The sequence below is a fragment of the Equus caballus genome, chromosome 23, assembly GCF_041296265.1.
Source record: "Equus caballus isolate H_3958 breed thoroughbred chromosome 23, TB-T2T, whole genome shotgun sequence".
In the NCBI taxonomy this organism is placed as follows: Eukaryota; Metazoa; Chordata; class Mammalia; order Perissodactyla; family Equidae; genus Equus; species Equus caballus.
This window is the reverse complement of record NC_091706.1, coordinates 39135240-39257135: the sequence shown is the minus strand read 5'-3', so window position 1 is coordinate 39257135 and position 121896 is coordinate 39135240. Positions and strand designations below refer to the sequence as shown.

The 121896-nt window shown below is 40.5% G+C and overlaps 1 protein-coding gene across 2 annotated transcripts; it reads right to left on the bottom strand.

Moving 5' to 3' along the window:
• Window positions 1-869: 869 nt before the first annotated feature.
• Window positions 870-73951, bottom strand: SLC1A1 (solute carrier family 1 member 1). Of its 2 annotated transcripts, XM_023627299.2 has the most exons (12): window positions 72865-73951; window positions 39993-40133; window positions 22946-23038; window positions 21119-21233; window positions 19854-19896; window positions 18331-18429; window positions 15468-15652; window positions 14187-14294; window positions 12158-12280; window positions 11576-11770; window positions 5325-5459; window positions 870-3063 (listed from the first exon to the last, which is right to left on the bottom strand). In XM_023627299.2, exons 1-12 carry the CDS (start codon window positions 72953-72955, stop codon window positions 2817-2819), a joined length of 1575 nt encoding a protein of 524 aa, XP_023483067.1. In that variant the 5' UTR covers window positions 72956-73951; the 3' UTR covers window positions 870-2816. The 2 variants fall into 2 exon arrangements, with proteins under 2 accessions (XP_023483067.1, XP_014590925.2); XM_014735439.3 differs by lacking the exon at window positions 14187-14294 and having other exon boundaries at window positions 72865-73508.
• Between the last annotated feature and the right edge of the window lie 47945 nt (window positions 73952-121896).

The window sequence follows — 121896 nt, the reverse complement described above, 5'->3', positions numbered from 1 at the left end:
AACTCTTCCAAACAAATCTTTCTCTCTTTTTATTTATTTGTGAGAAAGATTCGCCCTGAGCCAATCCTCCTCTTTTTTTGCTTGAGGAAGATTAGCCCTGAGCTAACATCATGCCAGTCTTCCTTTACTTTATATGCGGGATGCCTCCACAGCATGGCTGACAAATAGAGTAGGTCTGCACCCAGGATCCAAACCTGTGAACCCCAGGCTCCTAAAGCAGAGTGTGCGGAACTCTAACCACTCAGCCATGGAGCTGGCCCCCAAAAATCTCTTTCTAAGGAGGTGTGAGGTGGGGTATTCTATCATGTTGCCAAAAGAGGAAACTAGCCTGAACTGGTTTGGGCAGGTAGTGATAAGCATTTTTATGAGCTACTGTCCTCTCAGTGGGGAGCTGTCCATTCCTTTGTGGTCTATCACAGACTTTGAGTTCACCAGCAGAACCCTGCCATGACTCTGGTTCCAGGCAGGACTGCGCCATCCCTTTAAAGAGCTTTCTGAATAGAGCCATTCAAGTTTGTAGTCACATTTCAGAGGGCAGGACTGGTCCTTCAGTGAAACCAAGTCACCATCATATTGAGATAAGACTATCTCCCATTATAGTAACGTCTAGCCAAATTCTACCTTCTCTTTCATCTCAGTCATAAAATATGGGCAAACTGTTCATAATGGTACTGTATTTCAGCCTTATAATCCCCACTGATTAACATGAAGAATCAGATTAGTTTTCCTCAAGCTCTGCTTTTTCATTCTTGCATATAAACACAGTTTTGAAAATGATAATCTGTGTACAATCTGAGTCAACTAACCACGTTTCCACCTTCCCACACCCATCTGAGTGAGATAAAAGAACAGATAAAGGAGAAGGCGGGGAAGAAAGAATGATGGAGATGTTTATTGAGACTGAAATGGAACATTGTTCTCTTTTATGAGTTAACAGCACAGTGTGTTAACAGGTGGTTACAAACTCACTCCAAAGTAAGGGTGACCTGCAGTTCCTAAAGAGCTCTGCCAGCTCTAGTGCCTCAAATCAGAGCAACCTGCTGAGGGGGTAGAACCATTCAGCCCAAGATAAATTACTGATCAATTGCATTTATATTTAGATTTACTTCCTATAAACACCACCAATATTTGCATTTTAAAACTCACACTGAATCACTGGTCCATATTTATGATGTTTACATGACAATTCAGTATGATTCTCTTGTAGATTTCAGGTGCAGGTGGTCAATACTGAGCATTTATTTACCTTTCCATGATCTTTGGTACATTTCTGGGTTCTTAAATATAAAAGCACAGGCTTAAATGGGCTACTCAATACTGCAGAAACACAACTATTTTGGATCTCAGTGTAAATACAAGTTTATGTCAAGCATTATTTACAAGATGAGAGCGAAAGCATAGACTTTAATAAGCTCTCTTCATAAATTAGCAGAATGACAGGCAATGGATTTTAATGAGTAGGGCCAAGATTACTAGACTACTAGTTAGTTAGAACAATCCTCCTAGAGGAGGAGACAAGTTTCATACAATGGAAGAATTTCCCTGGAGCACTGATACCAATGTCTCGTGTCGTGGGATTTACTCTGCTAGAGTCCAGGGTAGGGACAGTGCTTTTCTGGCCAATGTGGCTTGTTCAACCCATCAAACCCATATTAAAATACAACTTAGCTAGTAGCTTGCCACTGTTGTTTGGGCCCTGATGGGTACAAAAGGGCAAAGTACTGTCATTTTTAAGTGAGTATAAATAAGCTTGGAAGAATGAACCCTTCCAGTTGGATAAAAACACATCCAGCCTTATGTGAGTGACACCTTTGTACATAATCTTATATAGAGCTGATACGTATTCCTTCCCAGCAGTAGAATCTGGAAGTTGCAAATGAATGGCTATGCCACCTCGGAGTATCACCAAAATCTGTCTCTGCTTTGGGGTTGATACATAGATGTGAAAAGATTGAACAACATGATTTCTCATTCGAGTGCTCCTAAGAGAGGAGTTCTGATAAGCCCCAAAGTAGATCTGGATCAAAATCAGTTATTATTCAAGTATGAGGAGAGTACTTTATTTCACACCGACAGTTCAATTCTGATCTGTCTGGACAATTATATGAAAATAATAAATATATACATATATATCTATATCTAGCTCTATACTGAACACTGGGTTAATAGTTGCCAGTGTCCCTATACAGTACATTGAAAAAAGAACCCTTCTCCCTTCCTCCAGAACCTCACACTCATCTTAAAACTGTTATTGCAGAACTGTGCTGGTCTGTTTTCTTTCAAAGCAGTTTCTTTGAAATTGGATGGAGATGAGTTCAAACTGGACAATTTGGCACATTAACTGGTGGGGGGGCGGTTGTTTAGATGCATTATAATCTCTAAAAATGTGAGAGCTCAACGGAAATCCATGCCAATAGAAAGCCTGAGTAAAAATTTGTAATGACTGATAGAATATTTTTTTAAAAACCCAAAACACTGGTCTGTGCATGAGAAAGCAATAATTCTCTTCCACATCCATTACCTAATTCCAAGAGTTACTACTTTATATACTTCCAAACTTTGTCTCTCATAGAATTTAAAAATTCCAGATAAAACAGCTTTCCTTTGAATCAATTTTTTCATTTTATCCAATCCCCAAATACCAGAACCTGGAGAGCAAAAGCTGTGAATCCAAATATAGAAATAATCTGGAGGTCTGTATATCAAATCAGTGGCCATTAGTGTTTTTCTTTTCCTTATTTAATGTTTGAATTTGCTAAGAGATGACTCTCATGGAGATGTCCTTCCTCACTCCCAGACATCTGAAGCCAGGGGCTCTAGAACTGTGAGGTCTGGGTGAACGAGATGGTGTCAGACTTGTCCACGGCAAAGCCTCCATTGACATAGGACTTTTTGGTGTCTAAGTCTTCATTGTCAAGTATTGTAGATTCCAAGGCAAAGGGGTTCATGATGTTGACTTCAGATGAAACATCCATCTGCTCCAGCTCCTTCTTAGAGAGCTTCTCCACGATGCCTGTCCCGAATGCATCACCGAGGACATTTACCACCGTCCTGAACCGGTCCCTGGGGAAGAGAAAGGGTAAGCCAGACAGGAGGCCTAGATTTCATTCTTCTTCATCACTGGAGAGAGCAAAGGACCCGAAGCATTCAGTTACAAATTAAGCAAAGGCAGAAAGTGCTCTCCTCATGGCCAGCTGACCAGAGGCTCCTCTCCTCATAGGCCTGAGGCAGAAGGTTGTTTATAAAGGTACAGAATGAGCAAGCAGGCTCCTCTGGGTCTATGCTGCTAATAAGTCACAATGACTTCCCTAAAGCCAGCACCAATCTCTCTAAATCCTTTCCTCTCCTCCCAAAGAAATGTGAGTAGAGTCTTCACAGATATTTTGAGGAGCTAAGGGCGGGTCAGAATTCAGTAAGTCTTTCACCCACAACCTGTCTTGTGGGCATCTCTGGGCTCTCTTTTGGCTAAGGTAAGAGAACTTGGATGTTTTGTGGGTAGAGCATGTGCCAGTTGGCGGGGGAAGAGAGAGAGAGGGAGGGAGAGAGAAAGAGTGTGTGTGTAGGCGTGTGCATGCATGCCCAAGTGTTGCATGTGTGTGTCCCTGGTGTCCTTGTTTCTTTACCACACCTGGCCACTCAATGAATAAGCTAGCAGGGACACCACAGAGCAGGGGGTCAGAAAACACAAGTTAGCCTGGGCGTGGCATTCTCCTTGAGGCACCCTCAGCCAGTCTTAACTCCCAGAAAGCCTGGAGAAGAGGCTGGCAGCAGGAAGATGTGTAGAGAAGGCATACTGGGGAGGAGAGTATCCTTTTTGATACTGGAGCATTATTGGTAGGAACTGTGTCTATGAATATTCTTGTGAAACACACACCTACAGGGCAGAAAAGGCCTATAGTGCTTATACATGTCCATCCTGGATGCCCTTCTGTTATTTAGGACAAGGCTAAGGACTGAACTAGACCCTGGTATGGACCAGCTAGTGTCTTTCTTTCCCATGGATCAGAATGGACCTTTGACTTCTCTGGTACCTTGGAAGTGAAGGTTATTGGTTCCAGGAAGAACCAGGGAACGGAGAGAAGTGCAAACCCACCATCTCCACTAGAAAGAAAAGTCAAAACTCTTGCCTCCATGGTGGGGTACCTTGACAAGAAAGGTGCCACCTCAGCTGGGCCTTGTAGGACCAGCCACCTACTGAGGAGGTCTCACATGGCACAGCTTCCCAGGTGCAGGAGCTTTTGTCTTGTGGGATGTGACTGTATCTTCAAACCCACATGGAGTGTTTCTGCTACCCTTTCTACCATCTCAGCTGCTGCTTGCAAACTACACAGCACTGTACTCCCCAGTAAGCCCGGCAGGTTCTGAGTGAAGCCTAAATATGGAGTTACACTTACCCCTGACGGACAGAGGACAGAGCCAGACCTAGATGCAGGAAGACCAACACACAAAATGGACATCAAGGATAAAGCTGGGAACCAGGCTTATTCTAACTTTAACCTTGAGGGTCACAAAAGGCATGTTCTTACCTAGATGTCACGTGTGTTCTTTAGCTGTGCGTACTTGTGTGTGTGTGTGTGTGTGAGAGAGAGAGTGAGGGAGAGAGAGAGAAAGAGAGAGTTGTTGGTCGAGGCCTAAATGGTCCAACTCATTCTAATCATAACAATAAAACTTGTCATCTATTGAGCACATACTGCCTGCCAGACACTGTTCTAGATACTCCTCTCACATGAGCTCACTCAGTCCTTACACCAACCCAATGAAGTAGACAGAATCTTTCTCATCTCACAGATAATGCAACTGGGCCTCAGAGAGGTTAAGGAATTTGCTGAAGGTCAAGCAGCCAGTAAGACACTGAATGGGGATTCAAACCCAAGTTAGTCTTACCCCAAGGCCTTTGCTTGTGCCACTACCCCTCATGGTAATGAAGATCTTGGGAAGATGGGCTGATTTTGAACCAGGTGGTTCTGAACCTATGATGGTGACCCAGGGCTGGGACAGGCTAGGGTGGCCTCTGGGGTTTGGAATGTCTGGGACCTTGCCCAGCTTCTTCACCTTATTATTTTATGTTTATCTTGTCCCACACCCAGCTCCTAACCTTGAGCATTACCAGGTATAATGAGCTAATTGAGATAACTGGCTTTTAAAAATCACTGCTCAAAGTTATGAGGAGTTAATTTTTAAGCACGTTATCAGATGGCCTGGTCAGAGGGAAATTAAAGCAGCAACAGATGGCTCGTTAGGCAATCCGAGGAGAGAATGATGACAGACAGCAGATTCTGCCCGCCCTCCCATCCGGCCGTGGACGCGCATTTATTCCAACTCACAGGAACCAGTCGACGGCGATGACCAGGGTGACATCCTCAGCGGGCAGGCCCACGGCACTCAGCACCATCACCATGGTCACCAGGCCGGCCTGGGGCACACCAGCAGCTCCAATGCTGGCGGCTGTGGCCATGATACTGTAGCCAAAACACACCAGCACGAAAGGAGTTAGACATCCATTTCTCTCTTCAAGGCCCCTGGCCCAAAACGGTTAGTCCCGATGGCTGTTACTCCTGTGTCCCCAAGTTGGCCAATCAGAATCTGTTATCTGCTGAGCACCAGCTCTGCCTCATTAGAGAGCAGTGGGAGCCTGAGGGAGTATGATCTTCTTCTAGGGGGAGATATGGCCAGTCACTCTAATGCAAGGAAGTGGAGAAGAACTGCATGAGAGGTAAACAAAAAAACAAGCAAGAGATATTCAAGAAGAAGGCAAGAGTCTATCAACTGGGGTATTTATGGAAGGCTTTATCTACCTATCTATGCATTCAGCCATCCTAAACAAGTGCTAGGTACCTCTCCCCCTGCTTCCTTCCTCCCTTCTTCCATCTACTCACCCAGCCAATCATTTATTGAGCATCTAATAAGTGCCAGGAATTTACATTGCCTTGAAGGACGGTAGAGGGATAGTGGGAGGGGCGGATGGGCAAGGGTATTTCAGGTGAAGGCATAGGAATGAGGCAATGGTCAAGCAGGTTTTATACACTTTCTTGACATGACAAGACTCAACCACTTGGGGATCTGCCCTTTAGGGCATTGAATTGAGAAATAGCTATGACTCCTGTCCAAGGTACAAGCATTCATTCCTGACTTCTTTTTTTTTGCCAGTGGATGCACTTTGTGTAAAAGGAAGAGAGATCTGGAATCCAGTAGAGGCAGCCAAATGAACTTCATTACTATGTATTTAAAAGATCCCTCTTGGGCAGAGAAAATGCGACACGAGGTATTTTTCTGTTTGGAATGTGCAGTTTTTCATCAGCAACATCTTCCTTATTTAAATCTGGCCATTTTGGAGGAAACAAAGGTTTAATATGCCCCCAAAAGTCCCTGTATTTGAATGAACTTGAGGGGACACCCACTACACTTTTTGGACATGTGTTTTTTTATCCTTGGGCCAAGGATGCCATTGGGTTGAAAGATGAAGATGTAGAAACTGTCAATTTAAACTAGAAGAATCCCTGATTCTATCCACAAATCCATATTCTTGTGAGTTCGAAAAGCCTCAGAATTCTTACTAAGCTGATGCTACTACTCATTTATCTGTCTAGTGATGTGTCACAGATGGCATTTGAGGGGATGGTCAAACACAGGCCAGAGTTCTTTAACAAGTGTGTTTTCCTTCAGTGGTTGTGGCCACCAATTTATAGTAAATTAGAGATTTCTGTGCTGTCCCAATTCCTCTAAAAGCTTCAAGCTTCCATAATCCTTTAGATCTGTTTTGACAAGTACTCTTTGGAAAAGCTAAGCTTATTTCAATGCTGGTTGAAAAAATTTAAAATGAATGCATCAATGGGTTTTCTTTGTCAGAAATAATTTGTGCCCATACCCACTGATCCCGCTTGAAAACCCCACCAGATCATGGTTAACATAGCCTGTGGCTGGGCTGGAAACTCAAAATCCATTTAGTCAAAGAAAACTCTGTCCTTGACCCTTGACCATGCTTACTAAACTTCAGCCATCTGACTGGCTTTGGTCTGAAACTATAAATCTTCAGATAGGGGGAAAAAAATAAAAATCTATTCCTTCTGCTTTGACTTTAGAGTGTTTTCACAGAAGAAAACACAATAATCATTGGTAGAAAGTTCTTTCCTAGCATTGAGATCTGGTTTAACTCAGCTCACTAACACAGGTTGGGGACTGGGTTGTGAACCAGAGTGAGCACAGGTTTTCGAGTCAGACAGACCCGGCTCTGCTGGGTTACTAACAGTGTGTCCTTATGCAAGTTACTGCTGTGACTCTCAGTTTCTCACCCATGAGATGGGGATAGTATGCCTACTGTGCAGGGCTGCTGGGAAGATTAAATGAGGTAATGTATGTGAGGCATCCAGTATACCACCTGGATATAGCAGATGCTTAAAATCTGATGCCATTTCTGCTATTTCAGCAGCTGCTACTACTACTACTTCTACTGCGACTGTCGCTAGTATTACTCTACAAAAACAACGTCTATTGCTATTACTGCTACTTTTTTCCTCTAAGCTCTTTCTAGGCCCCAAACCTTGTAATTATCTTTTGTTTTAAGAAAATTTATCCCATTTTCAATCATTTGTAACCTTTGATAAGTGAAAGTATAATAAAACCACAAAAGGGTCTGTTCTGGGTGGATGGTGCCTGTTTCCTTGATGTCTAGTTGAAAAAGACCACAGGAAGAGATATACTATGGGTTCAAATATCTCTTTAACCATGAACCACATGAACCACAACTGTACCTTGTACAGTTAAAAATTATAATTATTATTTTATTCTCTCCCAGTTAGAGCCAGAGAGGATTTTTTTAATTTTAAGTCATTGATTACTCTGGGCCTCACAGTTGCTGTTATTGGCTCTGGGCAAGCAGTTATCAGCAAGTCTGATTTAAGAATACACTAGAGCAGAGAGAGAGGTTTTTTGTTTGTTTTTTGAGGAAGATTAGCCCTGAGCTAACATCTGCCACCAATCCTCCTCTTGTTTGCTGAGGAAGATTGGCCCTGAGCTAATATCCATGCCCATCTTCCTCTACTTTATATGTGGGATGCCTGCCACATCATGGCTTGATAAGCGGTGCATAGGTCCGTGCCTGGGATCTGAACTGGTGAACCCTGGGCTACTGAAGCGGACCACGTGACCTTAACCACTACACTACTGGGCTGGCCCCAGAAGAGAGGTTTTTATGTGAATTGATTATTTAGCCTCTAGGCCCAAAGTTTATTCCTCTAGCAGTTAGGGTTTTCTTTTTTTTAAAGGTTAGAAGGATCTATGAAACTTAGTTAGGACTGAGGCAGAGGGAGGGAATTCCTCACATAATGGTAAAGACTCCTTGGAAGTCAGTTCAGTGCAGACTGGGTTCACAGAGTTGGGTGAGGGAGGTGGGAAAAGGCACTTGGAAGTATAAAAGTAACAACTTCTGAACCAGGGGTGGTTGTGGAACTTTCTCAGGTAGGATTCAAGGTTTCAATTTTGACATACTTGCTGCTGTTCAAACTACAGGACTTTACTCAAGCTCTGTTTGCAAGGGCTTCCTCAGCCACTGACACTTCACAGATCATGCAGTATCAGTACAGTTTCCCAGCTGATGTGCCAAATGATCTGGTTTGTACTTGTCTTCAGTTAATTTCAAGCAAACTGCAATAAATACTTTACAATTTAGGGTTGAGGAAGATTTAAAAATGTACTGCATTAGAACACTTTCAGTTAATGAACTTACTTTATGCCTGGATTTATGCCTATGCCAAGTGCTGGGGATGCAAGAGTGAATCAACTCTGAAAGGTTCAGATTCAACCTTGTACAGGCCTAGGGACCCAGTTTAGTCTTAAGCTTCCACTCTAAACTGAACTAAAGTCTCCAGGTTAACTCACAATCCCAATCCATCATTTCACAATGCTGCCCAGTAGAAGTTTCTGCAATGACAGAACCTATTTCTACAATGATAGCACCTTCTGTCTGCTCTGTCCAATTTGGCAGATATCACACATGGCTAATGGCTACCATACTCAACAGTGCTATTCCAGATAAACAACTGTGGCAAAATTCACTAATGATATTTTTACCATATACTTGAGCAGACAATTTCAGTATTCATTCGACTAGAATTCCCTGTAGTATTTGTCTCCAATGACCATTTCATCCTTGAAAATCTCTCTTCTTTGGGTTTCCATGACACCATGGTTTCACGGCTCTCTTCTCACCTTTCTGTTCCTTCTCATTTTTCTCTTGGGTTTCCCCCTCTCTGCCTGCCTCTAGTATTAGGACTTTTTAGGGCTCAGTCCTTAGTCATTTCCTCTTCTCTATAAACTCTCCCTACGTAATGTCATCCATTCCCAACATTCACTGATTGCTTAGTATGCAGGCATTCAGTTATGTGTCAGTATGTTCTAAGCATTTTATATACATCATCTGACTTAATTATCCACTACTTGCATAAAATGTAGGTAGCATATTATTGTCATTTTACAGATGAGAAAACAGAAGCTTAGAGAATTCAAGTAACCTGGCTGAGACCACAGCTAATCATGGTGAAGCTCAGATTCAAACACGGATAATTGACTCATGACCCATGTGCTTGTTGGCCACCATCAAGCTAATGATCCTGAGTACTTTATCTACATTTCTCACTGCCTATTTCCACATGGATATCTTAAATTCAGTGTGTCAAAAAGTGTAAACTCTTTATCTTCCCACCTATACTTGCTTCTGTTACACTAGTCTCTGTTCTGGTAAGCACCATTCACTAATCCAGAACCATCCACCAATCCTGGGGGTTACCCTAGCCTTCCCCTGTCAAGCACTCCTAATCCAACTGATGCCTGTTGAATTCATTACCTCTTCCCCATCTCTTGTGTCAGTACCTTGATGTAGGCCTTTTCATACCTTACCTGGACTTCTGCAGGAGTCTCCTAACTGGTCTTCTAGCTTTTTAAATTTTTAGTTGACTAATATTGTTTACTTCTTACATTAGTCTTTAGCTGTCTACTGGAGATAGCTGTTTCATTGTATGATATTCAATTTCATACAGTCATTATAATCACATTGAAGAAAGTTTGGAAATCAACATAATCTCAGTACTCATTGCAGATATTTTACTCATTTTTAAAACACGCCTATATCTACACACATAAAGCTTTATCTATAGTCATGTATTTGGAAGATACGCAATTTTGTACCTTGATGATTTCAACCAACATATGTCATGTGATCTTTCCTAACATCAGGAAGCACATCACAATTTACTTTATACTTTATATGATAATTTTATAAATCAGTGGATTATGGGTTATATTTGCTTCCTTATTTGGCATTTTCTGTATTTTTCTAATAAAAACAGTACGACAAAGCACAATACACTCTTAAAGGTGCTACGAGGATAAATAAAACCAGAACTAAACAAAATATATCCTCTATTTTGATTTAAGACCTTCATACATATCTTTTAAATGGTCTATAAAATATTGAAGTGATTGAATATCCTAGATTTTAATCAATAAGTTCTTGGTTGATAACATACAAATTGTTTAAATTTTTTCAACATTATATTTAGCACTATATTGAGGATGTTTTTACATAAAGCATTTTTCTTATTTAGGATAAATTTGAAGTGTAAATTCCCAGAGCAAGGATCACTGCATTGGAAAATTGTGAGTCACTTTTAATAAGTTTCCAAATTAATTTCCAAAAGGGTTGAATCAGTTTATATTGTCATTAGCAATATAAAGTTTTATTGGAACATTTGCAAAAGAAAAAAAAAGGATACAAATAAACATTTATAGGATATTGCTTTGCCTAGTACTCTTACTTGGTCTTCTAGCTTTTGGTTCCTGCTCCTGTCCAGTCCATCCACCATATTGCCAATTACCTTTCTAAAATGCAAATCTGTCCATCATATGAAAGACTGTCTCAGACCCTTTCAGGAACTCCTCACACAAAGCCTTTCATGATAATGACCCCTGCCTCCTCATTTCTTTATGTCCTCCACATTGTACTCTTTATGACAGCCATACCAAAAAATCTGTACTTTGTAACTAGGCCATGATTACATCACAAGTCCCTGTACATACTATTCCTTTAATCCAAAATGCTCTTAGCTTCCTTCTTCTCCTACTAAATTCTTATTCCTCTTCTAAGACTTAACTAAACTTTCTCCTCCTCCAGGAAGCCTTTCCTCACCTTCCAGGTAGAGCCAACCCTTCCTTCTTTGGTGCCCTCTGTGCCCCCCATTGAAATCTCTATTATAGCCCTCGTATCCCCTACCTACTGGGAACCCCTTGAAAGCAGGAATTGGCCCTTATTCATCCTTGAGTCCCTGGTATCTACTCTGTGCCTAGCACATGTTGGTGCACTGAACTGAGAAAAGAGTAACGCCTTTGGCTATCCAGGCCCTGAAGCAGAAATCTTGCATACCATGATCCCACTACTTGTAATAGTGGTAATCTTGGGAAGGGACTTTATAGACCAAGAAAATCAATCCATGATTGGACCATTCTTGATCTCCCTTCAATGAAGATTTTTACTTGAGGCAATTCTAGTAATAGAGATGAAGATGAATGTAACACGATGCCCCACCTGATAGTGATGATCTGCCCAATGTCCAAGTCCAAGTTATTCAACTGTGCAATAAACACAGCTGCCACTGCTTCGTAGACTGCGCCCCCATCCATGTTGATTGTAGCCCCAATGGGTAACATAAATCTAGTGATCCTCTTGTCTATGTGGTTCTTTTCTTCAGCACACTGGAGAGTGATAGGCAGTGTTGCCGAACTGTGTGATAAAAAGAAAGGAACTCATGGTCTAGGAATGCTGGTCCTCAATCTTTGCCTGGAGAGACACCTCGGTTCCAAAAACTAAGTCCAGAGCCCAAAGCATGCTGGCACTTTTGGCAGGTCCAGGAATCAGAGGTACTGTGCTTACCACTGCTCCAAGTTATACCCACAGCCCCTTCCTGGGCTGCAGGCCATGCCAAGAAGGCAGGGAATATCCAATAGGATAAATAAAAGTGTTCAAGGACATGAGCAAAGAATATGGAGGTCATTTCTCCAATTAAAGGAAGCTACAAAAACCACAAGCTATAGGCAGTGCTTCCAAGTGAGGTGAGAGTTGATAAGGCCTGGCCCAGAGACTTCTTCCAGACACCCCTCTTGTATTTACCTGGAAGAGATCATGAGAGCTGTCAGGAGAGCCTGGGCCATTCCCATGATGAATCGGAAGGGGTTCTTTCGTACGATTATGAAATATATCAGTGGGAGAACTATAAGGGAGTGGATTGCAAGCCTGTAAACAAGAGAAATAGGTTCATAATTGATACCACTTCTTCATATTAATCATTTTTTCAAACAGCTTTTTTTTCCATGGTATATCATTCAGCCCAATGAGAAAATGAGAAGCAGAGCAGGAATATGTCTCATTCCACATATGAGGATTAGGAGACTCAGTGAATGAAGTATCTTGTCAAAGTTAATGGCAAAGCCAGTAGCTGAATCCACATTTCAGAGCTCACAGAACAGTTGTGTCATGCTGCCAAGCCCTGTACATGCTATTCCTGCTATACGTGCTAAAATGCTTTTCCTTCCTTCTGCTGCTGAATTCATACTCCTCCTCTCAGACTCAGCAAAATTCCCCCTTCCTTTGGGAAGCCTTCCCTCACCTTCCTAGTTCGAGCTGACCCTTCCTTCCTTGGTGACTCTGTGGCCCCATGCAAACCTCTATCATAGCCCTTCTCACAATACTCAGCCCCTCTGTTCCTTGGACCATGCTGCTGTCTTGCTGGATGGTACCCACTGTCTAAGAGGTGAGTCAGGTTGCAGTAAGGAGGAAGAAGTCTCTGCTCTTCCATAGTCATACTTCAGGACTGACCCTCTTTTCTTTGTTACTCATGCTTTCCAAAACTATTCCTTATTTCACATGGAAATATACAGATTATACAAAACAGAGGGCTTAAGTAATGAGACCAATTCAGCAGATGCCATATAAGTGGCAACCTAGAGTTTATAGATCAGTTATGTGGAGCTGAAGTAATAAGAAATGGTCACTGAAAATACAGATCCTGAAGGTCTAGAAAGAGGGTCTTCTAGAGAGTAGGGAGGTTGTGGCTAAGAACTATGAGGAACAGACTTTGTTTCCTTTTAGAAACCTAGATAGGGCAAGAGAATAGAAACCAACAGAACCCCATTATGAAATGGCTCAGCACAATAAACCTTAGCTACATCACTGCCTGGACACAGCTCCTGGCCTCTAGTAAGGTAGATGGTCTCGCCTCCCTTACCAGTGGGGCCCTGGGATTTGACTCTGGCCTCACACTGCAGGAGCCAGACTTCCCCGTTGGCTGTCAGTGCTGTGCTTTTGGTAAACACAGATTAAGAACCAAATGCTGTGCAGTGGAAACTCCCCAGTGCAATCAACTTCCAATAGGTGAGCTGACTATTCAAGTTGGGTGTTTGGGGCATTGACCTGTGGGAGTCAAACTGATCATATTTACTCATTCCCTTAGTCCATAGTTCTTAGAACATGTGATGTATCCTGCCCCCAGGTAGATATCTGGTGGCACCATCCATAACCTATGCCACCACATGTCCCCTCAAGGAACCAATAACTGAGCTGTCATAAATATGCAAATGATTTGTCCCCTACTGCCTTCCTGCTTTACACAATTCCTACCAGTCTGAAGATTTTCCCAGAACCCTCCGACATTCTGACAATGCAGGGTATGATAATGGTTACCAGCCCCACCAACAAGGTTGGAACCAACCAGCTCCTACATGCTCAAGTCTGATTTCATTCAGGCCCTGCCTAATTTCTTTCAGTCTTGGGGTACATGGGGGCTAATCTCACTTGCTTGGTTAGTTAATATCCTCGAGGAAGTGAAGGCCAGGAGAGAGCCAAGAGAGGCTACCAGTAGGTTTTGCTCTCATTTTAAAAAATTATTTTAAAACAACTAATAAAGGCAGTGACAAAGCCTGGTCTAGGCTGTTCTGCCAAGATGTGGCAATTAGCACAGTGTGATCCACCTCCAGTGCAGCTGTTAAAGGGCAGCCCTCCTCCCCCCGCTCTCCTTTCTCTGAACCCCATCTTTCCCTGAATGTGGGAGAGAAGCAGAATTTAACCAACTGAAACTCAGCCTCTCAGCAGCAATCCATTGGCTCAAAATGAGGTTTCTTTTCTTCTCTTGAGTCTGACATACCCACTCAGGACAGTGACCATGTAAAGGCCCAGCTTGCGGAATAATTCCCAGTCTTCAACTTCTATGATTTTCCCGGCAATCAGGAACAAAATACCGAGAGGCATGTAACTAGAAAGGAAGCACAGCAAAGAAGTGCTTCCGTCAGCAGGTGTTTTCTCAGGGTGGGATTCTTGGGGAAGACACAGCTGGGGCATGCACCTTGGCTTGGCACATGCACTCAGCTGGAAGGAAGAGAGTACACAAGGAAGCTAAGGTCTCAGGTTCAGGCCCTGGTACACCACACTGACTCCAGATTTCAGCACCTGTGTGCACCTTAAATTCTACCTACCTGAGCTACCAAAATGGAACAAACTTGGCAAGAACGTGTGGTTAAACTGGTGTAAATCCCACGCCTTGCTCCTAGTATCCTTACATCCTGCTGATTGTCACATCTACAGATCTCACTTTAGCTTGAACTTCCGAATAGAGCCACTTGGCTCATTCTAGCCATGGTCATCTTGTTTACCAGGTAGTGGTATTAGCAGTAGAGCAATAGAGTTAGCAGTGGAAGTGGCTGTAATAGCTCTGTTTACAGCTCTCATTACATGGCTTGCATTGGGTTAAGCATTCTACATGCATCATTTCACTTAATGTCCTTCTCCCAACCCTAGGGGGAGACTTTATTATCCTTGTTTTACAGATGATGAAGCTGAGGTTCAGTGGGATTAAGTGACTGAAATAACTGAACCCTTTATGTCACTGTCATGTCTACACTTCGGAGTAAATAATGTTGAACCAGCTCAATATGAGATAAACAGGGGCAGAGGTCTCCTAGGAAAGGTGGACTTTTTGGCATCTCAGGGACAGGGCAGATACTCAAGTGGTGCCACTGGTATGTTCACCCAATGGCGGCTTTCATTTGGATAGGTTAGTGCCCATGCTGTACCAGTTGTAAATATTTTGAAATCATTTCTGCATGAGGCCTAATAAGGAAAGCCCTTCATCTTTTGATGTTCAAGGAACTCCTTCAAATCACTCCTTTAAGAGTTACTTCTTACAAGAATGCTTGGTGAGTTCAAGATGATCATGGGCTTTGGTAGAAAAGACAGTAGCTGATGTCTAGACTTTTGTTAGTGAACTAACTCCTACATAAGATGTGGAATTATTTAACACTCTAGTGTCTTGATTCAGCGTTCACCCTCTCTCGGATGAGGTCAGCTGAGAAACATAAGCCTATTCATTCTAATTTTGAGGGGACAGTCATCAGAGGAAGCAAGATGGTGTTAACTGGTGTCCGCTCACCACATAATGATCTGAACGATTTTCATGGTTGCCTCACTCAGAGCATTGAAGAAATCCACCAGAATCTGTCCCTTTTCTCCCATTTTTCCAATGACAAGTCCAAAGACGAGGCAAAAGACAATCAGGCCCAGGATATTTGTGCTGTCTGAATACATGCCTACGACTTTGTATTCCTTTGTTTCGTTCTGTGGATCAAATCAAGAAAATACATTGATGCATGATTATAATCTTGTTAGAATTATAGGCCCTGAAATGAGAAGATACACTAGCCAAACATAATAAACTAGTGATCTACCAATCAGTCAACAATACTCTGGGAAATATAATTAAAAAAAAACCAAAAACACCTATGTATGTATCAACTTTTATTGCCCCTATCCAGTGCCATTAAAGTTTAAAGTGCTTTTTTTTTTTCTCTTTCTCTCTCTCAATAAATCCATATTTGAATATTTCTTCTGATGATTTCCTATTCTGGCGTGTTTTACATTTTTAATAAGAACTAGAATCAAGGCACTTTGCAGGGTTATTTTAACTACCAGCCTGCATAAACAAGATGAGAATTAATAATGTAAGAAGCACAAAGTATTTACCAGTGTGAACATTTTTAAAGAGATTTTACTATCTGTTTTATCCTGATAATGAAGCACAGGAACATTCTTTATTGCCTCTAATTTTGGATGACCAACAGAATTTTAGAGATATAACAGTTAACCAGATACCTACTACTATGAACCATTTCTTCATTTTATCCTGGGTAAGAACAGCATGAGATTTACTGAGAGATTTCATAGGGAGATAATGTAATCTGAGTGGTGCAAACCATATTTATAAAGAATTATGTTGATAAGCCACTGGGGTACCAGTCATTTCTTACTTATGATCTGATATGATCAAATACATATTCATCAAGCAGCTAGAATGTGCTAACAGCATCGCATACAACATAAGGTCTTAAAATGCAGCTAGAGAGATAAGACTAACCACGAAAAACACGAGCCAATGACAGAAAGACGGTGTGTAATTAACTACACAGTCAGGCTATGAGTTACAGGCATCCTATGGAGACTCTGGACAGGAATGAGGACTGTGAGGTTAAATCTAGGCCTGAGCAGTAGGCAGCCAGGAGATGAAAGCATACTGCAGAAAAATGGTAAGCAAAGGCAAAAGCCATCATGCACTGGGCCTCTGTTCCCTGCTTGGATAATTCCTACTCATCCTTTGTGGCCCCCAAACTAATTTAAACGTCCTTGTCGAATGCCCCAGAGGATCCTATTCTTCCCTATGGTGATATTTATCACTCTTCACATGAGGGTAGATGCCATGTTTTTTCACTATTGTAATCCCAATGCCCAGCAGGGCCTGGCACATAGAGGGTGCACAGAAAATCTTTGTGGAACCACACTGAAAGGCAACAATGAGGAGGAACTGAGGAGGCTGATCTGGATAGAATAGAGGGGCCGAGTGGGAAGTAAGCTAGGAAACTGGGGAGGAGCCAGGTCTTGGAGGGCTACTGAACTCATCAAAGGAGTTAAGGCTTTCTGTGTAGGAAGCAGGGAGCCACCTGTGGTCTATTTAATTTCAATCCTTAAGTCTACTAAATATTTCTTTTTTTCCTTAAATCTTTCCTTCCATGTGAAGGCAGAGAACATTCAGGAGAAATCTACTACAGGATGACAAATATACTACTTCAGGCCCACACTTTCTAATCTCCAATGCTGAAATCCCCAGAGCTCTCAAAGCCCATTGGTTTTATTGATAAGTTTATGGCAAACTCTTGGTGGCAAAACCTATCCTGAACTGAGATGAGGCTACTTAAAGTCTATTTCTCTTCCTTGGCAGAATATTTATTAGTTTATTCATGAAATATTGATGAGCTTGATTCTAGAGTGTTGTTGCCAATACCATTTAAGGACGTAGCATAACATACAGTATATATACCTTCTAAAGTCTGAAGAACTCTGGATTCTGAATCATATCCTGGCAGAGAATTTTGGATAAGTACTTGTGGGCCTGAATTCTGTGTTTACATAGTCTTGCAAATCTAAAGCAGTTCCCAGAGGTGCCCAACTCAACTCCAAGGAATGACAGAGATGTAGAGGCAACAGGGCTCATTCGTTTCTCTACATGGTACAGTTGATTCTCGTTATTCTCGGTAGTTATGTTCTATAAAGTGGCCGCCAACACTGAATTAGTGAATATTTAATCACTGTTCTTGGGGGAAATACAGGATTAAGTTCCTGGGAACCAATGGTCACAACATTTTTGTCAAATAGTCGATATGTAACTTTGCTTTATGTGCGTTTCTGTTCAAAGACACCTTATTTAATATACATTCTTGAATCATTAATGTTGAACTCACAACTAACACAATATAACTCATGCCTGAACAAAGCTTATCCAACACACGTATATTCTCCTCAAGGCACATTATAGCCTTCTTGCATTTAAGAGCAGTAGACAGCACTTTAGCACTATGCTCGGGAGACATTTTAAACAGTGAAATCACCACGAAAAAGAAGAAAAATGTGAAAAATGTGGCGTAGACACACTTCAAAAAGGACACTTGTTTACAACATGAGAGCTGAAACAAGAAGGCAAAGCACAGCTTTATTCATTTTCAGCTGGGAATGTATGTATTATTAGGTGACTTAAATTTTTCACCACTCTTTGTGTGTCTGCAAATGACATGAACGTGTCATGAATGTTGATTTGGGGGTTACAAATACATTTTGGCGAGTAGGTGAATTCACAAATGCAGGATGAGTGAATAACAAGGATCAACTCTATTTCCATCTCCTGCTCATTCACGACTCAGCCTCTGCGTACTGGGAAGGGGCGCAGGCAACAAGGAAGGATACGATACCTTGGAAATAGCAGTTGTCGTGACGACTGTGACAGATGCTTCCGTCGTGTTCATCTCTGGCTCAATGGAAGGATTCACTTCTTCACGCTTAGTTTTATACTGCACGTTGGAAGATAGAAAGGACAAAGAAACAAACAAAGGAAAAAGTTTTTTAAGCATCTGAGGCTAAATCACAGGAGTACGTTACTTTCGCCAAACAAGTGCCACTGACGGGTTCTACCTATGACACCTCTGTTGGCTCCAGGGTTGGACAGCACCTCCCATGAGGCTTTGGAACCAAAAGTGGGATCAAGAAATCCAAACCCCTGACTCCCACAGCCACCATTCAATGATGTCAAAATGTTCTCCCACTTTCAATAAAAAGGGACAAATTAACAGAGCAGTTGTGAAAGTATAGGTTTTATTTGTAGGCAACTTAATGGACAGACTCTATAGGGATCCCTATCAATCATTTTTGTTTCTGTTTATTTATTTATTCACTTATTATTTTTAATCTGGAAGAAACATCTCATTACTTTGATAAACGTAGTCACCATAACTTTAATAAACATCAAGAACTATATGGTTGTTCCAAAATCAACAGTCCTTTTAGGGCTATTTCCATGAGTGAGATTTCTGTTGAATGTCCTTCCTTCAGCCCTGTTTGGTTCTGCAGAGCTTCAGCAGAGAGGTTTAAGAAAGAGCTAGTACACCATTACGCCAGGCATAACTGTCACTCCAACAAGGCTCTGCCAACACCAGGAACCTTACAAATGATCACTGTGGCTGAGCCACAAAGGCACCCCTAAAATAGAGGTGGTTCTGTGCCTCTTGGAGATTGGCAGGGAGCAATTTAATTGCCATTTTTATTGGTATACACAGAGGTCTCTGTTCATGTAATTTATGCAAATGAATTCAGCAGTTTGTGATAGACTCAGCTGTCTTAAAGTACATAGATAAACAAGAGAAAAACGCTTGAAGGAAATGGAGTGAAGAGATTGTTAAACTTTCCTAGAGAAAAAATCATGGCTTTGTTACATTGCTTTCTAGAGTGCTAGCAATGGGGACGTAATGATTAAGGAAAAGCCCAAATATAAGGAGCACTAACCACCCACGTGGGTTAGACACTGATTTCCCAGCATGAGAGGAAAAGGCAAGAGGAAACCGAGCGCTACTTTTTTCACTGCATTGCAGCTGCAGGCAGTCTCAGTTTCTTCACAAATATAATGTGGTTCTCCAAAAATAGATACTGGAGGCCACATTTTAAAACACTCATTGTTTGATAAGTTCCTGACTTGCTCTATTTGAGCCCTTTTGCAGCGAAAAAAGGCATAATGGCAAAAGCAGTGTAAGTTAAGACACACATTTCACAGTGGCCAGAAAGACAGGAAACAGAGGAGTCACCCGAAAGTCCTCCATTCACAGGCACCTTTCCTGCCATTTTTGATGGGCTAATTCCATTTCTTGGGTCTCAGCAGGAAAAAAAATCTTAATTGGTAACGGGGAGAAGGGAGCAACTTGACGGCAAAAGTCATTATTATTACCTGCTGAAAACAGGCTTGGACAAGGTTCTCGGGGAACATGTTCCTGTCGGAGACATGAAAAGCAGTATTATGTTAAGGCAAAAGTGTTGTTTTTTGGTTATACACAAAACATTAGTGGATGAGGATAATACAGAAATTAGTACTCTGGTTTCTCTTCTGGCCTCTCCTTCCCATAGTACTTCTTTATATCAAGATTTATTTTTCCCTGCTGAGCTTCAACCAAGTATAGAAAGCTCTCCTAATCAATTGTCACTTAACTGAATCACTGAGTAACTGATATATGCGCTGTCCTTGGTGAAACCACACAGGGATGTGGACACTCACAGATAAGAGGCTTTAATATTCTGCACATTTCTGTTTTCATTATAAGAATGTATACCTACCAAGAGTCCACTGCATTTGTTCCCAAATTCTTTAAGCCAATTGCAAATATCACTGTAACTACTGAATTACAATTATACAAATCAATGAAATATGAGTGTGAGAAGGAAGGTGTGGTTCCTATAAAAACTAAGCTGAATGCCTGGAAATTCAATCAAGGCAAGTGACTAAAATTTTTGTGGTTAAAATAGGTATGGGAAGATAATTGAAATAAAAACTGGAAGGATTCAGCACTCAGCTTTCTTTGTAATTTCTAAGGGTTTTGTTGCTCCACTTCATGGAAACTGAATCTAGAAATTGTAGATGATGCATTTATAAGGGCAGCATATGCAACAAATGATATGAAATTAAAATGAACTGACACACTCCAATAAAAGATCTTGGCCCTACATCAAAACACTGGCAAATAAATGCATTTAAGTTTTAAGTGTAAACAAAATATGGACTGCTTATCTGTATCATTTTTTATGATTCTCCACTTGAATCGTTATTTTTTATTAACTGATCAACTTCTGGCCCTGACTGCTTCAGATAAGAGGGTTTCTCCTGTACAATTAAAACATGTATTTCTTCAAGTGTGCTTCAGAACTGACTACCCAACCCAGCCCAGAATCTTAATGCAACGAGAATACTTTTTGCATCTCTGTCTATCCTAAATGCTGACAGGGGAGACTGGTCTTTCCATTCCCTCTTGGAACCATGACCTAGCAAGCAGGACTGGCTATGTAATTCGTGGGGTCCAGGGCAAAAGGAAAATGTACAATAATTTAAAAAATTATTGAAAATTTCAAGACGGTGACGAGAGAGCATTAAACTAAGCATGACACCCTGTGAGACCACCCTGGTCACACGCCTATGAACCCCCCTGCTGGCAAGACACTCACCTGATCAGGTCTAACATGGTATCTACTGTAGTGACTTCAGAGCTGCTGCCTGTCCTGTCAATTTCATCCATGTTCTGGGTGACACCAGGCTTGATGCTCACCACTAGCACAATACCTGTAGCCAACAATAGCACCCAGAGAGCATTAAGAACCTTCCAGGGCAATCAGCACCCCTAGTATATCCTTCTTAGAACTGGCAGGCATGGTGGTTCCAGGCATATTGGGAGGGGACCCCAAGGTCCAACCAAAATGCTGAGCCTCAGCTTGGATCTCAGCAGTGGCTTTAATTACTTTTCTATTTAAATGAAGCAGAAGGAACTCTTCCCGTGTTTTTTTTTTTTTTTTAAATGAAGGGGCTGGATTCAAGAATTGCTTCTGGAAACACTTGCTGATAAGAATATTCTTTTTTCTTTTCTTTAGCTTATGAGATCAGCCTAGGCAGGGGTTGGGGTGAGGGTGATTCATTTTCTAACTCAGGGCACTTGTTCAATGTCTTTCTGTAATTTTTACCTACAGGTGCTAGTTACTTTCCTGAGGTCAAACAGAATAAGCCTTATCTTCCTTCCACACCGTAAGCCTTCAAATATCTGGAAAGCTGTTGTGTAACCCTAAAAAGGGTTAGGGTTGGGAAAAGTGTTGTTCCGTGTGACTCTGAGAGGATGGAATGAGGACAAATAGACAGGAGTTACGGGGAGATAGTTTCTCTTGCCGTAAGGAAGAGCTGTCTAAACGAAGAGTATCTGAAAGTGCCATTCTGGCCTCTGGAGGTAATGGGTTCCTGTCCCTTGAGGTGTCCAGGCAGAGGTGGGAAGTTGTAGAAGAGACCAAGGCATGGGAGGTTGTTTGACTGGAGGGGAGTGAAGAAGAAAAAATGCCTTTTATGGCTCCTCCAAAGGTGAAATGCCAATCCACAGGGCGGGGGTTGGGGGAGCAGGACTTCAGGATGATGAATGGGCCAGTTTTGCTAGTGGAAGGAGTCACCAGGAAACACAAGGGCCATGAGTGGGCGTGGTCCACTCTTCCCACTCAGGGTTGCAGAAGAGACACATGCCCAGCTTTTTTCTTTATGTCTGCCTCCCTCAGGAACCTCATGAGGCGATGAGGCTTTGGTTTAAGGCAGGGTTCAGGCCCTCCTAGATCCCCTGGCCTAATACCACTAAAACCTCACCATAGCCTCACCACTTCTTATCAGTTCATTAAAGCAGAGCTGCAAGGGTCAGGCTGGCTGCAACATCTGAGTACATTCTTCTTCTCTTTCTACTCTGGGAGTCCTTCTTAAAATGTCAGGCTAGGTCACGAATGATGGACCACACTTTCTTCACAAAAGAATGCCAGAGTTACGAGAGCAGCTATATTCCCTGATTAGAACTTTCTCCCTTTTTCAAATGGGATTAACACTTGGCAAGACTCTATTTGCTGTTAGCTCCTGGTACTATATGAAATTTGAAATGCACTGAAATGCTTTCTTTCTGGAAATACTTTATAATTATACTTGACTCCACTATTATGGACTAATTATTCAGTTTAAGGATCATATAAACTCTTGGCTTCATTTCCTTCTATCCAATGATCCTGATAAGGCTTAGAACTGTCACTCTCTTTCGGTTTCATACTGGAGACATTAATAAGTTGTACCATGCCTGAAACTCAGGCAGTACAATATTTTCTTCATATAAAAGGTGCTGTGTAGACTTCAAGTCAAAAAGCTTCATGGTAGTTTGACAATACTGCTTTCTGATTTTAAAAAAATGTGCATTTGAAAAAGCACAGCTACTTTTAAAAGAAAAGTCACAATTAAACATAGGAATAAGAATTCATAAATTTTACCTAGAATTGCAGCAAGGACAGTGGTACAGAAATAATATACGATGGCACGCAGACCAATTTTTCCAGATACGTTGGTGTCCAGTGCAGCAACACCTGAAAGGGAGAAGTCAAATTACATTATTTTTAAAGGATCAACTTCCAGGACTGGTGATGATTCAGTTCTCAAGATGTGAAATAAAGAGCCGAGAGCGGTTCTCTGCATCTGCTAGGCCCATCTCCCACATTTTGTATGGATAAGATGCAATGGACAAAAGAAGCAATTCAAAATTCCAAACACAGAATTAAGAGATGGAAGCCTAGTGAGGTGCGAGTTCCCCTCCCGGCTAACCTGGATGGCCTCAGCCCATAGTGAGTGCCGTGCCTTTGGCTCTCCTTGGGAGTGGTCATGAGACACACTCAGGAGGAGTTCTTCTTCTGCCTTTGCTCTAAAAACTTTATCAAGATTTGTATGTTACATCCCTCAACAGCCTTTATGATAAACTCCTTTTGGAATTCAGCGTCAAGGAAAAGTTTATTTTGAAGAACTGAGAGAGTTCTTTCATCACATAATGAAAATTGTATAACTTACGATTGTTTCCCTTTCTGCCTTTTCTGGCAGGAAGCTCAGTCTCAACTAAAAAGATAACTTTTATGTGTGATTATAAAAGTTATATATGTTCATTATACTTGCCTGAAATAAAGAGAAAAAATATGAAGATGAAAACAAAAATCACTTCATATCATCAGCCATAGTTAATATTCTGGTGAATTTTCTTCCAATATTTTTTTCTTGATTTTTTTTTTTGTAAACATAGCTGAGACAATTTTATAGTTTCTAATTTCCTCTCTTCTTAATACTATATTATAAGCATTTTTTTCTTATTGTTACAAATTCACCCTGAGGATAATTTTAATGGCTACATAATCTTCTGTCATGCGGCTGTACCACAATGTATTTAATCATCTACTTATTGCTGAATCTTTGGATAATCTCAGGGCCAAATTCAATAATAAATCACAGTAATTTCATTATCCATCCTGGCTAGCATATTTCCTTCTTCTTTTCATGATTTTTCAATTGCTTCTACATTAACAACCTTATTGTGTATGGTTTTGATTGTGAGGCACCTTAAATTTTTCATTTTAGGTAGGATATAAATAAAATTTCCAATTTAGGAGACTTATGGTTGCATTGTTAGATCTAGTTTCAAATGGTCTTTGGCTGCTGAATGTTGCCTAGACATGAAAGGGTTGCCTAGAATGCCAAGGATAGGTATAGAGGTGGAAGTCATACGTCCCTCCTTGCTAGAAACCTTCGCCCTCCATCAAAGATGCTTGTATAAATGGAGTCAAATGATGCAGCTCTCTAACTGGAATGTTTCTATGTGGGACATAGGGCAAGCTGAGAAGCAACGAAAACATTTTCAACAAGCCATCATTAGGAGGTTTCAGACTACCATGCCCAGTTTCCAAAATGAGAATCACATTTTGAGTCAAATAACCGTAATAGAAAACGACTTTTTGAGTCTTCAACACGTGTCCCATTGGCAAAGCCTAACATACAGGGTAGCAGGGAAAATAAAGAGGTCACCACGAGGCAACTCCAAGGAAAAGGTAGTAAACCTGTAGGCTATCAGCATCTGCAAGTAGTTTTATATTCACTCCTCACACAGTAAATGGCTTATCCCTTTTTGTAAGTGACTGGGGGATTATGCTTCTCAAATATAATCATACATATTTGATGTACAGGAAAAGTCCATAAGGAAGCTGTCATCATTATGATGACAGAACCAATCATTTCTCACTCTAAGCACATCATCCCTCCAACTGTTGATTGCTCCTGTGCAGGTTAACATTTTGAGAGAAGGGGCTCTGGCCTCTTTAGCAGCCACCCCAGGATGTTGTTAAGGGCCCATTCACTAACCTCGCGGGCAAGATTGTGCAATTACCATATGGTGGACATACTGCAACAGTCACACCTTAGAATAACTTTGATGATAGAGTCTATTCTCTTTCTCTGAGAAAAATGTATTTTGGTGTCCTGAGAAGATTTTCTTTTCCTGATGGTAAGACAATTAAAAATAACAATTCTGCAAGAAACAGTGATAACAAAATCAAAAGACACTGAGGGCCACAAATCAGAAACGAATGAACTATGTCATATTTAGTTCAGTCTCTTAAAAAAAAGAGCAAACAACAATGCAAATATGTAAGTTTGCTAAGTATATTATATGATTATAAAATGTGCCTATTCCATTTTAGAGCTCTGTACATTATTGTGATAAACAATTAAAATAACTATTTATAACAATAGTTGTAGGTTAAAAAAAAAGAACCAAGAAAATCACCAATTTAACAGAACTCCAAGTAACCCGTATAAGCACCTGTAACTCTGCCTTAATAGAGGATGCATTTGTGGATATATTGTTCTTTGGTCTATGTTCAGTTTAAGCAGCTCCCAGCCCCTAAGGTGCTGACAAGTGACAGGTTCACAGGGTAGCTGCAGAACTGTTCTTGGGTACGTGTTTTATGCCCTCTCAGGATTTTCTTCCAGCAGTGAAACAAATTAAATCTATGTGGGAAATTGTTTCCAGCATATGTTAATATGTCTTAATTTGTCTTAATGATTTGGCCATGGGCTGGTGCCTCTGCTTCTATTCCAGGACCCAGCTGGCAATAAAAGGCTTCATAATAATAAGATTCTTGGTGGCAATATCTTAAACAAATACATTCCCAGAGCAGTCAGCCAGCTCCTCTCTCCTGGAGTCCAGCAACTATATTCTAGTTACCGTTGCCCCCCTTATCCTGACGAAACACCTTCCAAGACCCCCAGTGGATGCCTGAGACCGTGGATAGTAACAAACCCTATATAAACTATGTTTTTTCCTCTACATACATACATAGAATAAAGTTTAATTTATAAATTAGGCACAGTAAAAGATAGAACAATAATAATAAAATAGAACAATTATAATAATACATTGTAAAAAAGTTACTGTAGATCTTAGCAACCTCAGCATACAATTTTTTTCCTTCCTTATTATCATGAACTTCCACATTTTCACTTTAAAGGAAGCACTTGACAGCTTCTCTTTGATATATCCGAATTGCAGCATCACTACTCTTGTGCTATGGGGGCCATTATTAAGTAAAATAAGGATGACTTGAACACAAGCACTGCGACACCATGACAGTCGATCTGATAACCAAGATGGCTACTAAGTGACTAATGGGAGGGGGTAAGGTACACAGTGTGGATATGTTGGACAAAGGGATGAGTCATGTTCTGGGTGGGATGGTGCAAGATCTCATCACACTACTCAGAATGGCATGCAGTTTAAAACTCATAAATTGTTTATTTCTGGAATTTTCTGTTTAACATTTCTGGACCTCAGGTAACTGAAACTGCAGAGAGGGAAACCACAGATAACGGGGGAATTACTGTACTTGTAGAAAGAGCTTTTTTTCCCCATTCCTCAAATCTACCTCAGTCCTACAATTCTGGATATATCCGAAATTATTCAACAATTGTTGATTTGAATCTCTGCATCTCCAGAGTTACCCCTCTACCTTCTAGTCATCACTGATGGGGGCAGGGCTGGTCCCCAAATCCAGGCTCTTGGGACGATTTATAATGTGTCATTGAGGATAGGGGAGGGGACCACTGTAGAGGGAGGGATCTTGTGCAGAGAAACAGCCTAATCTTTGAAAACCTCTGTAATAGGAACTTTACCCAACTTAACATGAATATAAAATGCCTGTCTGGATGGTCTAAACACCCACCTGCCAATAATGATGATGATGATACTTACAATAAAAATTATGATGACAATAGACACTGTGTATTTAGCAATGACTGCATGTTAAGTGCATCATCTCCCTGAATTCTCACTATAGCCCTATGAGGTAGGCATTATTATCCCCATTTTACAGAGGAGAAAGCTGTAGCTCAGAAAGGCAAAGTTATATGCCAAGGTCCTAAGCTGGTGAGTGGTGGAGCTGGCATACATAGCCACATGTGGCTTGTGGCTACCGCAACGAACAGCACAGGGAAAATTTCCAACATCACAGGAAGTTCTATTGGGCAGTGCTGGTCTAGGATTTTGTAGCACACCGATAGAGGCAGTATGACACAGTGGTTAAGAATATGGCCCCCATCACTTACTGGGGGCAGGTCAGACAGCATGCCCTGCTTAGTCCCAAACCAGTGAAACATCATCTTGCTTTTACTGGGGTTTTATTCTCAAAAGCCACCTGGATTCCTTGCTTTCATGCCGTGCCTCGTGCCTGGCAAGGTCCAGAGGAGTGCCTTTCTTTACAGTCCACTCCAGAACTCATTTCTTCTGGGAGCTGATACCTGCTCTCTGGGAACTGACAAATGACAGGGGATTGTGCACTAATACAATATAAAGCAGGTGCAATGTGATCTGCATAGAAATCAAAGGTAACTGTTTAAAACTTTTATAGCAATTGGACAGTAATTTTATGTCTGTTAAACGTAATAACAAAAAATAGGGCTAGCATTTTGTATGCCTTTGTTTTTTATACCTTTTTCTAGTAATTCATTTTTATTTTAGTTTACAAAGATTACTGATCTGTGACAGATTGGAAATTTTAAAAACTGGATCTTTCCCATCCAGTTTAAAAACTGAATGCTTTGCAAAGCACTGGTGCAGAGGATAGGTACCATGTACTTTCAGAGGAGCCAGAGTTGTCACCAGGCTGAGGTGACCAGAAGCAACTGGCAGGAGGTAGCACCTGAATTGGCCAGAACAAGATGAGCAGCATTCTCACAAAGATTCTTAATTTGATCACACTTTAGTCAGGCTCCTGAACCTTCTCCTAGGCCCATCTGTGCCCTTCCTGCAAAATCCAGTTTTAGCAAGAACTCTGATAAGTGAGTTTAACCAGAACCCCCTACCCTCAATATCTGATCACCCTAGATATCTGACCAGATTCCTCATCCTCCATCATCCCCCAGGTGATATGTAACCACCCTGGCTTCTCTTCAGCAAGAATCCTGTTAGTTCGGTTTAGCTAGAATCCCCCTTCCCCATAATGTTTCCTCTTAGTAATTTTCCATCCACTGACCCCCATCCTGCTCCTTGGCTATCAACTGCCACTCACCCATGCTGTATTCAGAGTGGAGCCTGATCTCTCTTCTCTACTGCAAAATCCCACTGCAGTGGTCCCTACACCTATCTCGACGATCCTGAATAAAGTCTGCTTTACCATCTTTTACCACTGCCATTGATTTTGTTTTTCTTTTGCAAGTCCAGTTACCAGTGAGCCCAGGATTGTCCTTTAAAACCAGGGACCATCTTGAGGCTGGGCTGTGGCCTAGAAACAAGGATACAATTCAAGGTTTTCCTTGGAAGTTAGGGGCACCTGATAGCTCTTTATTTTAAGAAACTACGCTTGCTTGTTCACCTTGGGAGGAGGCTCTGATGAGCTGGGGTACTGGCTCCTGGCTAAAACAGTAATAATCTATTAGAACTTTTTATAAAAACACTACAAAGGAAGCAGTTGCCATGGGCTAAACAATAGCATGTTTTAAAAATAAACACTGGAAGGCAAAAGACTCCTCCGAGAGCTCTCTGATTAAGCTACCACCCACTGGAGAACAAAGTTTTCGTGACAATCTCTCTCCACCTTGCCGTTAAGGTGTCAGAATTAACTCCATTATTGGAAGTAATTTGGTCTGGCATCTGATGGTGCTTCACAACTGTGAATGGACACAACTTCCATGAAACTCACTGTTGCATAGGAGTTAAAACTCTCTTACCTGGATGACTCCTGTATCTCCACTGGCATGGGGAGAAACAAACATGGCCTTTGGGGGGACACACTGGGCTCAAATCCCAGCCTTCTCCTCCCAGACTCAGTTTCCCCATCTATCAAATGGCCTTTTTTTTTTCCTGAGGAAGATTCGCCCTGAGCTAACATCTGTTGCCAAGATTCCTCTTCTTTTTTCTTTTTTTTTTTCAAGATTTTATTTTTTCCTTTTTCTCCCCAAAGCCCCCTGGTACATAGTTGTATGTTCTTCGTTGTGGGTCCTTCTAGTTGTGGCATGTGGGACGCTGCCTCAGCGTGGTTTGATGAGCAGTGCCATGTCTGCACCCAGGACTCGAACCAACGAAACACTGGGCCGCCTGCAGCAGAGCGTGCGAACTTAACCACTTGGCCATGGGGCCAGCCCCTCTTTTTTTTTCTTTTTATGTGGGCCGCCACCACAGCATGGTCACTGACAGAGGAGTAGTGTGGGTCCATGCCCAGGAACCAAACACAGGCCACCAGAGCAGAGCATGCCAAACTTAACCACTAGGCCACCAGGGTTGACCCCAAATGGAGGTTTTAAATGTCTCTACCTTATAAAGGGTAATTGTCAGGAGCAAAGTGAACAACACCATTTTGCACGGTTGTTGTAAGGATCAGAAATAATATCAATAACACGCCTAGTACGGTGGCTAGAACTTAATGTGTACTATAGCCTTCATTATTATTGAATGAAATGATCAATAGGAAATGTGTCACTGAGCAAATGGAAGAGACTGAACAAGAGTTAACTCATTCATTCCCTCACTCCTTCTTCCATTATCTGTATTCCTTTGTCACATGGTCACTAAAGAGATCTTTTAAAAACTTAAATCAGGTCATTTCACACGAGGGTATAAAACAGTGAGGATAAAACTGTCTTCCCCGGCTAAGGAGACCCTGTGAGAAGGACGCCTGCCTGCCTTCCAGCCCCAGCAGTGCCACCTCCCCATCGTGTTGCCCTCTTCCAGCCTCTTCTAGAGCAGACTGAACTTCCACTTCAAGGGCTTTGCACAGGCTCTTGCGTCTGCTGGACTGCTTTTTCCAACCCTTCATTTGGCTACTGTTAAGTCCTTTCGTCAGAGTCCTTCCTTGAGTTTCCAGGCTGAAGCAGGCTCCCCTGGTTTCCTCGCTTGGCATCCTATTCATATCAGGCTTCACAATTTTTATCAATGGGTTCAGCATTTAATGCCTCTTTCTCTCTAGATTGTAAGCTCCTCAAGGGCAGGAGACCTACATATCTGCCTGTTCACCAAAATATACCCAGTGCCAAGCGCGTAGTAGGAGCTTGATAAACACATGTTGACTGAATGAACAACCTACTTATTTATGTATGGCTGCCTGCTTGAGACCCCTCTTCCCAGGCTCCGGTCCCTAGGCAGTAGAATGTTCCAGAATGGAACTCCAGACTCTGTGTCAGTCCAGGTGCTGCCCTTATGATCTGTGCGATCTCGGAAAAGCAGCTAATCTCTCTTCAACCTCCTGTTTTCTCATCTCTAAAGATGAAGATAAGGTCCCACCCACTTTACAACTTCATTGGGTTGCTATGAAGATTAAATAAACAAGTTCATTCCCCAGGAAAACAAGGCTGGACAGGATCTCACTTTGTTAATCCAGGGCACAGGGAAATCTCTGCAGCCTGGATAAATACCCCCGGCATATTCAAAGGGAACAGAAAAGGCAGAGGGAGTATGCAAAATATATTTCTGTGCACACTTCACCTATGACATCTCTTTTTCTTAGAGATCTTAATACAAAGAATTCCCTTAAAATAGATTATATCATCCCCCAGACTATTCTGTGAAGTTAACAAAATAAACCAGTCCTCAGACAGAACCAACAGAAGGGTCTCTCTTTGTAGCCTCTGTCAGCCAGTCTGCATTTGATGTCCAAAACATGTGTCAAGAAGCAGCGGGCTGGTCTCCTGGTTCTTCAGCAGTCCGGGAGCTGTTTCAACTTTGTTTTTTATACCACAGAGCATGGTGGTATTCGTAGTTTGGGCCAATTTTTCAGAAGATGCCACGGGCTTTTATAGGAGGCTTATTGTTCAATAAGAGCATTAAACACACCTCAGAGAACCTGAGAAACTCCTTTACTCTCTTCAAAGTCCATGCTTTGACATCAGGATAGCTAACAGCTCAGTGAAACTTCTCTGGTTTTCTACCAAGACCTAATTATTATTGAGCTCTGTCTTTGCTTCTCCTTAGCCTGTAAAATTAGAAGCTTATGCTTCTGGGTAGGGCTACTTGTATGCTGGTGAACTTTATAAACTAGTGGCAGGGCAAGTCTTTTTATATTGTTTTAATTTCCAGAATGAATGCACGGTGTGCACGTGCATATGTATGGCTCAATTCTAATACTGGCCCTGTAGTTTCTGATGCCAATGCAGGGATATTCTAGAAACTTCTAACAGTATCAGACAAAAAAAGAGTAAATAAAAAAATTATATAGCACTTTAAATGCACCATGACAGAGTACTAATACTTCCCTATTTTACAGCTGAGGACAACTTAAGTAACTTGTTCAAGGTTTCACAGCTAGTAAATGGCAGAGCCAGGATTCAAACCCAGGCACTCTGGCTCCTTAGTCTGCACACTTAACTACTAGACTCTCCCGCCCCACTATAATCAATACTGACAAAGATTGTTTGCTTGACCACACTTTAGTCAGGCTCCTGAACCTTCTTCTAGGCCAGCTGTGCACTTCCTTGTAAAATCTAGTTTTAGCAAGAACTCTGCTAAGTCAGTTTAACTGGAACCCCCAAGCTTTGATATCCCACTATTCTTGATATCTAATCAGGTTCCTCATCCTCCACCGTCCCCCAGGTGATATGTGACCACTCTGGCCTCTCTTCAGCAAGAATCTTGTTAGGTCGGTTTAGCTAGAATCCCCCTTCCCCCTGAAGTTTTCTCTTCATCATCTTCCATCTGCTGATCCCCCCTACCTTTCTCCTTGGCTATCAGTTCCCACTTGCTCGTGCTGTATTTGTTCAGAGTTGAGCCCAATCTCTCTCCCCACTGCAAAATCCCGTTGTAGTGGTCCCTACACCTATGTGACAGTCCTGAAGAAAGTCTGCCTTACTGTCTTTATCACTATCATTGAATTTTTTTTCTTTAACAATACTTCCCCACTTGAAGCTTGTGCAGGGTGTCCTTGTGTAGAGAATGGCACAGGTGGGAGTCACTGCTGTAACTTGCTTTCCCATGCCTACAGGCTCAAGTCCAGACCCCTTAGGAAGGCACACAAACCCATGAAGTCACATGCTCATCTTTCCATTCCCACCCCTTCTCCCCATGTTTCCAGCACTCCAAAGTCCCACTGTCCTCAAAAAATGCCATGCCATCTGATATTTTCTTCTGCCCCCCTTCATCTGATTCTTATCTTTTCTTCAAAACTCCATCCCAATGTCGTCTCCACTATCCTTATTCCCACAAAGCACTTATCACACAGCATTGTAATGTACTCTCTCTTTCTTGCTGGAATAGAACTCATCTTTATACCTTGTGTGCCTAGCGCAGAGCCTGGGACATCAAAAATGGAATGAATGAATGAATGGTCTCCCAGGGCCATGCATTCAACACATAGAAGGTTCCTTAGAATCCCTGCATGGTTTCTCACTCCTTTTTTTAGAAACAAAATCAGGTTAACTTACAGTTGAACAGAGCTGTGACAAAGTCTAGTACTGGTGTAGGCAGAAGGAAAGCTCATTCGTGGTTGATCCTCTGGGCTTCAGAGAGATGGAAGCAGGCATATTTATCTCTTGCCACTTTTCATCTTATTACTGTGGCAAGTGGCACATTCACTGTGGAAACTTCATTCCTTATACACTATGTGTCCCTTTCTTCTTAGGAGAAAAACATTGCAGACATCAAATTAATATAATAAGTCCTCTGGCTGCAATAGCTGTGTTCTAACTCAACACAAAATTTCCTGATGATCTTTGGGAAATGTTTAATTCATGTGTGCAAACCTGCTTAGGATATCTTATTTTCTCAGTTCCCCAATAAGGCTGGGAGATGGAATGGAGGCACTTAAAATGCAGGCAGAGCCCGGTGGTTCCAGATGTTGCAAATGAGGCAAGCAGTTTATTCTCAGTGTGTATAGTCTTAGGCTACAAATGTGCCTTTCCCAGCGTGGAGTTTTAAGTTTATAAGCCTACTTGAAATGGCAATTTTCATAGAGATGGAACTATGTAAAAACCATCAATGTTTCAAGAAAAGCATGCATACTTTACCCCATAGCTGAAGTTGACATTAAATGCTCTTAGTGACCTAATAGCAAGCTGTACAACCAAGTGATATGTTCATCTTCGACTCTTCTACCTTCTTGCAAACACGAGGACTCATGGATCCGGCTAGCAGAAGACCCGGGGTCCATGACCGGGTGGGTGGCAGGAACCTCACCCTCTCATAGGTGGTTTTCTGTTAGTCTGTTTTCATACCGGTGGGATTAACAAATATCTCTTGAATGAAACTGAACCCTGTCTTAGGGAGGCCCACAGCACAGTTCTTTCTACTGGAGGATGTGGGATGGTATCCAGGTACACAGCTGCTTATGAGTAAATGAATACATAGCCTCAAAAAAATGCCTTCCCTAGCCCAAACGATCCAAGTGTGTCATCCCTCCAAAGCCTGAATTTAACAATAGGGGTCTCCAAAAACCTTGACTGACTTCACTTATCCTGCTCCATCCTCCATTCTTCAGTGTTTCTTCAGGGCATTTATATTCATTGCTTGCTGTGAGTAGTAGTTGCTTGGTGTGTTGGTTTATTTGGTCATAGAGATTCCATCTCAATTAGATTGTATCTTGAAAGTTAGAATCTAGTCTTGTATTTCATTTTGGCAGAGGTCAGCTGCTGGTAGGCCTCCTGATTTTTGTAAATAAATGTTTTATTGACACACAGCCACGCCTAATCATTTACATATTGTCTATGGCTGCACTTCTGTGACAACCAGTTGGGTAGATGGACGGAGACTGTGTGGCTCAAAAAGCCTAACATATTCACTATTTGGCCCTTTATAAGAATAGCTTGCAGAGCCCTGCTTGAAAAGAAACTGACTCACATATGTGTCATACATTTGGCTGTTGTTTAACAAATACTGTTTGTAGCTAAACCTTTATAAGGCCTTAAATTTTTTTTCTTGGTTAAAAAGTAGTGGACCTCTGCCATTAGAGTTGAGACCAAGGCCTGAAAATTTTGAAATCTTGATGTAGAAGCTAGAGTGACAACCATTTAAAAGTCCAGAGCAATTTTTTTGTAATCTTCCAAGGATGAAGTCTTAAATTTATCTTTGGAGAAGCTTCCCACAAATGTAAATCCAATACCCAATCTGTGCTTTGTGGAAACTGGAAAGACAATGATAAACAGAATATACGTGTTTTCTAGTGAAATCGTATGTTTAGTAACACGAGTTTTCGAGGAGGTGGAATCAGTACTAGGACCCAGGGACTCAGTGGCTTGGGGTGGGGGGAAAGGTGGGAGTTTTCTTGGCTTGTTATAAACTTGGAATGTGCTGAGCTGTAAACTGGTAGTGCTTCTTGAGGAGCCAGTATTTATAAGAAATCCAGAATAAGATGCTGCAGAAATGGGTAGGTCTTGCTCTGGAGAAAGAACTGTGCGCAAGAACTGGCATGGATGTGGCACAGACCAACCTAGACAGACTAAGTCCCACAAGTTTGGCAGGTATGCCACAATCCAGCAGGTACTAGCGTAATGGTATCCCTTCTACCGTGGGTCTCCTGATGGGGCCCACAAGGCAAAACCATCCCCTTGTGGCTGTGAGGGGTGTTTCCTCTGAAGCGGATGTTCCACAATGGTGATCATCCCAGAACCAGGTTGCTTCTGGGCCAGGCCAGGAAGACCTGCGTGATGGTGAAACTTTTCCTATTTAGAACCTAGTGTTGGGTGGTGGCATCTAGGATGTGACAATGCTTGGAACATCTTCCACGGAGGCATTAGCTGACCGTAGCCTCCTGGAGGCAGGCTGCCAGCTAAGCAGAGGTGCAGCCTTCTTAAGGGACCCTGAGGCTCTTGGAAGAACTCCTATGGGGAGCAGCTGGATGTCACTGTTGGTTTCACCTGCTCTCATCCCCCGACCTTTTATAAAGCTTTGTCCTACCTGGCAGCCTGGTCTCAGCTGTGCAATGGAGAACTTAAGTTCTTGCTCCTATTTTAGGATGGAGCAGCAAAGTGGGGAGTTCCTCAGGATCAGAGGGGTGTTGGCAGCCACAGGAGACACCAGGGGAGGCAGGTATACCCGGTGGAGCACTTCTGGCCCAGGCAGTCGTGGCAGAGAGGCTGGAGTGGAAGAGATGGGGACCTCTTCCTGAGCACAACTAAGACAGCACCCTCAAAAGATGCTTAGGGAACCTCTAGGAGTAGCAGTCAAGGTGATGTTCCATTCCTGTGCTGGTCATAGGAGGCTCAAGCCATCTTAATTTGGGTATTAAAGAAAATGTGACCCAAATCTAAACTCACTGACTGGTGAGACCTGGACCAGGATTTTCCAGAGCCACAATTCTCAGGCATGTTCGTAAGTCATTTCCCCTGCTAGTTCCCTGGTGGTCTGATATAAATGCAGCTTAACAAACCTAAATGTTAACAGGGCCGGAGCACAGATATTCTGCGGCACAGCGCGAGTGTGTCCCTCAGGATATAAATTATGGGTAGGATTCTGTCTGTTAGCGCCTAAACCGCCTGTCTCTGGAAATGCCTTGAGATTATATCTGCCATGCCTTCTCTTTTTGTTTCTGTTTTAAAGCAAATTCCAGACATTATGTCATTTCACTCCTATATAATTCCATACGCACTTTTTAAAAATAAGGATATTTTCTTATATATGTCATTATCACTTCTAAAAAATTATCAACAATTTCTGGATACCATCTAATGGCCAGTCTATATTCAAATTTCCCTGACAAACACGTCTTAACTTCATCATCACATGAAGGGGGAGTCTTCCTATTTTTTAAAAAAACAACTAAAAAGTAAGTATTTCTATGCCAGCAGAGGCTTTGAAGGCAGAGGTTTCTTTTTTTCCTACCTGTTAATTTGGCAAGAGAGTTTCCTTCATGCAGAAGCACAGATTATTAGCCTTATGTCTCAATTTTCGCTGTGTCTCTACCTCTAATTTATGTTTCCTTAGGGGACTCATTCAACTTTTCCCAGCTTCTAATACGCGTTATCCTTTGGCCTAATACATGTATAAAATAAACTACTGATATGCTGGATTATTAAGGCTTTTGAAATGTTAAAACTGTTCTTCCCGTGTATTTTCCGTGGTCTTCTTCCTCTTTCCCCTCCCGGCCTGTGCTGGGTTGGGAGGCTGAGGACCACTGCAGGGCTTGGGGGAAGGAATGCACAGCAGGCTGAAGGCTGCAGAGACAGGGAGGAGAGGTGGGGAGGAGGGGAGCAGGGAAACTACCAGAGGCGAGGTCGGAGGAGCACAGGGCAGAATCCATCCTTTAAAATTAAAATCCATTCTTGGGGCCGGCCCCGTGGCCGAGTGGTCAAGTTCGCGTGCTCCGTTTCGGCGGCCCAAGGTTTCGCTGGTTGGGATCCTGGGCGCAGACATGGCACTGCTCATTAGGCCATGCTGAGGCGGTGTCCCATATACCACAACTAGAAGGATCCACAACTAAAATATACAACTATGTACTTGGGGGATTTGGGGAGAAAAAGCAGAAAAAAAAAAAGGAAGAAGATTGGCAACAGTTCTTAGCTCAGGTGCCAATCTTTAAGGAAAAAAAATTAAAATCCACTCTTAAAAAAGAGAAGAAAAAACAAAACAAACAAAAATAACGTGTTTACCTTGTAAAGGTAAAGAAAGTGCAATGAATCACATCTTCTTACTATCCAGATCTAACCACTGTTAACCATTTGATTTTGATCCCAACTTTTAAAAATGTACATAAATTTTAATAAAATGTGGGTTGTACGCAATATCCTGTTGTGTAATTTCTTTTATCCTCCTACTTTACACTGTATTAGGAACATTCCACTTGTCATTATATATGTTTCCAAACCAAGGTTTTTAATAGTTGCATAGAACTCTAACTTATGCTTATGACATACATTTAGATTGTCTATAATTTATCACCATTATAAAAAAATACTATCATCATGGGGCTGGCCCCGTGGCCGAGTGGTTAAGTTCGCACGCTCCGCTGTAGGCGGCCCAGTGTTTCGTCGGTTCGAATCCTGGGCGCGGACATGGCACTGCTCATCAAGCCACGCTGAGGCGGCGTCCCACATGCAACAACTAGAAGGACCCACAACTAAGAATGTACAACTATATACTGGGGGGCTTTGGGGAGAAAAAGGAAAAACTAAAAAAATCATTAAAAAAAAAATACTATCATGAATGTCCTTGTACCTAAATCTTTGAACACATTTCTGACTATTTCTTTATGATAAATTTGGAGAAGTAGAACTACGAAGTGGAAACATCAGGATATGTTCCAAACTGCCCCCCCATAAAGTTTGTTCCAATTAATACAGTAACCAAAATGTATGAATGAGCCCATTTTCCTCTAACTTTGCCAACACCAGTATTATTACATTTTTCCTCTTTTTTTTGAGGAAGATTAGCCCTGAGCTAACATCTGTGCTCATCTTCCTCTATTTTATATCTGGGATGCCTGCCACAGCATGGCTTGATAAGCAGTGCCTAGGTTCACACCCAGGATCCAAATCTGGGAACCCCACACTGCTGAAGCAGAGCGTGCAAACTTAACAGCTACGCCACTGGGCCAGCCCCTACTCTTTTCCTTTTAATCTGCCAATTTAAAACACGAATACAGCATCATTGTTCCCATCCTGCTTTGTTCATATCCCTTGAATCTTTGACCATTTTATCACTCCATGTCAAAAGAATGGATAGTAGTTCTGCTCTAACTCCTGTTTAACTGCTGGTGGTTTGGTAAAGGAAAAATGTAGAAATTTCCAGACCTGTGCTACAGCTTCAAAAAGCAGCTGGGCTATGTGAGTGGAATGGTGAGGGCTGCAAATTATTTTTCTAGATGATTTGCAAGGCTGAGCTAGCGCCTAAAACAGCCAGACTGCAAAAACCTCACTAGTAATTGGCTGCCGAGAGCAGTATATATTTTCAAACATCCAATATTATACAACTAGTATATTCATACATGTACTTTTACCTTCTAAAACCTGGTTTACTGCACGAGTTCTGGGTTTGCCACCTAATTTGCATCAACTATCCATACCTTCCTCCACAGACAAAGATTTAAACAGTATTGCTCATCAAATGGTTTACAAACTTTGTGCAACTGCATGCAAGATACAGTATACAGGTACAACTGTGAATATTTTTCTTGGGAGAGGGCCCAAAACTTTCACCACATTCTCAAAGGAGTGTAAGAAAAGATTAAGAATCTTTGATTTTGAGAAAATCCTAAGAGGTTGTAATGGCAATGCCTACAGAGGCCAGCAGGTAATGTAAATGAGTCCAGCAGATGAGGTATTAGGCAATAGGGAATGGTGAGGACCGTGGCATCCTCAAATGCATTTGCTCCAACTAAACAGATTAGCTGTCTCTCAGCTCCAGACCACTGTTGGTGTGTGGGCACATGGGTCCAGTGTTTCCTGATCTTAATTTTTTCCAGAGGAAGCTAGAAATCTGGATGCTTACATATAATCTTCCATATTTTAAATGCTTACAGTAATTTAAAGTTAAACAAATAAATAGGGGCCAGCCCCATGGCCAAGTGGTTAAGTTTGCATGTTTTGCTTTAGCCAGGGTTTTGCCGGTTTGGATCCTGGATGCAGACATGGCGCCGTTCATCAGGCCATGCTGAGGCGGCGTCCCACACAGCACAACCAGAAGGATCTATACCTAGAATATATAACTATGTACTGGGGGGCTTTAGGGAGAAGAAGAAGAAGAAAAAAAGATTGGCAACAGACGTTAGCTCAGGTGCCAATCTTTGGAACAAACCAAAAACAAAAACAAACAAACAAACAATATACTGTAATAAACAACTGGTCTGCTGATTTGGCCCTCAGGCTGCAGAGCCTAAAAGAAGCTGGGCATTTCAAAACATAATTAAATACATAAATAAAAGTAATTAAATGCTCTCTTTAGGTTTCTAGTAAGTCAAGAACACCAAGACCTTTGAAGAACAAGGCTCCCAAGGAATTCTAGTCTAGTTGGAGTTCGGCACTTGAAAAGTTCAACAGCCGAATCTATGGCTCTTCAAGCAATGCAGTCGCTGAATTCAGCAGATCCTGACACCCACCCTCCAGTCACCCAGCCAATGTCCAGTAGTCTACAGAGATCAGTCCCAGGTCTCCTCAGTGGCAGTGGAGAAAAATGCTCTAGAAGAGGACAAGTCAAGACTCCTAATTACACAGTTACATAAAACCCTGATTTTCAAGCTGACAACACTAGTGACTGATGTGCCACATTTTACCTATTGCCAGAATTAAGATAACTACAGGAAACTATGGAGTGCACAGAGCAGCTTACCATACCCAGAAAAATGACAGTTTTGTAAACCAAATTAATCTCTATCTACAGAAGGGAGCTTGCTCTTTAAAGGGACCCAGCAATATAATGATCAATAAGGGAAAAATCACTTCCAAATATAACTGTCACAAGTTCAGATTTAAAGATACTAGGCATTTAAAATATGGAGCAAATCTATAATTAAACCTTTCCCACAGTATGTGACTCTTGGTCCCCTGGGCAAATTTCCAGGGCTGGTGTGTAGCACGTTCTGAGTTCCGTGGAGGAGTGGAAAGGGGTGAGGCAACGGGGCAGAGGGACCCTGAAGGAGCTGCTGAGAGGGTAGTGGGCAGGACGGCTGCAGTTAGGAAACAAATGAATGAACTACTGAAAACATGATCCAAACTGACAACCACACTTCGCCTGAGAACACTGGCTGACATTTCAGCGACCAACTACACCTTGTTTTCCCCCGTTCTGTGTCCCGGATAGAGCTTTATTTATAATACATTTGAAAATGGTGCCTTCCTCATGAGACATCATATGGCTGGTCAAATGAAGATTTGAGCTGTGGTGGACAGTGCCAAAAGCAGGGCAATGCCACAAAACAATGCCATTTTGTGAATAATGAAATATTTCTACTCAAGCAAATATATACCTTCCAAGTGAGGAGAGAGTGCATATGTGTGTGATGCATCAAACGCATTTTAATTTTTTCCATAATTAGAAGAAAATGACTTAAGTGATGGCTCCTTAAATAATCACAGAGAACATCAGTTTTCTCAAGGTACCTGTAATCATGCTGGATATAATTAATGGCAAAACGATGAGTTTCAGCATCCTCATTAGAATTTCTCCAGGAAAAGCAAAGTAGAATTTCTCCAGATTAGAGAACTTGCTGTATTCTCGAATCAAGACTCCCATGGCAATCCCTAAGAAAAACAGGAATTGGAATAAAGAAAAGAGGAACATTATTGAGTTGCCTGTAATCATTTCTGTGGAAAAATATCCCCCAAATGCACATTTTAATGGAAAGGAGAACAGTTTAGATGATCTGCCATGAGTCTGTAAACTTTAGACTTAAAAAACAAATCAGATTTTAATAAGCAGAAAATAAAAACTATTTGGTAAATCTGTAAAGAAATATTCTTCATGTGAAAGCTTTGTTTTCATTTCTTTTCTTCTCCTCAATTATATTTATAATGACAAAACACCAAAAAATTCTGTGAGAAAGAAAATAAGTTCATCATCTTAGTCAACCCAATATAACTATAATGTTTTTATACACTACCTATATTCTTTGTCTACCTTAGATATTTTATATATTTTATAGTTTACATACCAGTTTTCATTTTTCTTATATTTTTATCATAAATATTCTGTTTATGATAATTTTTTATGATAAATACTCTTCTCTGTTTATGAACCTTTTATAATTTATTAGCAACAGAAGATTCTATTGGTTTGATATATTTGACCTATTGTTGAACAACTGTGTTCTTTAATGCTTTGCACTCTTTTCATTTATTTCTAGATGATGATGTGTTCAAGTTTGTCTGATTAAGAGGTTTTTTATGAAGTTCCTGATCCTGAGTAGCTTGGACATTGAGGCTTATAATTTTGTGAGTGTATGGAATCTTCAATAACAAGAAATGTTAGACATTCTCTAAAAGCTTGCCTTAACGAGATGTCTACATGAATTCCTTCATTGTGTTCATTTTGATAATTAGAAATCACAAACTTTAAATATTTCTTCTTTATTCTCTTGCAAATGGTTCTAGTAACATCTAACTGCCCTTCTCCATGCCCCACACACACCCCCCTTCCCAGTCCCCTTTTTTTTAAACCAAGAAATAAAATGAGCTAGGATGATTCACACATTTTTTTTCCTTCATCAACCTCTGATGGATGACATGCTAATTGGAAGCAAAATGACTAAAGGGCAGGAAGATCTAAGGAAGATATCACTGGATATGCTAATTCATAAACTCAGATAATTAGTTTGTGAAAAGTTAGTGTTGTTTGGGCACAGTTAAGAACTCTAGGGCAATAAAAAGAGATGAGAATTATAATCAATACCAGAGTTTTCATTTAACTTCATGTATACTTCCCATGCCCACTAGTAGACCAAGCAGATGAACCTCACAAGATACATTTGTGTAGTAACCTTATCGTTAGCTTAATTTTATTTTCTTACATATTCTATCTTTGCCTTGATTCTTTATTTTACACATACATTATTGAATGTGTGTCTGATCAGCCATTTTAAATTATTTTTGGAACAAATATATATACATAAATATTTCTCAAATTGCAGCTAAGACAAAAGAAAACTCTATTATCAACCTATTTAGCTATATGTCGAAAGCTAGTTTTGGAGACTCTTGGATGGTTAAGAACACCAAGGATTCAAAATATTGTACATGAATTTAACAAGCAAGTTGTGCTCACTTCCTGCTTAATAATTTGCCTATGTTCAGCTGTTCTATACGGAACATACCTACATTATGCTGTAAGGATACTCTGTAATGCTCAGTGTTTAAAAAACAGACATTCTCTCTCATACTGTTTAGGTTGGTTCAAGTAAATTTTTGGCTTGTATGTCAAAGAAAGCTCTGTATGTAAAAATAAAGATGTGTCTGTGCTCAAAAACCAGCTACAAAAGCACTCTGTTGAGGAGCAAAAGAACCCCATGTGTTCCGATCTTAGGGTTTATATTGCTAGCGACTAATTGTGCCTCTAAACATCTCCACCCCAAATGAATGCAGGGTGGTTAGAAAGAAATGTACTTGCTATTTTTCAGCCTTTAGCCAGATATGCTTTTTTATGGGAGAGATAAAAGAGTCACCAAAAGAGGTCTTAAAAGCAATCAAAGGTGACAAGCACCATGAATAGGTTACTGTATTTAGTAATGAAAACTTTCTATCAAGCTTGTTCTCAGAGTATCACAAATTGTACTCCAATATTTCTTTTTGGTCTGAAAAGAAGAAGAATATAAATACCAACCAAGATCTGGAAAAGCAGTTGGGCGATTTACCCTGGGCCAGAGACGTCATTCCAGGACCCTCAAGTACAAGAAGTGGCTGGTGAAAGACATCAGCCAGGAGACCCACCTTGTAAATGGGTGTGCTTTATCTTGGTCTCAAGTGAGTTTGGAAAAATTAGATGCGGGACAAGAAAAATCACTGCAAGATTCTCCAGGTTCCAAGATGAAGTCAGGATTTCACAGGGCACAATCCTCCTGTACCTTTTTCCAGAGTCAGAACCTTGGACTGGATTAAGGAGAGTGGAGAGGTCTCTAAAGCCAAAGGCTGCTGGTAATAAGTGCCCACCCGGGGGTACACAGGTCAGACCCATCTGGTAGGGCCACTCCCAGAGTCAGGGAAGATGAAGATCAAAAACCTCCCTGAATGGAATAGCTCTACGGAGGCTTTGGGAGGGCCAAAAAGGAAGCCCAAAGGTAAAATTGTTACTTAGACTTCTGTAGCCCCAGAAATTACCAGGAACTCATTGTTGGGCTGCCTTCCTTCACACAGGCTAGAAGATCTCAAGAAAGTTCTGAGGCAACTTGGGAAGAACATGGTGTTAGAAGAGCAGGCTTGAGTTCTGGCTCTACCATTTGCAAGGTGTGTAACTTGGGTCATAACTTAAATCTCTCCCATTGTCAAGTGGTGGGATCAGAGGTATGGGGTAAGAGGGTTGGATCAGATGCCTTCAAAGGTCCCTTCTAATGCCCAAGACGCTATGAACATCTCTGAGCCTTAGTGTCCTCAACTTTAAAAATTGGATCATATGATCAGCTCATCAATTTCTAGACAGCTGGCTGTGCTTTCTCCAGTTTTTGTGCTAAATCTAAGTACACTGGTAAAACAGGGAAAGGAGAAACTAGGGAGGAAACCAATTAAGACCTCAGCTAGAGATTTCTTCTTCTAGTTCATGTTAAAAAATTTAAGCTTAAAAGAGGAGATGCACAGAATGTCATCTCTTCATGCCTATGTTGTCTCATACAACAGCTGCCAGTTCAGCAGCCCTATCTTGGAGGAAACGGGGTGATTTTTCCCCCACTAAGTTTATAAAAAATTATTGTTCAAGAAATAATTCTGGAAATCCAAATAAAAGGACAAAGTCAACATACAATGATTTACACCAATATATCCACTCTTTTGTCCCCCATTTTCCAGGTCCCATCCAGTCTTTGTTCTTATGCACATATTTTTTATAGTTATAAAAATTAATCCGGAGATAGTTGAATTGGATTTGATTCAGATTTATGAAAACAGCATTGTTTCTGTTTTAGGGTATTTGTAGAGAAGAGATTAAAATCTTCTGTGGTTTTTAATCAAAGCCCCAGAATAGTTCTCTGGTACACACATTGATTTTGGCTTGATTAAATAAGAATTATTGGCAAAGAAAAATATCTTTAATTATCACTGAAATAGTTATCTAGCCATGCCGTCGTGCTGGGCACTAGATTAAGCAAATTAACAATATGCCTTTTTGCTCTTCAGGAGCAAATTTAAGATGAATGTCGATAACCAGAAAACAAAAAGCATAGAATGAACAGAGTTATTAACAAATGACTGTGTGCATACACTGAATAGATGGGAGGATGGTTTCTCTATCCTATCCTTCCACTGAAATATATCTGTCCTCTTTTGTTATCTTTTTCTTTACAGCTGAGTACCTACAGCAATGCAAGCTCTTTACATGAACTTTGGCTCAAAAACAGATGCCTCTGAATCTGTAAAGCTTTTATTTTTAAACCCTTAAAAAATGTATTTACTGCACAAGCAATATTATCACAGCTCTACTGGAAATAGTAAGTGCGAAAATTCATCCACAATCTCACCAATTCAAATATATGCAAAGTGAAATTGTCTTCATTTTTCCATATTCTATTGAAGTTAATACAATGGTTAACAGTTACTGAGTACATACTATATGTCAGGCTCCATGCGAAACACTTCAAATGAATTATCTCTTGTATATTACCTCTTGTAAATTTTAATGGCTGTATCACTATAGAGTTTTTTGCAAATTTGCATTGAGATAAAATTCACATAACGACAAGTTAACTTTTTTTTTCCTTTGCTGAGGAAGATTCACCCTGAGCTAACATCTGTTGGCAATCTTCCTCTTTCTTTTTTGCTTGAGGAAGATTTACCCTGAGCTAACATCTGTGCCAATTGTCCTCTATTTTGTATATGGGTTGCCACCATGCCATGGCTGAGAAGTGATGTAGGTCCATGCCCAGGATCCAAACCTGCGAACCTGGGTCACTGAAGCAGAGCATGCCAAACTTAACCACTAGGCCACCAGGCTGGACCCATCCTTTTATTCTATAAATGAAAAAAATTCAGGATTAAAATGTGATACATAAAGGACCCACAAAATGCACTGAATGTAATGTTAGTTTGTTCATCTCTATACCACTTGATATCACTGAAATAAAAGTCTCAGGATCTTGGGTGGCACCAGAAGAAAAGGCATTTTAAAATTTTTTTGGTGTCTTCTGAAATAATTTTCACATGATTCAATAACCTAAGTAAATTCTGCAAATATTTACTGTCCAAGGGATATTAGGTCCAGCAGTGGGAATAGAGATATAAAAATGGATAGTATAAGACCCCTTCCCTCAGGAAGCATCTAGTCTAATGAGGGCTAATCACAGAGGCGACCCAGCATAGTCGGGGGTCTGAGTGGGGTAAGGACTAACAATGAAAGGTGAAAGTGGGAGCTGTGGGAAGATAGTGAGGTGGAGATGGAAGGGGAGAAGGCTGAGGAAGACTCAAGTGTAAACACAAATTTATAACTATTTCAGGATTTCATGAAATTGTTTACAAGCCTGATAGCTCTTCAAGGAAATGCCAGTTGTTTCTCTTCATCCAGCAATGAAAGGAAGCTGCAGCCAGAAGTAGGAAGGCATCAACATCACATCAGGCCAAACCCAGAGAAACCGTGAAAAGACGAAGATTGTTCAGACAGATAAAGACTGAAACCATGTGAGTATATGATTTGATGTGCATACAGATCACCTGGCAATTTTGTTAAAAGGCAGATTCAGTGAGTGGGACCACACTTTGAGTAGCAAAGAGGTAAATGAACTTAGCAAGGGCATCCATAAGACTGCACCAGTAATGGTGGTGTCCACCTCGAAGAGCAGAAAGACCCCGCTGCCAGACCCAAGCCCCAGCACAGTGAGGAATGCCTCAGTCAACACGTAAGCAAGTGGAGCTGCTCCCTTTGTAAAGGCCCTGAACACATAACTGTCCTTGCCAAATCTTAGTCTCTCCCTTAGCCACCTTCTTCAACTGCGGTTCCCCCGTCCCTATTCTGCCTTGGTTTTGGGGTTCCAGGACTTCTACAAGGTGTGCAGTGATAAAGTCACAGTTGAGCCTGAATGAGGAAAAACGAGACTTCAGGCAGCCATTATAAAGCTTCTAACCAAGCCACCTCAAACAGGCAAACTCATCTTGACTAGAAGAAATAGGCTGTAATGAAGGATGATGGGGGGTACGCGGTGGGGCTCATCTGCTCCAGAATTTTCCTTTATGAGCAAAAGACAACCTAATTCCCAAGCAAAAACAATGTTTCCATCCCACTATGGATAAAAATGCCATAAACTCTCAAGCTTCTGCCACCACATGTATCCTCAGCCTCCAAAGCACCTTCTACTACAGTAGACGGTGACCCTGGCTTTCCTCAAGGTGCGGGAGGATTAATGCATAACCTCAAAGCAAAACCCTTGGCAAACAAAGTGCTTCCTTCTTGCCCCAATCCTCATTTTTGAGTGTAAATTCTGGTGACCTTCCAAATACTAATAGGTAAATATGACATAAGGCCTGGTAGAGACCACCAATCTTCACAATATGGCAGCAAAATATAAATTTTCTTGAAAAACTTTGCTTTGCAATCCACTCAAGAAAGGCATATATGTAAATCATACATCTGATAAGGGTCTTGTACCCAGAATGTAAAAAGAACTCTTACAACTCAACAATAAAAGGACAAACAACTAAATTTTTAAAATTGGGCAAAGGACTTGAATAGACATTTCTCTAAAGATATACAAATGGATGATAAACACATGAAAAAATGTTCAACATCATTAATCATTAAGGAAATGTAAATCAAAACCACAAAGAGATACCACTTCACACTATTAGGATTACTATTCAAAAAAAAAAAAGTCAGAAAATAATACATGTTGGCGAGGATGTGGAGAAATTGGAAACCTTCTACATTGTTGGTGGGAATGCAAAATGGTGCAGTCCCCATGGAAAACTGTTTGTCAGCTCTCAAGGTTAAACACAGAATTATCATATGATCCAACAATTCCATTCCTAGGTATATGCTCAAGGGAAGTGAAAACGTATCTTCAGATAAAAACTTGTACATGAAATGTTCATAGCAACATTATTCATAATAGCCAAAAAGTGAAAAAAATAAATGTCTATCAACTTATTGGATAAACAAAATGTGACATATCCATATAAGAGAACATTATTCAGCTACAAGAAAGAAGTACTGATACGTGCTACAGCACGGGTGAACCTTGAAAACTTTATGCTCAGTTAAAGAAGACAGACACAAAAAGGCCACATGTTAAATGATTCTATTTATATGGATATCCACAATAGGCAAATTCATAGAGACAGAAAGTGGTTGCCATAGAGCGGGAGTTAGAGATTGGGACTGACTGCTAATAGCTATAGGGTTTCTTTTTGGAGTGTGATTGGAAATCTTCTGAAATTAGATAGTAGTGATGGTTGAACAACACAGTGAATATACGCAAACCCACTAAATTATGCACCTTAAAATGGCAAATTTTATGTTATGTGAATTATATCTCAATTAAAAAAGTGTACATATACTCTCAAATAGACTAAATTGATTTACAAACAGAAAAAAAGAAAGGCAGATAAGAATAATATTAAGTGTGATTCATTTCCATTTTGGTTGGTTAACAATTTGAAGCCTTTTTCATGGGGTAGGAGTGAAGACAAAAACACAGGGAAACTTCTTTATTTCAATTAATTATCATACTAATAGTATAAAGATTGCCAAAGATGTGGCATTTTGTTCAAGCTTCCACTTAGTAGGATACGTATGAACTTATCAGATCTGAAGGCCTCACCATCTGGAAATAACAACTTGAAAACCCAAGTGAAGCCAGAAATGTTATTAACAGCTAAAAAAGAAGATGATCAATTTAAAGAAAAGTTGTGATTACAGATCGTAGTTCATAGTCCTCAAAGGAAATGTTTGAGAGCTTAATTATCAATTATAGGGTATAAAAATCAGTCAAAACAACTAACAAAAAAGCAGGATTATTCTGAGAACAATATGACCTGGAAATCCTTGCAGGAAAAGAAAAAAACCAAACTAATGGCCTAGAAAAAAATCAGCTATCATTAATTAATGACTTGTGTCCCTGCTGCATACAATCATTTTGATAAGCTCTGTAGAAGATACACTCGTCATCCTGGTCCTCATGTGGTTTACAGTCTAGGTAAAGATACAAGCCATCAGAAATTTCCATGTGTCACCCAGATCTGGAATTGAGTCTGTTCCAACAGTTACTGCCTGTGTGACCCTAAGTAAACCACTTAACCCTGTTAAGGTACAGTATCCTCCTCAAAGAGGATAACAACAGTAGCTGCATCACACAGCTGCTGTGTGTCTTGAGTGAAATAGTGAATGCAGAGGATTTAGCCCCGTCCCTGACCTGTAGGAAGGCTCAGTAAGTGTTGGCTATGACTAAATAACAGATGATGGCAGCAGCAAAAGTGGAGAGAACAGAGCTTTCAAAATTGACTTGTACCTTGGTATAAGTAAAAACCAAGCAGGATCATACAATGGAACGAGGAGTCAGGAATCTGGATTCTGATTCCACTTCTACCACATACTTAGCAGTCATTTAATGCCTTTGTTCTTTGCTTTCTTCATCTAAAAACTTCAACGAAGGTACCTCAGGAATGTTGTGAGAACCAAATGAAAAAATGTATATAGGAAGCACTTTGATCCAAACTAACGTCATGTATTATTATTTTATAATGTCTTTATCTTACTATTCTTATTTGTTCCTATTTCCTTAAAGACTATTCAAATTATGGATATTTATAGAAGAAAATTTGGAGAGCTAAAGACACACTTCCAGTGGAGGGCTGAATAGAAACTTCTATTTAGAGCAGGCAGAAGCTCAAGTTTCGTTTATTTCAGCTCAGCTCTTAATTGTCTTCAAACTAACATACACTTACACAAACACTAGACTTAGAAACATGGTGGGAAGGAAGTGAACATCCCAAGGTGGACAGAACAGGGAGAATATGACATAAGTTAGTTACAACTGGGCCCAAACTCTGCTCACCATTTATTTCCTAGGTCTGGGACAGAGGGTAAACAATAGCCTCTTGGTGCCTTTGTTTTGTCACCAGTCAAGAAGGAAGGGTACCTGTCTCAGAGACTTTGGGTAAGGATTAAATGGGAGTAAGGGTAAAGTGAGAAAATTCTCTTGTTCCTCCTTTTCTCTTCGGGGGGGGTGGGCCTTCCCTGTGGCTTCTGCCTTTCTCCCTGGGGAGCAGAGGGACCAGTGTTGAAAGGCGACTGTGGAAGCAGAGTGATCTGACATTTTCACTCTTCCCTGATGGAAAGAATGGTTCCTGCATCTCAAAAAAGCCACAGACAGGCAGCTGGAGTTGGAACAAGACTTGGGGGCCTCCATCACCATAGATTCTAAACAAATGAAATGTGTCTGCAGATGGAGAGCACATACACATTTAAAAAAACATATATAACAGAAGAATAACCTTTTCACCACTCTGGGAAATAACAGCAACTTGGTCACTTGTCCTAAAATCAAAATGAGGAACCACTCTGTTCCCAAACATAGAGCTTAAATACATTTTGATGATTTTTCACAGTTTACATCAAAGACTGTAAATGTCCAAGTCTAGGGGCTTAGGACAGTAGTGACAGAATCAGGCCTGTTTGGTCTGTGGTGGTCCTGACAGCTCCAGCCAAGTGCTGTCACATGGAAATGAGGGTCCAGGGTGGCCTTCTTGTGCATTCTTTAAAGAGAAACTAAGAATTAGGTCTTTATGTGAAACCACTCAATTTTTACATATTAAACTTAAAAACAATTGTTAAACTCTGTGAGGTCACACCAAATACCTTTGCAAGCCAATGTCTTCTTAAGCTGTCATCTTTCATTTTGATTTTCCCACTGAAGATGATACAGGAACATGATAAATCAGAAGAGGGAAAGCCGCCACGTTCAGAGGAAAGCAAATATCACAGCAATCAGTAAATGATCATGATGACCTCATGAAGCTTCCTGTGGTCTCCAGTGAATCCTACAAGTGTTATCTGAGTGACTTCTTTGACAGCACCACAGGCAGTGCTACAGGGTGAGGCCAAAGAGACGACGTTGCTCCTGACATTAAGAACTTACATTCTAGTAGGCAGGATGTGACATATACAATGATAATAGGCAAGAGAACTTGCTAGTCTACGGGAGAGGCCACCCCAAAGTTGCAGGAGTTCACGGCTCCCTTGAAATTCCCCTTAGGCTGGATTAAGCAAGGCAGAAGTTCAGATGTGCCTTTGATGTGAGAATAGGAATTCAACAGGCAGGGACTACTGAGGAGGAAGGAGAGTGGGGGAAACACCCTAAAACAAATGGGTCGGGGGAAGAAGAAACTAACATTCATTTTGTGCCTCTGTCCTAAGCACTTTCATAATCTATTAATTTATTCAATTGTCTAATCTAACAAGCCTTTAATTTACAGATAAATAAAGTAATACAAGAAAGGCTAGGAAACTTGCCCAAGGTCACATGGCCAGCCTTAAGACCCAGGTCGATCTGACTCCAAAGTGCTGCTCCTCATGAAGAGGAAACAAGAATGTGTTCAGTCAAGATTCTGGCTGGTGCTTGAGGGGTGGTTTTGAGAATGCAGACCAGAAACAAAAATCAGGACATTCTATGAAAGGCCTAGAATGCCAGAGAGGGGAATTTATACTTCTCTGACCCTTAGGTCCCTTCAGTAAAACTGGGTAATTGTGAGGATTAAACTAGATAAACCATGTACACAGTAAAGCGATACATACAAAGATTGGCTATTTGTAGAGATAATGAATAGCCACTGAACATATTTGCATAAAGGAGATAAACCCAGCTGAGGTGTACAGGATGGATTAGAACTGGAGACAAAGCAGTCAGGAGGCTGTTCACCAGCAGGGAAGTGAAGCCACACAGGACTGGAAGATGGAAAAGGAGTTTCATCAAAGAGTGGGTGAGAATGAAGGCAGGAAAAGAATGAGAATCCCAGATCCATGATTTGGGTTGGGGAAAGGTTTGGCAAGATGATAAAGGTGGCTCATTTCAGAGGTTGGGTTGAGAGGAATATGAACCAGTTTGTTGATTCATCCATTTCTCAGAGAAAAGAGGAGGTCAAGTAAAGCCATTCTGACTCTGCCATGTCCCCACGGTGAGGCCAGTCTTATTGCTTCACCTGCTCACACAAACTAAATCCACCAGACTTGAGCTCAATCTGTCAGGAACCAGCTGGTGTGCATTGTATTCAATTGTTCAAATAGTCAGGCCATTCAGGGTAGGTTTCTACTGGTGTCTTCTGGAGGGATGCTTGGTGTGAAGGGCTCAGCTCTGAAGTCAGACACACTTGATTTGGAACCTGGCTCTTTCATAGAATTGCAGGTCATTTTTTCTTTCCTTGTGGCAACTCACAAAAGAGGAACCAGGTTAGCCGTTACAGTGATGTGGTTGCCTAAAAGGATCTGGAACTGAAGGCCAAGTACAGGGACAAGGCTTGAATTGAGAAGGATATTTTGAGGTGGTTGGAGAGAAGGAACTTTCCTAACAACTTGTTCAAGTACTCTTTTACTTCAGGGAAAACACCTGATTGGGAGGAGAGTGGAGGATCTAATATCTTGTCCCATACTGGAAACATACAGGACAGAAGCAGTCAGAACCCTGTACTCCCTTCATGGAATGCCTGGCCTTGTGGGGAGGGCAGGGGATTGTAAGAATCAGTAGCATGGCAGGAGAGGATGCTTGATATGGGCAACCAAGGGTCCAGACTGGCTGGAAAAATAACTCTTTTGTCCAGAAGATGCCGGAACCCAGAGAAAAGAATTCTCAGACTGCAACATCCTAGGGGTAAAACCAGATGGACGTCTTGGGGAACCCAGCCAGGCTGAATGTAAGCTCTCCATCTCCCCACCTTGGGACATTTCCCCCTATATTGGTGTTGGTGTTTCCCAAGGAGTTTGTCTTCCACCCTCTTCTTGGGCTGCACACTTGCCCAGGGTAATCCTATCTGGTCTCATAGCTTCAATTTCTAGCTCTATCTCCTGCCTCATTCTGTCTCCCAAGTGCCACACTTAATACACAGTTGCCTTCAGGGAATCTCTACCTGGATATATACCTCAACATGGTATCCAACATGAGAAAAATAAACTTATCCTTCTTTCTACCAGAAGACCTCTGACTTTTCCTCCTGGGTTACCCTGGTGGTTTTAAAATTGGTCCACAAATTATTCGACACTCCTCCCATCAGGAGATGGAGCCTCTGTCTCCTTCCCTTGAACCTGGGTAGGCCTTTGTGATCCTTGATAAAAGAGAATGCAGCAAAAGTGAGGCTGTGTGGAGTCAGACTCTAGGTTAGAAAGGGCCAGCTTCTGATGGTTTCTCTTCTTGGGACACTCACATTGAAGCCCTGAGGCACCATTTAAGAAGTCCAACTACCCTGAAGCTTCATGTTGGAGAGACCACGTTGGAGAGAGAGAGGGAGAGAGAGAGAGGCCCAGCTGTTTGGTTCTTCCAGGCAGCAGACAAGTGAGTGACCGGCCTTTAGTTGATTTCAGCCCCAGCCACTATCTCCATGCAATCACAAAAGAGATCTCAAGTGAGAATTGCTTAGCTGAGCCCAGTCAACTCTCAGAACCATGAGGGGCCGTAATACAATTGTTATTTTAAAGCCACTAAGTTTGAGAGTGATCAGTTACGTAGAAATAGATACCTGGAAGAGTTCTCTATTCCCTAAATTGTGTTGTCAATGCAAACATCTTTTTTCTTTGAAGAAGATTAGCCCTGGGCTAAAATCCACTGCAGATCCTCCTCTTTTTGCTGGCTCTGAGCTAACATCTGTGCCCATCTTCCTCTAGTTTATATGTAGGACACCTGCCACAGCATGGCTTGATAAGCAGTGTGTATGTCTGCACCCGGGATCCGAACCGGTGAACCTCAGGCTGCCGGAGCACAAACCTAACCGCTACATCAGAGGCCGGCCCCAGCAATGCAAACATTTTTTGAGGGCTGTGTAGGCTATAATCAGGTACTGGTTTAAGCCTAATTAACTCTAACTGATCTTCACAACAACTCTGTGAGGTAACTTCATTTTCAAGGGAGAAACAGAGGTATAAGGAAGTTAAGTAACTTGCCTAAGGCCCCACAGGAAATAAGTGATACAGCCGAGATACCAAAGCAGTCTGGGTCCAAACTGGTACACTTTGGAGACATTCTAGAAGACTTCATGCCCTGTCCCAGGCCCAAAACATTGAACAGTCACCAAGTTCTCCTGATTTTATTGGCTAAACAACTCTGGAATCTGTCTCTCTCTTTTCCATCCTCACTGCCACTGCTCTGGTTCAGGTCCACCTCGTTTCTCACCAAGACTATTTCATCAACTTCCTAACACTGTCCCTGCTTCCGATCTTGTCTCCTCCAATCCATTCTCCAAACCAAAGCCAGAGCAATCTTTCCAAGATGCAAACCTGGCTGAGTTATTCTCCTGCTTAAAGCCCTTCAATGGTTTCCCATCACAGAGTGGCATCCAGGCTCCTTGGTCCAGGCCCGCCCCAACCCAATCTACTGTTTCAATTCTGCCCAGTGCCCAAGTCTCTGAGCCTTTGCACATTGCCGCCTCTGCTTTCTCATTTTATGTGTTTACCATCTCAGCAACTTCAAAACACAGCTCTAGGGTGTTTGGAAAGCTCTCTCAACCTCCTCCATGATCCATGTGACATGTGTGTCCCTGGGCCAAAACACTAGACAGGCCCTGGCTGGCCCTGGAGATGGGGAGTTAAGAAATTCTCTTACTTTCCACACCCAACAGTACCCAAAATAATTAGCTCAGATATCCTCAGTGGGAATTAGGGCAGCATCAGGCCCCTGGAGGTTCTGCTCTTCACAGGAATGAGAACACACTAGGAGGCAGGAATTCCTCACCACTAAACATAAACCTCCTCCTGCAAACACGGGACTTGTCTGCACCAATCTGACTCTTAAAGTAGGTGTGTGTGTAAGTATATTTATCATAAAGTAAAACTGACTTTTTTAGTTTATAGCCCTATGATTTTTAACACGTGTTAAAATGCTTACAATCACTATCAAAGTTAGGATATGGATATAGAGCAGTTCCATCACGCCAAACAACTCCCTCCTGCTATACCTTTATAGTCACATACACACGCACATGCATACACCCACACTCACCCACCCCTGCCCCTAACCTCTGGCAACCACTAATTTGTTCTCCATCATTACGGTTTTGTCTTTCTGAGAACATCAAGTAAATAGAATCATACTTATGTAGCCTTTTGAAACTGGCTTCTTTCATTAAGCATAATGCCTTTGATATTCTTCCAACTTTCGTGCATATCAATAGTATGTTCCTATGTTCCTTTTTCTTGCTGAATGGACCACATTTTATGGATAGACTGTAGTTTGTTTATTCATTCACTCATTGAAGGATATTTGAGTTGCTTTCTGTTTGGGGTGATTATGATTAGAGTTGCTATAAACATTGTGTACAAGTTTTGTGTAAGTTTTTCTTTTTCTAGGGTATATACTCAGGAATGGGATTGCTGGGTTCTACCATAAGGGTATAGCTAACTTTATAAGAAACCACCAAACTGTTTTTCAGAGTGCTGTACCATTTTACATTCCCACCAGCAATGTAGAAGAGTACCAGCTGCTCCATATCCTCATCAGTACTTGGTATTGTATTTTTTATTTTAGCCATTTTAATAGGTACATAGTGGCATCTCATCGTGGGTTTTTTGAGGAAGATTAGCCCTGAGCTAACTGCTGTCAATCCTCCTCTTTTTTGCTGAGGAAGACTGGCCCTGAGCTAACATCCGTGCCCATCTTCCTCTACTTTATATGTGGGACACCTACCACAGCATGGTGTGCCAAGCAGTGCCATGTCTGCACCTGGGATCTGAACCGGCAATCCCTGGGCCGCCAAGAAGCGGAAGGTGCGTGCGAACTTAACCACTGTGCCACCAGGCCGGTCCCTCATCATAGTTTTAATTTGCATTTCTCTAATGGCTGATAATGCTGAACTTCTTTTTGCATGTTTATCCGCCATTGGTATATCCTCTTTGGTGAAGTGTCTGTTCAAGTCTTTTGCCCATTTTTAAAGTTGGATTGTTTTCTTACTATTTTAACTTTTGAAAGTTCTTTAGGTATTCCAGATACAAGTCCAGATATGTTGGATGTGTGATCTGCAACTATTTTCTCCTAGTCTGTAGATTGTTCATTATTTTTTATTTTCCAGCTTTATTGAGGTATAATCAACAACTAAAAATTGCATATATTTGAGATGTACAATTAATGATTTGACCTGTATTCATTCTCTTAACAATGTGTTTCATAGAGCAAGAGTTTTTGTTTTTCACAAAGTCCAACTTATCAATTTTTTTCTTTTATGAATTATGCTTTGGTGTAAGGTCTAAGAATTCTTTGCCTAATTCTAAGTCATGAAGATTTTTTTCTCATGTTTTCTTCTAAAAGTTTTATATTTTACTTTTTTCTTTTAGATCTAATATCCATTTTGGGTTAATTTTTGTATAAAATGTGACGTCTAGGTGTAGGTTCATTTTTTTTCGCATATGGATGTCCAGTTGTTTCAATATCATTTGCTAAAAAGACTATTCTTTCTTCTTTGAATAGCTTTTGCACCTTTGCCAAAAATCAATTGAGAATATTTGTGTGGGTCTATTTCTGGAATCTCTACTCTGTTTCATTGATCTATGTGTCTATCCCTTCACCAATACTAGAATGTCTTGATTACTGTCTTAAAATAAGATAGTGTGATTCCTTCAACTTTCTTCTTCTTTTTCAAAATTGATTTAGTTATTCTAGTGCATTTTCCTTTGCATAAAAATTTTAGAACCACCTTGTCTGATGTATCTACAAAGAATACTGCTGGGATTTTGATCAGAATTGCATTAAATCTATATATCAATTTGGGGAGAAGTGACATCATAACTATGATGAATCTTCCAATCCATGAACAGGTATGTCTCTCCATTTATTTAGGTCTATAATTTCTTTCATCCGTTTTTATAATTTTCAGCCTACAGATTCTATATATATTTTGCTAGATATATACCTAATCTTTTACTTTTTGGAGCTATATAAATAATATTTTAAAATTTACATTTCTAATTGCACATTGTTAGCATACAGAAATAACAAACGATTTTAGTATGTTAACCTTGCATCTTGCAACCTTGCCAAGTCACTTATTAGTTTTAGGAGTTATTTTGTAGATTCCTCAGGATTTCTTAGGTAGAAAATCATGTCATCGGTAAACCAGAACAGTTTTAATTCTTTTTTTCCAATCTATGCTTTCTTTCTTTCTCTTGCCTTATTGCACTGGCTCAGTGTCCAGTGAGATATTGAAAAGAATTGGTGAGAGCGGACACCCTTGCCTTATTCCTGATTTTAGGGGGAAGCATTTAGACTTTCACCATTAAATATGATGTTAGCTGTAGGTTTTTTTCTTTTTTTGATTCTTAAGAGTTTAAAGCAAAAACTTAATTGTGGTCCTAGCTTAATTTTTCTTCCCCTCTCTAAGGTTTTAAAGTGTTTTCTGTCTAAATTTATTCAATTTCAAAGTATATAGTGAATATCTAAACAACTTCAAATGTATCTGTAACACTATGAATTCAATAAAACTTAACCTATGAGTATTTACTGATTGCATTCTGGAAATAGCTAGGAACACAGGAGACAACAGGCAGGCCATTTGCTGTAGCTGCCACCAAATATCCCTTGACTCTGCTGTTAACAGCACATCTCTCAACTCCCAATCTGTCTCAGGTGAAGCTGAACCTGTAACTAGTTCAGAAGTTGAGGAACAGGGTGGGATGAGGGAGTGACTTTAGTCTGGCCCATCAGATAATCACATTCCCTTAGTTCTAAGAGTGATGGAGGAAGGGGCATATGACCCAATTAGGGCTGAGTGAGGCTCAGGCTAGGGACAAGGAGTCTTGTTTGAACCTGTCTCTTTTCTCCTGGGTGTGGAACAGGAAAATGGAAACCTTGAGCTCTGCTGGCAGCTATCTTGCCACCAACAGGAGTTTCATCTGAGAGTGAAAACAACACAGGATTGCAGAGACTATATGTCAAGATGATATTGTTTGAACCCCTGAATCCAGCCATACCTGAAGCCAGTTATGATTTCTGAGCCTTTAAGCTATCTGAGCCATAAATTCTATGCCTCACCTCTCACCTTTCTGGCTTATGCCTTTTTGACCTGGATTTTCTGTCACTTCCAATTAGAAGAGTCCTAAATTATAAGTAGGGAGAGAGAATCATTGGTATTCTAGGTGCCTCCTCCATCAACCACACTTGCCCTCTTTGCACGGAAAAAAGGCTGGCTTATGTGGGGGCAAGGCACTCTAGACATAGAAGCCAAGGGGATGGGCTTGTGGGACAGGGCAAGGCAGGAGAATGGTCATGCTGGTATGTAGTTACAGAGGTTGCGGGAGCTACTATACTGCTTATTTCCCATAATGCCCATAAACAGCAGCCACCAGTATCACCAGACATCATCACACAAACTTCTCTGCCATCATTCAAAGGCCTTGTATCTTTTCAACACTTCTTTTGGATAATTGTTTTCCAAGAAAACCGTTTAGCCTGGCACTCAGTGCCATATGGCTCTGTGATGGTTTTCTCCACTTGCTCCTTCAGATTTACCTCTGTCCTTCTTTGCCCTGCTTTGCGTCCCAGGAGGCTGATCTCTACAAAGTGTGTAACCTGGGGTTCCTTGCCCTCGGGGCTTGGACTGGGTTTAGCCAAGGAGAGGCACCTGTAGATCTTAAAGATGGAAATAGAGAGGTTGGGGTATTTGTTGCCCTCACTCCTCCACTGCCTCGCCATGGTTCTGGCAGTGGCTGTGTTCCTGTGCCCAGACAGGTCCTGTCATGTGGCCCCTCTGCCACAGCCCCAGCCCTCCCTGGACTGTAGTTAACACTGTCCCCCTCCCTTTGCCCATTCAGGCATAGGAGAGCTAACAGCTTCCCACAGTTATTAGCCCTGGGTGCCTCACCATCCCTTGTTGGTTCCCTTAACCCTGCCTAACTCTGAAAATAGTCCTGTGATTAAATTCTGTTCAGTAAACACTTTTGAGCAAGTGGATTATCTGTTTCCTGCCAGGTCCCTAACTGACAGAGGCCTGCATATCCTCACCACCCTCAGTCTCATCATATCCAGTCACAACGAAATCCTTGCTATTTCTTAAAGATGCTCCTTGTTTATGTGCCCCTGTTCACACAGATCCCCCTCTGAGGAAAACCCTGTCACTATCTGTGCCTAGTGAACTCCTCCTACTCACCCCTGGAACCTCGTCAAAACGTCACCTCCTCCAGAAAGCCTTTCCCAGGCTCTTTCCCCAGATGGAACAAGCCTCTTCTCTGGGCCTTGCTGAGCTTCACCGGCATCTATTATCCCCTCTAATAGACCTCTGTCTCTGCCCCTCCCCAACATCTCAAGCTCCTGAGGCACAAACATGGTATGCTCACTTCTGTACCCTCCATTGACCCAGGCTCCAAGCCTGACATTCCAGTGTTTGATCAATACCTGCTGCATTGAACTGAACCAGGAATGCGTTATAATTGCTATTAAATGCATGTGCCCAGGAAGCCCTTGCATTTTCTACTCTTTACTCATCAAACCTAATTACAAAAGGCAGGAGAAAATAGCTGAGAGACGATGCCAGTAGCAGAGTGTGAAAACTGGGCTACAGGAATGTGTGTATGAATTCTGCCAAATTGTCTCAGGGCCATCAAACCCAGAGGGGCATCATAAATACGGCCTCTCCAGTAACTCCTGACTCAAGGGATTGTCTAGCTTTGATAAAGGCCATGGTAATGCACCCATGAAAAGTTGGGTGCTTGGTTCCTATACCTTAGGATTTTTCCCAGGCTTCTGGGGCCCCTGGAGTCAAAACAGCTCCTTAGGTTCAAATGAGGATAAGGTTGGTGTGGGGGATTGGAATTGGCTACCCCAAGATCTGCCTCTTTGGCATGAGGGTTATTTTGGGCTGGTTACTTTTAAAAACTGCAGACATGAGAGAAACTCTGAAAAGTAGAAGCTACCCTTGTTAAGAGACATTTACATTTGTAAAGGAAATCTCCATCTGTAAAGGTGTCTCCCTCTCTGTACCAGGAAGAAGGGGGATGACCTTATTTCTAGAAACTCTCATCAATGCAGAAGGCAAGGACTTAAATCTGCATAATAACCTTACCCTTGTTTACTGTGCTTTTCTGGTAATCTCCCATAACTGGCTCCCTCTCATCCCCAACACCCTCCTTTGTCTTTAGCTGACGATGGTATTTAAGGTAAGAGCTTCCTCCATTTTGGTGAGTTGTTCAATTTCATGAGTCTCTCCCATGTATACATGTTATAAAGCTTTGTTTAATTTTCTCCTGTTATTCTGTCTTGTGTGAATTTAATTTGTAGTCCAGCCAGAAGGACCTAGAGTGGGTAGAGGAAATGTCTTCCTCCCCTGCATTGGTTATATGAGGAGCCCACAGGATCCAGAGCAAGCCTCCAATTGGCTTAAAGGCCCAGCTTGTGAGTGAGCCTTTCAACCTAAGAACAACCACATTCTCCCCCTCCCCGAAAGGTGTGTCAGTCCCACACATGTGTGGTTGGGTTATTTCCTGAGATACATATCTATGACTTGGCTCATAGGTTCTAAAATCTCCCATTTTTCTGTGGTCAATTCTCTTTATTCTACTTCTTTTTTCCCTCTTAAAATGGTTCATATCTGATAATCTCACAGATAATTCTACCTATCAGCTTGTTTTATGCAATCCTGTGAAAGATCTTTATCTATCTTGTGGTCACACTCTACTCTCTCCCCTCCTTGACACCTGGGCAAATATTTGTCCTCCAAGCCACTGAATGAATTACAAGTCCTCTCACTAAGACTTGTACAGTTTGGAGATGCCTTGGAATCCTTTGCTTGAAGGACACACCTTTTCCTCAGGTTTAAAACCAGAAGTCTGGAAACAACACCTCTTTATAATAACCAGTTTTACAACTCCCTTAAACACCTTCTTGGTTCATTACACAATCTTAGGAAGGCTTCTTCCCAGGTGTAAACAAAATCAGACCGTCTCTCTCACAGTGGGTTTTAGTCAGGAGCAATCTGAGAGCAAAGAGATCCGACCTCTGGTAGAAAGAAGACAGCCAGTCATCCTGGATTTTCTAGACCTGTCACAAGCCTGGAATTCCCAGTTTGATGAACTCTGCGCCCAGAATCTAAGTCTAAGTAACTGAGACTCCCTTATTTTCCTCTACCCATTCCTCACCTCTGCTTCAAAAATTTGTCTCGCCTTGAATTCTCCATGATTCCTAACCAAGCTGCCTGACTACCAACTGTTTACTCTTCTCTCCTAACTTCTGTGGAGCTGTAAGTGTGACCTCTTCTTCCCACTCCCAGAAGGAATGTATAAATTTTACTTTTATCTTCAAGTGAGTTAAGATGTATTTGAAGAATTTTATGACAGTTCTTAAATTAAAATGAAAGTGGTCCCTAGTGTTGAAAGGTTGGATCAGGAATCTCTGTCTGTAAATACCTCAGATGCTTCTCTTTATCCTCACTGGAAGAAAAAAGGCCAAGACGGACGAGTTTGTATGATTATTATTTGTGAAAGAAAGGACACTCATGTATGGAATGTTAAACATGCCATATAGCCACTGAAAGTGGCCCAGATGCCTTTTCACACATCATGAGAGTAAGGCCCTAGAAAATACACAAAGATGCCATCGTATACTAGTGTCTTCAGTAACATTATACCAAGTTTTACTATTTGCATCCCCTCTTTTTTGGTTCTGGGAAACAATAACAAACATTTATAAGGCACTCTACAATTTTTAAAAAAGTACCTCTACATGTATTGGCTCGTTTGAGAACAACAACGGATTAGACTAAAGGTTTAGAAATGACTATAAATGCATTTAAGACGACCACCAGAGACCAAAAACATCAAACATGGTGAGCATAATCTTTTCACAGTAACACTTGAGGATTTTGTTTACTCTTGGAATCTCAGAATGTTTTGTTTGTGAGCATCTTCAGCCCCCTTTCTCAGTATTGCCCTCATGGACAACAGATATTCTCTGGGGTATGCCAGGAGGCTGTAAAAGGGGAGAAAGAGATTCTAAGCAAAAAGTCACAGCTGCAAAGCCCATCCCCTGTGATTTGCCCAAGCTTTCTCCCTGGAGCACAGAGCACTGAGCAGGATTCACAAAGCCTATAAAAGCCCAGTGATGAGCATCACTTTGGGTAACTTCAGGGTTCTAGACTTTAGATTCAATAAGTTGTCTTCTACGGTTACTCGCTTGAGGTTAAAAAAGCAACCAAATCTTACTCAATCATTTCTACTTAAACAGTAGTAGACGTAAACTTCTAAAAATTAAAAAAAAATAAACATGCTAGTTGGAGATTATTGGAAAAACTTCTATTCAGTGCGGGTAGCAAATTAATTACAGAGAAGACCTGGGCATGTTTCTCAGGGTCTGTGGCTTCTGAACTGGCAACAAGATCTCAATTTCCATTACTCTGGGGAACTCAGAATCTCCTCCATGTTATGAAACCTCAGAGAATTCTCTAGGTGTAAGAAAGGAATCAATGAAGAGGAACCAGAAATGGAGCAAACCTGTAACGTCTCCTGGTTGACAATTAACTTTTGTTAATAAAAAAGTAAAACCCATCTTCAGAGTATTTAGTGACCAAGTCTAGTGTTTATCCAAGCAGTTCAAGCTCAAGGTCTACTGGAACAGGCAGCACAGACAGGTTAATTAATTTCTTATCATAGAAATAATCTCCAGACAGGGAGAGAAATGGGCAGAACTTGGACAAGGATGTGAAAGGATGCACAGAGGGGGAAAACCTAGAAATAAATTCATTAAAAGACATTGGAGGGGCCAGCCCCATGACCAAGTGGTTGAGTTCGCACACTCTGCTTCAGCGGTCCAGGGTTTCACCAGTTCAGATCCTGGGCATGGACATGGTACCACTCATCAAGCCATGCAAAGGTGGCGGTCCACATAGCAGAACTAGAAGGATCTACAGCTAGAATACACAGCTATGTACTGGGGGGCTTTCAGGGAAAGAAGAAAAAGAAAAACAACAAAAAAAGAAGATTGGTGACAGATTAGCTCAGGGCCAATCTTTAAAAAAAAAACCCATAAAACAAAAAAAGACGTTGGCGTTGCTAAACACCATATTCAAAAAGGCTCTACCATCCAAGGCTGACCCAGCTCCAGACTATGGCCCAACTTTGGGAAACCAGATTGATCTTCCATTCTCTCTAATTAGTCCAAAGAATTCTCTGGAGATCAGGCTGGCTCTGGTGCTGGTTTTATGAGAAGGTCAGATCTTCCTCAGGATAGAGAGACACCCTCCAGTCTGGGAGCTTCAGGGCCATACTGAGCTCACAATAAAATGGCTTCAGAACTGTTAGAGACAAGGCTTGCTCTTCTTCTGGGACCTCCAAACTAGGAGTAAAGTATATTTGGGAAGACTTGGGCTTGGGTAAGAGTTTCCCAAGGCCTTCACTTAAAAACTCATAGAATTGAGTGAATAACTAGGGGATCAATCATTTATTTAGGTTCATCATTTATCTCTTCTTCAATGAAGAAGGTTTTTTAATCAGTCAAAAATATTTTGGGGGGCTGGCCCCGGGGCCGAGTGGTTAAGTTCGCGCACTCCGCTGCAGGCAGCCCAGTGTTTCGTTGGTTCGAATCCTGGGCACGGACATGGCACTGCTCATCAAACCATGCTGAGGCAGCGTCCCACATGCCACAACTAGAAGAACCCACAACAAAGAATATACAACTATGTACCAGGGGGCTTTAGGGAGAAAAAGGAAAAATAAATAAAATCTTTAAAAAAAAATATTTTGGGGCATGTCCTATGAAGTAGCTGAAATGCTAGATGCTATGAGTGTGATAGACTCACAAAAGACAGTCTTTTCTATTCTCAGGAAACTGAAGTAAGAAAGAGAAGTTGTGAAAACATAACAATATATATATTAAATAGTAGTTTCATACAATACTGAAATTGGACATAAGATAGGGTAAAAGCTTCTGTACTCATTATTATCCCTACCTGGGCTTGTAAATATTGAAAATATTTTTCAATCTTGAAGCCCAGGAATCCTATCACACGTTCTCAAGGCCATTCCTGGCCTCTTCTAGGAACTCCTTCCCAATTCCACCACTGTTCTTTGAAGGCCCAAAGCATGTTGTAGCTTCCTTGCAGCATTTACCATATTTAGACTCATGTGAGTGATATTTGCGCATGTATTGCCTCTGACAGACTAAGACAAAACACAGACTTCAACTTTGCATCTCTCACCAGTAACATCAATACTTGTTCAATTTAAGTTGAGTTTCTAGTTGATCGCTAAATGAATAGATTTTCCCAGCAACAGAGAATACTTTTTGTCTTATAAGCCAATTCCCTTTGATTAACAGTGGTTGCCTGGAGAACAGTTTCAGGGATTCTGAGGCCAAAGCTCCATGGTAAAGAGTGCTGCAATCAATTAGTGATGTCTGCCACAGGGCAGGATTGAGAGTGGTGGTGCAAATGCAGTATAATTTGGAATGTAAATTAAGAGTTATAAGAGCACAGAGAAGGGAGATTCACTTTCACTGTCTATATATATATGTCTATGCGATAAAAGTGGGAATTAGATCCATCTTCCACAATGGGTAGGATAATACCGGGTGAAATACATGAGCAAAAGCATTAGGGCAGGAAAGCACAACACATCCTGGGAAAGCAAATATTAGACAAGCTCAACTAGAATGCAAGTCCAAATATAAGGTTTATCTAGAATAATGGGGGAAAGGACTAAACACTGTGGAATGCCCCAAGTTATGGGACAGGATAAAGAAGGCCAGGGATGCAGCAAGTGGGAAGCTCTATTTATAGAGCCTATAGGGCTCCACAGGCTTTATTTAGCTACTATACAAGACTGTAACAATGATTTGAACTGTCAGGTGTATCAAGGTTTGCTAGGAAGGAAGTAGTCTTGCTTATTGGTTGGTAACTTCAGTTTTGCAGTCAGACAGTCCTAGATACAAATCCCAGCTCTGACTGTGACCTCAGCCATGTGATTTAAGCCTTCTTAAGTTTCAGTGTCCTCATCTGTAAAATGGGTAAACTTCCCACCTCATTGTACTGAGGGTCAAATGGGAAATAAATTTGCACAGAACTCATAGTAAGCCCTCAATAAATATTAGCTATTAGGCTTGGTTAACTACAAGAGAAAGAACTTTTCAAAGGAGAAAATATGTCTCCTTCGTTGTCTCATAATTTGGGGGTTCTTCTATGAAACCTGTAAAGTGATTAAGGGGCTCAGAAAACAATTAAGAATATGAAATACAGAAATTGGGCAAACTCAGTTTATTTTCCAGTAAAGGGAAGAGGCTTGGAGATTAGGCTTTCTGGTGATGGTGCCTTTTTTTTGTTGACTTAATTCCTTACTGAATTATAACTATTAACCAGATAACTCTCAAGCAACAGAAGAGTGGCAGAAAAATAATTCAATTATACAGTCTCACTTAAGCTCTTTCCTCTAAGAGTTTCCTCCTTAGTTGAGTAAGTAAATGTAGTTTTAACCACCTGAGCGCACTGAACCCAAACAGTTGTCTCAGCTCAGGCGTAAGACACAGTGCAGACCCTCTTGAGGGTGTTTCTGAATCAAAGTTCCAGTCCCAAAGGCCCTCACTTTGCTTCAACATAGAGACCTAGCACAGCCCACGGTGCTTGTATCAGGACCCTTCCTGGACATATGAAGATCTGCTGTGACAACTGTCCAATCTGTGGACACAGTTAGGGACTCTGTGACCAAGAAGGGCCCTGGGATCACAGACCTCAGCCCAGTGTGGAGGGATTGGTGGGAGGGTCTTATCTCCTCAGTGCTGGTCTTCTGGTGGAGAACGAGGCACAGTGCCTTCCCATCCTGGCTGAGTGGGGACCCCTGCCCAGAGCTCAAACAGGTGGGGCTGGGCCTGGGAGAGGAACCACCCAGGACACACAGCATGAAGTGTCTATGAGCCGGGACAAGGTCCGTCCATCCTGGAAAGTGCCGGAGCATTTGCTAGAAAGGACATATTCTGCCTCTGGTAACAGAACAGGCAGTTGGCAGATATTTTTCAAACACAGGGTAGTAACATTTCTGGCAATGAGTGAGTCACCAAAACACTTCCTTTCCATTAACAGAGGTGTTACTGTGGAGCTTAGTAATTACAACAGAGCACTCTTTGTTGCAATTTGGGGCTGTTTCCTCAGCATTCCTCAGATTTAGCTCCTTCTAAATCTATCTGCAGAGCTAAACTATAGCTCCGAAGTGAATTATTGGCTTAATAGTAACTGTTTCCAATATTGTCTTCTATTAGATGTATGTTTAACATTTAAAATAGGAAAGGGGCATTGAAAACACGTGCAACTTTAACAGAGGCTGCTACAGGTGAGTTTAAATGGGCCACTAGATGTCATCTAAAATGAGGTCATTTTCTTCGAGAGTGCTTGAGTCCCCACAGCATACGTGACCCCAGATCTCCAGCACACCGACACTGGGGAGCTTTGCAGCTTTCCTGGCACCAGGCCAGCGTGTCACTTACTCCCCATAGGACAGTTATTTTCAGTCTCAGCTCTGTTAAAGGTAATCACAATTTCTCACAAGTAATTAATGTGGAAAGCTTTCTCTCTTTACAAGTAAGTGCTCACATGAGCAACGCATATGCTCTCTAATAGCTAATTCCTAATCCCGTTTATTTACACCTTGTCTGACTAACCCAGGGTTTTTACCTATCTAAGCTACTATACGAGCTCTACTACATTCTTACTTAGCACACAATTTTCTACATTGCGTGTCTTCATTTGAAGTGTCTTCCTCTACTTCTTATGCCTGCTGCTCAAATTTTTGATAGGTAAGTTTGATTTTATAGTTTTATTTACTAAATAAAACAGTAGTAAGTAAATGGTACTAAAAAAAAATCTCAGATTAAGCAACATCCAACAAGATATTGAGCATCTGTCAACCATTGTCTCTGTTCTGAATATTAACACTGAATAGACAGACACACACACACACGCACACACACACCCCTCTTTCCTCTTCTCCATACTTCAGCAATTTACATTTGAAGTCCTCCCAATAGATGGCCTTAAGAATGTGTATATCGACCCTGATGTACAGATTCTAACAATTAAAATCTTCTTTTAAGATTCATCTTATAATTGTGTGTTTAGATAACTTTGTATGGGGTTTTGGTTTGATAGACTTGAGGTATACACCATGCATACAAGAACCAAAAATCAGAATCTTTTCAGTGATTTTCCAAATCTGGTGGGTCCTGATTTGGTTTCTAAAATGAAAGCACGAGGCCTAGACATTCAAAGCCCAAAATTCTTTTCCTAATTCTTCAATATGAGGAACTTGGGTCAAGCCAGCTAAAGGACCTCTTCTCTAAGGTATTTAATTAAGCAGATATGTGCAAAACATATATACATATATAGAAACAACATAAATTTATTAGACCTCATATTACTGATGTAATTAACAATCTAATACTGTCATAGAACATTACCCTGGTAATAGCCTCATACACAATTTACATTATTATACCCAAGTCACTCACCAGCAGTTCAAAGGTAGAACAATTAATCCAACGTCAAGGCTGGATCATCCTCCTGTAACGACCTTTAACCCTCCCTTAGTTCCCTATGGAAGAGCTCCTCTGCTACTAGCAATGACCTGAGGAATGACTATACAATGATAGAGTTAAAGAATCTGAAAGGTACAAGGAAGCTCAGAGAATTTCTAACCCAGAGTCAACAAGTATGCAGCACGCATGCCACAACTTCCTGATCCTGAGCCACTGGCAGACATCAGTGATCAATTTCAGGGTCTATAAAAGATTAACATGCTTGAGAGAGATATATATATATATAGACTGTTAATCTGTGCTACTAATGCAGATCAGAGGAAGCTGAAGTAGGTAGAGGAAATGGAATTTGAGCTAAGCTTTGGGTTCATTTATTCACTCAATAAACAAGGACAATGTCTTACTAACTCTCTGAGTCACTGACTCAATGAATCAAGAAATGTATTGAGGGGCTGGCCCAGTGGCTGAGTGGTTAAGTTCGGGCGCACTGTTCCGATGGCCCAGGGCTTCCCCAGTTTGGATCCTGGGTGAAGACCCAGTACTGCTCAGCAAGCCATGCTGAGTTGGTGTCCCACATAACAGAAATAGAAGGACCTACCACTAGAACATACAACTATGTACTGGGGGACTTTGGGGAGAAGAAGAGAGAAAAAAAAAGACTAGTAACAGATGTTAGCTCAGGTGCCAATCTTTTTTTTTAAAAAAAAGAAATGTATGGAGCCTACCAGGCTTTGTGACAGGTGCTGTGGGTATAGAGAGAGGGGCAGCACAGAATTCCATTCCTCAAGAGCTCATGGGTTGGTGGGAGAGGCAGAAAAGTTAGAATATACTCTACCTACAGGGTAATAAATAGCACGTAGCTACCGGTTCTGTACACAGGAAGAGCATAATAGTTCTTTTCCAAGCTGGTGCCCCTTCCAGGACTCCCTGTCCTGTGGGAGATTGCCACATCCTTCCCCCTTGACCAAATACAGCCAAGCCCCGTCAGGTTAACCTGCTGAGCACCTTGCAACTTCTTTTTCCTTTCCACTCCCACTCCTGCTGCCCAGCCGAGGCCTCTATCTCTCCCTGCCTGGTCCCTGACAGTAATCCCCTTTGTGGCCTGCACACCTGCAAGATCACCCTCCTCGGATCCATTTTCCACATCCGTCCATCTCAATGATCTTTTCTAAGCACAGCTCTGACTGCATCATTACCCAACTTAATTCTCAGGGCCATGTCTGAACGCATCAGCATGTCATTCCAGGCCCTCTAGGATGTGGCCCTGGCCTCCTCAGCAGCCTTGCTTTTTTTGTTTTTCCATGTCCTCTCAATCACACCCTCTGTTCTAGTCATGCCCATCCACTCTGTTAGAAGGTAGGCAGGGCAGACTTCGAAGGTTGAAAGAATAGCAGGGCAGCCTCCTGCACAGAGGTGTAGGATGGGTCTGAGCCCAGAGTAGAGACCAGCCTGGCTGATCAATCTGGCAAATCCCACTGAAGCAGTGGGATTTGGCACTCCAATGGCACATACTGTAATTCCAAGAGTCCTGTGGAGGCACATTTCTGCCCCTTCTCAGTCTCAGGGGAGAAAGGGGCAACTACAGACCCAAGTGCTTGGTATAGAATCCTCATTCCCCACTCCAGCATGGCACACAACCAAACTACCAAGGTTCCCAGAAGGGTCAGCAAGGACCACATATGACAGAGCGATGGGAGCAAGACAGAGGAGGAGAAGCAGCCCGAAGGAGGAGAAGGAAAGGAATGGAAGGTGTGGTGTTGCCAGTTATCATCTGAGTGATCCTGTGCAAGTCCTCCATTGTTCTGAGTCTCAGTTTCCTCATCCATACAATGGGAAAATAACAATGCCTACTTTATAGTTGAAAACAAAATTTCATTGATTTTTCATAAGCATTTCCTAAGGTTTCACTAGCCATGATGCAAATGAGATTAGAAAAGTAGAGTAAGTAAAATACACAGCAGATTAACTGCACTAGCCTCCTAAACTGGTCTCTCTGCTTCCACCCTTGCCTCCACAGTCTGTGGTCAAAACAGCAGCCAGGAGAGCTGATTAAAACACAACCAGACCATGTCACTGCTCTGCTCAAACCCTTTTAATGGTTTCCCATTTCCCAGCAAAAGTCAAAGTCCTTCTAAGAGCTTCCACCATCCTATTGCTCTGTCCCCCTCCTAACCTCCTGTTATGATTAATTGTCACCTTCTCAGCAGGGCCTTCCCTATCGCCCTATTTAAAATTGTCACCCCCCAACTCTCTCCCTGTTTTTTTTTGAGGAAGATTAGCCCTGAGCTAACTACTGCCAATCCTCCTCTTTTTGCTGAGGAAGACTGGCCCTGAGCTAACATCCGTGCCCATCTTCCTCTACTTTATATGTGGGACGCCTACCATAGCTTGGCTTTTGCCAAGTGGGGCCATGTCCACACCCGGGATCCGAACCAGCAAACTCTGGGCGGCAGAGAAGCAGACCGTGCGAACTTAACCGCTGTGCCACCGGGCCGGCCCTCTCCCTCCCTGCTTTATGTTACTCTAGAGCGGTCTCACCATCTAACATGCTCTATACTGTGTCTTACCTATTTATTCTGTTTACTGTCTACCTCTCTCCACTTGAATGTAAGTTCCACGAGGACAGGGGTTTTTATTGTTTTGTTCACTGCTGTGCACCCTGGTTCTAGAACAGTCCCTGGCACACAGTAGGTGCCCAATATATATTTGTTGAATGAATGAATCACCTAAGTGTTGGTTACTGCAGGTATATTCCAAAGTTGAGCTGATTAGGACCAGGCCTGGGACTTGCCAGAGCAAATGAGCTTCACTGATAACGAAATACATTCTGAACACTGCCATGCACAAAGCTCTGTGCAGGTGAGGCGCTGGGCCTGGAACCAGCCTGAGCTGTGGCCGACCCCCAGTCCTCAGGGGTTTCACAGACACATAAAAACAGACAGGCAAGAAAGCATAAACCACAACTTAAATTAGCACTGCCAGATATACGCTACGAGAGCTCCAGCACAGGAGATGCGAAGCTGGGGCAAAGGTATTACTAAGAATGTGAAGGAATTGTTCTTGATTTTAGACAATGGAATCTGAATCTATAAGTGATTGCTTCCTCGGCGCTCTGAAGAAGATTATTCAGAATGAATAAGCTTGCCAGCTCTGTCATGTAAATAACATCTATTTCCTTTCCTGAAAATCCATAAACTGGAAATCAGATTTTTCAAATGACTGAAATAAAGCACAACCTGTCTGGACAGCAAGATTAAGCTTTACATTGCGAACAGGGTGAGGATTCCACGAGTGCTTTACTGACGTTATATACAATATGATCATTGTTAGGTGACTTGAATCAGAATGCTCTGACACAGAATTCTCACACACAGTGATTCTGCTTGGACAGAATTCCCACTTGGAGCGCAAAAATTCTTCCTCCAGAATTTCTGTCTGTTAACTGAATTGAGAATCAGGCTAAGGGGCACAAAACAATATCCTTCCCATATCCTTTTTTTAAAATGAATAATGCTTGGAGGCTGGTGTTCACCTACACAGAGCATGTCATCAAAACACTTGAATCACCTTGGACTCTAAATTATAGGCCCTACACTAAGCAGAACAGAGAAAGACTATGAGAGACCTTATTTCATGAGCAAATATTATTTTCCTTAGAATCAAATTATTCAGATTTACCTTAAAATAACATTAATTGCTTATTATATGCCAGCCACACAACTGAGTATTTTCACACTATCTTAAGCAACCTTAATAACAAATGAGGTAATGACTAATATACTTATTTTTCAGATGAGGAAACTGAGGATCCTGGAGAACAAGAGATTTGTCTAAATGGTAGAGCCTGGTAGTGCTAAAATTTAAATCCAGGATTTCTGACTCCAAGCTCTGTGTTCATTCTTACTGTCCTACATAAGCAGGGAAAAAGCCTCTAAGAATTGTAATGAAAGCAATGAAAATTGTTCCTGATATTTTAGTAAGAGCTTCTCATCTGAAAATCCAAGATATTATTTCCATGACCTTGTTGGGTTTCACAAAAATGAACGAAGATGGTCACTTAACAATTCAATCCCTTTACCTTGGGAATAAGAATTTGAGAAAATGTTTAGCTCTTAGCATCTCCTTGTCCATGAAAAGAATTAACTTTTAACCTAATAACCATGACTTTTAATTGCATTTCTTCTCACACGCTATGTATTGAAATATCAGAAGCTTTAAGCTGGCTCATAAAAACCTTTGCTCCTCATTTCCATAATCAAAATATTTTCAGGTGTCAGGGTTGCTGAATTATACCAAGGACCAAACATTTCGATGGCTGTAATCAGAAGATGACATTCTGTCAGGGTAGTTAATAAATTTAACAGTTTTTCTTCTTTCAGATCCACATGCTGAAAGGTATAGAAAGGAACCTGCGAGAAAGCACTTGTGACTTTCTGTATCAATTAAGACCATTATAAAAATAAACTTACTATCATGACCTAGCAAGGGCTTATCGATGGACTTAGCATTACTGTTAAAAGTTGGCTGGAATTTCACTTTTGGTTAAACAAATGAGCTAGCGCAGACTACACAACAAATGTATGATTTCCACTCAGGCCCAGGGCTCCGGAGAAAGAGAAAAAGAGGAGGATCCTGACAAGCGCCTGTATGGGCACACTGCGGGTGTCCTAGGCTTGACACTTCTCAGACCAAGAGCTGAAACACTGGGGGGTTGCCCTGGAGGAGCAAATATCCAGGAAGACTGCAGCAGGGCACTTACAATTTTTATATGGTTTTCCTTCCTCAAAAAAAGTATCTAAATCAAGCTCCTGGGGCTCACCACATTAAAACTGGAGGAAAGTGCCTATCTGACACCAAAGGCCACATCTGCAAAACGAGTATGTAATTCCTCTTGATCCTGAAGATGTACTTAAGAAACATGTTCCAAAGGCTAGTGAACAACTGCTCAAAATCCTTTCCAAATCAGCCTCCAGTGAATTGGTACACTCGACACTGGTGTGCAACACTTGGTTAATAGGTGAGTGTCTCTAGAGAATCCCATGGCTGAATCAGGCAGGATTATTCCACTTCCATGGGGAATTGGGAGGGAAATGCCAGCCTAGGGTTACCTCTGAAACTCTCCTTAAAAGAGGGATTTAATAATTAATTTAAATAATTAATAATTAACTCTTATCACTAGGAAAACAAACAAGGCCATCTCATCATTTGGCTGCAGAGAAATCAAATCACTCTCTTTACAGTATCTGCTATTTAAATGTGCTGGGGAAGGATAAACCTTCCTTGAAAAATGCCCTAAGCCAACTGGCCCTTCTTGGGGGAAATATAGTTAAGCAGTCAATACCTGCTTCTCTACTTCTTTCCTCCCACAAATGGCCTCTGTTAAGGCAATTCCAGGATGTTATTTATTTACTAGAAACTTGACTTACTTTGCACAAGGCTCTGGAGGAGCAAACCTGACCCTGAGGATCCCATCAACTTCCACAGGCTTCTTTTGACTGGGGGGGGGGGGGGGGGGGGCCTCAAGAGGGGGAAGCAGGCAACACCAAATATTCTGAGATTCAGAAGGAGCAGCTGGAGAGGAAGGTGCAGGAGGTTGGGGAGAGGGACAAGCCGCCCTCCTTCCCTTTCCAGCAAACCCAGCTCCTGTTTCCAAACAGAAGGTGGGGACTGCCAAGGAGCCTCACCTGCTGGGTGTCCCCACCCTTGCAAGCTCATAGAGGAGAGGAGAGAGACATGGTTCCAACCCCAAAGAAGAGCATCCCGGAGGCCAAGTTGTAAAACAGACAACCTGACAGAAATTCAGAATCTAAATAGGAACAACCCATACTTCTAAGCAATGGCTCAGACATCTACCTAGTCCAGCGATCTGTCAGGAGTTAATCCATTAAATACACCCTTGTTTAAAAACAAACAAACATGACTTAAAAATTTTCAATAGAAAAACAATGGAGACAAAGAAGCTGAGGGAGGCTATCTCGGCGGATGAGCGGGGTGGGAAAGGAGAAATCTGAGTTCTGTCTGCTCTCTTCCCCCGTGACCTCCGCGGGCCATAATTACACACCCCTGAATTCGGGCATGAATCTGGCCGGTTTTCAGAGCCGGAGCGCGGGCAGTCGGCGCTCGCCCCGAGCGAAGGCACCTTTCCAGGCTTGCCCAGGGTGAGTGACGGCAATACCTCCACCCTCTCTCCTCCCCGGGCTCGGCTCTCCCTGAAGCTAAGGTGCCTCTTCCAGTCCCTCCGAGAACCGTAATCCATACTCAATCTCTATCCGGGCAGCGTGGTTCAGGAAAAAAAAGGGGCGAGGGGGAGCAGACAGGATTAAAAAAAACAATTAAACCATGTTTACTTCCAAACGGGAAGAACCTAGAGCTGCTTGCTTCCCTTTCCTCCTTTCATCATTTTGGGTAAAGCAGGAACCTGCAGGTCCTGGATCACCCAAATGGGAGTCCCCGAGGAGCTTTATTCTTCGCACGCAGAAATCAACACCCTCGGGGGGAAACCCTCGCGTAGGGTCCGAGGACAAGGGTGCGGCGAGGGACCCAGCCACCAGGTGCGCCAGCGTCTTGTCCACCCTTGCACGCGCCCGCCCCGCACGCGGCCTGGGCGCTGGGAACGCGTGAGGGTGCGCGCGTCGCCCACCCACGACGCCGCTCACCTAGCACCACCGCGGCCACGGTGGAGAGCAGCAGCCAGTTATTCTTCAGAAGGCGCTTGCAGTCGTATCCCTTCCTCGCCGGCTTCCCCATGGCGGGCGCCCGAGTTCGGAGCCGCCGCCGCAGCGGCCGCTATTGTCCGCGGAGCTCTGCTGTGCGCGCCGGGTCGAGGGACCTGGAGACAGCCGGCGGCTCCCTGGCGCGGAGGCGGGATGCGGGCACGCCACGGAAACGGTGTGCGCTTGCTGCGGCAGCCGCCGCTGTCACTGCTGCTGCCGCTGTCACCGCTGCCGCCACCTAAGATCGCGCGCCGCGCCCGCCACCCGTGCCAGCTCGATGGCTGTGCGTGGCGGGCGCGCCCGGCTCCTCCTGCTGCCGCCGCGCTCTGCGGCGCTGGGGCCAACCAGCGAGAAAGGAGGGAGGAGCAGCGGGTCGAGAAAGACGGGTGGGTGCGTGTGTGGTGACCCCAGGGTCCCCGTGGGGCAGGTATGGGAGGGCGCCCAGCGCTGCTGCTGGAGCTGGGGAAGCTCCTGCGAGAACCGTGCGCCCCGCCCCAGCCTTCAGCTGGAGTCTCTCGCTTTTTTTCCTTTGGTCAGGCTAGGTTTTCGGATTTAGGGTTTCCTCCTTTCCCTAATCCAAAGGAGGCGGAGCCACTAGCCCCTTTGGCTGGGACTTCATCCTCCACACCCCATCCCTTCCCTTTTCTCCACACCAGCCATTCCCAGTGCAGCTTCGGAGAACGCGTCCCCTTTCCGGTGGGAAGAGTTGGGGGAAATTGAGTTCTCTCGGGTTCCCTTTGCTGCCCCACGCAGCCTCGGATTTGCCAGCAGCCTAGAAAGCCTGAAGCCTCTAGGAGGAGGGAAAGAAAGAGTGCTGGGGGACAGAACGGTACTTTGTGAACTTTCACACCAGGCCTCTAATCCCACCCCCCAAGTCAAAATCCCACACAGGTCCTATTAACTCTCCGCTTTGAGACGCGGGAGCTGAAGCTGCAGCAGGGGTGTCTGTGGACAAAGGGCTTGGAATGGGCCCTCTTAGAACTTTTCTCTCGCTTCTTGCGACTAGCTCCGCTGAAGGCCCCAAAACTGTGAGACTTAACAGAGTAATTAGGACTGAGAACCCGACCAAGCTGCTCTGAGGGGAAGGTGGGCGGGCCCATCCCTAAGGCCAAATGCATTGGAAAGGCAAACACAGGAGAGTTGGAGACACCAGGTAAGTGGTGCCAAAAATACTCTGCGCTGCTAAGTGAATTTTCTAATTCTCTTCCATTCTACCCAGTTTTTTCACCCTCGCTTATACAAACTCTTTCCCTCCCTTACCGCATCACCACCTCCGCAGCTCTAGGCTGCCGTCTCATCAGCTTTCCTAACATTAAATGAGCCCTGAATCGTTTTGCTATTGTGGAGTCTACTCTGATTGGGAAGGGTGGGGGATCTCCCCAACTAGATTTTATGATGACTCAACCCCCAAAATTAGAGCTTCATTCCTTTGGGTTAAATTTTACAAGTATCCTTGAAGAGATAAAAAAAATTAAGCTTTATGAATCATGTACACTTTAGTATGAATGCGTTTATCAGCTCCTTTCCAGAAAGTAAATTTTGAGAGAAGGAAGGATAGAGGGATATCAAGGTCATTGTGTGCCTGAGGAAGATCTGAAGAAATGTCAGAAGAAGATAAACTATTAAGAAAGAGGGGACCAAGATATTCATCTCACAGTAAAAGAGCCAGGAATACTCAGATGTCTAACATGAAAGAAATGGTAACTATTTTATGGAACTGCCATGCAATAGCACATTATGCACCCTATATAAAGGAAGATTGTGAAATTTCTAATAGAATGGGATAGCGCGTGTTATAATAATATGAGGGAAAAAAGAAAAATTAAAATTGTATACACATTTGATCACAATTATGTAAAACAAACATTTAAAACAAAACCATGTGCTTAGAAAAAAGTCTAGAAGGAAGTACACCAAAATTTTAACAATAGTCATCTTTGGGTGATAATATCATGTTTGAATCTTTTTGCTTTCCATCTTTCTGTATTTTCCAAAGTGTTTAGCATAAGCATACCCATGCCCATTACAGTGGCAGATAGGGCCATATTTAAGAAATAAACAGGCCGTGAAGAGAGAAAAAAGTGGAAGAACCTAAGATGAACTTTGTACATCACAACTTTTTGAGGTGTAGTAAGACAATTACACCTGGGTTTTGGGGGCAAGATATTTAGGTTTAAATTCTAGCCCTGCCACTTAACACCTGGGTGACCTTGGGCAAGTTGCTTAAATTTTTTGTGTCTCAGTTTCTACATCTGTAAAATGGGGGCATTAACAGTATTTATCTCATGGAGGTATTGTAAGAATTGAATACAGAGTCTAAAGACTTAGAACAGTGCCTGGCACACAGCAAGTGTCATCACTAGTTTTACTTGAAGTCAGCCTGGGCAGGCATCTTCTAACGCCCTCTTGCTTGTTGCCTGCCTGTTATGAACACACCCTAAACCACTTCAGACCCACAAGAGCCCTTGCATATTGATCAATAGTAACTGCCCTTTAGAATTGCAATGGACCCTAAATCTATTGCACTTTCTCACCTAAAGCCCATATAGTGCATACTCATTTTATGCTTAATTACACAAGTTCTAAATAGTGCAATATATAAAAAGATGAATAAAGTCCAAATATATACACTCATTTTGAAATAGGAAAATCTCCTAAATTAAAAATAAAAGTCAGGAATCTCAAAAGCTCAAAGTAGGTGGGCCAAGTAAATTATAAACTGTGTTTATGCTATTACTACATGGCAGTTCCACTTTAGCTGGTAGTAAAAAATAAGTGCATGTGTCACGAACCTTTCTAACCGCTTTACACAGATTAACTCCTTTGGTCCTCACAACAACTTAATGAGGTAGGGACTACTGTTACCTCATGGGGCGGTTGGAAGAATCAAATGCGTTGTCGACGAAAATAATGCATAATCAATCTATAAATGAAAATCTGGGTGAGTTTATTCTGACCTAAAATGTGAGGATGATGGCCCAGGGCCTTTCTTCCTGAAGGAAGAAAGGGCACCAAAGAAGTGAGGTGTACAGAGTGGTTATATACCCTCAAACAGGATGTTTTACAAAGGACTGAAATGTCCCTTTTACAATGGTCGAGAGACTGCTGAGACTGCTCTGTCGGCACAATGATTGGGTACAATGATTGACGGAAACAGCAGATAGGTCTGCTATCTCGGCAGGCGCAGCAGGAAGCAAGTCTCTTGTCTCAAGCTCGGTGGTCACAGGTGAGCGTAGCAATCAGTTCCTAGCCTAAGGAAAGATGCTTAATCTTTAAGGAAATGCATGCCAACATTGGGAGGGGGAGGGAAGTTGCACCTTTATCTCAAGGGCCTTTGTTCTTGCCATAGGGAATGTCTAAAGCAGATATACAATGCATGCTCAACGGCCACAGTCAGGCCCTTTTGGAAAAACAAGGTCAGGCAGAATTAGGTTTACACAAGTGGCTTCCTCATATACTCCAATATATCCTATTGCTTGCCATTTCTATTTGTCAGTGTTATTGTGTGTTATTATCATCCTCCTTTTACGGCTGAGGAATCTGAGGCAAAAAGAGGTTAAGTAACTGGCTTAAGTTCCCTCAGTTAGTAAGAGGAGGTTCAAGGACTGAACCTAGTGCTCAAGCTAAATTCACAAACCACAACCTCATATATGGGGAACAAATACAGAATTGTTATGGGGAAATTACTCTTGAGTTATGTGAATTTTACTTCATGCCAGATCTTCAAGAATCCATCCATCCATACCCAGGAAACTCTTATGTCCTAAAGTGCTGTGCTCAAGTGGAAACTGTATACGTTTTATGGGGCAGTGATGGAACTCTCAAATTCTCTCCCCATTGCTGCTACTGGCACCTATTCTATGTGATTTCACTGCATAAGACAAGAAATGGTATAGGAAGCTTCACTTTGGGGAGAGGGGAGACTGGAGACCACTAGTGCTTCAGTTCTATTCTTTTTTGCCTTCTTGGCCTGTTAGAGTGGTGGACACAAATGATCTCAAATTGGACAAGAGTTAAGAGGCATTTCCCTTGTAAGCTCTACCTGACAGGAACTTGACCACTCAGTTTCTGGAACAAAAACTTTGCTCTCCTGGGATAAGACCTTAAAGGCAGTAGAAGGAGTTGCTAGGATTTTTTCCCCTCCAATAGATGTTAACATTTCCCTTTTCTCAGGAGCCCTGTCAAATGCCTTCATTCTGCTGAAATAAACCTTTGGCCAATTCTTGCTAGATTATATTTTGCCAGTGTGTGTGTGTGCGTGTGTGTTTAACATTTCAGTCACACTGGTGTTTCCTTTATTGTTATTGTTTCTTTTTTTTTTAATTGTTGACTCATGGACTCTCTTGTTAGTTATTAAAGAAAAGACACTTTGACTTTGACACACAGGTTAAACCAGCAGGTAACAGCCTGGCCTTATACATTAATTGGGATAGAAATGAAAAAAAGCATTCAGAAACAAAAAGTAAGGCATCAGCTTCTGAGCATCTCTAGAAATAGTATGCTGGTTGCATTTTACCATCTGAAAACATATGTAGTTGGTTGCTTTGTCCTTATGCTGTGGTAATGGGGAGAAGAACGTCACAGGGTACCAGGGTCTCCTCCAGCTTCTATAGCTGTGCAGCCATTCATGACTGATGGAGGGTAAGAAGGATGCTGTCAGCATATTCAGACACCCTTTTTAGCAGTCTCTTCATTTTCCAATCTTGATCTGGATTTAATTTATCTCAGAATTATAAATTAAAGAGTAAAAGAACCGTATTTCATTAAATCTTCACAATAATTCTCCAAGTAATATTTTATAAGGATGATTTGGCCTGAAGAGACTTATCAATTAGTTTAGATGTCCTTGAACTCTTGGTTTCAACAGAACTTTGACCCATGGGCTTTCTTGCTCACTCTGACAAACTGAAGAACAATTCCATTTCATTTCCATTTTCTTATGAAAAAAAAAAGTTGTCTGCCTCATAGAAGCTGTGTGTCCTTGAACAAGTCATTTAACTTCTCTGAACCTCAGTTTCCTTTTTTGATGATACCATTTCAAGTAATAAATAAAAATGGTCAATACATATTTGAAACATGAAAAATTTTTGAGTCAATCTCACTAGTACTCCAGGAAATTAAATTTTAAATCAATATTTGTTTACCAGTTGAACAAAGATATTTAAACAAAATATTTTAAAATTTACAATTTTAAAATTTATAATTTTAACATTATAAATTGTAAACTTAGAGAAGGTATGGAGAAATGAGCAGTGTCACACACTGCTGGTGGACCTAGAAAATGCTATGACTTTCTGAGGATAATTAGGCAATTTGTAATATCTTCCTTCAAAAGTGTTTGTATTCTTTAACTCAACCAATATGCCTCTAGAAACTTATACCAAAAAAACACCAAAGGGCTGGTTCATCCAAGCTCAGTTGGAAACAACTTAATTGTCTAGTAAAGTGGATTGGCTAAACATTGGTTGTATAAAAATGCACTGGACAATGGAACACTGTTCAGGGATTGAAAAGCTATTCTATTTTAGCAGAATCTTGAATTAGATGGGAAAATGGTAAACATACACACAACTGTGTTCTGAAATGGCAAAATTAAGTTATAAGACAGTGAATGGGTTGTTTTATACAATGAGGACATAGTCATTTATTATTTGTATACCTAAAAATGTAAAACTTAAAATATGCATATTATAATTCCAGTTAAGTCTGTGTGTGTGCATGTGTATAAGGGTAGTAATACGCAAGTTATTAATGTGCTTTTTTCCTTTGTCTTTCTGAGCACATGTTCTTTGCCCTACTAGGCCAAGGTGTTCACGTGCTTGGGAGATTAGGATTTGTTACAGAAGGAATTTAAAGAAAAAAAATATACTAACATTCTACTTCTGCATGATATATAGGATTATGTAGCAGGAAAGACTATTACTGTGAGAAAGAATGTTCCATATTCCTTCATGTCTCCGTTAGAATATCAAAATCCCAGCATGGAAGACCCATCTCACAGAATTCTTCTGCAGTCTAGGAAAGACACCCCTCTATTACAGCAGCTATCACTCTGTTGCAGCAGGAGGTTAAGACATAGAGGAATTAGAAGAAAAACTCACCACTTTCTGGTCAAGGGAATGGTGGGAAGAAGAAAGGGAGAGGAGGAAAGAAGTTGGTCCTGTTTTCTCTCTCCAGGCTTCATCCAGGAAGGGCGTGTATGTTAGAGAAAAGAAGGTGGCAGCTCTGTGCCCTACTCCCCATTAGGAAGCTGCCTCCCAGGTTGCCCCTTACCACATCAACACAAATGTGGCAGGCAGGGCAGTGTTGTCAGGCAGAGAGAGGCTCTGAGATTTCACTTCCCAACCACCCTCGGTTCCTGGTGGCAGGGATGCTGAGCTGAGAGCCATGGGATGGTCATGGCAGGATGAAGTGACCCTCCTTAGAGTCTGGGGGGAACCCATGTGAACTGGCCCGATGCACTCACTTATTTGTTACTAGCAGTAGCTGAGGTGAGACTGAGGCTGTGGATGAATGCCTCTTGTCTCTGATGAAGCCGAAAGAAAGGACAAAATACATCTTCACAGCTGCAGATTTCAACCATAAAGGCTCACAGGGCAAGTTGCAAGAAGGGACATAGAGGATCTGTGTGGACACAGATCAGGACACAAAGAGGATTTGGATCTGGACATCAGGATCCAAATGAGTCCACACATTACAGTGGGTTGTTAATTTTCAAAAGTCTCTTTTATTCTACAACAGATCCCCCTCATCTCATTTGTTTGTTGAAGGCACTACATCATTTGTCCTACAAAATTCCCTACATTCTGGATTTGGTTGATTGCTTCTTCATGGTGGCAATTAATTTCTTTCTCTACCCTCACTGTTTTCTCTAAGCTGGTGGTGAGAGCTAGAGGTTTGATATTTAGCAATGCTAAGATTTAACAGTGGATTCTGATGTTGTCAGCCTGAGTCATCCATAACAAATACACCATAAACCTTTTGAATATGGTTTTGGCATCTGTTAGTGATAGGTGCTTAAGACCATTTTACTTAATTCATTCTAATTCTATCATTCCTTCTGAACACATTTGCTGGAATTCTTCTATAAAAAGAATTCTTACCTCATTAACTTTTTGGTTACCGTGAAATAGAGTTTGTATAGAAAAGGCAGGATCCATGCTTAATTTTTCCCCTTTACTGGTTTTCTCAATAATGAATTGGTGGACTAGCAACTCCAATGGTGACTGATGAGGCTTTGTTTTCTTGTTTTTTACTAGTATTATTATGAACACATGGATTTATATATGTTTTGGATGGATTTATGTGTTTCAATCAGTTACAATCATAATTCTTTTCCTTGCTCAAATTGTCCTATCTCTGGCCAATGGGAGGCCCTTCATTTGTCTCCTCTGTCCTTTTGACAGGACCAGTTGTCTTCACTGTTGTCCTTATTTTCTGGCTCAGCAAGATGTCCCCAGACCATCTCGTATATTTCTTGCCCTGGAATTGGAACCAGCCATTTCTCCAAAGGGTCTGTGGAGAATAGTATTTAGAAACTACAATCTTGATCATAGGAGGGCTTGTTGTGACTAAGTTGTCAATGTTTCTAGGCCTTTTTAGTGGACAGCACTCAGGAATATATATTTCACAGTAAGAGACAAATAAATAATGAGTTCATACTGATGCTCCCTATTCAAAATTTTTTGTTATGCTAAAATATAATAAAATTTACCATTTTAATAATTTTTCTGTGTACAGTTTTGTGGCATTAAGTACATTCACACTCTTGTGCAACCATCATCACCACCATCCATTTCCAGGACTTTTTCATCTTCCTAACCTGAAACTCTGTACCCATTAAACAATAACTCCCCACTCCCTTTTTCCTCCAGCTCCTGGCAACCACCATTCTACTGTCCATATTTATAAATATCTGTCCTTTTGTGACTGTGGTTTATTTTGCTTAGCATAATGTCCTCAAAGGTCATCCATGTTGTGGCATGTGTCAGAATTCCTTCCTTTTTAAAGCTGAATAATATTCCATTGTATGTATATACTACATTTTGTTTATCCATTCATGCATTGATGAACACTTGGATTGTTTCCAACTTTTGGCTATTTGGAATAATGTTGGTATGAAAATGAGTGTATAAATATCTGTTCAAGTCCCTGTTTTCAATTCTTTAGTTTATATACCCAGAAGAGGAATTGCTGGATCATATGGTAATTCTATGTTTGAGATTTTGAGGAACTGCCATATCATTTTCCACATCGGCTGCACCATTTTACATTCTCACCAGCAATGCACAAGGGTTCCAATTTTTCCACATCCTCACCAACACTTGTTATTTTCTCTTTGTTTTAATAGTAGCCATCCTAATGGGTGTGAACCAATTCCAATTTTTTTTTTAAAGATGTTATTTTTCCTTTTTCTCCCCAAAGCCCCCGGGGAACATAGTTGTGTATTTTTAGTTGTGGGTCCTTCTAGTTGTGGCATGTGGGATGGTGCCCCAGCATGGCTTGATGAGCAGTGCCGGTCCATACCCAGGATTCAAACCAGCAAAACCCTGGGCCGCCAAAGCGGAGCGCGCGAACTTAACCCCTCGGCCACCTGGCCAGCTCCCCAATTCCAATTTAAGATGACAGAGTTTTCCTTAAACTAGTTTGATTTTATTCTTATTTTGCTTTTCTCTTTACTTTGAAAATCTTGGTTCTTAAAGGTATTACTTTGGGGCCGGCCCGGTGGCGCAGTGGTTAAGTGCACATGTTCCGCTTCATCCACCTGGAGTTCGCTGGTGTGGACATGGCACTGGTTGGCAAGCCATGCTGTGGTAGGCATCCCACATATAAAGTAGAGGAAGATGGGCACGGATGTCAGCTCAGGGCCAGTCTTCCTCAGCAAAAAGAGGAGGATTGTCAGCAGATGTTAGCTCAGGGCTAATTTTCCAAAAAAAAAAAAAAAAAAAAAAATTAATTCAAGTATTTATTTCCTAATCCTATAATGTATATATAATAGTTTAAAAAAACCAATACCAATATTACTTCTAATAAGAAGACCACTAAATGCAGCTTAAGATTTCTTTGTGGTTCTTTTGTCCCCAGAATACATCCCATGAGGGATATAGAGTCAAATTACTGTGTTTAAAAGTCACTTGAAATAATCCTTTTCCCTGTGTGGTTATTCCATCAATTTGATATATACAGTTAGGGTCATAGGTTTTCAAATTTTAGAAACTGGTTTTTAAAAATTTAATAATTTTTAAAGTATGTAAGCATTTACATAGTTCAGTCAAAACTATAAAACAGAACAATCAGAGGATTCTCATTTTAGTTTCCATCTCCTCTTCCTTTACTCCCCTTCCTCTCACGATACATAACAATTAGTAGATATCTATTAGTGTTTGTTTTATCCTTCAGCTGCTTTTTTTTAAAGAAAATATAAACAAATATTCGTATTCATATTTCCCCCCCATTATTACACAAAGGTAACATTTTATAAGCCCTCTTCTGTGCCTCACTTCTTTCCTTTATCCTGGTGCTCACGCAGTATCATGATACAGAGATCTTCCTCATTCCTTTCTCTGTTCAATACTCCTTGTGTAGCTATAATTATAAAGAAATCTTCTTCATTCCTTTGAAGTGCTACAGAATACTACACTGTGTGGATATGCCCATAGTCTATTTAACAAGCTCCCTCCTGACGGACATTTGGTTTGTTAACAATATTTTCCTGTTATAGGGGCTGGCCCGGTGGTGCAGCGGTTAAGTTCGCACGTTCTGCCTCTCGGCAGCCCGGGGTTCACTGGCTCGGATCTTGGGTGCAGACATGGCACGGCTGGGCACACCATGCTGTGGTAGGCGTCCCACGTATAAAGTAGAGGAAGATGGGCACGGATGTTAGCTCAGGGCCAGGCTTCCTCAGCAAAAAAGAGGAGGACTGGCAGTAGTTAGCTCAGGGCTAATCTTCCTCAAAAAAAAAAAGAAAAGAAAAATTAAAAAACAAAAAACAATATTTTGCTGTTACAAATAACACCACAAGAGACAGCATTAACCTCAATCAACAGCATGCTGATAAATGTTTACCAATAAGCTCTCCAGAAGAAAAGAAAGCCCTGACTTTTAATATTTGCTGAATTCCATGGCCAATTTCACACTACCAACGTGAAATCACGGAATGTGGAATTAGAAAGAGATGTATAGTAACACACTATCATGAAGTATGTCTACCATACAGATAGAACAGATGTAAATAACCTCAAGGGCATAGATAACAGTAAAAGACTATAAAAATAATTAGGAAATAGTGAATTTTGGGGTATTTATTACCTTTGTTTTTGATGTTATTTATTTAGTTTTACATTTATATAATTTTATTTTTTTTAAATGGAAGTGTTTAATAACCAGCTCACAGATATTTCTGAAAATTAAACAATCAGCTCTTCTGAGCCAGTACCAGCCAGCACACCATTGAATCTACACCTTGTTTTTAATACACGAGTAGAAAGTTCTATCTGCATAAGCTAGCTAGCACTAGGATCACCTACATATTATGATAGGCATGGGATCTATTTTTCTCTCAGGAAGACAGTTCAACGGTAGGCAGCCTGGTGTTTGTGTGGAAGCTCTATGGTCATCAGCGTCCCAGGCTCCTTCCTCTCTACTCTGCTATCTTAGTGAACAGCCTCACGGTCCAAGGGGGCTGATGGAGTGCCAGGTATCATGTTTATACACCAGTGAGCAGGAATCAGGAAGTGTAGAAAGACAGAATGGTCACTGCTCAGTTGAGCCAGTTACCTTTTAGGATATCTCCTGGAGGTCCCATATAGCACTTCTGCTTACGATTTGCCATACATCACTTAGCTACCTGGTCACACCTAGCTGTAAAAGAAGCTGGAAAATGGAGACAACCATGCAGATGGCTGCCTCAAAAAAAATCAGGTTGTTTTTATTTAAACTTACTAAGTAAGAAATGGAAAGTGAATATAAGGTAGGCAACTAGCAGTCTGTACCCTCTCTGTCTAACTAAATCTTTCAAGCTCATCCTCTCCAAAAAGCGGCCTCTAACTACATCCTCTCTCTGTCTCTTCTCTAAACTCCACACTTTATGCTCCAGTGATCATTTTGGGTACAATATCACATGCTTTCTTATACCATTATTTTGGTGTTTTATGTGTATGTCAGGGTCCCACTTACTAATCCACTTACACTCATATACAATTATAAGTTCATATGGGCAAAGTCTGTATTTTACATTTTTTTTTTGTTTCTCTTACAGCTTAATAAAGATTTTTAAGGTGTAAAATGAAGTTAGTAATATCTATAGTTTTATTGGAAGAAGCAAAGAAACAGTACATATGAAAGATTAAAAGATACAGAGTGTTGGGGCCAGCCCCATGGCCTAGTGGTTAAGTTTATTGTGCTCCGCTTCAGTGGCCCAGGTTTGCGGGTTCAGATTTGGGGTGTGGCCCTACACCACTCATTGGCTATGCTGTGGTGACGACCCACGTACAAAATAGAGGAAGACTGGCACAGATGTTAGCTCAGGGCAAATCTTCCTCAGCAAAAAACAAACAAACAAAAACCAGAGCGTTATATGCATGTCCCTCCCTTCCATTTCTTCCTTCCTCCAGTTGAATGTAAAGGGGAACCTAGGGAAGACGGTATGTACATATTTTATCTTAGCTGGGGGAATGCCATGTATAAATTACTGGTAGTTTTCAGGAGCTTGAGTTGGAGATGTTGACCTATATTGGGTCAGATTTCTTCTGGGCATATCACAAGAGTGATTCTTTAAATACACACTTATTATCCTACCTATTGTTAGCATATATTAATTTGCCCTGTCTTTGAACTTTGTAAATATAAAATCAGACACCAAACTTTATTGGGTCTGGCTTCTTTCACTCTGCATTACATTTAGAAATTCATCCATGCTGTTTTGTACAGCAATAGTTTTCGTTGTGTGACTATGCCACAATTATTTATCCATTATACTGTGGACAGACATTTGGGCTGTTTCTAGTTTTTGACTGTTATAAATATAGTCATATGCTGCATAATGATGTTTTGGTCAATGATGAACAGTGTATATGATGGTGGTCCCATACAATAAGTACCATATAGTCTAAGTGTATAGTAAGCTATATCATCTAGGTTAGTGTGAGTACACTATGATGTTCGCACAACAAGAGAATTGCATAACAATGCATTTCTCAGATCATATCCCATTGTTAAGCGATTCATGACAATAGTCCTGCTATGAATGTTCTTGTACCTGTCTTTTGGTACACATATATATGTGTTGGGTGTATATCAAGGTATGGAAATGCTGAGTCATACGGTATGCATATGTTCAGCTTTATTAGATACTTCCAGATAGTTTTCCAAGGTGGCTGTACCAAACTACACTCCCATTAGCAGTGTATGAGAGTTCAGTTGTTCTCCATCCTTACCAATAATTGATATTTGTAGGGTATTCTGTGATGCTTTACCTAGACCCTTCTTTGGGACCAAAGTGCTCACTCACTTAGCTGCTGGTAGTGTTGGTAGATGACAGCTCTTTACTGAAGCCCTCTCTGGGAATTTCCCTCAGGCAAAGAGTGATTTCACATCCAAGGTCACGTGTCTTCCCCTGGGACTAGCCAAATACAGTGACTGATCTGTGTGGTGCTGATGGTGCAGTTAGTAATGGAGGTAACGGTGAGGTAGAGGCAATTTCCAAGGGCCATCCCAGTTTGAAAGTTCCTTGCAAGAATAACTGAGGGCCTTATTGCAGGATTTTCCCCTCTACCCAATCCTGCTTCCCTCACACTTCACAGATGTTTTCAAGAACATGCCCTAGCAAACCTCCTGCATGCAAATTTGAAAGTACCATAGTATATTTCAGCGGGAACCTGACCTATGATAGTACTGTCAGATTTTTAAAAAATTAGTTTTGGCCAATCTGGTGGGCGTGTAACAGTATTTCAATATGGCTTTAATTTCTGTTTCCCAAATGACTAACGAGAATGAGCACCTTTTCATACATTTAATGAGTATGTGGATATCTCCTCTTTTGTGAAGTGTCGTTCAAGTCTTTGCTCACTTTTCTATGTTTTCCATCTTATTCTTTTCTCGATATGAGCCCTTTGCTGGATAGATGCATTTCAAGTATCTTTTCTCACTATGGCTTGCCTTTTTACTCTCTTGATGATTTCTTCTGATTTCCTGAATTTTAGATTTTAACATAGTCTAATTTTATCAAAATTTTCTGTTAAGTTTGGTGCATTTAGGGTTTTGTTTAAGAAATACTTGCGTACCCCAAGGGCATGAAGATATAGTTTATTCTTGAAGCTTTATTGTTTTACTTCTCTCATTTGATCTAAAATCCAACTGGAAATCATTACTTTGAATGGTGTAGGGTAGATGTCAAGATCCATTTTCCTGTATGTGGATATCCAATTAATCCAACAGCATTTATTGAAAACATCATCCTTTCTCCACTGCACTGCAGTGTCACTTTTGTGTATGTATATGTGTGGATCTGCTTCTGGACTCTCTATTTTGTTCCATTGATCTGTTTGTCTATCTTTCCACCAATCTCCACTCTGTTTTAATTATTGTAGCTTTATAATGAGCTCGGATGTTTGATATTCTAAGTCCCTTAACTTTCTTCTTTAAGGCTGTTTTGCCTATTAATGATCCTTGGGATTTCCATATAAAGTTTAGACAGTTTGTGAGAGTAAAGAGAAACATTTTCTGGGATTTTGTTTGTCTATAGATCAATTGTGGGGAGAAGTGGCATCTTTACAACATATCAGGTTCATGGATTTTGAATCTTTTAATACATGAACCTGGTATATTCCTTCATTTATTTAGATCTTCCTTAGTTTTCTAAATAATATTTTATAGGTTTCTGTGTAGAGGTCTTGTGCATCTTTCACTAGTTTTATACTATTGTAAATGACATCTTTAAAAAATTTTTATTATTTATATATATATATATATATATATTTTTTTTTTTTTTTGAGGAAGATTAGGCCTGAGCTAACTACTGCCAGTCCTCCTCTTTTTTGCTGAGGAAGCATGGCCATGAGCTAACATTCATGCCCATCTTCCTCTATTTTATATGTGGGACACCTACCACAGCATGGCATGCCCACCAGTGCCATGTCCGCACCCGGGATCCAAACCAGCAAACCCCGGGCCGCTGACAAGTGGAACGTTTGAACTTAACTGCTGTGCCACCGGGCCGGCCCCTATGATTTATATATTATATATAAATATATCTATTATATAAATATATCTATATTTATATCTAAAAATACAATGGATTTTTGTTATATTAGTCTTTTCAGAAGTCTTGCTAAATTCATTAATTCTAATAATTGTATATTATTTTTTATTTTCTATATATACAAACATATTATCTGTAAATAATGACAATTTTAGTCCTTTCCTTCCCATTCCTTCTCCTCCCTTTCTTGTCCTGGGTAGAATATTGAATAGATACGTTGATAACAGACATCTATGTCTTCTTCCAATATTAGGAGGAAAATTTCAATATTTCACCTTAAATAAGATGTGGAGCTATTCTTTAATCAGCTTATGAGAGTTCCTTCTAGTTAGCTAAGAGTTTTCTTAATCAAATGTTTTTTGTTTTTGCATCTATAGAGATAATTATATGATTTTTCTCTTTTTCTGTCAATGCGCTAAATTATGGTAATTGGATTCTGAATGTAAACTCTTGCATTCCTGGTATAAGCCCAACTTGGTCATGGTGTATTACCATTTTTATGTGTTTTTCTGGATTAAATTTTCTAATTTTAGAAATAAATTCTGTTTCTATATGTTCACGGGCCATACTAGCATATTCTTTTCTCTCTTGTAATGCCTTGTCAGATTTTGGTATAAAGGTTTTGTAGGCTTCAGGACTTGGCTAAGAAGTATGTATTCTTTTTTTCTCTCTGGAAGAATTTGTTGTTCTTTTTTTCCCCCCTTAAATGTTTGGAATATCTATTTTGTTATTTTCTAGTTAAGTTCTGCTGGATTCATAAAATATATTCTGAATGATTGTAGTATTTGAAATTTGTTGATACTTGTTTTATGGCCTACCACATAGTCAATTTTGGTAAATGTTCCTTATTCCTTGAAAATAGTATTCTGCGATTGTTTAATTCTGTGTTTTATATATGTTAATTATATCAAGTTTGTTAATCAGGTTATCCAGATCTATATATTTACTGATCTTTTTCCTTGTTCTTTCTTTAATTTACTAAGAGATATAAGTTAAAATCTCCTTTTGTTAACTATGCATTTGTCTGTTTCTTCTTTTAGTGCTGTTAATTTTTGCTATATGAATTTGAAAGGTGTAGTGTTAGGTGTATACAACTTTAGAATAGATAATTTTGTGATACATTGACACTTTTATTTTTATGAAATATTACACTTATTCTTTTTTTTTCTTTTTGAAAGACTGGCACCTGAGCTAACAACTGTTTTCTTTTTTTTTTTTTCTGCTTTTTATCCCCAAATCCTCCCAGTACATAGTTGTATAGTTTAGCTGTGGCTCCTTCTAGTTGTGGCATGTGGGATGCCGCCTCAGCGTGGCCTAATGAGTGGTGCCATGTCCGCACCCAGGAACTGAACTGGTGAAACCCGAAGTGGAGCACGTGAACTTAACCACTCAGCCAAAAAGCTGGCCCCTACACTTATTCTTTAGTAATGCTTCCTATCTAAAAGTCTTCTTTTCTAATACGAGTATAGCTATACGTCCTTTATTTTAATTACAGTTTTCATGATATATGATTTTCTATACTTTTTTTTTGGAGAAAAGCACGTTTTATTTACAAATCACACCCCCGCCCCCAAACAATATAACTGACCAATTCAGACTGCCTATTGCTGGTTGGGTTCCAGGCAGAATGTTGAGGTGTTCCCTGGGGTTCTGGTAGATCCATGGTTACTAGGCAGAGCTCTGTGGTAGATTAGTACCATGGAGGGGCAATGGTCCTCTGTGGAGCTTGGCTTTGTGCTGATCCTTGGGACGCTGGGTGACGTGGTGGTGGAGCTGCTGCCCAATGACCTGAATCCACAACTCAATTTCCACAGCCTCCAGTGGAAGACAGTGGTGTGTCCACCTGTCATCTGATTACTGGTGAGTTTTTTATTTACATTTGGACTTGTTCAATCTGTTAGAAGGTGCCTCTATGTAAGACATGCAAAGCAGCTTACAGAAAAACTGGCTGCACAGATTTAGGAATAATTAGTTGAGAGGTTAAGCACTGTTAAAAAGGAGTATGCAGAGATTGAGACATCTTTAGAGAATGCCAGACTAGAGAAAGAGTTATTAAATACACTCAGCCTTATGTACTCTTACAGAGAGGTAAAGAGGATACTTTTATTTTTATGAAACATCACTCTTAATCCTTAGTAATGCTTCCTATCTAAAGGTTTTATTTTCTAATATTAGTACAGTTATACTATCTTTATTTTAATTACTGTTTTCATGATATGTAATTTTTCATACTTTTAAAAATTTCTGTGTCCTTATTATTTAAAGTGTGTCTCTTGAAAGCAGGAAACAGTTGGCTTTGATTTTATTTTCAGCCTGAAAATCTTAGTATTTACATTGAGTATTTAATTCATTTATGCTTAATGCAATTACTAATATATTTGGGTTTTATCAAACTAGTATTTGTCCTACCTGTTATATGCTCCTTTTTTTCTCTTATTACTTCTTCCTTTTGGCTTAATCAAGTACTTTTTATCATTCCACCTGACTTCTTGGGTATCTATTCTTTATTCCTTTAGTGGTTACAGTGGAATGTAGTGGTTACTCCACTTGTTTTTTAAAATTTATATTATTTATTTATTTTTACCATTTATAATACTTTTTACTCCTTTTTTGTGGATACAAGTTTTCATCTTATAATATTTTCCTTTTGCCTTAAGACCTCTGGTTTTTTTTTTTTTTAGCTTTTCTTGCAGTTCAGGTCTTTTATTTTTATTTATTTATTTTTTATTATTTTTAGAGGTACATCATATTTTGAATTCCGTGTACATTACATCATGTTCACCACCCGAAAACTAATTATAGTCCATCCCCTCACATGTGAGCCTAATCAAACCTTTTGTCCTCCCCCCTACCCCCTTCCCCTGTGGTAACCACCAATCCAATCTCCAATGCTATGTGGTTTTTTTGGTCATTGTTTTTATCTTCTACTTATGATTGAGATCATATGGTGTCTGACTTTCTCCCTCTAACATTTCACTCAGCATGATACCCTCAAGGTCCATCCATGTTGTCACAAATGGCCGGATTTTGTCATTTCTTATGGCTGAGTAGTAGTCCATCATATATAAATACCACATCTTCGGGGCTGGCCCCGTGGCCGAATGGTTAAGTTCACGCGCTCCGCTGTAGGCGGCCCAGTGTTTCGTTTGTTCGAATCCTGGGCGCGGACATGGCACTGCTCATCAAACCACGCTGAGGCAGCGTCCCACATGCCACAACTAGAAGGACCCACAACGAAGAATATGCAACTATGTACCAGGGGGCTTTGGGGAGAAAAAGGAAAAAAATAAAATCTTTAACAACAACAACAACAAAAATAAATAAATAAATACCAAATCTTCTTTATCCATTCATCCCTTGATGGGCACCTAGGTTGCTTCTATGTCTTGGCTATTGTGTATAATACTGCAATGAACATAGGGGTGCAAGTATCTTTATGCCTTTGTGTTTTCAAGTTCTTTGGATAGATACCCAGCAGAGCGTACTGCCTATGTTTTCTTCTAGAAGTCTCATGGTTTTGGGTCTTACATTCAAGTCTTTAATCTATTTTCAGTTTATTTTTGTGCATGGTATAAGGGAATGGTCTACTTTCATTCTTTTGCATGTGGCTGTCCAGTTTTCCCAACACCATTTATTGAGGAGACTCTCCTTTCTCCATTGTATGCTCTTGGCTTCCTTGTCGAATATTAGCTGTCCATAAACGTGTGGGTTTACTTCTGGGCTCTCAATTCTGTTTCATTGATCTGTGTGTCTGTTTTTGTGCCAGTACCATGCTGTTTTGGTTACTATGGCTTTGTAGTATAATTTGAAATCAGGGAGTGTGATACCTCCAGCTTTGCTCTTTTTTCTCAGGAATCCTTTGGCTACTCGGGGTCTTTTGTTGTTCCATATAAATTTTAGGATTCGTTGGTCTATTTCTGTAAAAAATGTTGTTGGAACTTTGATAGGGATTGCGTTGAATCTATAGATTGCTTTAGGAAGTATGGACATTTTAACAATGTTAATTCTTCCAATCCAAGAGCATGGAATATCTTTCCATTTCTTTGTGCCTTCTTTCATTTCTTTCAACAATGTTTTATAGTTTTCGGTGTACAGATCTTTCACCTCTTTGGTTAAGTTTATTCCTAGGTATTTTATTCTTTTTGTTGCAATTGTAAATGGGATTGTATTCTTAATTTCTCTTTCTGCTACTTCGTTGTTAGCGTATAGAAACGCAACTGATTTTTGTACATTGATTTTGTATTCTGCGACTTGACTGTATTCCTTTATTATTTCTAAAAGTTTTCTAGTGGAATCTTTAGGGTTTTCTAGATATAAAATCATGTTGTCTGCAAAGAGTGACAGTTTCACTTCTTCTTTTCCAATGTGGATCCCTTTTATTTCTTTTTCTTGCCTGATTGCTCTCGCTAGGACTTCCAATGCTATGTTAAATAAGAGTGATGACAGTGGGCATCCTTGTCTGGTTCCTGTTCTTAGAGGGATAGCTTTCAGTTTTTCTCCATTGAGAATGATATTTGCTGTGGGTTTGTCATATATGGCCTTTATTATGTTGAGCTATTTTCCTTCTCTACCCATTTTATTTGGAGTTTTTATCATAAATGGATGCTGTATTTTGTCAAATGCTTTCTCTGCATCTATTGAGATGATCATGTGATTTTTATTCTTCATTTTGTTAATATGGTGTATCACGTTGATAGATTTGTGGATGTTGAACCATCCCTGCATCCCTGGAAGGAAACTCACTTGATCATGATGTATGATTTTTTTAATGTATTGTTGTATTCGATTTGCTAGTATTTTGTTGAGGATTTTTCCATCAATGTTCATCAGTGATATTGGCCTGTAATTTTCTTTTTTTGTGTTGTCCTTATCTTGTTTTGGTATCAGGATGATGCTGGCTTCATAGAAGGAATTAGGAAGCCTCCCCTCCTCTTCAATTTTTTGGAAGAGTTTGAGAAGGATAGTTATTGTCTTCTTTGAATGTTTGGTAGAATTCACCAGGGAAGGCATCTGGTCCTGGACTTTTATTTTTTGGGAGGTTTTTGATTGCTGTTTCAGTCTCCTTACTGGTGATCAGTCTATTCAAATTTTCTACATCTTCTTGGTCCAGTTTTGGAAGGTTGTATGTTTCTAAGAAATTTATCCATTTCTTCTAGATTATCCAATTTGTTGGCGTATAGCTTTTCATAGTATTCTCTTATTTTTTGTATTTCTGAGGTGTCTGTTGTAATCTCTCCTCTTTCATTTCTGATTTTATTTATTTGAGCCTTCTCTCTTTTTTTCTTGATGAGTCTAGCTAAGCGTTTATCAATGTTGTTTATCTTTTGGAAGAACCAGCTCTTGGTTTCATTAATTTTTTCTATTTTTTTTTAGTCTCTATTTCATTTATTTCTGCTCCGATTTTTATTATTTCCTTCCTTCTGCTGATTTTGGCTTTGTTTGTTGTTCTTTTTCCAGTATCTTTAGGTGAACTTTTAGATTGTCTATTTGGGATTTTTCTTCTTTGTTGAGGTAGGCCTGAATTGCTATAAACTTCCCTCCTAGAACCACTTTTGCTGTATCCCACAGATTTTGGCATGTCGTGTTTTCATTTTCATTTGTCTCCAGGAATTTTTTTATTTCTTCTTTGATTTCTTCATTGACCCAATTGTTGTTCAGTAGCATTTTGTTCAATCTCCACATTTTTGTGGCTTTTCTGGTTTTCTTTTGTAGTTGATTTCCAGTTCCATACCTTTGTGGTCAGAAAAGATGCATGGTATTATTTCAGTCTTCTTAAATTTATTGAGACTTGTTTTGTGGCCCAATATGTGATCAATCCTGGAGAATGTTCCAGGGGCATTTGAAAAGAATGTATAGTCTGTGGTTTTTGGATGGAATGTTCTGTATATATCTACTAAGTCCATCTGGTCTAATGTGTCCTTTAAGGCCAGTGTTTCCTTATTGATCTTCTGTTTGGATGATCTATCTATTGGTGTAAGTGGAGTGTTAAAGTCCCCTACTCTTATTGTGTTACTGTCTATTTGTCCTCTTATGTCTGTCAATAATTGCTTTATATATTTAGGTGCTCCTATGTTGGGTGCATAGATATTTACAAGTGTTATATTTTCTTGTTGGATTGTTCCCTTTATATTATGTAGTGCCCATCTTTGTCTCTTATTACAATTTTTGTTTTAAGGTCTATTTTGTCTGATATAAGTATTGCTACCCCTGCTTTCTTTTCGTTGCCATTTGCATGGAATATCTTTTTCTATCCTTTCACTTTCAGTTATAAATGTCTGTAGGTCTGAAGTGTGTCTCTTGTATGCAGCATATACATGGGTCTTGTTTTTTTTATCCAATTGGCCACCCTATGGCATTTGATTGGAGCATTTAGTCCATTGACATTTAAAGTAGCTATTGATAAATATGTATCTATTGCCATTTTGTCACTTTTTTTTTCTGGGCGTTTTACTAGTTCTTCTCTGTTCTTTTCTTTTTCTTTCTTCCCTTGTGGTTTGATGGCTATCTTTAGTAATATGTCTGATTTCTTGTGTCTTACTTTTTTTCCTGCTTGTTATAGGTTTCTGATTTGTGATCACCATGAGGATCCTTTTTAATATACTATGCCTATAACAGTCTATATTGAGTAGATAGACTCTTTAGCTTGACCTATTTCTAAAAGCTCTACTTTTTCACTCCCCTCCTCCCACATTATGTGTTTTTCACATCATATATAGTCTCTTGTTTAGTGTGTGTCTACTCATTACCCTCTTATCATTGAAATAGGTGATTTTAGTACATTTGTCTTTTAACCTTCATATTATCTTCACAGGTAGTTGATCTGCTGCCTTTACTATATTTTTACCTTACAAGTGATTCTATTGCCTGTTTTTTTTGTTGTTGTTTTGGGTTTTTTTGATAATGTTTTTTAATCTCTATTTGTGGTTATTGCTTTCCAACTTAAATAAGTCCCTTCAGCATTTCTTGCAGAACTAGTTTCTTGGTGATAAACTCCTTTAATTTTTGCTTGTCTGAGAAGCTCTTTATCTCTCCTTCCATTCTGAATGACAACCTTGATGGATAGAGTATTCTTGGCTATAGGTTTTTTCCTTTTAGCACTTTAAATATGTCGTGCCATTCTCTTCTCACCTGTAGGGTCTCGGCTGAGAAGTCTGCTGATAGCCCGATGGGCTTCCCTGTATATGTCACTTGTGGCCTTTCTCTTGCTGCTTTTAGGATTCTCTCTTTGTCTTTAATTTTGGACATTTTGATTATAATATGTCTTGGTGTGGGCCTCTTTGGGCTTATCTTGTTTGGAGCTCTCTGTGCTTCCTGAACTTGGATGTCTGTTTCCTTCCTCAGGTTAGGAAAATTTTCCTCTATTATTTCAACAAATAAATTTTCTGTCCCTTTGTCTCTCTCTTCCCCTTCTGGGACCCCTATAATCCAAATGTTAGCATGCTTGATATTGTCCCAGAGTTCCCTTAGACTGTTCTCATTCTGTCTAATTCTTTTTTCTCTTTTCTGTTCTGCTTGGGTGATTTCCTCTAGTCTTTTACCTAGCTTGCTGATCCGTTCTTCTGCTTCCTCTACTCTGCTATTGAGTCCCTCTAGTGAATTTCTCATTTCAAGTACTGTATTCTTCATTTCTGATTTTTTTTTTTTTTTACATCTTCCAGTTCTTTGCTGATGTGCTCACTGTGTTCATCCATTCTTCTCCACATATCTGTGAGCATCCTCATGATATTTTGTTTGAACTCTTTGTCGAGTAGGTTGCTAGTTTCTGTTTCACTTAGTCCTTTTCTGGGGTTTTGTACTGTTCCCTTGCTTGGAAAGTTTTCTTTTGCCTCCTCATTATGCCTCTTTCTCTGTGCTATTTTCTTTGTAGTAGGTGAATTGACTAAATGTACTGATCTGGAGAAGTGGCCTTATGTAGGTGATGCCTTATGAGGCCCAGCAGTGTGCTTTCCTCTCGTCACCAGTCCATAAGAACCAGGAGTGACCATTTTGTGGGCTACTTGTGTCCTTCTGCTGTGGCAGGGTTGCTCCCACTGCAGGTACACAGGAAGTCTAATCTTTCCTTCCCTGGCCAGCTGTTTGTAAGTCTGGTTTGGGGAGCCTCAGCACTGTTGGCTACAAAGTCTATCAGCACTCTCTTATTGCAGTTTTCCTCTTAATTGGGTTGGTACCCAGTGTAGCTGGTTGCTAGGCTCAGGGGCATACAGTTGTGATAGGCCTCAGGCCAACAAGGCTGTTGTCAGTTCTCTTAGGAGTGCAGCTGAGTGGGACTAGCCCTTGGCATGGGTGCACTCAGTTGTTCCAGGCTTTGGAAGGTGGGGATGATCCTTTTTATGGCTATTTGTGAAACACAAGTCTTCTGCTGCTGATAAGCCTCACCCCACCACAGGACCACATACACTGTCAACACAGTTCTGGTCCATGCACCCTTCTCAACCCCCTGAAGCATACCCCGACACCACACTGCAGAGGCCCCCACCTCTCCACCAATGCCCCCCACAGTTCACCTGGTCCTCACACAGGCCCTGCCTCACAGAGGCAGACACCCTTGTCTGCCTGTAGAGGATCAAGGCACCCAGTCAATGCAGGCTGAAAAGTAGCCTGAGGGCTTGCTGTTGGGTGGGGCCACTCCCTAGGGTGGGTTGCCTGCCCCGGCTGAACTGGATTAAATCTGTGCTTTAGTGGACGTGGCAGGACCCTGGGCTAACAGCCCAAGGGATGAACCTCAGCGGCCCCCACCGGTGTCAGCATGCCTGGACCAGCGCAGAACAATGGCCCCCACCAATGTCTCAGTCTCCAGAGAGCTCCCTCCTCTCACCAAGATGCCCCCAGAGCCCACCAGGTGAGTCTCATTTCACCAAAGGACTGTCAGCCTTCTCTCTGGTGATTTTAGGTTGCTGCAATGAGTGAGTCTGTGCATGGGCCCTTTAAGACCCACGTCTTTTCGGCTTTCGACCAATAGCTTTTCTGGGGTTGTCCCCACTGCAGTCAATAGCCAGCAAAGCCAGACAGTAAGACCCCCATCTCAGCTAGGCTGAGTCCAAAGGATGCTTATAGCAGTATTGCCCCCGCTCCGGACCTCACTCCTCCAGGGATGGCTGCATACCTTAGGGTGGCTCCCGCCTGGCCAGCTGAGAAGCTCCGCTGCTCCCAAAGGTGGCTTTTTTCCTCTCCAGCAGGAATTACTGCCTCTTCTGCCTTCATCAGGACTGTCCTTTGTCATGGGGGTTCTTCTTATCCAGTTTTCAGTTTTCAATCCAGGGTAATTCTTCCAAAAATTTTTGTAACCTGGTTATGTTCGTGGGAGGAGATGAGTTCAACGTCTGCTCACACCCCCATCTTGACAAGATCTCTATATTATTTATTTTTAATTAATTTTTTATTGTGGTAACATCGGTTTATAACATTATATAAATTTCAGGTGTACACCATTATATTTCGACTTCTGTATAGACTACATCATGTTCGCCACCAAAAGTCTAGTTGCCATCCGTTACCATATAAATGTGCCCTTTTACCCTTTCCGCCCATCCCCATCTCCCCTTCCCCTCTGGTAACCACCAGTCTATTCTCTGTATCTATGTGTTTGTTTGTTGTTGTTATTTTATCTTCCACATATAAGTGAAATCATACAGTATGTGGCCTTTTCCATCTGACTTATTTTGCTTGGCATAATACCTTCAAGATCCATCTATGTTGTCACAAATGGCAAGATTTAATCTTTTTTTATGGCTGAGTATTACATTGTATATATATATATATATATATATAGTATTACATTGTATACATACATATATATATATATATATATAGATACATACCACATCTTCTTCATCTATTTATCTGTTGATGGGCATTTAAGTTGTTTCCAAGTCTTGGCTATTGTGAATAACGCTGCAATAAACATATATATATATGTATATATATATATATCTTTTGGTGCATACTTCTTTTAGAATTAAGTGTTTTCCTTCCTTTGCTTAAATAGAAGTGGAATAGCTGGATCATATGGTAGTTTTATTTTTAATTTTTTGAGAAATCTCCACACTCTTTTCCATAGTGGCTGCACTAATTTACATTCCTACCAGCAGTGTATGAAGGTTCCCTTTTCTCTATGTCTTCTCCAACACTTGCTATTTCTTGTCTTTTTAATAATAGCCATTCTGGCAGGTGTGAGGTAATATCTCATTGTGGCTTTTTATTTATTTATTTTTAAAGATTGACCCTGAGCTAACATCTGTTGCCAATCTTTTTTTTTTCTTCTCCCCAAAGCCCCCCAGTACATAGCTGTATATTATAGTTCTAAGTCCTTCTAGTTCTGCTATGGGGGATGCCACCTTAGCATGGCTTGATGAGCGGTGCTAGGTCCTCACCCAGGATCCAAACTGGCAAAACCTTGGGCCACCAAAGCAGAGCGCATGAACTTAATCCCTACACCGTGGGGCTGGTCCCTCACTGTGGTTTTGATTAGCATTTCCCTAATAATTAGTGATTTTGAACACCTTTTCATGTGCTTGTTGGCCATCTGTATATTTTCGCTGGGAAAGCATCTGTTCAGATCCTCTGCCCATTTTTTAATTGGGTTCTTTGTTTTTTTGTTGTCAAACTGTATGAGTTCTTTACATATTTTGGATATTAACCCCTTATTGGATATATGATTTGCAAATACCTTCTCCCATTTGGTACACTGTCTTTTCGTTTTGTTGGTTTCCTTTGCCATGCAGAAGCTTTTTAGTTTGACGTAGTCAGACTTTATTTTTTGTTTTGTTACCTTTGCCTGAGGAGACATGGTCTTCAAAAAGATACTGCTAAGACCAATATCAAAGATCAAAGAGCATACTGCCTGTTTTCTTCTAGGAGTTTTACGGTTTCAGTCTTAAATTCAATCCATTTTGAGTTGCTTTTTGTGTATGGTGTAAGATAATGGTCTACTTTCATTCTTTTGCACGTGGCTGTCCAGTTTTCCCAACACCATTCTCCATTGTATGTTCTTGGCTCCCTTGTCAAAAATCAGCTGTCCATAGATGTGTGGGTTTATTTCTGGGTTCTTGCTTGTGTTCCATTGATCTATGTATCTGTTTTGGTGCCAGTACCATGCTGTTTTGATTACTATACCTTTGTAGTATATTTTGAAGTCAGGGAGTGTTGAAACCTCCAGTTTGTTCTTTTTTCTCAGAATTGCTTTGGCTATTTGGGGTCTTTGTTATTCCATATAAATTTTAGGACTATTTGCCCTATTTCTGTGAAAAATGTTATGAGGACTTTGATAGAAATTGCATTGAATCTGTAGATTGCTTTAGGAAGTATGGACATTTCAACTGGAGATTACTACATTCATTCTTGAGTAATCAGTGTCTATTATAAATTAGTACCTTCCACATAATGATAGGATATGAACTCTATTTACCTTTGATGTTTATGTTGTCATACATTTTAATTTTACATAAATATAAAACCCTACAAGAAAAAATTAGTAGTAGTAATATTAGTGATTTTCTCATATAGTCAATATTCATTTAGGTGTACTCATATATTTACCTTTTCTGGTGTTCTTAATTCCTTCCTACATTCTGTATTTCTGCCTGGGATTTTTTTTTTTTTCTTTCTGAAGAGTTCCCTTTCCTGGTTCTTATAGTGTTGGTCTCATGGCAATGAATTATCTTTGTCTTTGTCTGGAAATGTCTTTATTTCACTTTCACTTTCAAAGAATGAGTTTGTTCTTGTCTTAACCCCTGCTCTGGCCCAGAGTAGACACTTCAGGTATGCAGGCCTTATGCTGCCCTACTAGTGCCTGGGCTTCTGATGCCTGACTCCCTTTTCATGCCCACACATCAGCTTTGGCCCACCTGACCCTTGGGAGGGTGTTCCTTGTTTGCCTGGTAACTGTGGACCAGTTCTTGCCTGGGCAACCCAGATAACTTTTTCATCATCCAGTGGGTTATAACCACATCTTCTCCAATTAGGTCTGCATCCCAGCCTTGGGGAGAGGGCCCTCTTCTAAGTTTGTGCATCCTTGGGTACTTTCCTCAGGGCTACTGTATTCTTCAGCATTTTCTTTATATCTTTATAGTTACTCCCTGTTGGAATTAGGAATTCTTTATTTCAAACTTTCCCTGTTTAAATTACTGTGTGATTTCTATTTTGCCCTGAATGATATGCCAAACTGCATCCCCAGGATATACCCCATTGGCCATGATTCATTATCCTCATTGGATATGTATTATCCAATATATTAGATGTATATTATTGGATTAAATTTGCTAATATTTTAAGTTTTACATCTATGTTGTGAGGGATAATGTTCTGTATTTCTATTTTCTTTTAGTGTCTTTGTCTGGTTTTGGAATCAGGGTAATACTGGCCTCATCAAATGATTTGGTGTTTCCTCTTTCTCTATTTTCTGAAAAAGTGTGGGTAGAATTGGTATTATTTCTTCCTTAAACATTGGATAGAAATCACCAGTGAAGTCACCTGGGCCTGGAGTTTCTTTGTGGAAGTTGTTAACTATAAATTCAATTTCTTTAATTGATATTGTGCTGTTCAAGATGTCTGTTTCTTCTTGGGTCAATTTTTGGTAACTTGTGTCTTTCAATGAATGTGTCCATTTCATCTAAGTTGTCAAATTTATTAGCATAAAATTGTTCATAATATACCCTTATATCCTTAATGTCTTTTAGATCTGTAGTGATGTCCTCTTTTCACTCCTGATATTGGTAATTTGTGTCTTCTCTTCACATTTGTCTTGATTAATCTGGGTAGGAGCTTGTGTATTTTATCAAATGTTTTTTCCCCCATAGAACAAGCTTTTGGGTTCATTGATTTTTTGCATTGTTTTTCTGTTTGGTAGGCCACATTTTTTAGCTTCCCTCATCTCTGTGATCTTGTACTATAAAATCCTAGGCTGCTAAGGCAAGTTTCTAATGAGATCAAATAGATTTAATGCCTTCAAATAGATTTCATTTTTGTATTTTTTCTGGTTTTTCAAGTTGTTCTCATCAGGAGCACATGTTAGTTCATTACAGCCAGATGCAGAAATCTGTAAGGAACAACTTTGGGTGGCTGGCATTGCAGGAAGAGCACCTATTTGGAGGCAGGATTCCTGGATTCAAGACTTCCCTGTTGCTTACTAACACTACTGCTATTTAATAATAACTTGGGCAAGTCAACTTGACTAAGTTTTAGTTCCTTTGTCTGTAAAATGGGGAAAACAACAGTGTCTTATATCACAGTGTTTCTGTAAGTATTAAGTAATTAAACATGAAACTGTTTTATGAACTCTAACAAATTTCATAAATAGCATGGCCCATATTTAATTTGTACAGCTGTGGATGCCTTGAAGGCAGGGACTGAGTCTTTTTGATCATGATTCCTCAACTCCTAGCACAATTCCTGGAACATATTTTGATGTTTAATAAATATTTGTTGAGCTCAACCAAAGCTATTTTACATTAATGGTTAAAGTTTTCACATAGTCACTCAGAGTAAAGGCATACTGTATGCCCATAGTTATTGATAACATCTGAATTAATCCAGATCATGTTATTATTATTAATTAGACTAAAAATGTATACAATACTATATGTAAATTTCCTGTACTATTCTTATAGGAATATCCTCTTTCTGGTCACAAACAGAAAAATGTGCTGAAAGATCATGGTGGGAAATCTCCAAAGATTGTCTCATAGGAGAAAAAGGTAGAAAAATGCCCTGATTCTGGTAATGCTGTAGGTTGAATATGCAAATATAAACAAAGGTTCCTAAGAGGTGTGTGACTGAAGCTTGTGGCCTAACCTTGTGGCCACATCCCTTTACAGTTTGTGCAAATGGGTCTGTTTAGAGGAACTAACCACACTACCTACAGGTAACAGATTTGTGTTTTACCTTAACACCATTTCTGGTTTTTTTTCCCCCACGTGCATGCATCTCTCTCTCATCAGTTTTCAATTCAAGGGTGAAATTCATTCAGGCTAGATCAGTGTTTCCCCAGCTTCAATATTCTGCATACCACCTTCATAATTCTTTACCAGTTATTTATGTATCACTTATTTATTTACCTAAGATTTTCTTTGAGCTCGTTTTCTTTTTCCTAAATGAATGTACTTTAAAAGAATCTTAATATCACTATCACAAATTGAAAATTAGTATCACTTTCCAAGATCATGGCAAAAATAAAAAATAGTGAACAAACCAAAGTTTATTAAATACTACAAAAAAACTATTGCCTATTGGAGGCTCTGAGCCCCAGGCCTCCTCTCTTTATTAAAATAAACAACCGTTAGAGAGATGTTAAAGCCTACATAAGCTGAGTTGTTATCCTTGATATAATAAAAAAAAAAAAAAAAAAAAAACCTCAAAAAGAATTGAAGGAGGAGTGATTTCTTCACTATGTGATTCCATTTTATTTAATGATTTGCCAGTATACTACCTAAAGGCATTTCAGGTACTATACTGTGGGATACACTGGGTTAGATCATCTCCAAAGTCTCTTTCAGCTTTCAACATCTATGGTGTTTCAGATATTTTCTCTTCCAAGTATTTGTGTATTTCCTCCCTCAGTTCTCACTCATGCAAACCATCCCTGACTTATACCTCATGTCTGAATGATTCCTTTTAACCAATAACCACCTCCACTTTTAGTGCTGAGAGTCACTATGAAAAAAATTGGGAATTTTATGTAAGAAATAGAAAGAGGGGAGAAACTGAAAAGCAGGGAGTGATTGGGAGAACGTAATCAGACAAAAGTCATCCCACCTCCTTGATCTAGAACAATTTCATCCATTTTCCCAAACATTTTCTTTTAACTTCCTTGCACTTCCCCTTTGAGGTTTATTTGAGTTAACATAAGCATATTCTGCAAAAAAGACAAATGTCCCTAGGAGTATTAAGAGATCATTACATCTATACCTTAGAATAAATTAATCCAGTTTATTTCCTTAATACCTGAGATTACCTACATTGAAGGAAAGGGAATGAAATAATTTTGATGTGTGGTGTATTTTGGGAGACTAGAGGAGCATAACAGGCAAGAGGGTTCGCTGAGAAGGCATGGAGAGGTAGGACAGAAATAAACGAAAGTAACAGAGTCTCAAAGAAAAGTTTAGCATAGTTTAACATTTTCTCTCTCTCCCTTCCTCACTCTATCACCTTAATTTTTGCTTTAGAGACCCAAAAGTCAGTTTAGTATAGAGAATTATACAGTTCAGCTACTTCTTAGATTAAGTCAACTTTTATAGCCTACGATTCTCTCAATAGTAAAATGGCTTCTAAGAGAAAATGTATTCTGTGTTCTGTGACACAGTATTTCGTAACCTGAAAACTGTACCGTACTCCACACAGAACGGGTAATTAAGAAATGTTATTACTTCCATCTGCCTTTGTAAATCTCCAGTGGGACAGAAAGTGTCAGGAAGATTGTTAGTATGGACATGGAGTTTTCCGAGAGCAGTTCAATTTTACAGATAGTGTTCCTGTGTGTTTTAGGTCCCGTATTAGGTTTCCCATCACACTAAGTATAATGGTTCTTCTGATGACTTCCAAGCAGGTTTTAGGTCAGTGTTTTTCAAACTATCTGTAGTGAAGACCCAGATTTTTTTTTTCCTCTGGTCTGTGGCAGACCAATCCTAGTATGTAGATTGTGCCACATGTGACTCACCATGCTAGGCTAAAAACACACACTGTTCAGTTATCTTACTCAACAAGACAATTCAATCAGTCTTGAGCTTAGATGTTCTGGCAATGTCAAATCGCTGTTAAGAGCTTCTAAACACATAATCCTAATTTCTGGGCTTATCTCATTGCAGACTGGTAAAACGTAGTTCACAGACCACACTTTGAGTAGACTGGTCTAGTTGGTGTGCTCTGAGAGTTCCTCTTATAAAATGACAAGATCCCTCCAGCCCTGGGGAGTCCTTTTATTGACTTAAAATAAGTGTAATCTAACAGGGTGGTTTAGGGACAAAAATAACCTGAGAATTATTGGTTTGTAACATGAATTTTCCAACTCACTTGGCATATTCTTGCTGTTATTCTCATTCTTTTGAACTCTACCAGAAAATTGAGACCCCAGAAAATCTGGAGATCTTATTATAATTTTTTAACCAATTATTATAATATTTATATTATATAAAAATAATATGTAAAATAATTTAGAAAGCACTTTGTCAGGTTAAGTTATGCTGAAGTAACAAATGATCCGTGAAATCTCAGAGCTTTATATGAGAAATATTTATCTATTGTTCAAGTTTTATGTCCATCATGGGTCTGTTTCAGCTCACCACCTTTATCTTCATTTTAAGACCCATGCTGAGAGAGGAGTTCTAGTTGGGACACTGCTGGTCTTGTGGTCAGGGAAAAGAGAAGATGGAGGCCATGTGATGGCTCTTAAAGCTCTACCCAAAAGTGTACACGTTACTTTCTCCCATATTTCAATGGCCATAGCAAGTCACATGACCAAGTCTGAAGTCAATGAGTCAGGGATGTATAACCTCCCAGAGGAAGGGGTCTGGAAGGAGGGGCAGCAAAGAATTCAAATACTAATAACACCTATGACACTCACTGTTAAAATCTGAGTGAGAGTTGGGGAAAGAGTAGAGAGGCATTTCAAAGTGTGAGGAATCTATTCCATAGCTAAGAAAGATAAAATTACTTTTACTAATTTCAATACCAATTTGAGAACATTTTACTTTGTCATTTTTTTCCGGCTTTATTGAGATATAATTGACATATAACATTGTGTAAGTTTAAGGTGTACAATGTAATGATTTGATATATGTATATACTGCAAAATGACTACTACAATAAGATTAGTTAACACATCCATTGCCTCACATAGTTATAATTTTTTGTATGTGTGGTGAGAACTTTTAAGATATGTTCTCTATGCAACTTTCAAATATACAGTATAGTATTGTTAACTATAGTCACCATGCTGTACATTACATCCCTGGAACTTATTCATCTTAAAACTGGAAGTTTGACCACCTTCGCTGTTTTCCCCCCAACCCCAACACCCCTGGCAACCACCAATCTACTCTCTGTTTCTATGAATTCAGGGTTTTTTAGATTTCACATATAAGTGAGATCATACAGTACATGTCTTGCTCTGACTTATTTCCCTTAGCATAATGCCCTCAAGGTTCATCCACGTTGTCACAAATGGCAGGATTTCCTTCTTTCTTATGGCTGAATAATATCCCATTGTGTGTGTGTGTGTGTAATATATATATTACACATTTTCTTTTTTTTTTAAGATTGGCACCTGAGCTAACAACTGTTACCAATCTTTTTTTTTTTTTCCTTCTCTCCCGCAAAGCCCCCCAGTACCTAGTCATATATTCTAGTTGTGAGTGCCTCTGGTTGTGCTATGTGGGACGCTACTTCAGCATGGCCTGATGAGCAGTGAGTGCCATGTCCATGCCCAGGATCCGAACCAGCAAAACCCTGGGCTGCTGAAGCAGAGCGTGCAAACTTAACCACTCGGCTACGGGGCCGGCCCACAAAACATTTTCTTTATCTATTCATCCATCAGTGGACATTTAGATTGTTTCCATGTTTTGGCTGTTGTAAATAATGCTGCAACAAACCTGGGGGTACACATATCTCTTCCAGATAGTGATTTCATTTCCTTCAGATATATAGCCAAAAGTGGGACCGCTGGATCATATGGTAGTTCTATTTTTAATTTTTTGAGGAACCTCCATACTGTTTTCCATAGTGGCTGCACCAATTTACATTCCCACCAATAGTGCACAAGTGTTCCCTTTTCTCACGTCCTCACCAGCATTTGTTATCTATTGTCTTTTGGATAATAGATATTCTAGCAAGTGTGAAGTGATATGTCATTGTGGTTTTGATTTGCGTTTTCCTGACGATTATGTTGATAATCGTCAGGAAATGTTGAGTACCTTTTCATGTACCTGTTCGGACATTTAAATATCTTTGGAAAAATGTCTATTCAGGGCCTTTGCCCATTTTAAATCAGATTTTTTTTTGCTATTGAGTTGTATGAGTTCCTTATTTTAGATATTAACCCCTTATCAGATATGTGGTTTACAAATATTTTCTCCCATTCTGTAGGCTGCCTTTTCATTTTGTTGATTGTTTCTTTTGCTGTGCAGAAGATTTTTAGTTTGATGTAGTCCCACTTGCTTATTTTTGCTTTTGTTGCTTTGATGTCATATCCAAAAAATCATTGCCAAGACCAATGTTAAGGAGCTTTTCTCCTATGTTTTCTTCTAGAAGTTTTATGGTTTCAGGTCTTATATTTAAATCTTTAATCCATTTAGAATTAATTTTTGTGAGTAGTATAAGATAGGGGTCCACTTTGATTCTTTGCATGTGAATATCCAGTTTTCCCAACACATTTATTGAAGAGACTCTTTTCTCCATTGAGTTTTCTTGACTCCCTTGTCAAACATATATATGTGTCTGGGTTTATTTCTGGGCTCTCGATTCTGATCCATTGATCTATGTGCCTGTTTTATGTTAATACTGTTTTGATTACTATAGTTTTGTAATATATTTTGAAATTGGGAAGTGTGATGCCTCCAGCTATGTTCTTCCTCAGGATTGCTTTGACTATTCAGGGTCTTTTGTGGTTCCATATGAATTTTAGGATTTTTTTTTATATTTCTGTAAAAATTGCCACTGGAATTTTGATAGAGATTGCATTAAATCTACAGATGGCTTTGGATAGCATGGATAGTTTAACAATATTAATTCTTCATTTTATTCTGTCTTAAGGGCTCTGTGAGATTAGTTCTTTAAGTGTCATAAATGGAAATGTATCCCCTATGAAGAATTATAGATGACTTATACTAAAAAGAGAAACATCATGGGAATTTATCCATCTCTCTGAAGTATGTAAGAAAGACATATCAATAAGCATGATTATAAAGTAAACACAGAAAGGAATAAAGCCCAATCTGATACTAACTCATGTCTGAAGTTTCAAAACTCCAATGTCTTTTATCTTGATCTTAGCAGTTCTTAAAAATTCTTAATTCTCTGAGGATAGGAACAATTTCCTCAAACCTTTCTTCAGATAGGGCTCATTTCATATCAAAGAACTAATAAGGCTCCTTAAGCACCTAACATATAGCAGAGGAGTAAGTGGGCTCATTTGGGGTTAGGGCTCTTCAGGATCTCTTTTATTTTTAAAACACTTCATACATGAAAAGCCTTGTGAGAACTAGAAAGAACGACCAAGGACAAATCCCCACTGCATGCAGATATGTAGAGGAACAAAAAAAGGAAACTTCTTTATCTGCCTCTTTCCTTTCCCTCCTTGCCAATGATTTATTTTTCTCTTGAGCCTTATTCTGCTCCTTTAAGCATGTCTTGAGATGGCTTTTTCTACTTCCTGTTTTCAGAGGTAGTAAGAGCACATTTTCTGGGCCGGCCCCATGGTCAAATGGTTAAGTTCGTGTGCTCAGCTTCAGCAGCCCAGGGTTCACCAGGTTTGGATCCTGAGCGGGGACAAACACACCACTCATCAAGCCATGCTGGGATGGCATCCCACATGGAAGAACCCGAATGACTTACAAGTAGGATATACAACTATGTACTGAGAATCTGGGGAGGGACAAAAAAAAAAAGGAAAGAAAGATTGACAACAGATGTTAGCTCAGGGCCAAACTTCCTTACAAAAAAAAAAAAAGTACGTTTTCCCAAGGGCTCCCAATGTTTAAACTTGGGAAAAAGAATTGTGTTGTTCTACCCAGAATATCCAGCTACACTGGTTTTAAATATATATGCCTACAGCTTCTTCATGGGGCACAGTGTGGCTAAGCAGTGATGGCTGAAGAAGCACCACCTGGGTGTGCACGTCCATTTTGGCAACATGATGGTAACCCATCATACTTGTATAGAAGTTACAGTATATGCAGAGTTCATTTACCACATTCTCTTATTTGATCTGATTTTGACAGCAGTTCTATGAAACTGGGACTTTCAACCTCATTTTATAACTGAAGACTTAAGTTACAGACCCAATGGTGGGGAGATCCATGGTGACCTTCTCCTCAAAGTCTTCCTCTTTTCTGCCTCCTCCTCTTTCCTGCCTCCTTTCTCCATCCACACGTATATGTCACGGTACCCCGCTGTTGATCAGTCCACCATTGATCCATCAAATTACCTTTCCTTGTGGTCATAGTTTATTCGTCTAAAGAAGAGTACTTGATCTGAACCAGGTTAATTGGGGTCTATCTTTAGGATTTTAAAAACTGGAACTGAGACTTCAATATCTCTTCAGTGGCACAAGCTTTTAGAGTGTTTATCTCCATCATTCCACTGAAAACAGCTCTTGTCAAGATCACTTATGACCTCCCTGTGGTCATATCCAGCAGTCAGTTCTCAAGCTTCATCTCTCTCCACCACTCAGCAGCATTTAGCATGGTTAATCACTTCTTCCTCCTCCATTTTCTCCAGATGGCTTCTGGGGTACCACTCTCCTTTCCTTCTCCTCCTACCTTGCTGGCTATTCTTTCTCAGCCTTCTTTGTTCCCAGCTCCTAATCTCTAAAGGCTGGAAAGCTCTAGTGCTCAGTCTTCAGACTTCTTCTGTTCTCTACTTTGGGCTATTTTTGGTTCTCTCCTTCTCTTTTATCTTCATATCCAATACTTCAGCATATTATGTTGACTATCTTCAAAATATATTCAGTATATGACCACTTCTCACTTTACCACATAATCTCTCACCTAGATTACTGGAATAGCCTCCTAAATAGTCTCCCTGTCTCCACTTTGCCCTCCTACAGTTTAATCTCCATGGAACAGCCAGAGTGGTTCTACTAAAACATAAATCAGATCCTGTCATTTCTCAGCTCAATATTTTCAATGACTTTCCTTCCCAGAGTAAATGTCCACATTATTACAATTATCTTGGATCTATATGGTCTGTCATTGCTAGCTTTCTGATCTTGTGTCTTAGCATTCTTCCCCTCCCCAAATTCTACTCTAGCACACTGGTCCCTTGCTTGTCTTTGAACATGTCAAGAGTATGTTCCCACTTAGGAATCTTTGTATTTGCTGTTTCACCAAATATTCTTATTACTTTCTCCCTAACTTCTTTGTTCAAATATCACCAAATATTAGAAGACTTTCCCTGGCCACTTTTATAGAATAACAAACACCAACACCACTGCTACCACCACTCAGCACTCAACCCCTTATGCTGGTTATTTTTCTCCACAGCAGTTACCACTACCTGGTATATTATTTGTACATTTGCTTATCGTGTGACACTCTCCATTCCATGAGAACATGAGCTCCCTGAGGGCAGACATTTTCCTTGTCACTGCTATGTCCCTAGTGCCTAGAAAAATGCCTGCCATGTAGTCAGGCTCAAAAGCAACAGCTGGTTGAGTGAATAAATAAATATATAGTCTAGAGCTGTGGGAGGCCATGCTTCCTAGCAAGTAGAGAAAAGCAGTCTGAAATAAAAGAGAACAAACCGGCAAGCTGGGAGGAGCAGACACCAGGTAAAAAATGAGTCCTGGTTGAGCTTGAGCGCTTGATTGTTCCTAGTGCTCAGGTGCATTTCTGATCTCCTGCAGCTTGGTGGTTTGATCCTTCCATGGAGTCCATGGACCTTTGTGTTTAAGTGGCCTTGAGTTGGGTTTCTGCGTCTATCAGGTACACCAAAGTCATATGTACAGAAGGAGCTATAGTCAGGGCCAGAACCCAGGTCTTGGATTTTTAATCCAAAATCATACCAGTTGTTTCTGTAGTTCAAAGCTCTTATGTGATTATAGGACTCAAAGATGTATGTGCCCAAATCTACTTGAAACAAGGCCACCAAGGGTGTCAAAGGTGAATTATGTCCTGTTAAACTTGCTAAATATCTGCTTTCCTCCGACCAAAGGGTACAATCAATTTCCTTCTAAATATATATTTTCAGGATCTGGAAAGGAACAAGCAACACATCACCTTTGAGTGCCCCATTATTGATCACTTTATGATGATATTAACTATAGACTTTTAAATAAAATTAATTGCATACATGACTGGAGAAATCCTACAATGTTAAGTTGGAAGAAATGTTAGAGGCAACTTCATTCACCGGGGAAAATGATATGATCAACCCAAGATAACCTGGTTAGTGACAGAGCTAGAACTAGAATCCTAGTATCCCAAGTCTGTTTGACCCTCAACTCATGCTCTTTTTACTGCATAAGATGCCTCATTCTTCCTTTCTTCCTTGTCCTTTCACTCCCATTCTGTTCTCTAAGATTACATACAGCTATGTAAACTCTATTAATAATCTCTCCATCAATACATTGTGGATAATGCTATTTAGTTGTCTACAAAGAGTGTGGTGACACATTTTAAATGAACTCAGGGTAACTGAAGACTGTAAGATGGAAGGCAGTCTCACACAAGCTGTGAATGAAATATAAATCAATCCAAACTCAGCAATTTATGGGTTCATCCAGGTGAACGAATAACAACTTTAGAATATGTCAGAAAGGCAAGTTTAAGGCTCATTATGAGCAGACTTTTTTATATGTCTATTTTAGAATGAGAAATTTATTATTATCTTGCAGCTAAATTCTACTTTGCACTAACTATTCAGGACTCTGGAAAAAGGTACAAATTACTTAGTAAAGTGGAAAAACACTAAACACTTCTTAATTCTTGATAGTTTTGGAGAGGTGAATGGTGTAAGAATAAGGAAGAGCTATAACAAATATTGAGGGTAATAAAAGATACAAATCTTCACACATGCACAATTATAGGTTATGTGGAATCAAAGTTTCTTCAAATTTGGAAGATCCACTTCAGGACGCCAGCAAAGGAATGTAGAATGTATCACCTCCAACTATATGTTTTTTCTTGTGCAACCCCACTCACATTGAAATCATGGAAGCAAGAACCTAATTGGCCCAGTCTAGGACACATCATACCCACTGACCACAGGAGAGCAAGGTATATTTCCCACAATAGGGGAAGAGTAGTTCACCAAAATAGAAATGGAGATATATTTACCAAAATAAGAGATGTAGTACACCAAAGGGAGAAATAACAAGTGTCCACTACTGTCCCCTAAACTTGTCCCTTTGCCTTTTCCCCCATGTTATCATAATGTGCTGGGAAACAGCAGAGTATATAGGGCAAGGGGACCTGGAATTTAATTTATTTTTTATTATTTTGCTGAGGAAGATTCACCCTGAGCTAACATCTGTGTCAATCTTCCTCTATTTTGTATGTGGGTTGCTGGCACAGCATGGCCACTGACAAGTGGTGTAGGTACATGCCCAGGAACCAAACTCAGGCTGCCAAAGTGAAGCACACTAAACTTAACTATTAGGCCATGGGGCTGGCCCCAAGGAATTGAATTTTAAGACTTAGATTTGACCTTCAGCTCTCTATAATCTTGGACAAATCATGTATAAACTTTTTGGGGCTTAGTTTTCTCATCTGTAAAATTAGAGGACTTTAATATGCTCCAAGAGACTTCTTCCTGCTTCAAAAGAGAATTTATGACACACACTTGGGCGCTGTCCATGGTTCTGCCAATTTACAGTGAAATTTTTATAGCTGTACTTCAAAGGCTTTATTATGTTAAATAACTCTAAATTAGAGTTTATTCTGGTTAAACATCAAGATTCTGAAGGCAGGGACTCAGGCAGCCTCTCTGATTGGGGTGATAGGGAGTTGTGGAAGAAATTTTGGACTGGGAATTAAGAGATATCATGCAATGCTCACCTGTGCTTCTGTCTGGTATTCATTTATCCTTCTTCAGTTAACAGCACCATGATTTTCCTTTGGTCAATCAGTCATCCCCCATTAATCTATATGATTCAGGTACAGTTGATTCGCCCTCCACATCCCGCCTCCATTTACCCCTCATTGTCACAGTGAGGGATCATATTTCTGTACAAGATCCCAAACTGGACTGAATCAGATGAGAGCTCTAAGGAGTTGGCTTTAGTGACCAGTACCAGTTAGGGAAAGCTTAGTTCCTTTGGAGAACAAATAGGACAGAAACAAACAGTGAAAAGTAATATAAAAGGGAGCCAGGAAAAGGAGGACCTGAATACGGAATAGACTGGTCTCAGGTGCTGAACAGAGGGCTGTGCTCAGAAGGTTGACTACTTTCCACAACTTCCCATCAAAAGAAGAGGTAAAGTCACCTGGGTCCCTGAGGAGAGTGTCCTCCATGAAGTCATCCATTGGAGAGAAAATTTCAGCATCTCTTCCAGTAGATCAGCAGCACTTAAAGTCGAAGACCAGTCTAGAAGCAGAGTGAGGTTCAGGAAGGGAGACCAATGATGACATTTGAATACGAATGAAGAGTTTAATATCAGTTCAATATTAGCTGAGATTCTGGTTGGAATAACAGATATTAAACAAGTACTTGCAGTACTATGCAGTAAATGCAATAATGTGTGCAAGATATTGTAAGAATATAATAGTGAACACATTGGGTGGTGTGGTGGTGGTGGAGCAGACTGTTGAGGGACAATTTCCTCATGGAAAGAAGATATGAGCCATCTTAAAAGAAATATAGGAGTTATGGGAGAGAGGTTCATTGCAGGCATAAGGTACAACATGAGCAAGGAGCAAGGCCAGGAGAGTGACATCAGCGGGCATGTTTGCGAGAATCAGTGGGTGTGTTTGTCAAATCACAAGCTATTCAGTGCAACTGGAGCCTAAGCACAAGGCAAGGACAGGAAGGAAGTGAGCTGGAGAAGGAAGCAGGGACCAGATCATGAAAGGCCTTTGATACCATGAGAAAGAATGTGGCCATTTCCCTGCAGATAAGAGATTACAAATTGGTAAACCATGGACTAATTTTTGACCTTCAGATATTTTGTTTGGCCTATACAACATGATTTTAAAAATTGAAACAACATTTAAAAATTAGGAGGTTTCACATATCAAAAAATCTAGATTTCTGTTCTTTCTAGAAAAAATTAGAAGATCTGGCAATCCTTGGCCTACATGTTGATATGATAAAAGTTAACTAGAAACAAATATTAGCTGTCCTCTGTGGATGGGGCACATGCATTTTCCAGTTCCCCACAGTCCCCCGTACTCTCCACTGATTCCTCAAGTGGCAGCCAGCCTCTCTCTGTCTTTTTATCTGCACGGCCCTTGTAGTAGGGAGAGTGCCTGAGAAGGATTCAGATACCTGCATTCAGTTTGAGTTGCTCGCAACATGCTGTATATCCATAGAGGTCATTTAGTCCCTCTGGTCCTCAGTTTCCTTATCTTTTAAATCCTGACTAGTTTATTTCCAAGGTCCCTTCCTGATCCATCACTCTATGTTTCTATTATAATTAAAACAGTGATGAAAAATGCTCTGGTACTTTACAGCTCAAAGATTTTATATACTTTTGTCACGGCTCCTTTGAAATAAATACTACATTCCTGATTGAACACAGGAGTAAAGTAAGGTCCAGAGAGGCTAAGAAACAAATCTTGTGCCCTTTCTCCCACACCACACTAAACTGTAATGCTGTGCTTGAATTTCCCTCTTTCCAGTATTTCCCAGGGTTGGTAAATAATGATTAAAATAACAAAATGCTACCAACTAGCATGTATGAGATAAAATGCATGAGATGAAACTCCAAGGTAACGGGACAGATTCTATATGATACACAAAAAACAGGCTTACATATATACTTTAACCCTCATTCTTATAAGATGTTTTGGCATCTTGGAGAAGAAGGAGCTAAAACTGAACCCATAAAATTTTCACTCAGTTCTTTTCAGACAACTTATCCAAGCATAACATCTTTGAAGCAATTTTGTAATGAAGTCTGAAAACAATTTTTCAATCCATGCAGTAAAGCCTGGATTAGAGTGAGAGAGTATGTCTGCAGGGAATGCAAATGTCACCGGTTCCATATACAGCAGGGGCTTTGGCTCTTCTTATGTGTTCATCTGAAGGGAGAGGAAGCCAGACTTCCAATGATGGAATGGCTTGCTTTCTTCATGATAACCAACAAGGTAATGAGAATGCCAGACTTGCAAGGTCATGTCCAGCAACCAGATGTTTTGCTTCATACAGGTGAATTTGAGGTTGCTGGAAAGAAGAGACTGATATACAATGGAATTACAGGAGTCTGACTTAATGATTCACATATGACACACAGACCAGAGCCAAGAGCTCATCATTCCTTTTCATTCAAGAAAAGTGTGTGAACTGGAAGATAATTAAGATAATAATAAGGCTAAAGGAAAGCTTAGCATGTGATTACATACCACCCCTGATGGGGGAAGAAAAGGGCGTTGCTTAGCTATCTTTATTGTTATCTATATGAAGCAGAGTAATTATTATGATGCTCTTGTAGATTAACATAAGTGGTATATATTATTTTGCAAAACAGCCTTTGTATGTTTGAGATGCTGATTGGTAGAAGGGCATCCTGGACTGAATGAAAACACCCAGGATCACATTTCAATCAGCTCCCATCACATTCTCCTGGTCATCATTCCAATGATCAACCACTGAACAAGAGATTTCTCTTCTTTTGACCATGGTCCCACCCCTTAATCCTTTCTAGAGCTCCTCCTCTGTGGTTAATCACCAGCACCTCACACAGCTTTAGAGAGTCAAGAGTCCTTGATTCTATTGTAGAGAAGCTTGGGATAAAACCTCTCTACCAACAGACGACAGGGACACACATAGCAGAATTATAGAGTGTCAACCTGAGACAGATGAACATAGTTTGGGTTTCTTTGAACCTAGGCCCTAAGCTATTTCCTGTTGCACTTGGGAAAAACAAGGACCTTTCTGATGAGTTCCCCGGGCAATCTATAGAGTTTAGGTCAAAACTGCTTTCTTTGCAATCACTTGACATATAAGCTTTGTATTCCTTTTCCTGGACTTCACACTCACTTCTTGAACTGGCCTCTAGAAACATATTTCACAAGTGTTTTCTCTAAACACAAGTTTATTTCACAAGTGTCCTGTCGACGAAAATAATCCATAACCAATCTATAAATGAAAATTTGGGAGAGTTTATTCTGAGCTGAAATCTGAGGACCATGGCCCGGGGCCTTTCTTCCCGAAGGAAGAAAGGGCACCCCAGAAGTGAGGTATACAGAGTGGTTATATACCCCCATACAGGACGTTTCACATATGATTGAAATGTCCCTCCCACAATAGTCACAAGATTGCCCTGTTGGCACAGCGGCACAGCGCTTGATGGATACAGCAGGTAGTGGGTCTGCTATCTCAGAGGGCATAGCAGGAGGCAAGCCTATTGTCTCAAGCTGGGTGGTCACAGGTGAGCCCAGCAATCAGTTCCTAGCCTAAGGAAAGATGCTTAATCCTTAAGGGAATGCCAACGTTGGGAGGGGGAGGGAAGTTGCACCTTTATCTCAAGGGCCTTTGCTCTTGCCATAGGGAATATCTAAAGCAGATATACAATGCATCCTCAACAGGGCCTCCGTCAGGCCCTTTTGGAAAGACAAGGTCAGGCCGAATTAGGTTTACACAAAATGGCTTCCTCATATACTCCAATATAGCCTATTACTTGCCATTTTTATTTGTCAGTCCTTATGAGGTTATGTTCTGGAAACACTTAGGAATCACATTAAAGTGATTCCTTTAATCCCAATCTACCCCCTTTTTGGCACTGGTTATTTCCTTCTCTATAATTGCTCCCTCCCATTTCAGTCTCTTTAATTGGATGACACTTCTTTCCTTTGATCCTTCTCTCTGACCTTAAGAACGCTGTATCTTCATTGTTTTTCTGCTAACTCACTTCCAACTCACTATAAATAAAAATTTCCTTTCATGGGAGAGAAGAGGCTTCTGGTCAAATTAGAAAAGTAGGGGCTGGCCTGGTGGCATAGGAGTTAAGTTTGCGTGCTCTGCTTTGGTGGCCTGGGGTTTGCAGGTTTGGATCCTGGGAGCAGACCTATGCACTGCTTATCAATCCTGCTGTGGCAGGCGTCCCACATATAAAATAGAGAAAGATGGGCACAGATGTTAGGTCAGGGCCAATCTTCCTCAGCAAAAAGAGGAGGATTGGTGGTGGATGTTAGCTCAGGGCTAATCTTCCAAAAAAAAAAAAAAAAAGCCAAATTGGAAAAGTGAATTCATATTTTGTTATACCCTCCCTGCTCCAAAATTCAGATATGATGGATAAAATATGAAAAAAGAAAACAAAAAGACATTAAATAGAACCTTCTGTGATTGCAGTTCTCATAGGTTAAAATTGTCAAATTTTAGAAATTTTATATGGTTCACCTTAAAATATAAATGGACTAAAAACATAAGATAAACATCCTGTATATCAGGAATGAACAAACAATGTAAGTGGTGAGAGGGTTTTGAGTTACAGGCTTGCTGGGCTCTGGATCTGGAAGTAGGCAGTCATAGTCAGGAGCTTGGCTCTTTTAGGTAACAGGGACTTGAAAATGTTGCATGGGAATTGAGGGACTGGACACAAGATTGCTACTTGAAGCCAGGTACTTGAATGGGACTCAATGTCTCATAAAAGAAGATGGGGGCGGGGGGAACTGCTATCAACGAGTATTTGCAGCCTCTGCATTCTAGTAAATGCATGATTTGGGAGGAAGGTGGACACAAGCTCAACAGTTTGCCCAGCAACTGAACCAAACTGCCTGTTGACTTGATTGGCATTATCCCAATTATCACCCCAGGGCATCTCTAAACTGTCCTTATGAAGTTGTGTTCTGGATTGGGGTCTGGGGCACCAGATGGAGGCAGCCTCAAAACTCCTGGAATGAGGACAGCAAAGAGGAAGAAAGAAAATGAGGGCCAGCCCTGGTGGCCTACTGGTTAAGTTTGGGGTGCTCAGCTTTGGTGGCCTGGGTTTGGTTCCTGGGTGCATACCTACACCACTTGTCTGTCAGTGGCCATGCTGTGGCAGTGGCCCACATACAAAAAGAGGAAGATTGGCAACAGATGTTAGCTCAGGGTGAATCTTCCTCAGCAAAAAAAAAGAGAAACAAAAAGAAAGATAAAATGAAAACAAGATCCATTCAACTTAAAATAAACCTCCAAATTAATAACTATAAACATATAAAGGAATCTAATGGTAAGAAAGACCCAAATTCATTATAGATGAGAATAATTTATTAATTAATTTAGTTTTACTAATTTATCTGACAAAGACTTTAAACTATATATTTTACAGTATTCAAGGAGAAAAAAGACAGCATAAAATTCTTCGAAAATAAGAAACTGTAGAACAAAACTAACAGAAATGAAATCTAAAATGAAAAAGGATGAATTAGAAATCTTGGGAAATATAAAAAATTATAGTCTTTGAAATACAAAATTTCATACTTACAGGGAGAATTAATTAATTGGAAGGTGGTACTGAAGAATTCACTCAGAATGCCACACAGAGAAACAAAAGGATAAAAAAACTAAAGCATGTTGAAGAGATAACAGATTGAGGTTGAGAGGGACTGACACTGACCACTGCATACATTTTGACTGCATATTATGACCCCATGTATATAATTCTTAAAAGCAGGCCAGACAATGCTATATTTAATGAAAATCTACATATGTATTAGGATTATATAAAACATGCAGGGGAATGATAAACACCGAATTCCAGATAAGCTGTTGCTTCTCAAGTAGGACAGGGATCAGGGTCAAAAATACTTGGGCTGGCCCCATGGCTGAGTGGTTAAGTTTGCGTACTCTGCTTCATGGGCCCAGGGTTTTGCCGGGTTCGAGTCCTGGGCGCGGACATGGCACTGCTCATGAGGCCATGCTGGGGCAGTGTCCCACATGCCACGGCTGGAGGGACCCGCAACTAAAACTATACAACTATGTACCAGGGGCTTTGGGAGAAAAAGGTAAAATAAAATCTTTAAAAGAAAAAAATACTTCACACTGCCACCATCTCACAATGTCTTTGGCTCATTCCATCTTCCTTAGGAATATGAGTGTTGGTCTCTATACCCTCAGAGCTTCCTGTTGTTGATTATGGGGAGGGAGGACTTCACTGGGACATGGACAAATACTGAGTGTTATCTAGCTTTTCATTGCTTTTAATTAATATAGTCCTCATTACTAAAACAAACATTTTAGCTGCATCTATAATTTTTTTTCTTTAAACATTATGTATCTAAAGAAAATATGGCAAAATGTTCAGATTTATTAGGGTAGCATGATGGGTATCTGAGCATTTGTCATTTCAGTCTCATTATTACACTTTGTTGTAGAATGGAAATATTTCATTTGAAAATAAATTTATAAAATAAAAAAGTATAAGAAGCCATGGGTAGCGTCAGTGTTTGGGGCACTGGTTCTGGGGTCAGATTCCTTCGGGTCATTTCCTAACTCCTCCACTACTGGCTGTGTGACTTTGGGCAAGTTTCCAAACCTCTCTCTCCATGCCTCAGTTTCCTCATCTGTAATCTAGGTGTCATCATGGTGACTACTTCATGGATATGTTTAGGATTAAATGAAAAAAATTATATATACACACACAGAGAGCTAGAAAATTTGGAAAATAGGGATATTTAAAAAGAATAAAACAGTCTCATCCAAATCATATTAATATCTTGGTGGCTATACCTGCAGTCTTTTTTTCCTTGTGAATATGGATATAAATATAACCCTAATAAATCCAAGCCCCTCTCATGCAATTTTGGGTCCAGCCAGCAAAATTAATATTTAAAGAACTCAAGTTTTTTATTGCCACTTCTATAAAACCACAAAGGGGTTCAAATACATTTCTACAGTAAGTTTTCTCTACTCTCTTTCCTCTTCTATCCCATGTCCTCATACCTTGATGCTGTTCCCACCCTGATGCTGTTCCACATCCCCTAGAAAACTCCACCTCTTCCTTAGCTCAAGACACCTTTTCTCTATTGCAGTAAACTATTGTGTAGATTTAGCTGCCTTTTAGATGGAAGTCTTTCTCTTTGTTTCTTCCTCTTTAGTTCCATTTCTCTCTCCATTATTCTGATTACGCATCACAAAACTCAAAGAATTTGTCTGAGAAAAACAGAACTCTTCTTAAGGTAAAATGTCCTTAATGGGGATGGTAAAGGTAGTTTGGGGATCATGGCAGCAGCAGCACTGGGAACCTGGGAGGAAGACTAAATTTGCTTCGGAGGTAAAGGAAGGGAGAATGTGAATATTAGGATGTTACAATTTTTATCATTTTCCTATTAACACTAGATCATACTGTTTATATTAATTTGAAACCAACTTTTTAACTTAATATATTATAAATATTTCCCCTGCCTTTAATATTTTTCTATAACACCATTTTCCTGGCATAGTATACCATTATATAGATTAAACATTTTTCAGTGGTCGTTTCCAAGTTTTTATTACTATTGACAAAGCTTTGATGAGCCTCCTCATAGCTATACCTATGTTTATACCTAAATTCTTAGAAGATGCATTGTTGGGTCAAGGATATACAAAATATCTAAGGCTTTTTTTTTTTTTTTAAAGATTTTATTTTTTTCCTTTTTCTCCCCAAAGCCCCCTAGTACATAGTTGTATATTCTTTGTTGTAGGTCCTTTTAGTTGTCGCATGTGGGACGCTGCCTCAGCGTGATTTGATGAGCAGTGCCATGTCCGCGCCCAGGATTCGAACCAACGAAACACTGGGCCGCCTGAAGCAGAGCGTGCGAACTTAACCACTCCGCCACGGGGCCAGCCCCTCTAAGGCTTTTTTCATAGTAAAAAAAAATTCAGCACCAGTGTTGTGAGTCACAAATGAACTTTTTTCAAGTATTCACTTTTACATCGAATATTCTTAAGATAACAACACTCCACAGTAAGTTTTGGGGGGGAATTTTTGTTACAGGATATTGTCTCAGCTTTCTTTGCAGAGATTTAAATATAAGAACCTTTTCAGTGGCACGGTAAATCTATCTTTAAATACTAAGCAGATCCAGGATCATATAAAATTAATTTCAAAGGACTTTTGAAAGAGATGACTTTTGAGGGTCTTGTCAAGGGTCAGGAGACCCAGAGAAGCAAAGGGACATTTGTCTGGCAGTCTGAGGTATTTCTTCACTCCCAAGTGAAGAAATGAGAATCTGGTCAGCTCCTGAAAACTTGTACCTTTTGATTTGTCATTCTGGAATTTCATCCAGCCTCCCTTCCGTCTGTCTCCTGCCACTGAGTTTCATAATCTCATTCAATTTACACTGTCAGTTGTAATTCCACTATGAAACAGATAGTGGAAAGAAGGGAAAATCAAGGGGGCAGGAAAAGAGGAAGAAGGAAATAAGCAAACAAGGAAAGTGTCTGCCAGGCCAGGCATACCTTCACGGAAAGGAGGAAATGCGAAATTCTTCAGGTTGGCCACATTCGAACCCTCTCAGCCAGCTCAAAGAAGCTTATCTCCACAAAGTGTTTCAGAGAATTGTCTGTGGGAGACAAAACTCTGAACTTCAGCCGTATTAATTGTGAATAACCCAAATTCTTGTATAACTTTGAATTCAAATCATACAATTTGGTACTTGCTGGTTTTGTTCTGATTTATTTCTTGAATATAAATCTTGATTCTCCAGTGAGATTATAATTTATTGGTGGCCTGGATCACATCTCCTTGGGCATCTCACCCCAACATACAACTCAGCACAGTTGGTACACTGTTGCATTCAGCATCACATTTGTGTAAACTGTGTATTAGGATGAAAACCCCTCATTGTGAAGATTTCTAATTTTTAACCTAAGAGAATGAGAAAAGCTAGAATGTCTACTGGGGAGCCAGAGGTGGAGTTGGAATAAAATTTCAAGCCACTCTGGAGGTCTGTAAAGAAGGACTGTCTTACCTCTGGGTAGGAAGTCTTCTTCACATCCATGTATCCATCCATCCATTCATCCATACATCCATCTATCCATCTCCTTAGCAAATATTCACTGAATATGCACAATGCTCTTTAATCAAATGCTTTTTGATATTTGCTGATTTCTCTACCTGAGATGCTGTCCTCCCATTCTCTCTGAGGCTTCTATTTATCTTTAACATCTTAGCTCAGATATTATCTCTTCAAAAAACTTTTTCTGACTTCATAGACAGTTTTAGATGCTTCTTTTCCTATGTACCACATTGACCTGGACATAACCATATAAAATAAATTATAATTGTAGTGTAAACACTTGTTTCAGGTGTGACGCTCACGGACTATCTCTACTACTTCTAGCACCAGTGCAGTATCTGGCACATAGCAGATATTCATAAATATTTGTGGAACAGATGAAATAAATGATTATTAACATTAAATGTCAGAATGAAGCACTGGCCTTGGGTCCTCTCAATTTTGAGGCTTTCCACTCAATTGCAATTTACTTGCATGTCAGAACAGACTTCTCCAAGAGCAGGAGGAAGCAGGGATTCTTGCACAGAAGGAGGCTAAAGTCAATGCTTTCAACATAGATGGGTTTTGACAAAAAAGCCCAATGAGTTTACATCAATTAGGGGTAAGTTCTTTTTCAGGGTCTAGAAATGAAGGCCCAGCTAAATATACCTCTAACTTCATAGTTCCACCTTTATGCAAATCATTTCTTAGTATCCAAATGAACTGGCAAAAAAGTGAATCTGTATTTTATCATGGCATATCCTTCCAGGAATTTCAAGAGTTGGCTATAAATCTCTGTCCATGTTAACTGCGCAACTTTCCCTAGGAAAGCTTATTTTAGATTAAGACAATGATAATCAGAGCAACATTTATATAGCCCTATAGCTGAATAATTTTCTGAGTGTGTTGGTTAGGTAAAACAATTCTCTCCACAGATACTTAACAGGTTATAGACACCTGAGAAACAAGCTTCTGTAGACCAATCTGGGACTCTAATTCCTACTGCTTATACTATGTTGGAAAACACAGTGTGTTTCAAACAACAAATTTACAGATTTTTGGAACACAAGACTTGTGTGTATACTTCTCAACAACTTTCAATGGCTCCCTATTGGCACTGAACATTTAAACTTTAAACCTGGTATTCAAAGCCTTCTTACCTTTCCAAACTTATGTCCCACAATTCCTCCACATAACCCTGTGTTACAGCCAAACTGAACTATATGCACTTACTAAACCTACAATACTTTCCAGCTGCTACACATTTGCTCAAGCTGCTCCCCTACTTCTGTTGTTAAAATCCTATCCTACCTTTGAGAATCAACTGTAACCTTTCCTGATTTGCCTCAGTTAAATATGACCACTTAACCCTATAAATACCAAAGGTATTCTATTCCCATATTTTAAAAATGATGATAATGCCATTTATTCAGCAACTCCTATATAGGGACTTTTGCACTAAGCACTTTACAAACATTGTTTAATATAATCCTTGTGACAGTTGTTTAGGGACAGGCATTAATTTTACTTGTACCTCTTCCATGGTGCTTCCTCTTTCTCTGTCCACTGTCTCAATGCAGAGGAGGACAAAGTCCTCGAGCAGGAGTAGGCAAACTATAGCCCATTGCCCGTTTTTGTAAATAAAGTTTCATTGGAACACAGCCATGCCCATTCATTTACATATTGTCTCTGGCTGCTTTTGTGCTACAATGGCAGAGCTGAATAGTTGTGACAGAGACCATATGGTCCACAAAGCCTAAAATATCTACTAGATGGCTCTTTACGGAAAAAGTTTGCCATCCCCTGGAGTAAGAAGATGGTGGAATCACATGATGGAAGGATCTTGAGTTCCTGATTAACTACATGGAACAGAATTCTTTATACCCCCACCTCACCAACCTGCACTGAACTCTGATGGAAATAAACAAATTTTTATTCTGTTAATTTAAC

Bases quoted from the DNA above. Each gene is read 5' to 3' on its own strand.
- SLC1A1 (XM_023627299.2), bottom strand. From the start codon at position 72,955: ATGGGGAAGCCGGCGAGGAAGGGATACGACTGCAAGCGCCTTCTGAAG. The intron at 5,460-11,575 runs GTGGGGCATCGT...TTTTGGCTACAG, and splicing joins GGGCAGATCATCACTATCAG to TATCATGGCCACAGCCGCCA. The intron at 3,064-5,324 runs GTGAGTTGGAAT...TCTCTTCCCCAG, and splicing joins ATCGCCGTCGACTGGTTCCT to GGACCGGTTCAGGACGGTGG.